General features: G+C 41.5%; 4 protein-coding genes across 5 annotated transcripts in view; 2 read left to right on the top strand and 2 right to left on the bottom strand.

The window, feature by feature from the left end:
* Positions 1 to 3,701, bottom strand: part of LOC128453851 (L-threo-3-hydroxyaspartate ammonia-lyase) — a 10,899-nt gene extending 7,198 nt beyond the window's left edge. Inside the window, exons 1-2 of the mRNA XM_053436946.1 lie at positions 3,586 to 3,701; positions 1 to 159 (exon numbers count right to left, since the gene is read on the bottom strand). The exon at positions 1 to 159 is cut by the window's left edge and continues 169 nt beyond it. Of these exons, the coding sequence (XP_053292921.1) occupies positions 1 to 159; positions 3,586 to 3,701 (275 nt within the window). The remainder of the gene's footprint in view (positions 160 to 3,585) is intronic.
* Positions 3,702 to 15,222: 11,521 nt separating this feature from the next.
* LOC128453297 (serine/threonine-protein kinase 32C) lies at positions 15,223 to 101,948 on the bottom strand. The gene is made up of 12 exons (XM_053436105.1): positions 101,518 to 101,948; positions 72,301 to 72,356; positions 44,606 to 44,757; positions 36,861 to 37,034; positions 31,942 to 31,979; positions 30,772 to 30,861; positions 29,251 to 29,354; positions 29,008 to 29,124; positions 25,442 to 25,567; positions 24,827 to 24,955; positions 21,793 to 21,860; positions 15,223 to 19,727 (listed from the first exon to the last, which is right to left on the bottom strand). The coding sequence occupies exons 1-12, from the start codon at positions 101,597 to 101,599 to the stop codon at positions 19,526 to 19,528; spliced, it is 1,338 nt and encodes a 445-aa protein (XP_053292080.1). The 5' UTR covers positions 101,600 to 101,948; the 3' UTR covers positions 15,223 to 19,525.
* A 1,845-nt stretch (positions 101,949 to 103,793) lies between these two features.
* On the top strand, positions 103,794 to 111,894 carry LOC128453718 (leucine-rich repeat-containing protein 27). The gene is made up of 11 exons (XM_053436773.1): positions 103,794 to 103,933; positions 104,117 to 104,416; positions 105,828 to 105,958; positions 106,283 to 106,341; positions 106,633 to 106,785; positions 107,667 to 107,856; positions 109,457 to 109,597; positions 110,030 to 110,135; positions 110,699 to 110,778; positions 111,347 to 111,467; positions 111,590 to 111,894. The coding sequence occupies exons 2-11, from the start codon at positions 104,189 to 104,191 to the stop codon at positions 111,704 to 111,706; spliced, it is 1,326 nt and encodes a 441-aa protein (XP_053292748.1). The 5' UTR covers positions 103,794 to 103,933; positions 104,117 to 104,188; the 3' UTR covers positions 111,707 to 111,894.
* Positions 111,895 to 112,490: 596 nt separating this feature from the next.
* Positions 112,491 to 121,451, top strand: pwwp2b (PWWP domain containing 2B). Of its 2 annotated transcripts, none has more exons than XM_053436811.1 (3): positions 112,491 to 112,956; positions 115,310 to 117,037; positions 119,675 to 121,451. In XM_053436811.1, exons 1-3 carry the CDS (start codon positions 112,817 to 112,819, stop codon positions 119,679 to 119,681), a joined length of 1,875 nt encoding a protein of 624 aa, XP_053292786.1. In that variant the 5' UTR covers positions 112,491 to 112,816; the 3' UTR covers positions 119,682 to 121,451. The 2 variants fall into 2 exon arrangements, with proteins under 2 accessions (XP_053292786.1, XP_053292787.1); XM_053436812.1 differs by having other exon boundaries at positions 112,492 to 112,956; positions 115,310 to 117,041.
* The last annotated feature ends 445 nt before the right edge of the window (positions 121,452 to 121,896 follow it).

Genomic DNA, 121,896 nt, shown 5'->3' on the forward strand with positions numbered 1-121,896 from the left:
TCATTGACCTTCACATCCCCATTGAGAAGCTCCTCCTCACCAAAGTCCTTCAGCCTATCTGGTTCGATGAGGGTGAGTCTGTGGCTTGCGCTGCCATTACTGACAGAGCCACATTTGTGAGAGGCACCGGGATGACTGGGGCCCAGACGCAGCTCATCTCTGGGTGATAAAGGGAAAGACAAATGTTTAATTATCCCCTGACTAGATATTTCAGATTAGAACCAATCAAGTAGATAAAAACAAACATGGATGCTGTGAAAATGATAGAAATACCTTCTTGAATAGTGCGCAGGTCATTGTTCTTAATTTTTCAAATTAGTTATTGTAGTCAGTAATTGTTTTTAACCACAAGTTTTCTACAACAAACTCATATAACAACAAGCATTATGTCCCAGTAAGAAGACATAAAGTGGTTATATGTACTATGTTGAATTACCATTATATAACTGGTTTCATGTGGATATATCCAACCTAATGGAAGGAACAGTCGTTGAAAGCTAAAATTCCACAATGAAAAAGTTACACTAGATATTGCTTAACTATGTTGTATGTGTCTGTCTGTGTGTGTGTGTGTGTGTGTGTGTGTGTGTGTGTGTGTGTAAAGACACACAGTTCACTGGAATAAGAAAAGTGAATAAGAAAAACGTCAGTATTGCCCAGTGTTTCTACACAGAGAGCATATGAGTATTTTAGTTCATAACATTAATATTAATAACATTCACAGAGAGAGAAACATCGAAACACAAGAAGATCTGAGCAGAGAGACGGAGGGAGACTCCACCTAACTTAACTCAAAGGTGTATCTAGGTCAGTTACCAAATAATAGTGTTTAATAAAATTTTCATTTTGAATAAATGTTTGAAAGATATCATGTTATATTTTCATCATTTTATTTCCCCCTGGCTTATGATCTAATTATCTCTCCCTCATTTAAGTTGCCATTCTTTCAATTTCCATTTTTCTCTTTCCCCCCGAAATGACAATCAAGTTGTTTCAAACTGAAGCAAACAATTCTATCAATTTAGCTTTTCAAATTCAAGTAAAGCACAATTATTATTTGTGTGTTACCCATTAAAGTATTTTTTAAGTTGTTCTAACAATTCCAACTTATTTAAATGGTTCTGATCCAGATTTTGAAGATGGGTTCACGCAGCTTCTGCCACACAGGCCATCAGTTGTGTTATTCCCTGGAAATCAGTTTTTGACAAAAAGTGTAAACAAGAAATATACAATGTTGAAGTTTGTGTTTTCATGTTTTTGAATGATTCCCTAATTCAATAATGCACTGAAACTACATTTCAGAACTCACTGTTAGAGCCACCAGCCTCTTGTCTTCCTACAGTAAACTCTACAGTTTAAAAAATCTAGATATATTTCCAGAACTGGGCCAAATGTAATTAAACTGACCTCGACCCTGGTGGTACATGCACGTGCCCACACACCACCCCAATCCTTCACATAAGATGAATTGATTCACCTTTCATGTCAACCCAGCTTCCACTCACTGTGACAGATTACATCTATTAGTCAATTTATGATTCATTGGGTCGTTCAGCTTCTCTTTTCCAGGGACACAAGAGTTAAAAAGTGGTAACGTAGGCCCAAAGCCAGGACAGGGTGATTTATAACCACTCTGTAAATGGACATTGTATAAAATGAAGCAGAATAATTCGTTTAAAAAGGTTAAATTTCTTCCTGAATCTACAGAATCAACTTTCATTTCTCAAATGACTTTGCTCAAAACCAGATTAAACACAAGATTCCTCTCTTCTTTCTTTCGGTTGTTTCTCAATCACATAGTTAAACAAAAGGCCTCTACGCAGTAGAAATATAATAATAGGATTAAACCCATTGGAGATTAACCTTGTCACTTAGCCACTAAAGCAGATCACAAATGGTTAACAGCTAAGTTTGAAACTTTGAATAAGGTTGTTGGTGGAGCCAGGCCAGTTGTATTTGGGTCTACAGTGTAAGTAAAAAGTTGCAGCTGACACATGTGCTGCAGTCCACATGGAGCAGAGCAACCTTTTGACAGAGAATAGTAAAATAAAGAAGAAGTCGGTGAGGAAAGTGCTGCAGTGAGCCTATGGGATGCTAAAATAAGATCAAAAGGCCACCAGGTGGAGCAGCTTTCTCAAACAACCTCTGAATTCTCCTCAGTGCTGCTGGAGCTCCACACAGAACATCCCAGTCTATTTAAACAACAGGGATCTGCCATAAACATCACCATAACCTTTCACCTCGTCCCCAGGGTCCACTAATGCCCTCTGGCCCACTTGTCCGTCACTCTCAGTCCATTATTCAGCCACAGAATGTGAGTGGAAAAGCCCCAGGCTGCACCTGTGATTCGGGTGCTTGGTTCAAAAGCAGTTGAAAAACAAGATCAAAGAGGTAAAAGAGCAACATGACAGCGAGTGAACGAAGCATCAGAAAGAGGAGATGAAGAGCTGAGACATTTAAAATGGTGTAACGGAACGACGAAACAGGACATGAAAAAAGAGCTAAGGAGACGTTTCAGCCCACCAAGCTTTCATCATTGCACCATCTCAGCGTCTTTTAAAGACTAAATGACCGAACCGGCTCCTTGTACCGCTTCCTTTTCCTACTGAATCAATGTTCATTTGGGAAAAGAAATTGCCTCCTAGCACTGCGTGACCCCGATTGTTGGTGTTGCATCACTGTAAGTGCTATTCTGTTTCACTCTGTCATTCAGGTTTTATCCGGTTTGTTTGAGCCTTTTCAGATACCATAAGTAGCGCCTGAAGGGTTTGGATACGAAGAGCAAAGACCCTGAAAATTGACTTTCTTTCATTTGTCTGTTGCGATCGAAGATGTTGCCCAAAATTGTTGTGATGTGTTGAATCCTGATGATCCTGCTGTTCAATGCAGACAAACAGAGCAAGTACTCGCAACCTCTGTTTGACCCTGGATGGGATGTCATTAAAATTTTGCACAAAGCAGAGGTACAGTGTCGTACTAAAAATACTCTTGAACACTTCATCTCTTTATTACAACAATAACTTTTGATTTCTCTGGGTCTTTCTCTAAATCTGTCATAATTACCCGGGAACAAAGAGGACAACATGGTAGAGGACCGGGCGAAGGAGCAAGTCTTCCAGGGCATGGAACAAGATTAGCTCTCCTCTGAGAGAAGTTCTAATAGAACAAACCAAGGAAGTACAAAGATGGGGGAGATAGAAGATGGAGGAGGCACTTCCTGCTCGGGACCTAGTAGTAGTAAGAGAGGTTTGGGGGAAAGACCATTTCGGGAGAAAGACGATTGCCAAAAGGAATTCATATAATTGATGACCACAGCATCCACATTTGGACAAGTGGTTGGTTTTGTTGGTTTCCTTTTGCAATAAAGGTGAGAAATATGTGGCAAATGACGAAACTGAAGATTTGAGGGTGCGTTTACTTCGGGTACAGGCTGTAAACAAAGTAGACAAAGAGGAGAAATGGAAGTAAAGGATGACAAAGGGACTGAAGTTAGACCTACCTCCAAACGCAGGGCAGAAAGTAAATCTTTGACTACAGGGTTGATCTGGGTAGGGAGAGGTTAGAGTGCATGTTGTGATTTCCCACCTCTGCCAGAAGGGGTCATTCTCCTCGCTGTCTTTAATTGCAGGTTTAGGTGAGTACAACCTCTCAAGTCGCTCGCTCAAGTACCGCGAGTAGAAAAATTGGGCAGCAAAGTTCATCCTGGTCGATAAACCGTCCTCGCACAGTCCAACAAGTCTCTGTCTGTGAATCCCTCTCCTGGTGCAGCCGGTGTGGTGTGTCCAGCAGGACACTGACCAGTGTTTCTCCCACGGTATAACGTCCCCTGACCCAGCTTCCTCCCTCTGTCCCTGCCCACATGCTATTTAAGAAGGGATTACCCAGGGACTCATGCACCTTGGCTCTTGAGCATCTCTCCTGTGGCCTGTCCCCACCCAGGGCTCTATTCCTGGGCCCAGACTGGGATTACTTCCCCTTTCAGTGACGTAGTGCTAATCAGACGGTCTAAGGAGATAGATGTAGACTTAGGGTTTATCTAGGGAGCCGTGATCTGGAGGCTCAACCACATTGAGGAAACGACTGAAGATGGAGAATCAGAAATTAAGGGTTGTAGGGGTGAGCAGAGTTGAGAGGTCAGAGGAGGTTTGAATACTGAAATCTATGACAATTTGTTGTTTCTTGCTCATCTAACTCAGATGTCAGTGCTTGTATGTGTATATAAACTGAAGCAGGGTGTTGCTGTAAAAGTGCACGGCTACCCTAGATGACTATAACACAATCTGTATATAAAATGATACTGTACAGATGGACAGGCTGCCAGACAGACTTTATGAAAAGTCGAGAAGAGGTAAGTTGGCTCCTGTCAGCACTCAGCAGCTCGTCCAGATGATATTCAGCTTTGATTGGATGTCCAACGTGTCCCACAAATCTGACCTGAGGAGCGACAGTGATGGCAGTGTTCACTGGACAGGATGTCATGAGTGTGTCCCAGCTCTGCCCATGAGAGGAATGTGTATAATCATAGATAATCCTTTAAGCAGACATGGCTAGAACAGTGTTGAAGGTAAATCTGAGTGTAATGACCGGAGTGTTGATGGGCGGAGTTAACTGCCTCATCACAGAGCTGCGAGTCAAGTAAAGTGTCAGACACACAGGGATAAACTAATGTTCAGAGGTGACTTTAATCTTTAGTTGTGATCGTGTTATCTTATTAAAGTTGCTTTCAGACAAGCACTTAACTTGAAATGTTTTCCTGAAATTTCAAGAGGGGCTTTACGTGAGAACTGTACAAGACAGTTGCTCCCTGGTGAAATGTCACAGCGAGCGAGTAAATACATTGAGAAATATGTCAAATTGAAGATTCAAGAGCTTTTGGTGGTAACGACTGACACCGGTGTCAATGTGCTATAAATAAAAGCTTGTGACTTCAGCAGCGGAAATTGACCTGAGCCCATTTTCTGGACATTTTCCAGAGTTCATGTATGACAAAGGCTTCATAGTATCTACGACAGACCTGCCAAAGCAGAACCAGTAAAGTTGGATATCCTTTACCTTGATGATTCTTTATTTTGGTAAGATTTTACATGTCCGAGCATAACGAACAGAAATGGAAACCCCACTTTCTTTCATGGCTCTGTCTGGTCCACTGACTGACGTCTATGATGAGCAGAAATCAATAACGTCCAGCAATCAATGTCACATTTTGAATATTAAGCCCCCATTTGTACAGTTCTCCTACAACAGTCGACTGTACGCAGCATCACATTTCCATGTGGCCCTTTCACCAGTATTTATCCCGTTGCATCACCACCTCCTTGGGGAAAACATTGGGCTCACGATGGGTTCGGACAAAAAACAAAATAATGCTTGTTGGGCTCAGGTGAGGCGTGGTTAGTTTTCTCTTGTGTTTAGACAGAAAAATGGAGCCTGAGCCACACTCTATACTGGACCTTTTACATTTATTGTTATAGCAGAACCAAAAGCAGGCTAAACTACAAGGCAGGTACAATGTAAAGCATTTACTGGAAAATGACCAAAACAAAAGTCCACATTCAAACAACTACAGAAAATAAACCATAAATGCCAAGGAGCTAACTCTTACAAAAAAGTAGAGATGAGACAAAACCAGTAAAACCAACACACAAGGAAATAAGTTAAATAGACAATCTGACAGAGGAGAGTGTCGAGCTCAGAGACTTTATACACAAAGGAGGCAACGATAAGCGAACTCATGTGACACATTAGGGGAAGGTGCACACAATCACAGGAGGGGGTAAATCAGACAGGAAGTCTCAGGCTCTGAGTGAGAAACACAGGAAAGTAAAAAATAAAACAGGTTTGAAGTAATGAAGTAAAATTATGTAATAAACTGAAAGTACAAATTACTGAGGGAGAGATCCATGAAATCCAACAAATGATCTTCAGAGATGAATCAGAATGTCCACACAAAGTTCCAAAGTCTCAAAGGGTCATGATGAGGGTAGAATCAACTAAAACATAAATAAGAGGGACACTTTTACAAAAAGGGGGGGGCATGTTTACCTGAAGACCCCTCCCCCCCTACAGTTGCCTGCCTTTTATTTATTTAGACTGTAGCAGAATACCTCTTCTAAATAATTTTTGAATGGCCTGATTGGCCCCAAACAATTGGAATGTAGTACAAGCAACTGATTCTGAGAGAAAGGCAGTAAAACCTGCACCTCAACGTGACAAGGAAATTGGATGATATGGACTTAATCTGCAGGTTTTCTATTTTTTCAATGAAAAGCTTTATTTGTTTAGAGATGAATTGAGTCAAGCCAGATAGCTGAGGTTTTATTTAGAGATGTAACAAAAGTCAAGACCATGGAAATACAACTCAAAGCTAAAATATCGATCCTCATACTTTACAAATAAAGTAAAGAGTACACCTGACGTGTGTGTGGTTGATTCCAACAGGTAAACATCACATTGACTGAATATATGGAGGCCTCCTTTCAGAGAAGCGGCTGATAGTTTGTGTAAGTACAGCAAATCTACAATAGGATTAGGACACAAGAGAAACCAGAGGTCAACTAATGCTTGTCTTAAAAGAAGAGGGAGGAGCTTTGTTTCTTTTGATGGAAACACACGCACAAACACACACACACACACAAACACACAGATACACACACCACACGCACACAAATTAGATTCAGCTCCTTAAAAGTGACAGGAAGTCAGTGTATGGCCGACAGCAGACAGGTCCAGAGCGGAGCTGCCTCCTGGCAACAACAAGGTTCAGTATGAAACCAGGGGGCCGGGGGACGAGGGACGAGGGTCTCCCTCATCTGTCCATGCTTGTGAAGACATTCGGTTGGTACAGACAGACACTGCACTGAAGGAAAGCAGCAGGCTCACAGACAGCAGAGAAACAACAACTGGACAGAAATAGACGTGGGGGTGAGAAGGTGACCCTGCCTCGAGCAGTCTGTCACACCACACAGCAGCGTGACGCCATGATCCTTTGGCTCTGTGGACGTGGAGACGCTCTGGGCTTCAGCATGTGTTTGAGCACAACACTTGAACCATGAACAGGAAGGGTCAGAGGCTGGAATCACACACTTTTACAAAATGATATCACTCTTTCAAGGTGCCCTAAGGAGATTCATCACACTGATTTATATGCTGTTGACATTTGTGTGGTACATTTGTGTGTAATTAAGTTTTAACGCTCCATATGTCGAGTGAGTAACGGACCGGGAAACACGAATGTAGAGTAACAAAATAAGATGTTAAAAATTGTACTTAGTCATAATAATATAGTCATTATAAAACAGTTTCTTATTTAAAGAGTTAAAAGTTGTTTTATGGAATTAATTATGGGAAATGTATGTTATGCTACAGTATGTACTTTATGTAACATTAATACTCATTGATATCCCAGTTTTTTTATCTAGCATAATGTTTATTTGAGATTTGTACTTACAACCCTTGTTATTGCTGTGCATTATTATAAAACTGTCTATCAATTAGATTTTTTTTTTTTTAATTATAAAATCTCTGCAGTAATAACAAGTAAAAAAAAATTTGTATCTATATTAATATTTCATAAAACCAATGTCACATGTCAAAAAGATTTTCTCCTATTCTTTCTTTCTCCTATTTGATTCGCTAAACCTCACACAAAAGTGTGAGGTTTAGCGAATCAAATTCATTCAGACAGGATGATATTTTATTAATCTTTTATTTATCTCATATCTCCTAAACTCTCTTTAGCCTAATTTCTCCATTGATCCTGTCTTTCACTTTTCCTCTACTTTTCTGCTGCTTAACCTGTAGATCTGCTTAAGAGGCCAGACGAGCGAGCAGAGCACGAGGCTGAAAGACAGTCTGGCTTAATGCAGAGGACCATGTTTACTGCGTGACTGTCTTGGCTGTGTGAGAGAGAGAGAGAGAGAGAGAGAGAGATGAGAGAGAGAGAGAGAGAGAGAGAGAGAGAGAGAGAGAGAGAGATGAGAGAGAGAGAGAGAGAGAGAGAGAGAGAGAGAGAGAGAGAGAGAGAGAGAGAGAGAGGGAGAGAGGGGGAGTGAGTCAGAGCAGTGGGAATAACAGGAACCAATCAATATGATTATAAAGGGCATTCTCTGCTGCTGAATTGATTTTGATTTGTCAGACTTCCTGCTAAACAGAAACACCGTCTGATTTTCCCAGAAAATAAGCTCGGCCGCCTCCAGACCTTTTCATTATTCTCCTGACTTGATGGAAAAACACACTTCACAACAAACAAGAGCTTGTCTGCATCAGTCCGACCTAACATAAGTTTTCTTAGATGCATCACAGCCTTTCTTTTCCTTCTTTGTTGTAAGCCCCAAGATGGTGAGTGGGAAACAATGTAATACTTAAGGATCTTATCAGTAAAAAAGGGAAGAGGCTCCTTATTTCATGTGTTCTTTCTACAACACAAAGCTTGCAGCACATGATAAGCACAAACCTTCTGAAAAAGTCTGTCTGCAACTACACTGAGATCTGAGTCCCCTCCCCAGTACGTCCCTCCCTCCCCTTCCCAGATACTCAGCTTTTTGTCCAGCATCTAATGTTTTCATTAGGAAACTGGGCGCAACCAAGGGAAGGAGGGAAAGGAGCAGAGAGCGAGAGAGTGAACACAGGAAGAACACAGGGAGATTTGTGGAGCAGAATAAATCGTGTGGTTTTCCGAGATTCAGGGCTCTCCTCCTTCTTTTTTCGTCTCTCACACACTCATCAGTTTCTGTCGTCAGCTGCTCGCCAGGTCTCCCTCCTCAACATGATCCAGTCCCCCACCTCCTCCATTGGACTCCTCCTCCTCCTGATTGGCTACGCTGCGGCAGGTAAGGGAGATGACTCGGGTCTGGACGGGTGAGGGTAGAGTGTAGGGGTCAGAGGTCAGACAGAGAGGGCCGGGGGACACACAGCTGAGAGGATCAGTGTGTTGATTTACTAGAAGAGGTGATTAAACCATAGGTGAGGTGAAAATGTATTTACATGTCTGTTTTACAGATTATGTCTTTGTTGCGTGGCACAATGGATATTTCACAGTGTGTAGATGAGGGTGAGCTGACATCATGGGTGCACACACACACACACACACACACACACACACACACACACACACACACACACACACACACAGACACGCACACACACACACAGACTCATGTAGGTCTGTGTGTGTTCAGGGTTTTGCCAGCACATCTGTTAGTAATTTAACTGCAGCTCTGGCAACACTTAATCTAATACACTGTCAGCAGAGTTTCAAACAGTCACTCTTCTCCTCATCTATGATGATCATCTGCTCCGCGGCTCTGAGGACAGAGAGCTTTGTTTACCAGCGTTACTACTATCTGCTGGAAATTCACAAAAATGTGCCTCAATCCTCCAGAGTCGGGTCTGTGAGCGACGGCCTCGAGTGTGATTTACACTGACTTCATACTGCAAGAATGACCAACCACAGGAAGTACGCACAGACAGACACACACACATACACAAACACACACACACAGACAAACATAACTAAGCAACTACGCAAGCTGAAAAAGTATTTTTGCCTCATTTCATTTTATTTGCAGAAGTTTAATTCTGGATTCAATGCTGCAGTTTGTAAATGTAATGTTTCTTATGCCACATCAATATTCCCATTTAAAAAAAATCTTTACTAAAATTACAGGTTTAATATGTTATTTATATAATATTTATATTTTCTATAACAATTGCGATCATCTTTGTAGTAATATAACAAGTAAATGTAGTTTCTTTATACTACTGACACAAATAGCAGTCAGAAGTGAGAAAATAAAAGATACTCAGTTTGACTATATTGAAAATGGGAGGTTATGCCTCTAAAAGCTAATTATGAATCAAAAAATGGACTTGAATGGAAGGACAACAAATAAGGAAGAAACAGGAAATAAATGATCAGTTATTAAACCCAGTAAACAGGGTTTAAATGTACCTAAAGTTGAAATGTTGGCTTGTGCCATGTGACAGAGTGCTAGACGAAGAGGAACAGAAGCTGTTGAGGTGTCAGGTGAAATGTTAAAGGTGAAATGAGTTGATGTGTCAGCTGAAGGTAAAAGAGCTGAACTGTGAGTGACAGAAGCTTTTAAATCGCTCAGAGCAGTTGAATTCAGTGAGTCAGCGTGTGAAGCATTTCAAATCAATGTTAAAGTTGAAGCCCTGGAGAAAGCTGGTGTGTGTGCACCTAATGCAAATGAACTAAATGCAGATGAACTGTCAGTCGTTGCAGGTGATGTGTGTGGACTCGTGCACTTATTACATACGGAGGTTTTGGGTATTGTGTGACACAGATCTTGATGCAGAGTTTTATTATTAATTAAAACCTTACTGTTTTTCTAAAGCTGAGCGATTACAGCCAAAATAATAGTCTTTACCGACATTTGTCTTTCAAGTATAAAGATAACGATTTTTGCGATTGAAGCTGACTTGAAGAAACCAGACAGTTCATTGAGCTTTTAAATTGAAAAGGACTCCTCACCGTGCATCTGAGGGCCTGCACATGAGCAGTGTTACCTCCACTAAGGACCTTATGTTTTGGTCTGTGTTTGTCTGTTTGTTTGTAAGCAAGATTAGGCAAAAAATACCAGTATTGCCATGAAACTCAGTGGAAGGATGTGGTATGTGTCAGGAATAAGCCAATTCAATTTTGGTACAGATACACATGGATACAGTAAATGATTTTTAGACATTTCACAATAGTTCATGGAGGCTGATGATGAAAAATAATATCAGGCATGTTTAGGGGAGTGATATTTATAAGTGTGTGCAATTTGGTGCAGATCCAATGAATATATTCAGATTCAGTGAATTTCAATGTAGTTTCATAAGGTGACCGTTGGGCCTTGCTGGAGGTATGAGATCTCTGGAGCGCTACTATCAATATATCTTAAAGTTTTGTTGTATTGCTACAGATTAGTTTGCATGAGTAGATGTTGTGAACTATGTCCTAAACGTCTCAACTCTTCACTAGACTGAACGCCTTCTCTCCTGTAGAGAACCACATAATAATGGGTCAATAAAGTGCGTGCACACATACACACACAAACACACACATGCACGTTTCTCTATCTCGAACCCTAACCCTGACACCAAGTGTTAACCCTCAAACAGCCCGTGAAAAATGTCCTCACAAGGATGGTATTGCACAAAAATTTGCCCTTAGAACCATAGATAGACATCTGCACACACACAAACACACACATATATGCTCAGGTGGGGCCGGGGAATTAGATAATCATATCTATGTTTGCTTTCCCTGTGGTGTGTTTTGCCTGTTGAGTGGGGGGTTGTTTATGACTTGTCACTCACCTGGAACAGTTCTGACAGAGGAAAAACAAATTCTTCATGTGAGCCAAACACAGACGCCCAGTGGAGATCATATAACATGTGAGCCACACAGATAGCCTCTACTGCATCAGCCCTGTTATTCACATCTGTAGTTTATTACATACAAAAGACTTGTCTTTATTTTGTATGTGTTAGACTCGCAGGGAGAGGCGTTCACCAACCTCAGCATGAAACCCTCTGCTGCACGGTTATTCCTCCTGAAGAGCAGGCCGTGCTGTGTGCGTGCACTGATCACACAAACGCACACCAACACTTAAGATGGAAGCCCAGCTGTGGTGTTTCTGAGGGTTTAAGAGGCAGTTTTATGCTGATCTGGAAACCAGCAGCACGTTCTGTTACAGCTGAACACTGAGGTTGTTGCTGTGAGATGCAACAATGAGGAAAACATCATTCCCATCACTTAAAAATCCAGATCCTGTGGAGGAAATGGCTCATGTGTTTTGCAGATTTCTGATAATTCATGTGCTGCTGTCAAACCAAAGCAGGGGAGCTCTGCCAGGTCTTCATCTGCACGAGTGATTCAACAAAAAAAAAGAAAAGAATGAAGAGACCTCCATCAGCGAGGACACACCGGGGCAGACATCTGCTCCCTGAGAAAACCCTGATGATGTTACGGTGCCCTTCTCATTCATCTGTCGTCTGTTCTTGGCCTGTATCCTGCATGTTCTGCAGCTGGCGCCCCTCCAGCCTGTGTAATGGAGCTTGGAAAGTGTTTCCATGGGATATCATTTTGAAATCTAGGCTGCCTGATGCTCAGGCACGGTCGCACATGTGAGGACAGTGTGCAGAATGAGATGTGGGAATCATTTGTGGCCGCCTCTGCTGTTTACAGCTCAAGGAACAAATGGATTCTGAGGTGGACGCAATGAATCATAAAAGGTGGATCATGTTTGAGGCAGATGTTAAAAAAACGTGAAAAGAACAAGGATTGTAAATATCCAATAATAAAATCAATCAATTTTTATCTCTATCCTTTTTTTATTTTTAGTTCTTGTCGGAAGTGAGTATGATGACGTTAAACTCCTGAATTCTACGGTGGCCCTGAGAGCTCAACGTACAGCAACTTAAAAAAACTCTTCCAATGTCGTTTGTCTATTTGCTGCGCATTTTTCTATTTGCTGCGCATTTTTGTAATGTGTTGTGTTGTGTGGTGAAATTGATGTTTTCTTACTTTGCATGTGTTTTCTTAAGTTCCTGTTCGTTGAGCTCTCAGGGCCACCGTAGAATTTAAACAAACCTCAGTCTGTGTTTACTTGACAGCAGACTGAACACCTGCTGCTTTTTGCTCTAAAATCATTGTTTCCATGAGCTTGCCCATGTGTAGCTCCACTTTCCAACAGGAAGAGGAAAACACCCTGGAGAGAACAAGCTGTGTAATACAGAGGTATGAGATGGAAGGAGAAGCTTTAAACAGAAATCTTTAAAGTTGATCTTTGGCTCGAACATAAAAAGGAGGCAGTTTGAGGTTAGGTTTTCTTAAAACGTGAAGGTGCAGATCCTCAAGTGTTTTTGCAAAGATTGAACTCCTGGTTCGGTACCTTGTATATTTTATTTTTGTATATTCTTTTCCAGTAGAAAAGGTGAGAGCACATCTTTGTTCGGTCATTGGCAGGCAGCCACAGTGTGAGAGGAATGATACAGACAGAACCCGCTCTGCAGAGAGCCTGAACATCAGCAATGCTCAGTAGCTACACCCCCCAATAACAAGACTCCAAATGTTTAATCTAAATAACAGCGACAGCATCGCCGGCAGCGTTTGTTAAATGAATGAGAAGTCTGCTCATTTATAAAGTTCAAATGCCATCAACGGGAGCTCGGTCTCTGAGGAGGTGATGGAAAAAGGGAAGTTGTGTGGGAGAAAGCTTGCCTCGCCTCGAAATGTCTCGGCTTCAAAGAGACACAGATAATTGGAAACATAACTGTGTGTGTGTGTGGGGGGGGGGGCTCAAACAATTCATGTGCTGCTCTCAATCCGGCTCCACATCACTGAGGCAGATCACTCGCCTGCTATTGCAAGGTTATTGCCTCATTTTAGAAAACTAATACTAATTTAAATGATTGTTTGAGTTGGAAACAATGAAGAAAAAAGATCCAAACAGGAGTATTATTATTTATCTTTACTATTATTTCTCCAGTTTAAAGCAAAAGTTTTCAATTTAGGAATCGGCACTGTAGTCTTTCTGCTGAGAAGATCGATGCCACATGAGCTGTGGCTCAGGAAGGACCGTGAGTCCTCCAGAAGGTCGGCGGTTCAATCCCCTTCTCGCCCGTTCTGCTTGGCCAAGTGTCCTTGTGCCAGTCACTGAAACCCAAAACACCCCTGACAGAAGCGGCACCAGTGTATCAGTGATGTGTGTGAATGTGTGAACAAAAGCACTTTGAGTGGTCATCAAGTCTCGAAAAACACTAAGTAAATATCTGTATCTGTCATCGCAAGATATCAGATGCATAATTGTCTTAACTGTTTTGTTCTTTTTACAGCTGACATCATGTTGTTTGCATCAGGATGTATTCTCTACCTCCTACTCAAATGTGTGCATTGATTCTGTTCTCAGGTCCCGAGCCTGACCTGCGGCCTCGTGCGGTGCGTACAAGTGCCTGTCAGGAGCACACCAACCTTCACACTCGGCTGGATGTAGTGGAGAAGGTGCCGTTTCCGAAACCAACCTCACATTTAGCCCTTAGCAGTTTGAAACCATGTGGTTGGGGATGTTTTGTAGGTGTTAAATTCAGTATTAGCTTTTTTCCATATATGAAGCAGCTCAGCATTTACCTTCAAGAACTAAACAAAACCAGACTTGAGTTTCACTTATTTCTCCACATTCTTCTCATCTGACAAAACCCAGTCTCACGCTGACCTCACCTTATACTAGCTGTTTTAGGCAACTGTAATATTCTTATGAATAAGTGATTGTATTATTTATGAGCGTTGATTCTATTATTCATACTACAACTTATTAAATGTATTATTCACATCAACTTCACAAATCTTGTGTCTCCTGTAGAAGGTGGAGGACACCGTGGAGAAGTTGGAGGTTGAGCTTGCTGCCCTTCTGGACACTATTCAAGCACCAAAGTGGCGCCCCCTGTTGGACACTGCAGGACAGACAACAGTGGACATCCTGGAAGAACCATTGCAGAGGGGCTAAACCAAAACCAACCACACATCCACGGGGGCGGGACTAAACAAGGCTCTTGATTCGGACTTTGAAGGATTTCATCTGTTTCCATGACATAATGCAACTCTTTTTATACATTGTGTGGATACATATACTGTATCTGTAAATAAAAATTACTTTTTTTATCTTGAACGAGGAGGCAGTTCTTTACAAAGCCGATTCTGCATTAATAATTCTCATTAATGCTTTTTCAGCTCATCTCTTTTCCAGTCTAAGGTCCAGTCACAGACTCTAACCTGCTGAAGTCAATAGGGGCAGAGCTGATGTTTACAGTTCCATTCAAAGAGAGAAGTTCACTTTGGACATCACTGCAGAGTCAACGCTCTCTACTGTTTCATTAGTAACCTGTACCTTAAAGGGACAGTTCATTTATCCACTCACCACTATGCCGATGGAGGCGTGGGCGAAGTGTTTGAGTCCACAAAACACTTTAGTAGTCTCGTTGGAGCGAAATCCAATACAATTTCTTTTTTTTTTTTTTACGTTTGAATATTCGGTCACCAGCTACTTCAATTGTATTGGATTTGGCTGCAAAGCAGTTTATCCCTTAAACTCCCAAAGTGTTTTGTGCTCTTGAACACTTCACCAACCCCTCCATCGGCATAGTGGTGAGTAGATAATGAGTGCATTTTAAATTTTTGGGTGAACAACACAGAATAAATACACAAAAAATACACGGATGTAAAATTACTAGAAGGAGTTTTATTTCGTTATCAAAGCAGTTAAAGCAGCATGTTTTTAAACACACAGAGCATTTTCAGCTGGTACAGTCACAAGGCTTTCACTGACTCCCTGTGAAAAAAGAAATCCTACAGCACAAGAGCATTATGCAAATTAGGATCACAAGGAGGAAAAGAGAAGCATAAATCACGTTTTCTTCTGGATTTGTTTTCTCACCAGGCCACTGAGTTTCAAACTGTATCCACAGAGATAAAGACATCTACAGTATGGTACGCCTTGAGAGCATCAATCATAGGAGACATGCTGCTGCTGGTCAAACACTAGCACAATGCCTTTTTTTTAAAACACCTAACAGCATCCAGAACATTAACACACAAAGAAACATGTCAGTAGGGTTTGCAAGCACGGCCCAATTAGGAATGATCACTGATATCAAGGAACAAATGTCAAAACCGTAGATTAGTATTGTAACTTAGAGAAAAGCTACACTTAAATGAACCGCCAAAGTCAGTTTTTAATCCATTTACAGATGACGAACATATAATTGAACACATCCATTTCAGGCCTGTGCTAACTCTGATGATGTGCTTTCTCATTTAAAGAGTCTTAGAAATGATTGAGCTTTCTTTTCCACGAATGGAGACATTCAGTGATTTTAATAATGAAGCAAATTCTGTGTCGGGGAGAAGAGAAAACCTGCCCCAGTTCCAATTTCATCTTTCTGCACAAACAATAACGCAACACTTAACCCACAACAGATCATCACACAGAGCCGCTGGCCTCAACTTGCTCATACAGCGAGGGTACAAGCCTGTATGCTTGAACAGAGCATCACGACAGCCTACAGGATGCCAAAGGTACTGCATATCATCTAAAAATATCATGCCGTCCATATAACAGTGGGATTACACGATTTTTTACAGTTTAAAGTTCACAAAACTCACTGTCCAGGAGCAATGACGCAGGCCAGTTACACTCTGATATGGACTGTGTCGATAATGCGGTGAGTACCAAGGTAAGCTATTACCAAAAGCTTGTGCATGCACGAATCGGCCAGTAGAGGCTCAAGCTCAAGACTTTGGCAGGAACAGGCTTATACTATAAAGGTACATGCAAAAAGAAAGCACAGGGCTTGATAGTATTAAACTCCTCATATATTTTGCCGAACTTTGAGGATGCCACTTTTAAATCACTTTAAAGAAGCTTCTTAATCTAATCATGATGTATAGTGTTTAGAAATACTTTAACATTTTGGGAAGTACACTTATTTGCCTTCTTTGTGAGGGTGAGATGAGAAGATTGCTACCGCTAATGCTACCCGGCTGATCTGTAAGCATGTTTACTGTTAGCTGACTTACACAGCTCGGCCATAAATTACTTGGTATTAATAACTGGTATAGTGAAGGGATCAATCATTTAAAATTTTACAAAAATATCGGAACTCAGAGTTATTGTTGACTTCCTCAATCTGGAGTCTATTGCCTCTTTAGGTAGAAGTAAACTGCCTCCACCAGGAGTGCTTTGCTAACATAGCGTAGCAAGTAAGACAATGTATCTATTATAAATCAAAAAGTACTCTTCACAAAACCATAAAAAAAAGAGGAATACAACTGAATGTTGGTTCACCAGTGGCTAACGATAGCGAGCAGCAAAGGACATACCAAATGTCATTTGTAAAATGAAATATTGCTGCTGATTATCTATTTTGTGAATTATTTTCAACAAAAGTATTTAAATTTTACCTTTAAAAAAACTTCAAATAAACTGAACTGAGCTAAACTTTGAAGAATCAATGGGACGACCATTGCAAGTTTAAATACAGCCACTGAGACAATATACTGTAAAGTTCTTCATCAAGTGCTTAGGACGTTTAATCCATGTTAAACCTACTGGACGGGGAGTTGTCTTTTAGTAGAGTTAAACTGCGTCCGCCCACGGTGTAACGTAACATAGCGGTCTGTCAACTCACTCCTGGGACTGATAGAATCCTCCTCCTCAAATGACCTTATTGACAACAAGCCACGGCAGTGCTACAGAGTTACCCTACCCTATGAAATGATTGTTTATCATCAGTCTCTGTTTTTTGGGGGGGATCTTTGGCCATTACTTACTGGCCAGTCCTCCTCTTTAACACAGAGTGAAAATGATACCAGACATGGAGGCTGTTGAGAGGATTCATAACTGTGGTTTTTAAAACAGGATAAGGTTTCTCGGTACATGCAGCCAGGTTAGCAGGAGCACCATGGAAATGGAGCCTCCTGATGTCTTCTGCTGCCTCGTCGTCCCTCGAGATTCTCCTAAACAGCTAGAAGGGCTCGCTGCAAAATTCACTCTTTCAACATACCAATTCACTTTAGATCCAGACTTAACACACAAATTTTAACTCTGAAATATGTTCACGCATTTAAACAAATATATTTACTTTGTTGGTGTAAAAGGATCTAGTGTAACTGCGACTATTCTTTCCAACCAATCAGAACCTCTGCTCAGCATATCTGGAAATATACTGTTCCTGGTTGTAGTCCTGGCCAAACAGAGTATGTGAATTAATTTTAATTGATAATTTAGATATTGATTATACACACACCAGTATTTGTGTTAAATTCAGCTAAGCTAAGCCAAGATAAGATAAGAACGGCAAATTATCTCTCAGCTCTACACGACTTAGTGGTAGCATCTATATTCTCATTTCATCCTTTTGATAAAAAGCGAATAGACATACTTCCCAAAACTATAACTTTTAGGTCACCCCCTTACCTGAAATAGATACTTTATACACAATATGATTGTATAAATGATAGTATTTTTTTCACTTGCAGAAGGAACGCTGACTTTATGTTGTACTGGGAAACAGAGACATACATTCACACACTTTAAGCTCCTTAGAAATGGTTATGCAAATGGTAGAAAAGCTTTGGCATATTTTGCCTACAAGTTGTGCCTGCACACTTGGAAAGAGGAGCAGAACGAAGCATTAGAAGCTTCACGCAGCTCTTCCTTTAGTTTATACGTCGAGTTCGAAGTCCCACATAAAACTGTGGTGAGTTTAATAACCTACACTTTATGCTATTTACACGGTTTTTATTTTATTAGGCCTTAGGGTTTTAAGGTGGACTTTTGCTACATGTTCCCAAGTGTTCAGACTGAGATCAATGGTGCCACCTTAAATGTAACACTATCATGATGACAGTAATAGCATATCTCATCTATACCAACAGGACACAGCTACACATTTAAGTTCAGCCCCAAAATAAACTCTAGATGGAGATGATCTTTATACTAACCAAGCACTTAAAGAGATGATGGTGTCTAGTGAAGCAAATAGAGCATTCTAATGATTATTAAAGGAGGTGACTGTAGCTTGTTTATATTTATTCCTCACAGCCGAGCTTCTGAATGCTCTTTGAATAAGAGCGCGAGCTAAAACACTACATCTTGGGAACCAAAGCAGTGACAAGTGAAACCTTTCATCTTGATTGCTGCACTAATTTCCAATAGATTTCCCGTGCGCGGTCATCCTAAAAAAGCTCAGAGAAACAAGTTGGTTAATGCTTAAGGAGGAAAATCAAACAAGCATGGCTACACTGTTATTCACAAAAAGTAATTATCATCAACAGGCGTCACTTTAAACAGGTTTACAACATGAAAACCAGCCACACTGTCTCGCTCGCTTGAAAACAGCCATTAACGCTTATTGTGTCTCATAAAGGTGTTACACTAGAAGGAAGGCGCTCCAGGGGAAAAATGATTTTTTGGAATTAGGGCACACAATACATGAAAAGGGCAGAAGGAAGAAGACACAGGCAATAACATAAACTTGAGTGCCTGCGTGTGCTGAATAATTCAGTCGACCCCATCAGATTTTGAACAGGAAGTCTGAGGGGGGGGGGATACGTCTCTCCCGAAACCACCAATCCCACTAAAACCCAGCACCGCTATTGCTCGGGATGTCATCATGCTCGTGGGGCTCTCTGCTCCTGAACAACACCTCCTTGTAACTGATACCTTATTTGTCATGCTATACTGTAACATTGCATAGAAGTTAGAGCTTACTCTAGGTGGGGACTCTCTGGGACTCTGCTTCATTCATGCCTTACCGGAAGGATGCTACAGAAAAAAAATGAAAAGATAAGAGAAATGGTGGGGGCCACTTTAGGTCCTGCTGTGCTCCAAGTTGCCCTGCTGTGCGTTTCCTCCACCCCTAGCTACAATAGAGGAGAGAGGTGAGAACCTATCTACTGGTATGGCACAAACACTGCAGCGGCCAGAGAGACCTGCAATCGTCACTGTGAGGCGATGTGGTGCTAGCAGCTGCCGGGGGAGGAGCACACCGAGCCGCACATGCTCCGCTTGGAGGAGGACTCGGGCTCCGGCTCAGGACCGGGATCAGGTTCAGGCTCAGGTGCGTCATCGCTGGTGGCCCCGGCTTCGGCCTCCCTCTCCCCATCTCCACTGGCATCATCGGCACCGGCCTCTGACTGGCCCTCGTCCGGACGCCTGTCCAACCTGAGTCCGGAGAGAGGGGGAAGCAGATATGAAAACACACATGTAATGTTACAACATGTGCATGAATATACACAGTTTTTGTTATTCTTAATTTTTAAGAAATACAAGTATGTAAGTATAGTTAAATCAAACATACACACACAGAAACAGGCAGCTAGTAGTTGAATGCAAAGAAAGGCCTTGATCTTATTGTAGAGTGCTATTCTCTGCTCTGTATAACTCCAGATGATTACTGCCTCCATTATAAATGGAAGTAGACTCCAATTAATTAGAGCAACAGGATATAATAAGACTTTTCCCACACAGAAGGATTTCAGTAATGTTGCAGTGGCAGGACCTGGTCAATAATAAATGAGGCAATAATTCAGAGCAGCGCTGAAGTGATATTCCTCCTCTCACACTGCAGATACACACATGTCCTGTGATAAATGGACCTCAGGCTCTTTATGTAGGATGTGCTGCATATTTGGCTTCACAGCGAGGAGGTTCTGGGTTTGAACCAGAGTCTCTCCGTGTCTGCATGTTCTCCTCATGTCTGCTTGCTGCTTTGGCTTCCTCCCCAAAACATGCATCTTAGGTTAATTTGAGACTCAGAATAGTGTGTAGGTGTGAATGTGAGTGTGAGTGGTTGTTGTTTCCTTTCATGTTGACCCTGTGATACACTGCCGACCTTTCCAGGGTGTAAAACGCCTCTCGCACAATGTCAGCTGGAATTAGCTCCAGCTCCCCCTGTGGCCCTTATTAGATAATTGGTATAGATGATGCATAGCTGGATGATTTATAAACCAATGTCTTGTCATTAAAGCGACCTGTCATATAGTGTAGAGTAATATACAATGCTCTCCTCTAGGCTCACTGACTTCCTATACCAGTGACTTAATTAAAAATGTTATGGTTTTGACTTATCATGGTCATAAATTAGTATTTTCTGCACCTCTCTTCACAAACTGCAGCTGATAGAAGTTCCTAGCTTTCCTCACCCACCGTTAGTGTTCCCTCTGCTATTTTACACAGCAGTGATGCTCCAGGCTATGTTCAGTGCTAGCTCCTTTTTAATCCACGCTTTAAGAAACAGTCATGGTTCAAGTGCAGGTGACAGTGAGGCAAATGTTTCCTTTTTATTCTATAAAACAAATTATTATGATCAAAGCAGAACTACAGCTTCTTCTTTTTTAACAGATTGGGATTTGTTTTTGTAGATTTGATCATCATTTACATATTATAATATGATTTACATGTTAGAAGTTATTATATTATTGTACCTGGCAAGATAACTGCAGTAGTAATAGTCGGGAACCACAGTTGGTCAGACAACTGCATGGGTTAATGGTAAATAACATTATTCACAGTCCACAGTAAACATCCACCTCTGACTTCAACTTTGACCCAATGTTCTTATCTTAGTAATGTGTTTGGTACTTATCATTGTTGGTTCTAAAAGGATCTGCATATATTTGTTTAAGTGCAAATTAAGCAGAGTAACTGTATTATTTCCCCCTTTGCATTTGGTCTAAAAGGTGTAATGGAAATGTGGATGTCATTTGTGGATGTGATGTTGCATGAGCAGACGTGTATGTGGAAGATTGACCAGCTTGTTTATCTATTAGGGAAACTTTAGGTTTACGAATATTGAACAGAGACTTTTACTTTATGGCCTCTTGAAGCCTTAACTCCATGTTTTCTCATGCAAATGGTTGTGGTCTCACATCTGGGCTCTTCCTTAGAGACATGAAGGCAGGATAGCTCCCACCCTGATAAGACATCAGGAGGGTAATAAATACATTTACATGGGAGGGGAATGTGGATTATAAGAACACAACTATCATCTCTGTTCCTTGCTCATTTGTACATGTTAGTCAGGTGATGTGTACTGTGAGTCCTTCTGCAGATGTTGGATTAAATTACAGGAAGACAAGTGCAGTGAAGACTTTGTGCTTCATTCACAGAATTTGCCACCACAAAGGATAATAATTCCTGTGTTGCCTTGATACTGTTAAATGTGTGAAGAGGAAAGTCTGCATTTAGCCCACGTTACATCTGGCCTGCTGCTCTTCTGCTCTCTTACCTCTCCCGGTTGAAGATCATGAACTCTTGCTGCACCACTTCAAGGCACTCCTGTAGGTAGTCATTCTCCTGCAGGCACACAAAACAACAGATATCATCGTCATCGCCACCATCATCTTCTTCCCCATCAACCTCATCATCATCGTCCAAAACTACAAATAAAACTCCATCAGTCAACTGTGTAACCTCTGCGACCTCTGGAAATGTCTTTTTACTCATTCCTTGGTTTCGCTTCCTTTCCTTTGCTCTTTTTAAACAAGTCATGAATTGTTTGTGAGCCCTCCTCAAATTGGATGTTTGGCCCGAGACAAAAATAGAAGCTCATATTTCCAAAAGCACTTGAGGCCATGACAACAGCACTGAAGGCTTCATAATTTAATAATCTGGGTAATAACGCAGTATGAGCACGCACACACACACACACACACACACACACACACACACACACACACACACACACACACACACACACACACACACACACACACACACACACACACACACACACACACACACACACACACACACACACACACAAAGTTTCATAACCCTGCTATTGTTAGAGGTACACACTCCTTGCACACGCTGATCCATACAGATAACACTCACGCACACACACACACCACTGACGTTAATACCACTGATGTCATGATGACTGACTGATGGGAACAGGCTGCTTCTCATGAATACGGAGGGGATATCTCCTGTCTGTGGTAAATAATTTCTCAATCAAACATAACAAATGCAGAAGAGGCAAAGGGACGGAAATTATGTGTGTGCACAAAAACTCTGCTCTCAGCACACACAGGGGATATGAAAACATGAACAAGGTATATCATATGTGATCACATGTCTTTAATTTAATAAATAATTTGATTTAATTACAGATTTTTCAAGGCTGAAACTAAGCATTATTTCCATAGCATTTTTTGTCAGATGAAGAGTCGAAAGCACATGAGTTATAAAATTTACGTCAACCTGATGTCACCGTGGGTCTAAAAACCAGACTATGTTTTCTGCAACATTAAAAGTTTTACGAAATAGGTTTGTTGCTGAGAATCATTTTAAAGTAAACCAGTCCAGTGCCTGGTCTGTGGTGATGATGGTTTACAGTTTCCTTTCTGAAACTGTGACCTGCAGTAATTGAGCCGTGGCAAGCAAAGACCAACTGCTGCACTCAGTCCACGGAACCCTGAAGCTGCCCCATCGCTGCTGCACAAAGATCTGTTCACCTTTCAGTTCAAAGTTCAGGTGAAGCTCCACTCAGTGCGCAGAACCCTGAACTGGAGAATCAGTTGTTGTTGCTGTAATCGTGAATTTGGCCATTATTGTGTTCAACAACTTCTCCTACATTGATGTGTCCAAACCGCCACTGCTACAGTGCACTGGCTGCCTGATCCTTCAAGGTTTATTAATATCGCACAAAATCAACACAACATGCAAAGTGTGAAGCCGATAAGATAAACAGTTCTTGAGATATGTGAGCCACAGACAGACAGAGATTTCTTGAAATAGGAGATCGATATGAAGCAGGTGGTTAGCTTAGCATTAGCTTTCAGCCTTAAAATGTTGAAAAAGTTAACATGGTTCTGTTCAAAGGAAAAAACAAGTCAACTACCAACACACTCAAAGTTCAGTCATCATCAAATAACATCAGGTGCTGTCTGTGGCTACATATTTACTGTACAGACACGAGAAAGGCATCAATCCTCTGATTGTATTCTCAGCAAAAATAGGGAATAAGCAACCTTTACCAAAAGTTTGAACTATTACTTTAATTTCTAAATCCAGTTGTTGTGGTAATAATATACTTGTTCTGTGGCCTGTTCAGGATGGAGTTTATTTTTATTTCAAAGGATCACAAATAATCAGGGTACCTCTAAGATAGCTCACATGAACAGGAAGTCTCTCTTTATGCCCACTACCAAAGTATTACTCACTCTCATCCGAGATAATTCACTATAGCGGAGGAAAAGCAGATGCTGGGAATTGGCCCACCGCCAAAATAAAAATATGCAGTCTTGACGAGAAGTGACAGAGCGGAGAGCGGGGTAAACCTGAGATGCATTGTTATCTCCACTAGGCCGTATCTCTGAGGAATCCTTCTATGCAGCCGGTAATGGTTTTCTGAGACATATGCATGTGCCCTCCACATATGAATTTACTTTTCAGAAGCTAGATGATGCAAATGATGAACTAATCTGATCTGCACAAAGAGACCAATCATTAAATAAACAGACACAGCAAACCAAGGCATGGCATTAAGGCAAATAACCCTTTCACATGTGAGCAAAGATAAAACATAGTCCTTTCTATTATCAGAGGGAGTAAAGGGCTTTTAACAAATGCAGAGACATCTTGAATTCTGCCTTCATGCTTTCATCTAATACAACCTTCTTCTCAATCCAACATTATGCCTTTACTTCTGAGGTTATGAGATATTCCACTATTTTATCTATTGTATCCAAGGCTAATACAGATGGTGCAGGTTAGTAGTTAAACTAAGGAATGAAAGGGTGTGTCTTTTGAAAGAATCATTTAAAGACACACACACAGACCATGTGTACACAAAGCGCATTTCCTTTGTTTTCTGTAAAAAGACACATTCTTTGAATTTTTGATGGCTGACCAGACAAAGCAGGTTATTTGTTGACCCTACTGGGCTCTGTGGGGACATTCTACAAATTGTAGTGGGTGTTTTCGCACCCACTACAATTGCACATGACTTGTTTTTATACAAAATAATGAATTAAAAAGCTAAAGGCCATGTAGTGAGACTCCCTACATGGGCATGGTGTGACTATGACGTTTATTTCGGTCGTAATCCCACTCGACGCACTCCAGCGTATCGTTTCTGACATAGAGGAACCACAACAAATCGCGGGAGTAGATTTTTTCCAGAGTTTTTGGGATGCCAGATACCCAAATTAATGTGTAGAAGCACTACAAAAGTGGAATTTTCATAAAATGTCCCCTTTAAATTCCTGGCTAGGTCTGACTCTGGGGGGTTTACAAGAATCTGCCATGTCACTCACAGACTGTGAATCCTTGCTGTTGTCTCGAGACCGGTTCTTGGCCAGCCTCTTCTTCTTCTTGTGAAGAGGACGCGACTCCAGGATCATCTCCTCCAGTTCAAAGGTGGGGTCGCAGTGGAGGCGACCTTTCTGTAGGCAGGAGATGCATGAGATAATGATCAGATAATTTGAAACACAAACACACACACTCAAATGCACAAAGGATCATTAAGTCAGCCGCAGAGCCACAGAGTGCACAAACGCAAAGTTCACACTTAAATTAATACACTTGCATGCACACACAAATGTTCAGTAAGTGCATGTGCACACACACTATAGTGAGATGCCATAAAAAAAGCCATGTTCAATTTCCTTTGCATTATTTAGTTGTTACACATCCTCAGCACGTTCAGCCAACACGAGGAGAAGTTTCTAAGTGTGCTTGTGTTTAATCTGCATGTACACAGTGTGAGTCTGTTTGTCTAAGAGTGTGGAGCTTTGTTGCAATAGTTAAGGTTAGTATAAGGGGCTCGGACTGGCGAGTCCCCCACCAATAAAGTAAGAATGATTTTATATATAAGTAAGATGTGTGTGTGTGTGTGTGTACAAGTGGATATGAGATCTCTTCAAACTAACATTAGGTACAAATCCGGCCTCCATCTTCTTCTCATACACGGCGTCCCAGTTAACGTCAGCGAGGTAGGGAGATGTCTGCATGTCGGACACGCAGGAGAAACGGTGCTCTGGGTTCACTGTCAGCAGCTAGAAGCAAAGGACACACACACACACACACACACACACACACACACACACACACACACACACACACACACACACACACACACACACACACACACACACACACACACACACACACACACACACACACACACACACACACACACACACACACACAGCAATGTCACCCACATCGTGTCACCTCCCCAGTAGCTCTATCACCTTCACAACTTCTCTCCTCAGTCACAGCCAGACTCTTCTCACTGGGAGGTGAAATAAACTCGAGTGTGAGTGTAAAATAAAAATCCATTGGCTGGTTTGGTTCCTTTTTACTGTGCGGTCTCAAATACAATGTGTCTGGGCTATTTCAAATGAACAAAGGAAGGAGCTGGAAACGTTCTTTTAAATTTCTACTCCTTCCTGGCTTCCCTGAAGGTCTTTTGCCATAAAAATGTCAATGTCAATTTATATATGAGTTCAGAGTTATTGATTGTTTGTTAGAATGAAGTTAGATAGGTCTTGACTTTAAATGGACTGAATGGGCTGTATTTATACGACACTTTTCTAGTCTTATAGACCAATAGAGTGTTTTACAGTAAACATCTGTTTTACCCATTTAAACAATTATTCAGAGCACTTCTATAAACAGCACTTTTTCTATCACACACCATTTACACACTGCCAGCACAGTTCTGTGTCATGCCTATTGAAACGTCACACAGACTGGAGGAGCTGGAGATTGAATCACCAACCTAATGGTTAGCGGCCGACCCGCTCAACCTCCTGTGTCACAGATGCAATTATGAGTTTATGTTGTTTTGCTGTTTTTGTTAAGCATCAAGAAAACCTTGAAGCCCCAAAGTAACAAAGTATAATCAAGCAAGCTAACTACGCTGTCAGTAGCTAGCTGACTAACATGGATGAGGCAGGATATATGAGTAATACTACAGGTAGCCACCAGGTGGTGATTGAGACGCTTTGGCTTCACTTTTGAGGAGCAGTCATGCCGTCCATCTTTATATCCAGTCCAGGGGCTGGCCAGCTTGGCATCAAAATAAGGAGACTCTAGTTTTAGCAGTAGAAAGACGGTTGCTTTACACAAAGTTGTTTGTCTTTCTCAGAGGAACATTAGCTAGCTGCTGTAGTTAATAGTCTCTTTACTTTAAATTCAAGCCCATAACCTTTCCGTGCTAGTTTGCCTGTTAGGGAGGCAGCATCTGCAGCGTTAGGCTAAATAAATGTGAGATTAGTCACAGTACTGTATCTGCCTATGGTGTTTATTTACAGCTGCAAAAGCATGTGGAGCAAATGAGGCATAAACATTCATTTCCATGTTTGAGCCCTGTCAGTGAGGCCGCGTGTGCACATGCACGCTGGAAACACCTCAACTAAGTGACATGCAGTGGATTCTAATGTCATGGATTCAGCCTGTGCTTTTCCTGCCAGAGGAGCAGACACAGTGTCGGCTGTGAAGAAAGCCATCAGTCTGACACTGTTGCTGCTCCAGCTGATGGGAGACGTGGCAACATTCATGAGCCCGCTCCGTAAAATTGGACAGCAGCTGTCAGGCACGCTTGCATGTGATTGGCTGAAAGCTCTCAAGAAAAATTGAAATAAAATGTCACATTACATATATGGGAAATTGTTGTCAGATTGAAATAAAAATCTGTTGTATAGACTTGTTTCTATTCTTAAATATATTTAATATTTTAGGATGAAGTAAATTTTCACAATTTATTTACTATGGATTTGTTTGAAATAAATGGCTCTTTATTTAACTTAAACTGCAACATAAAATAAACTGCATAATAGAGTAAGAAAAGTGATCAGTCCAAGCCCCTACTGGTAAACCAACCAACAGGGGGCACTGTTCATCAATCATCTCATCGGGGCTTGGAACAACATTGTTGCACTGATCAAGTCAGATGAATGCCACACATAAGTGGAGCCCCTTAATCCTGGGAGGAAAGAAAAGCCAGTGCTGATACTGTGGTGTTTTTAAATGAAAAGGCATCTGTTTGGTTCTGCACCTCAGGGTAAACACTGGAAATGAAAATGGGATGCGGAGCGGGTTTTGTTGTTGCGCTAATTCTCTTCCTTTGCTTCTATTCCTTCCTTGGGTCACAGGCTGATTCGGTTTTCTCCTGCAGGGCGGGTAAGGTCTGTCTGGGTGGAGTCCAGACGCTGGTAATCGATTAGCAGCAGAGCGGAAGAGACCCACGCTCCGTCCAGAACACTCAGACACAGAGCACACGCACGCACTCATGCTCACATGTACACTCTGCCAAACAGAAAAATATCCTTTTCAAACAAGCCACGTGTGCTCTTACCCACTCCAAAATCTTTAAATAACTAAATAAAAAGAGCCAAATAATTTGTTGCACCACTTGATAACATTTTTTTACAAACTAGAAGAATGTAGACGATAATTATCACAGAGAAGCCTGATTCGAGAAAGTGTTTAGCAGATTTATTTCAATTTAACGTAAATGGAATTATCTCATCCAACTGGCACATTGTCATGTGTAAGTAAAGAACATTTTAAGCCTCAATATGAGGTAGAATTACTTGTTTTGACACACACACACACGCACACACCTATCTCATCTCACCCACTTGCTCTGTTTCAGTGCTTCCATCCCTCAGATTCCCATCTGTCGTTTTTCTTCTCCTTTGCCCAGAGGGTCTCAGCTCATCCCCCCCCCCCCCCTCCAGCTCCAGTCCTCCCACAGTACCTGCATCCTCTGTTCCTGTGGCTTCAGTATGTACCCCGATACCACCCCTATATCCCTGCCCTCCTTCCCTCCTGCTCCTCTTGCTAGGGAAAACAATCTGTGTTCAGGCTGTGGGGTCAGCATTAGGTTTAGGTTGATTTCACTTTATCAGAAATGTCACTTGAAAATCTTTAATTAATGAAAAATATATATATATAGTTGCGCTGTTTATTGAGTAAGTAATAAAGGTATAATTTCTGCAAAAAAAAAAAGTCTGGTATTTTGAGGTAAATAAGTCTGATTTCGCCACAGAATGGACAACATGAACATTTTATGAAAATAAACCAGAAATGTTTAACGAATGAAAAAATAACAAAAGTTGGACAACTGTGCACTGATCCACAAATCAAGCAGAAGCTGGAGGAAACACATTTAGCAAAGCAGATTATCCATCATCAAACTTCTTCCAAAATCAGATAATTATGTGTAAGAAAAAAGAGAGACTCAGCATGTCCAATTATTTTCATAAATCTCAGCAGCTTTCCATTAGCTAAGTAACATTTATATTAGTGATATAAAACACCAAAATCCCCCACCTCTACCACTGATCCAATTTCATGATAATGGAATCTCTCAGCAGTAGAAGATTTCTGAGTTGTGAATCGAGAAGCGAATCCTACTATTTAACTGACAGAGCTTAAATAAAATTAAGAATAAAAAGTAAATGATGTCCCACTGAGTGCAGCTCACCTTCCTCAAGAGGGAAACCAGGTCCTTGGGCCAGGCCGGGTTGTACTGCACGCTGACTGTGCTGAAGAGCTGAATCAGCGACTCCACTGAGTTACTGGCATGTATATCATAGGGCCTCTGGGATGGAAACAGGGTGAGACAAAAAGGAAAAGTAGGAAAATCAAGAAAAAGAGGGTCGGATGAACTAGCTCGGCTTCTGCAATCTTGTGCAACATGAAATATCAAATTGCCATAATTTCTCACCCATCCACGCAACAATTCGAAGATTGTCACCCCCAGTGACCACCAGTCGACTTCAATGGCGTAGCCCGACCCTCCACTTATAAAGGACTGGAAGATCTCGGGGGCTGAAAGCACAAGCAGAGAATCTATTGGGTAGCTGAAAGGCTTTTGGACACTTGATTAAAAAGCACATGTTCTTTTGACAAACAGGGGGATTCCGGGTAATCTGGGACATGTTTTGCAGTTTTGATATCTGTCACTAATTCCGATATCTGTTCCACACATGGAGATATCATACTCAGAGGAGCCATGACACAGCTTTCAGTGCTCTTTGTGCCAAAATAAAACATTTGATAATCTGAGACAGGTCATTTTTCTATAATCTGGGACACATGTATTAGTCTTTATGCATGACAAGCTCAATATTACCAATTCTTTAAAAGCATTCTGAAAAAATGGCTAAGAAAATGTATTTTATTCATAGAAATGTCATTAGTTCATATTGACTTACAAAGTCGTAGTTCTTCATAAAGAACCTTATCTTAAATAAAGAAATTATAAGATTTAGTATTTTGGATCATCTCTGTCCTAGACACTGATTATGTGTTAGTTAACTAATCAGACAACCTGTTTAAACAGACAGGGACCGACTGTATTTACCATTAACTTCTGTCTGACAATATGCTACATCTCTTTAGTGTATCATTGTTTTACTTCAGGAAGTCCCTAAATGCATATTTCCCCATTTAGACAATTTCAATGACTGTCCCAGATTACCCAAAGCCTGCTGTCCCACATTATCAACCGTATTTAACCAATTGGGCCAGCTTTAAAAAACAACAACTCAACATATAACAATTAGGAACAACTTATTTATGAAAGATTTGTATCCTTAACATGAATCTTGTCAGATTCTTAGGTCATTAACTGTGTCATGCTATTCCAGGGGGGGGGGGGGCTTCTGATTGGCACTTGCCCCACTCCTTTCTCTGACATCACCCCCATGAAGTTAAGGGATTTGAGTCACACGATGTCCATGCAAAAGTCTTGTTGACTAGATTTAGTTAGAACAGAAAATAAACAGACTGGGGCTTAGGTGTCCCACATTACCCAATGTCCCAGATTACCCAGATTCACCCCATCACCAGAAGCTGCTCATCTTCTCTTCAGCAAACACCAGACAAGACAGGACAGTCATGTATGTTTGTCTCAGCCTCCCACAAATAAACAAAGGATCTCTAATAATTACAGACGACGTGGGTGCAAGTAATCTTGTCGAGCACCCTCTAGCAGCAGTATCTAATTTTGAACACATTGTATTTACTATAAGCTTGTAACATAGTAAAGTCAAAGTCAAATAAATTTCGACAAAATTCAGAGACCATATATTTTTCAATCCAATACTGCACAATTTCCCTGTTCATGGAATACCATAACCATCTTACAGTATGGATATTTATTTGTAGAAACACATGAGACCTCCATGATGACACCAGACATAGTCGATGAGATGGTTGTGGTGCAACGGTTAATCAAAGTTACCCATGTAGGGCTTGGTCCCAGCTAAGGCCGTGGCTCTCTCTTCATTCTTTATTATTGTTGCAATGTTGAAGTCCGTCAAGTGAACATGACCTGAAAAGACACAGGCACAAAAAAACCGCCATCAAAACAAAGTCCATCTGAACTTGTTAATTTTTTAATGACTGTCTCTCATCACATGAAGAGGAAACATGTTGATGTGCAATGTAAGTCCTGACATCTCAGTAAAGTGGATTAATGTGTCCTCATGGTTTTGTTTATCAGATAAACATCCCTGACTCCTCTGACCTCGTTCCTGCTGTGATTCATTAGTAGCCTGCAGGGTCATTACTGTTGTCTCAGGATGGACTCAATCCCACTGCTGTCTTTATACTGTGCATTTTGTTTTGGCATTGTACACTATTAAGAACATATAACAGGTTGAACCGAGGATGCTCCGGACACAAAGATTCATCTATTTAGAACAATTTTTAATCTGTTTATCTCACTCAGCCCTGCATCTGTTTTGCACAAAAATCTGATTACAGCAGAGGAAATAGGAAAACATGAAGACACACAGCAAGTCAATAATAAGCACATTCAAACATCATCAGAAACAAAACAATGGCCTTTATGTCCTTTGTAATTCTCTCTACATATATGGTGCAATGTACTGGGAGGCAGCCAGTCCATGTTCAGCATTTACTGGTGGGGTATAAAGAGGTATGCAGTCCTCAGATCTGCTGCAATGGACAGTAGTTGTCGTCATTTACTCACTAAGACATTATTGGTGATTCATAAATGAGACAGTGGAAACTGCATCAAGCTTTTTTAAGGTGGAATGTGAGTGAATGAAGGAAGAGAGAACCATTGGTTGATGACAATAGAATATATTTTTTATGTTTATCCATTTCAGTTTAAGGTTAAACTAATAAATAATGATGTGCCAAGCACAAAACCTTGAGGTACGCCATTAGTTATGAATCAAGTGTTTGATGTTATGTGAGACCATCAGCAGAGATTGCAAGGATTAGATCAGACAAATATGACTGATTGAATATATATGAAATTATTGATAATGAATGTATATGAAATATTAAAAAAAATCTGACAGAGAGATAGATTTGTCTTCCTATCCAGATAGGCACAAACAGGCATACACACACGCACAAAGCTGACAGTTTACATCCTTACCTTGCTCATCCAGCAGGATATTGTCTGGCTTGACATCTCTGAAAAAGACAAACACAGACATGCAGAGGCGTCACAAAAAATCCCCTAAATAGCCCTGAAAAGAGTATTTGTGTTAAACAGTAAATATGCACAGCAGGTTAACCTAAAATAAACGTTTAACATCGAAAAAGTTCAGGTTTTGAATATTGAGAAATTAAAACTTAAAAAACTGTTTATCTGCCTGAGATCAGACTTGGCTTATGACATAAGGTAACAACCCCACAACTGTCATTAAACTTTGATTAAGATTTATTTTGTCTTGGTGTCTGGAGATGAGTGACACAATATTTTATTTAGCGGAGCACTGCTCAAACTAGTGAGAGGAGCCTGAACCAAACAGCGCAGACAGAAATCTCTAACATGAAATAAACAAGAATGATGTAAGTCGACCATTGGGCTTATGCAGGCGCCTACAGGTCAAGACAATTTAACGCTGTAAAACTGTAATCAGTGTTTTTAAAGGATGAAACCAGTAAAATCTTATATTTTCTGATGTATTAAGCTGTTTTAGTTTCAAATGCGTTCAAAAAATGTATAGTATTTCTCTAATAAATGTAAGTCAAACACAATGACTCAAGCCATTATAGTTTGTGAGAAAGACGGGGATATGATGTGTACAGTATGTGTGGATGTGAAAGTCAGTAGGAGGTGTTTGTAGACTGATGCATGTGTGAATAACATGTTGGAGCAACATGCTGTAGTGTATGTGAGTGTGTGTGTGGGAGAGAGGGATAGAGGGGGAGAAAATACTAATTCCCTATATTTCGAGTTGTCTGAGCACATGAGAACACAACCATCACCAATGCCCCTGGAGGCTCTATCTTTGTCTTCACACACTTTTTACACTGGGCATCCATGCTACACTTACTCAGGTGCACACTCACACCCGTGCACACACACATCTCGACATTTCCCAGCCCTTCCAAGCCCTCCACAGGCAATTAACGGAGTGCACACAGCTTATTTAATTATGCCGCACGTCACACTGGTGTGGAGAATACACAGAGTCCGCGGAGAGAATCGGCACACCCCATAGACACACGTGTTCGCTGCCGCTCTGCAACGCCAAGCTGATGCTAGTATCGTCTGCCAAAACTCTTGCAGGGAAGTGAAGGAGGTGGCGGTGGCGGCGAACACGGATCCAGCAGCACAGGGCTGGAGGGAAATACATACATGTTCACGGAGGAATCCTGATTGAACTGCCAGCTACAGCGCCATTCTGTTTGAAGTACAAAATTCACTTCACGTTTAATTCATTTTGCAGCGAGCACGGAAACACTAATCCAACATGAAACAGCATGTAAAGTGAATTCTTATTTTGTAAAGGAAGAAACCTCCTGTGTGAGGTGATCTCACAAGTAAAGCTTTTAACATGTTAAGTGCGGAAGAGATGAGAAGAGAAGAGACGACGAGAAGACACAAAGAGAAGAGGAGAGACGAAGAGGAGAGAGGAAACGAAGAGGGATTCCACTTTACTCTTCTCGTAGGACTAATTTTACCTCCTTGGGCATGGTGGCAGCTGACTGTTGCTAGGAGACCAGAGACCCCTTCTTCCTTCAGTTGGTGCAACAAAATAATTGTATAGTATTCTCCTGCCAAAAAACTTACAGGGTGGAAATAAATTGTAGAGAAGGGGACGACCATGGACACCGAGGGATTACATGACACAACTGTGTCAAAGGCTGAACAGTTGATGTCAAGGAGAGGACGAAAACACACCCAGAAGGCAAAGACACGGTTATGATCCATCACGTGTTTCTAAATGAACTTTATGAACATATTGGAAAAAGAAAAGAGAAACAAAAGCAATCTGTTGTGTGGCAAAACAATTCATTTGTTGAACCTGTTAAATACTATACTGTAGCCTATGTTACAGGAAATGAAAATTATTATATATATGAATCTTTATGCAGCACACAAACACTTATATGGATAAACACTTGTTCTGCACTAATGCTAGAATCTTGCTTTTAGTTAAAGGAACAGAATAAAATTTTGGAACTTGCACAATAATGTTAATAAGAAGAACAATACCATTAGTCGTCAGTGAGTCTTGATGTCTCAGCATCAACCTGTGGTTGCTAGGCAACCACAATAGAATCTGAATACGCTGCTCCCAAATTGTGAAAAAGTAGTTGTTAGATAATCATGTGTCAAAAATTGGAACTTTTCATTTTTACATTTGCCTTTTGTTTTAGCTCTGAGCAGTGCACGGCTAATTGTTCCTTTCTGTATTCAGTCTGTATGCTCGGCTAAGTTAACAATCCCCTGGACCCAGCTTTATGTTGAACACACAAATGAATAAAGATCAATGTTAGCCTTTAACAAGCTTAACAAAAAAGCATATGTGTTTATTTCAATGTTCGACCTGATTTATTCAGTTTTTTTGTACTTCAAGTTGTCAGAGCGACAAACTCTCTCTCTCTCTTTCTCTCTCTCTCTCTCTCTCTTTGTCGCTCTCTCTTTGTGTATTTCACTCTCTCTCTCTCTTTCTCTTTGAGGGATGAGATGTAGCCCAAAGGAGATTTTGAACAAGGTTCAAACTGTTCTTTAGCCATCTGGGGCACTAAATCTGCAGTCTGCAGGGATCCGGCTCTTTCACTTAGTGGACTGCGCAGACACTTACTGCTGCACTCAGCATATTTGGACAAAAAGCCAGTACACCATGGTTGGAGATGATGGATGGAAACAATTACTGGAACACACATGAGGGCTATGTTTAGATATGTAAAGTAGCATTAATAAAAGCCTTAAGTAAGGCGATAACTTCAGTCTACAACAAGACTAAAGGAAAAACTGAATTCATACAAAACGATGATTTGCTAGCGTTTGCTAATTTTTTTGATCTTATAAAATACTAATGCAGCATAACTAATAAAGTTAAGAATTCTAAATAGCAGATAAAAAAAGCATTCTTTCCATACAGTGGCCATGATTTTATGGATATAGAAGTAGGCCAGATGCAGAGGGTACAGTTTACTGTCCTGTTTGCATGCTGCATCCTTCTGGAAGAATAATGTAGTGTCAGCTGATTGCATCTGATCCTGACCGGTCAGGTCAAAGTGAGAGCTGGTGAGATTTGTCAACAGGACATGATAAAGGTGGTGAATACTTTTTTTTTTTAAAGATATCTTTTTAGATAAACACATAAATCACGACTACAGCCGTAAGAACTGCATATAAAGCAAAGCTAGAAAGACATTGTGACTTTGTGGTTTTGATAAAAACCTGTGTGCTCGCTCGCACAAAGATTACAACTTTCCCACCCTCTGGAAAAGCGAGGAGATAATGCACTTGCCAAAGTTTCTGCACAGAAAAGATATTTGACTTTGCTGAAATGTATTTTGTTGTTTTGAGTTCTAGCCGGAAGAGTTATAATCATTGCATTCATATATCACCAATAATGTTGCTGCACACTGCAGGAGCTGAAGACAAGTAAATAAACCTCTGGAAAATTACAAGTTACAGACACAACCTTGAGCTGATCTTCACAGTTATTTCAATGAAGGAAAATGTCAGTGGTTGAAGTTGCAAACTGAGGCTTTGTGTATTCGATGAAACAAAATATAATGTAATAATACTGTAATGATGCTGATACTGATGCTTTGTCTCGCTCATTTGCTGATTAGAAGGTTGAATTTATCGCTTTCACTCAGGTATTTTGTTGCTTGGACAGATTTGTTTCTTTTTCCCTGTGTATTTTATGGGAACAAGACCAGGAAGCAAAAGTTACCAGTTACACAGTAGAGTGAAAAAGTTAATTCAACTAACACACCCACACCAGGCATTCTATCCTTCGGGATTTTTGACAAACTTGTTGCACAAATAGACCAGAGGAGAAATCCAAGAGCAGATGTTTCATGACGAGATGAGCTGAGGCTGGAGTGCAAGAAATCTGTCAAAGCAACAAAATATCTGAGTGCGAGCACAAGCTGAGCAATTATAAGCACAAGCAGGGGCTAGTTGATTGAGCGCACAGGGTTTTGAGTGATTGCGTTACAAAAAGAGTGAAATCAAGTCCTTTTCTTAAACTGAAAGATTAGGCTCTTGAATAATGATATGAAACTAAACTCCATAATCATTACTAGGAAAATAGGAAATATAAGGAGGACTCGTCCCAATAATGTGCCTGTCAACACTAACACACACACACACAGAGAGAGAGAGAGAGAGAGAGAGAGAGAGAGAGAGAGAGAGAGAGAGAGAGAGAGAGAGAGAGAGAGAGAGAGAGAGAGAGAGAGAGACAGACAGACAGACAGACAGAGGTTGGAGCAAGTGTGATCATGTGCAGATCCAATACTGAATACTTTGTACAGAAACAAACAAACACAGATCACATCTACCACCGGAACTCTGTTTTAAATGATACAATAGTGAGTAACCATCACAAATCTGACAGAGGCATGATAAGCAGAATCCAAGGGCTTAAAAATGGAAACAGCCGCACATTTGTAGATTACATCTCCATAATCCAAGACTGACACGAAAACTGCCTCAATAACCCACTTGCTCTGCTAATTATTAAAATTCTGGACGTTTTCTTGCTGCAGTTTACCACCAACACTGTCATTGTGATACTTATATTAAAGTTTCTTATCAAACCAGACACAATAATTATTCTTTGTGATTTCCCTGTTAAGTCTATGTTCCCTGTAGATATATGCAAATCATTGTATTAATTAATTCATATTATTAAATTAGTAAATAAATGTACCTCTGGCCATTAAAAATGACAAACATGCCCAAAATTAAGATGTAAGTGCGGCCTATAGGACATATAAAGATAACTGCAAGCATATTCAGGTCATGCTTGAAGGCCAATGCATTCTCTACACGTTCAAGTAGAAACGACAGAAAAGGGGAAAAGGCAAAATTTGTACCTATGGATGATGTGCTGGCTCTGCAGGTAGTCCAGCGCCAGTGTCATCTCACAGAGGTAGAGTTTGACAGCGTCCTCGCTAAACTGAACGTTCTGCTGCAGGTGGTAGCGCAGGTCTCCTCCCAGCAGGAGGTCCACCACCATGAACATGTCCTCCTCATCCTGAAACGAGTACCTGGGACCAATGAGGGGGGGGGGGGGGGGAGAAACAACACACAGCGCTAAGTCACTGTCCAGTGTGGGAAGGAAACACTATATGAAAGTAAGCCAAAGACTGAGCACACAAACAACACATCGTAGTCCAGAGGCAGCTTGAATGCTAATGCATGCAGTGCACACAACACATCACAAGACACACATGCACGAACATGGCATAATACATAGAGCACAGGAAAACTCCATATTCATGCATCTTTCTATGCCTCGTAAGATATCTGCAGCCTTGATGCATAATGCATTTTTATGAACATTAATGCATACTTGAGTTTTTTTATGGATGTATATCGGCTGCTGGCAGACTCTGAACATAAACGTTGTATGGAATTGTAATATCATATCTTAATAACATATGTAAAAGGACGCAAGAAGAAAGGCTTGAAAGCTTGAAATCGTGCTCAATGTGAACTGTCAACTGGAGGCTTCTTGTGGTCCGCTAAACATTTTTGGCAATCAGGCTTATAAATCATGCACATCAAATTAAAACACAGCCTCTCAGGGATCTGGGGGGGGGGGGGGGGGATTTGTAACACTCAACTCCACAGCACAGAACAAAACATTAAGCCACACGGGCAAACAAACTGTTTTATAAAACAGAATCCAATTTTTCATCTAAAAGAAATTAAGGCAGAATAATATCTTAATAGGCCCCCCATGTCAACGTTGCAGAAGAGGAGGGAAACAAACTTAGCCTTGGTGATTTCCTTTATCTAACGTGGTTTAAATGTGGCTGCTACTGAGCCAATTCTTTACTCTCCCATCCAAGCTCGGATGCTGTGGTGGTATTGCTTCTTTTTATAGCTGCAGGTTCTCTCTGCATCCTCTCGCTTGGCCCTAAACACTCAGGGGGACATTCTGATTGGTCCTCCTTGCTGCAATTTCCTGCCTCTCTGTAAGTGAGAAATGGGGCCTGTGTTCGCTGCAGAGTGAAAATCAGTCCATGTCAGCCACAGATCGGTGGCTCTGCAGCAGAGAATGAAGCCCATTTACAGAACTGTTGGTTCTTCTGCTTCTTCCAAAATGCTGCGTAGATTGGTTGATAAACTGACCTTGATTTTAATGTGATAGGATGGATGATGGGCAACACATCAAGTTGTTTGCTCATGAGCCCTGCCATTTAATTTCTAGAAAAATACTTCAATATTTAGCTTTGTATGTCTATTAAAATAGTTAAAAACAAGTTTTTATGATATTATATATAACAAGAATTAAGTTGTTATTTTAGGAGAATGAAGTCATAATCTTAAACCTAGTTTGTTGGTTTGGATCCAGAGGGACTGAAACTCTTCTTTATCTTCATGATACAACTTTATTCTCTTAATATTATACGTGTGTTATCGAATACGACTTTACTCTCGTAATACTTTACTGTAATAAAATTGAGTTCCATCTCGATTACAACTTAATTCTCTTAATATTCCGACTTTATTCTTGAGATTTCAGAATTGGTTTTTATCTTCAACATGGCCCTTATTCTCGGACCTACTCCTTACACACCCTGCCTCCACCAAAACAATGCACTCAACAGAAAATGACAGAAGAGCCACCTCCATCCGACATAGTGAAGCAACCTGTCCCGACCCTTCACTGCTCAGCCACAACACTGAAACACATGGTGGCCTCAGCAGATGGCCGGCCCCAGGTTGTTGTTTGCGGTTGGCAGGGAATCCTCGCTGTCACCTTTTTATCACCTCATTGTCACAGTCTGATTCCTGGTACCCAGTTGACGGATGAGGCCACACTCGCTATCTCAGCGTTCCACACAACACTCTTTCCAATCCAACACCAAAATATCTGGGCACTTAAAAGGGGAGGACTGTCACTGCCTCCCCCCCACCTCTACTGAGGTGACCAGGAGATGTCAGATACGGGCCGACAACTGGAGCATGTGAAAGCTCCAGTGCTGACAAGACTTGTCGCCTTTAAGACTCGCGCTAGGGATGGGACGAAAGAAATGCAAACAATTTTACTCTCCGGTTATTTTAGAGCACTTCGCTCTGAATAAACACAATGTGAAGTCCACAAATTTGACAGTCCTTAAAAAAAACAAATGAAGGTGTGTTTTTTTGGGAGTGGGAGAGGAAATGAAAAGCGACAAGTATCTAGCCCTATTCAGCAGTAACTCCGGGAAAACGTCCCCACAACGGGGTGCCTTTTGAGTATGAAGAATGCAGAAGGAAATTCAATGTTCAGACGAGTTCACAACAATAGAAGAATCATCAGGGCCTTCAGTTGAGAGGTGTTTTTGTTTACAGCACATCGACTCGGGCATCTGCCCATATCTCTAAAGGCTATTGAATCTCATCTTTGTTCGGTTCTGCATCTGTTATGAAAACAAATGATTGTCTGGAGTGTCTGAGTTGGTTTACCCCTGGGTCTCCTTCAAGGACAGCGTGGCGAGAATACTCTATTTAACAAAGGATGTATTTATGTAGAAGTTTTATATTGAGCTCTGACCCGATGTCCAAACTCTTCCTGTGAGTTTCTCACAGTCTTGCACATTGCACATTGCCACTTCATCTATTGTCGAAATTCAACAAATATATAACAAAGATTATTGCAACTAGACTTTATCAAACTGGGACACTGGAATGGGTCTAAATAATGTTTTACCACGAATCTCATTTAACGTTCCCTCTGCTTCACCTATTACAATTTATTGTGTCGCTCATTATAATGAGCACAGAGGAGTCTCGGGTCAGACCCTCAAGTCTGAACGAGGGCCTGGCAGTAATCTGGGGGCCTGGGGAGAGCTGTTACTATCCAAAACTAGGAGGAGGCCATGTGGAAAGGCCAGGACAGGACAAGGCTGCAACAGTCACAGGGAGGTTAGCCGGCTGGAAGGAGTACAAGGAACAGGCTGAAATAATCAGGCCACAATGACAAATGAGCCCGGGGAGGCAGGGAGGAGTGAGGAAAATAAAGGGACAGCGGAAGAGGAGAACAGTTTTTAGGAAAAAAGCGAGAGAGAGAAACATGAGCTTGTGATTGTGTTGGCTCGAGTTGCTCTGCAAAGTTTCAGTGGCCTACATAAAGTTGATGATCGAGATGGGCTGGCTGGAGCTGGCTGCATGACTCAATCACGAGACACTTGAATGCTCCGCTGAGGACTCCTGCAACAATGGCGTGAGTGAACGCTGCCTCTCCTGTCAGCCACATCCAAACAGTCGCCTTAAGACACAGCACCTCAACTGGCCTCATTTCACAAAAACAACCTTGAAAAACATGTTCTACAAAAAGTTATTCTGTAAAAAGTAGTGTGCGGTACAGTTTCACTAAAAGTCCTTCAAGACTGCAAGTCCAGGGGAAAATAATCTGTGGTTGCTCAATGCTGTATTAGAGAAGCAGACTCCTGTGCCTTTTGGGACTGATCCCATATTTCGCCTTTTATGAGGATGATTTAAAGCTAAGCCCCCTCATAGGGCTTGTTATAACTGCTGACTCGGGGTGTAGAGGCTAATTTGCTCCACAGTCTCCAAAGGCCTTGTTCCATCCCGACTAAAATCAATATTCCTAATGGAGGCTGAACAGGACACGGCACATCCCTCCTGATGAAAGGATGGACTGGAAGAGGGCTGCATCACACAACGCTTCCTCAGATGACTCACCCGTTTTGGTTTAAAATCCTTTAAGATGAGGCCGTGTTTAAAGCTTCAACTCTATGATGACAGTTGCTCTGACAATCCCGGCTACCCTCGCCAATCTGTTTCCCACAGCACAGTGGTCCTGTCCATTTGGTCATGATTCACTGCCGTGTCTCTGAGCCCTTAGGGAGAGCGGCTGGTTGTGTTGTTGTGATGTAACACTTAAGGCAAAATCTTGCTTTTACTATGATGTACTATACCCCATATACCAGGGGATCAAATTCGATGCTTCGCACTAACGCTGGTTACTCGCTGCCTCTGGATGGGGAGAGGTGACCCCAGTCCTTAGCTATTTTCAAAAATATGTGAGGGAAAGAGGCAGTCAGCGTCTTCTCATGTGTCACAAATCCTTACAAGGATTTGTGTGCATTGGGCATGTGCAGCAAATGATAGTTCATTTTTCCTCCTCCAAGGTAATCCATTCAGTGTACCCTGGACTCCTACACATCATATCCATGCAGCGAGGGAATGGTCGCAGCAATTACCATGGGCTGAAAACTTGACATCCGCCCAGCTTACAGCAGCCTTTACCCGGCTGATGGGATTCGGTGTGGGCTTTCACGAGGTTGCTTCCAAATGAACTTCCTCTGAAGCTGCGGACGGAGCCATTCAAAAGAACGGCACAACTCTGGATTTTTCAGTGAGCGCAGAACTGCTTTCCGCTTCGAGACGGAACGTATTTGTGTCGTTGTGTGTGTGTGTGTGTGTGTGTGTGTGTGTGCAGGTGAAAGGTGAAGGAAAACCTAGCTGCACATTTCTTTTTGACAGAACAGATCAAGGCCGAATACTTCCTGTGTGTTGTCTTGCGCGCGCCCCTCCTCTCCAACTGGATTCCCTCCCCCTCCTCTTGATGATTGCAGGAATCATTACTTCCTCTGACGGCTATTTGGTGTGTTTTCCTGCGCTCTCTCTGACTGTGTCTCTTCGGCTCCCTCTTGGCACTGTATCAATAAAACTATGAAGCCCTATCGAAGCTGGCATTTCATGTGAGTTGCAATTTTTGTGTGTGTTTGCTTTAGAGAATAGGCAATTCCCACAAAACCCAGCTGGTCTATTGCACATCATTAATAACGCCCGAATACCACGCTCCAGATTGGTCTGATTGAAAAGTCTATGGATACGGTCTGATCAACAGGGAATTGGTTAAACAGCATAACCACGCGGCTAACCAGTTAGGTAACGAGTTGTTGTACAGTAAGGAAGAAGATGGAGAGATGAAGCAGAATTCTCATCTGTCCTGTCTCATTACCTGCCCCGGCTGAGAATCCATCTCCGGCAGCAGCTAAATGAAGCAGACAGTTTCTGCGATGCATACAGGTGCAACACATAACAATGCTGTCACGCACAGATGCTCGCACAGTGTCGGCATAAACTGGGGCAGATATAAGAAACACCATAGACTTCGGCTATAATTTATTTCCTTCTTCTCTCACAGTGTTCTCCTCTCTCCAGATTGAGGAGAAAACAAATCTAAACTTTCCCTGAATCATATATCTTTGTGCAGGGAGAAAGCGTTTCTATCTGATCCAGACATTTGACACACAAGTACTTTCCGTCAGTACCAGAAAGAAGTATTCTGGAGCAAAATCCCAAAACACTTATTTATCATTACTCTTTCTGGTGGCTTTACATCAGGACAAGATAGTAACATTTAGAACAGCTGCATCCAGATGCTATCACACAGCTGGTTTTATGTGCCGTCTCTCGCTCTGTGACACTTTCTGATGGTAGCGGCTTGTTGAGAACGCACCATATGATGCTTCATATGTTATGCAGATTTGACAGCCTCTCTGTGCTTTTCAATTGGGCCAGTCAGATACAAGCAGGAACGGTGCAAGGGAAATACAGGAAAAGGACATTATTGGTAAGAAAAGTCGTCTAAGGGCCCAAGAATAGATGCCAATGACCTTTTCTTTTAGATATACTGGGCGGCTGTGGCTCAGGAGGAAGATATCAGAAGGTCTGTTGTTCAATCCCCTGCTCCTCCAGTTTGCATTCTGAAGTGTCCTTGGGAAGATTCTGTCCCTGACAGCTGTTCCAACAGCACATGAATGGTGGGTGAATGGGTACATGTGTGAATGTGACTTTAAAGCATTTTGAGTGTTTGATAAGACTCGAAGAAGCGCTTGATATAAATACTGATCTAAAGACATTTTCTACTGCTTTCCTTCTTTAAAGAGTTGGTTTATCTTAGATATCAACAGATTAAATTCAATCTAGCTGCACCAAATTACACTTACTAGTAGATACAGTCCCCTAAATATGCCACTTGTTTTCATCAGTATCTCTGTATTATTCTCTAAATTCACTAAAATGTTAAATAACATTATTAAAGTTCTGCCCACTGATCTAGATTGGCCCCCAAATTCAATGGCTCTTCCATGAAGACAAACCACAACCTTCCACTAAGTTGTGTGGTAATTCGTCCAGTAGTTTTTGCATACCCCCACTAACAAACAGGCAGAACAAATACATATGAAAACATGACACCTCCTCGGCTGAAGTAATTAGATCCATTGTATGAGGCAGGTAGATATTTCCATCCTTGGCAAATAAAACAATCCTCTCTTTATGCATGGGAATCAATAGAAGCTTTGTGATTTGTGTGAACTGCCCCTTTAATGTTTATGGTATTTTCTATCCTAATTATTATTCTGCTACATGTAGATGAGCCTTAGAATTATACATACGCCGGGTAATATACCGTTACACATATGGGGTTGAATAATGGTCCTATCCAAGTGCATATGGATTATCCATATTGAAACTAATTACTGAGAACAGGACGGACGAGGGAAAGTCGCTCGTGTTTCAAACCTGATCCCACTGAGACGGACAGGCCCTGTCAGGAGCATCTCTGTAAAGTTGACGTAGAATCTGTGAAACTACTAATTCCAACATAGATGCCACAATGCAGTTTAGCATCTTATCTCTAATTGGCATTTAAAATAGTGCAGGATGCAGAGTCAGAGAGAGAGAGAGAGAGAGAGAGAGAGAGAGAGAGAAAGAGCAGCATAGCAGTAGGAAAACTAGAACACAGAAAAGCTTTGGCAGCCTTACCCTCCTACAGGGAATTATTCTATAAAAGATACACAGGCCAGCTACTGTACGCTCATTAAAATACCCTCAGTTTGTTCTGGAGTGGCTTCTCTGGCTGGAAAAAAACTTGTAGATTCAACTTAAATCATTGACCACTTGAAGAGGGAACAAGCCCAGGACAGGACTTTGTCTTGAATCATCTACTCAATTTCTTCACATAATCGATCTATGGTGGAATGGCTGAATAGCTAAATATTCTGGGAGCGATCGCTTAGAGAAGTTGGGCACGTGCACTATCATTCTACCAATTACAGAGGAGTAAAGTGCTTTGTGTAATATGCCGTGAATGCCGTGCCAGGTCCCCAATTACATTTAGAAATGTGTCCCACTCGGAGATGAGCGTTGAATAATGAAAGAAGCCTCCATTCACCCACATATCAGACTCAAGGGAAGAATAAGGTCATTTCAAACCACAGTAATTATCAAATGTGTGCTTCATGGGCTCAGAGTCAAAATTAATATCCCAAAAATATCTCTCCTGTGTAAATACTTTCTTTTACTAATGGCTGTTGGTTTCTGGGGGAAGATTTGTTTCAAACCTTAATGAAAGTCACACTTTCTTCCCACTAAGTGAACAAATGCAGAATATGAAGTTCATGCAACACTGGGGCCGTTATATCTAAAGAGCACATCTATTTTAGGGGCTGCAGCAGTTCTTAGAGTGCATGCACTTCTCTACTAAGGATTTGCGTCGGGTAAATACACAAGACGAACAGACGAGGCAAAGCGGATGAGCGACACAGGCAGAGCCGAGCACATTTAAAGTGTAAAAACGTGGAATAGTCACCAGAGATTTACTAAAAAAACATGTTCAATTTCCTGTAGGATCTCAAGCTCTCTAAAGACGTTTCGGACCTCATCTCTCTCGACACATTGCTGCTTGTTCATGTACTTCATGGCGTACATCTTCTCTGTGTCCCTCTTTTGCACAATGCATACCTGCAGCAGGAAAGAGAAGAACAGAGAGAAAGAAACACATTTAAGCATATTGGTAAAAGACAAACATGTATTCACGCAAATTTTATAAAAATACATGATTTTTAAAACAACATGTACACATGGGCCTTTTCAGACCTGGCAGTAACATCTGTCCTAACAGAATCTGTTAGAATCTGATCAAAGTGTTAAGTCTGTCTTTTAACACCACAAATGTTTGTGTGTGTATGTCAGTGTGTGTGTGCGTGCGCAGGACAAATTTGAGTCACACAGTGAAAAGAATGTGGCCACATGCGTCTCAGTGATCGGATCTCAGGACCCATTCAGGATGCATTTAGGTGCATTCAGACCCGTACACACTTGGTATTAAAATCTGTCCTCAGAGATCCGATCACACCTGGCATTAAAACGTGTGAGAGCTGACCACTCATTACGGATGATTCCAACGATTCTGAACTTTGATGAGGGAAAAAGAAACACATCGCTGCTAAAGTATCTAGGCCACAGCTCCACAAATGTGTCTGTCCGCCATGCAAATACTGTTTTCAAAATAGCACAGAGAATCTTTCAGCTGTTGAGGAATGTGATTGTGGTGCTAGAGGTGACCTATACCGAAGCATGGGGAGCTGCCGCGCTGAGCAGCTCTACTGAACTTCATTTCCGAACAAGAAGTTTGTGGCAGAGACAACTTCCCAACAAATCACCTCGTTACTTATTCATCACAAGTTTTGTGGTTTTGTCAGGAAGTGACTGCAAAGATCAGAGGCAGGATGGGACTCCCGAGGTCAGAGTCATTACAGTAACATTAGTCTCCGACCACAGTCAATTCTTAAAGTTGCTTGTCTGTCATTTTCTTTCTTTAAGTGTGTTACCTTTAGAGTAAATACTTATGCATGTTTAATCATGATAACATGGTATAGCATGACTCGTCATCCAACACACATATGGCATATGGGATTGTTTAATGGCAAATATGGAGAAGAGGAATGTAACAAATAACTCAGCAGTCAGTGAGTATTGGACACTAATTTGAAGATGGATGAAGCCTCTCCACTACGTCCCACTATCCAGAAATGAAGCTACTTGAGCCTGCGCAGAAGCAATCAAGGAATGGAGCTGTTGTTGTTCAGGTCCGGTCAATACCTGTTCTAAACCAATCGTTAGTCAATCAATAGTCAGCTGTCAATCATGACGTTTCCCCCCATTTTATTGAATCAAATATCTAATTAAAACCAAACTCAGTGAAAAATGTAACATAAATCAGTGTGATTAGAATTGCCTAAAATGACAGAAAAAATGTATTCAACCTTTATTGTGATTAAGGGTTTCGGTTAGCCACTCAGTGGATATCGAGATGCTTTGGTTCACTTTTGGGGAGAAGTCATGGCACCAACACCATCAGTACAACACACTAGCTTCGAATGCAGAGTTGTTAAAAGGATTTGCACTAAAATAGTGTCATGCCTTTATTTCTTAGACTTGATTTGTTCAAAATTATGTGAAAAGAGAAACCTGACCTCCTCTGGCAAAGGGGAACTCTGGTTAGCTAGATTCCAAATGAAAAAAGTGGATATCTTTGTCTTGTATGGGTTTTTCTTGGATTTCAAAAAAGCATGTGTTCAAGACAACAAAATGTCCATCACTGGGGCAGCAGTGCAGCAAGAAACATTTTTCCGTATCCGTGTAATGCACTTAGTGGGGGTCGAGCTGGAATCTGATTACTGACCACCTGCATGTAAGTGCAGTCTCTGATTTTCCTCCTTAACTTGATTTCTCCCAGTACCCGGGCTTCTTGTGTGCACGTAGCCACAGTGAATGTGAATCCCTCACAGAAGGAGAGACAACTCTCACCATCATGCAAAGTACATCAGGAACAAAATGTGGCCCATGAAAGTGTCCAGCTTCACTACCAGCCCCCTGCTAGGTATATTTCAGATGTGGACAGAAGAGCTAAGCAGGAGAGAGTTGTATACCAAGAGATAGGTTTCCTCATTATAGTCTGAGCTAGACAAATGGCTGCTTTACACCACATACCGGCCCTGATGCACCACAAAAAAAACGTTTCACTGAGTCTTTTTCTCATTTGCTCAGTCTTTAAGAATCATAAAAGAGAAAACAAATACCAACTTGATTGAAGGCATATGGTGTTTGTGCAGCAGTGCATCGTAGAATCAATTTGCTGATACCATCTGAAAACAACTTAATTTGTTTTTTATATACAATTCACCGCTCCATAATTTTGTTCAGGTTTTTGGCAGATGTTAAAATGGACATTTTCTAGTGAAACACTATTTATTTACCTGTACTAATACACACATAGACAGCAGTCGAAAGCACCGGGACATTTCCCATTGGCCTGAGGATTCTAACAGCGACCTCGATGCAAGCAGCATTGAGTTGAAGGACCTCTCAGAATCAGGTCCATCCAAACCTGAGAGGCCGTCAGGGACAAAGAGAATTTCATCTTCTAATCAAGGAGCTGTGAAATTATCCCGATTGCTTCCAAGTCTATTCCCGGATGTCAGATGTCCGGTTTGATACGCTGGAGCAACACGGGGCCCACGTATTAAATAGAAGAAAACGGATTTCTGTGATGAAATTGATCCAAAATGCTCCAACGGCAAAACAAACCTGTTCTAAAAACTTAAATGACAGAAGAAAGTTTCAGAGTTGTTGTGTAAACAATATAATGTTATTATACACAATATAATAATACTATAAACAATTATCTGAATGCACAGAAATACAATTCCCACAAGACAAGAATAGTCTTAAAGATATATATTATATTATGTTATATTTTAAGTGGTGTGACTAGTGTGTTCCTAGTATATTTTGAAAACTCACAACTGATAGTAGACTATTTGTTGGTCAGTCACAAATTTAAATATACGTAATTGATCCACACACCAGGGAAATATTTATACCTATTATTCATTCATGTTTCCTCATAGATGACCATAGAAGCCAAATTTATCCTTTGTCTTGGGCCTGTTACTGCTACTGTGCCTGGTTTGCGTGAACAGGAGTGATCTGCGATGGAGCCAAAATCTCAGCCTGAATATTTGTTAAGTCCGCCCCTGAACTCATGGTTTCCCCTCAAGCACAGATCTCATGGGTGCCAGGTCTGACTTGGCCGTCTCTCCACTTTCCTCCATCTGGAGCCCCTCCAAGCTCAGATTTCCCTGACTTCTGTCCCTTTCATAAGCTCATCGCAGCTAAATACATCAAACCTGTTCCTCCTCTGCCATCAAGTGTCAGATTAAACGGACTAACAGAGGGTCCATGACTCGACTAAATGGACTTCTCCTTCTTTTTTTCAATTAATGATATTGCATATCAGCAGAAATTTTTACCAGATTATATGTAGAAAACCTGCCACTGGACTTCCAAGTGTCCTTATCAGTTTGTCCAGACCACATACGTCCTTCTTAAAAATCTGTTCCCGCCCTCAGCCTGATCACACACAGCTCCAGGCCCTCCCTTTTTCCATCTCCCTCGTTGGGCTGAATTCAGACCCAGTTTCTCTTTGCTCTCAGCCAGGTCAGTTTGTGCCATCTGCACAGTGCTTGAAGGTACACTAAATAAACTCATTTTAATCCTGCTAACAAGAAGTACACCGTCATCCATCTTTCACAATTATGACAAATACTGCTCTTTTCCATAGGCACATAATCCAATTAATTAAAATTAGTGTTGGTTGATTTTCAGAGGCTCCACTGACAGGGAAAGCAATGAGATGAATGGGGAAACCATGCTAAAGGTTGTAAGGCTCCTCCACACAGAAACCATGAGACTTGTATACACTACATATTTGTTTTCAGCAATTAACCCCGGAAAATTTCCAGACAATGAGGTCTGGAGTTTACCTTTGAATGTAGTAGAACATCCTTCTATCAGACCGTTCAATGTTGAGAAGAGGGGTGACACAGCATGGAGGAGTCCGGAAGTAACGTATGAATACTGCTGTGGCGGTCATATGTCTTTGTTTGCAGCACATCAACACCAGCATTGGCCCTGATCACCAAAAGCTCTTAAATCGCATTGTCTTGACAGGTCTTGTTGACAGATTCTTCGACCAACTCTATTTCAACCTAAGATATTTTTGCGTTTTTTTTCACTTATTCTCACATGAGCTAATTCGGACATTATCCAGAGTTGTTAGGAACTGGTCGGAAAAAATTCCAGAAAATGTCCGGAGCCTCAGGCTAAATCCATAATACTATGTTTTCATTTGAAAAATGCATGTTGGCTTCTTATCAGTTTTACACAATCCTGAAAACTCATATCCAGGAAGGAACGCGAGTGCCTGTGTAGACAGGAATTGTTCGAACTACAGCTTGTCTCCTACCCATGTAACCTTTTGTATAGTTGTAAAATTGTGTTAGCAAAGACAACTTGGCCAACACTTATTGAGTATACATACTACACACAAAAGAACCAAGCAGTTATGAGTTTCTACGTCATTGCTTCCAAACATTTCTTTCTGCCCATCCAGACTGAAATGCAACATCGGAGTTTTCAAATTTAAACGGGTGAGGCAGCGTTTTCTAAACCTCTCGGTTTTACCACTCCAGAGTGGTGTTTATTCCAGGTTGATATCCATAGCAGAGATGATGCATTTTCATATGAAAACGTAGTGGTATGGACGTAGCCTCTGACTCAGAAATGTGTCTCTCTGAAGTTGAGTGCATGTCTGAAAGCAGCTCATGTAACATCTTAACACTACATCCTGTGCAAGTGAGAAATAGGCATAAAGCTTATGGGAACTAACTTAAGGTAGAAGTTCCTGTGTGAGGCCCATGAGTGATGGAAGTCACAATCCAATCCGGACAACTGTAAACTATAACTGTGCTCAGAGTCCAGCGCTCAGTGGAAATAACCTTTATTTTCTATTATTGATACAGAACACACTTTTTCCAAGAGACATGATCTGTTAAGTTGACAGCACCGCCGAGTAGAATGTTATAAAAAATGGTCCCTGCTCACAAGTCCATTACTACGTGAGCGTAATGCAACCTAAAAAAGAGAGAAATGTTCAATGTGTTGCATTATTTATCTGTAAGAAGCTTCAGGCCCTCACATACTGGGACGAATGACATGAAATTAACCTAATATCTCATGTTACGCTACAGAAACTGTTGATAGTAATAATGTAAAGCATATGCATGTATGCATGGTCTCAGTATTCACCAGGCTTCATCATTGAGATTCCTTATCCCTTGAATTTTTAATCTGGCTTCATTCAGATGCAGGGATGGCTGCTTCTTTTCAATCTGCTGACCCTTTGCCCTTTTTAGGGCAACTCTATGGACCAAATGGAAATAATTACTACCAGTCATATCGTTGTTCGTGCTGCTGCTGTTTCTTAAAATCACTGTTGTAAGAGAACCTGCCAGGATCCTGTGGTGGGAATTGGTCAAAAAACGAGGTTCTGTGACAAGTTGTCTTTGTAAGTTTATTTGTAAAAAGCTTTCTGCAGAAAGGATCACACAGGCAAGGTGGAGGTTGCAAGTAAGATGAAAAGGGAAGTGTGTGTGTAGGTCACCTCCTGACCCAACCACACGCAGGGTGGGGTGTGTGAATGTATTGTTCTGTGTCTGGAACATATCGTCTGTAGAGGTGTGACTTATAAGCTGCATCCTAAATGTGTTGGAGAGGAAATAGTATCATGTATGGTGAGGGTGTTGTGTCAGTCAGCGGAGTTCTTCGAACAAAGGACAGACACAGTTAAACCAAAGTAGAGGAAAAGGTCACTATAGAATTCAGGTGACCTCAGGATCAACTTCTGCAAGACATGAATAGACAATGGACTCACATGCTGGACAGGGGGGGGCACCAGAACTTTATGTTGAGCTGAACCCTAGATGGAAATGTCTGCTGTAAACATAAACTAAGAAGTCAATTTCCATTACAATCCAACTCAACAAGTCGTTTTCTCTACTGTCGGCGTTACTATCGTTTGAAGATTAAGTTCAGAGAGGCCCTCCGCACCTTTTTTCTTCTTTGTTCCTTTATGTGGAGGTTTGTGATTGATCTACATATGTATCTGAAACTGACAGTCGATGATTGACAGGACTTTAGCCAATGAAAATGTAAGAGTTTTGAGTAATTTATGTTTGACATTGAGTTAATTCTGCTCAAGTTTGCTAGACTGATTATTGAATTGATTGATAGTGGAGCATTCGATACCTTGGAGTTGAAAGCTTGTTGTTTAGCATACAGTGCCTTACATATGTATTCACCCCCTTTACTGTGAAACCCCTAACAAAGATCTGGTGCGACCAATTGCATTCACAAGTCACATTTGCAAGTCACATAATTAGTAAATAGGGTCCACCTGTCTGCAATTTAATCTCAGTATAAATGCACCTGTTCTGTGACGGACTCAGAGTTTGTTGGAGATCATTACTGAACAAACAGCATCATGAAGACCAAGGAGCTCACCAAACAGGTCAGAGATAAAGTTGTGGAGAAATATGAAGCAGGGTTAGGTTATAAAAAATATCCAGAGCTTCCAGAACATCTCTCTGAGCACCATAAAATCCATCATAAGAAAATGGAAAGAATATGGCACAACCGCAAACCTACCAAGAGGAGGCCGTCCACCCAAACTGAAGAGTCGGACAAGGAGAAAATTAATCAGAGAAGCAACCAGGAGGCCCATGGTTACTCTGGAGGAGTTGCAGAGATCCACAGCTGAGGTGGGAGAATCTGTCCACAGGACAACTATTAGTCGTCTACTCCACAAATCTGGCCTTTATGGAAGAGTGGCAAGAAGAAAGCCATTGTTGAAAGGGATCCATAAAAAATCCCGTTTGGAGTTTTCCAGAAGCCATGTGGGAGACACAGCAAACATGTGGAAGAAGGTGCTCTGGTCAGATGAGACCAAAATTGAACTTTTTGGCCTCAATGCAAAACGCTATGTGTGGCAAAAACCCAACACTGCCCATCACCCTGAGCACACCATCCCAACAGTGAAACATGGTGGTGGTAGCATCATGCTGTGGGGATGCTTCTCTTCAGCAGGTACAGGGAAACTGGTCAGAATAGAGGGAAAGATGGATGGAGCCAAATACAGGGAAATCCTTGAAGAAAATCTGATGCAGTCTGCAAAAGACTTGAGACTGGGGCGGAGGTTCATCTTCCAGCAGGACAATGACCCTAAACATACAGCCAGAGCTACAAAGGAATGGTTTGGATTAAAGAATGTTAATGTCTTAAAATGGCCCAGTCAAAGCCCAGACCTCAATCCAATAGAGAATCTATGGCAAGACTTGAAGATTGCGGTTCACAGACGGTCTCCATCCAATCTGACTGAGCTTCATTTTTTTTGCCAAGAAGAATGGACAAACCTTTCCATCTCTAGATGTGCAAAGCTGGTAGAGACATACCCCAAAAGACTTGCAGCTGTAATTGCAGCGAAAGGGGGTTCTACCAAGTATTGACACAGGGGGGTGAATACTTATGCACCCAACAGATGTCAACTTTTTTGTTCTCATTATTGTTTGTGTCACAATAAAATGTATTTTGCACCTCCAAAGTACTATGCATGTTTTGTTGATCAAACGGGAAAAGTTTATTTAAGTCTATTTGAATTCCAGTTAGTAACAGTACATAATGGGAAAAAGTCCAAGGGGGGTGAATACTTATGCAAGGCACTGTATAGGTGAAAGACTAACTGGTCATCGTGGTCATTAAGGATTTGCTTAAATCATGCACATTATAAAGGTACCATTCTGATACTGAAATCAGATGAAAGTCAGATCATAAAGTATTTAAACGCTGGTATGAATCTGGCCAATATTTTCTATTCAATTTTATGTTATTCTACTTTTTGGTCTATGTGCTCATACAATCTGCCATGCATCTTCCATGTGCCATTAGACTCCCACACTGCTAGAAGTTTGAGAAGTTTAAACTTTGAATATTGATTTTAAACTAATTTGCTGCTGCATATTTAGACACAAAGTACCGAAGTGTTGTGTAGCGGAGAGTCACTGACATATCCCGAGAGGCAATTTGCTGTGCGGAAAATTGTCCAACATAAGACATACAATAAATCATGCACAGATCCATCATCGCAGTCAACATGAGTCATTGTAGGCATTGTTATAATTTATTTATTCAAAAATCTGTATCTGTTGGTACTACCTTCGAAAAGACATCTATATACAGTGCCTTGCATAAGTATTCACCCCCCTTGGACTTTTTCCCATTATGTACTGTTACTAACTGGAATTCAAATAGACTTAAATAAACTTTTTCCCGTTTGATCAACAAAACATGCATAGTACTTTGGAGGTGCAAAATAAATTTTATTGTGACACAAACAATAATGAGAACAAAAAAGTTGACATCTGTTGGGTGCATAAGTATTCACCCCCCTGTGTCAATACTTGGTAGAACCCCCTTTCGCTGCAATTACAGCTGCAAGTCTTTTGGGGTATGTCTCTACCAGCTTTGCACATCTAGAGATGGAAAGGTTTGTCCATTCTTCTTGGCAAAAAAGATGAAGCTCAGTCAGATTGGATGGAGACCGTCTGTGAACCGCAATCTTCAAGTCTTGCCATAGATTCTCTATTGGATTGAGGTCTGGGCTTTGACTGGGCCATTTTAAGACATTAACATTCTTTAATCCAAACCATTCCTTTGTAGCTCTGGCTGTATGTTTAGGGTCATTGTCCTGCTGGAAGATGAACCTCCGCCCCAGTCTCAAGTCTTTTGCAGACTGCATCAGATTTTCTTCAAGGATTTCCCTGTATTTGGCTCCATCCATCTTTCCCTCTATTCTGACCAGTTTCCCTGTACCTGCTGAAGAGAAGCATCCCCACAGCATGATGCTACCACCACCATGTTTCACTGTTGGGATGGTGTGCTCAGGGTGATGGCCAGTGTTGGGTTTTCGCCACACATAGCGTTTTGCATTGAGGCCAAAAAGTTCAATTTTGGTCTCATCTGACCAGAGCACCTTCTTCCACATGTTTGCTGTGTCTCCCACATGGCTTCTGGCAAACTCCAAACGGGATTTTTTATGGATCCCTTTCAACAATGGCTTTCTTCTTGCCACTCTTCCATAAAGGCCAGATTTGTGGAGTAGACGACTAATAGTTGTCCTGTGGACAGATTCTCCCACCTCAGCTGTGGATCTCTGCAACTCCTCCAGAGTAACCATGGGCCTCCTGGTTGCTTCTCTGATTAATTTTCTCCTTGTCCGACTCTTCAGTTTGAGTGGACGGCCTCCTCTTGGTAGGTTTGCGGTTGTGCCATATTCATTCCATTTTCTTATGATGGATTTTATGGTGCTCAGAGAGATGTTCAAAGCTCTGGATATTTTTTTATAACCTAACCCTGCTTCATATTTATCCACAACTTTATCCCTGACCTGTTTGGTGAGCTCCTTGGTCTTCATGATGCTGTTTGTTCAGTAATGATCTCCAACAAACTCTGAGTCCGTCACAGAACAGGTGTATTTATACTGAGATTAAATTGCAGACAGGTGGACCCTATTTACTAATTATGTGACTTGCAAATGTGACTTGTGAATGCAATTGGTCGCACCAGATCTTTGTTAGGGGTTTCACAGTAAAGGGGGTGAATACATATGCACTCAACACTTTTCAGATTTTTATTTGTAAATAATTGTGAAATCCATGTAATATTTCCCCCCACTTCCAAATGATGCACTATTTTGTGTTGGTCCATTACATAAACTCACGATGAAATCAATTTTAATCTGTGGTTATACCATGACAAAATGTAGAAAAGTCCAAAGGGGGTGAATACTTATGTAAGGCACTGTAGATAGGACTTTCCGAAAGACTCAACATTTAATGGGTGCAGATGCGTGAGTCATGCTCCACTTCTAGAGAGTCGAGGTCTCATCGCAGTGGACACACTCACTGCTTGAACAGTCGCCTGTGAGAAACAACTGAGTGGCGATGCCAAGCCAGTGTGGCCCAGGCATTGGTGTGTCTGACTTCTTTAAATCGATATCCCTGCATTCTTGAGAAATTTACATTAACAGGGGAAATAAACCATATATAGAAATATAGCAATGTTCAAAAAAGTGGAGGTAAAAAAAACTGGATCTGCCTCTTGAGCTGAACACGCTAAAAAAGTTATTCCTTGGCCCAAACCTCACCCTTCAACCAGGTTTCACGAAAATAGATTCAGTAGTTTTTGTGTAATTGACAAACAGACAAAGAACAATTAAAACATAACCTCTACATAACTCATAGTACATGAATAGTACATGAATAAATATTGTTATTAGACCAAACAGACTGGTTCATCCCTAGTTTGCCATTGACGCATTAACTCAGAAGAGACCAGCCAGAGGCAGATAAAGAGATGAGGAAGGCAGCTGAAGACATTTATCAAAACTGATCTCAAAGCAGCAGTCGGCAAACAGGTAAAATATCTCATTGCTCTGTTTTGAATTAATGCCACTGCCACCGAAAATACCTGTGATCTTCCCTTGTTTATTTTCATTTGTCAAGTTCACCTCTGTTGTTTTCACTTGTTTTTCATATTCAGCGATGTAATTCTACTTTACATTGTATCACACGGAGCTATTAATAGAGTTGCTTTATTACGGAGACTCTAATGATTGCAGCAGATGTGTAGAATGTAAAACCCACAGTTTCTCAACCAATCACACATCACACTGTCAGACACTTCCCACCAGCCCTGTCTTATCTGGAATCCCCAGGGGCCGGTCAGGGGAGTGAAATGATGACTTTTAAAAAGGATTTATTCATATATTCATGGAGCATATTAGCAATTCAATGCATTAGACTAGTTTTGTACCAGCAGGAGAAAAAGTAACAGTTTTGAGGTGAGAGGTGAGAGGCAGAATGTTTTGCAGCGAATTAGCATATGAATGGAGACATTTTCACCAAGACTGAGATGGAAGATTTTTTCTATCGTCGTGACGTTCGCTGAAAACTGAGGCAGCCACCGAGCGATGGCTTCTGAAAGAGCAATTCTCACCAAGCAATAATGGACACTAAAATGGCCCTAATTAATTCGGTAACATCATCTCCGAAATGCTAATGGTCAGCATGAGCCGTCCTGGCTATGGCACTGCTGCTGAGCTTTTCATTCCTCAATTCGAATTTAGTAGCACCTGCTATTCGAATTGCCTTGGAATATCTGCCAGAGATAAAGGTCATTTTTTTTCTTTTCGAGCAGGCGGGGGTGGAAGCTAGAGGGCCGAGACTGGTGCCAAATTTCTCTTCTGACTGGCTGCCGGTGCATCTGGGAAGAGAGCTGGCTAACAAGCTAGGCACGTTCGAGCCAGCACAAGACATCACACTAAAGGAACTCGAGGTGATGGCCTCAGGACAACCACAAACCCTTAAAAACCAGGCTTCAAAATAAACTAAATAAGTAGATGTCAAATCATGATTTAGATATTATTTAAATGGGTGGTTTAGTTGAACCATTGGGTGCCAATAAACCACTGCAGAAGAAAAGGGCAAAAAGATGCTGATAGATGATAGATCATTAAAGAGGGCTAGTCACAAGTTTAATGGTTTAAATCTGTAGAAAATGTGATGGAAGCATAGCAATTATGTTTGTTTATGTGTCCTCATGAAACATTCATATCTCCTGTTTCGATCTTTCTCCCGGTGTAGATTTGGTTGTGCAGAGAGAATTGTTGCACCAGGATAGATATTGGATGTGGGATCATTTGAAAACAGTGCGCTTTGGACACACTAGTGCAGTGTCTGTGTTCTAAACCTGCCTGTTTATAGTCATTAGTAAGTCCTCCTCAAACAGTTGTCACTTTATGTACTGGACGTTGTGTTTTTATTAACAGTGTCTAGTACAGAGCGAAGTTAAAAAAAACGTTCATTGTGGTTTTATATTTGTGGCATTTAAGAAAAATCTAAACTAGAATGACACTCTGTAGAGCACAAACCACCGTCTCCTTTTTAAACATTTAAATTCATTGTCGCTGAGGCCTTGTTTTCCATGAATCCGTGAATAATTCACACAAATGTTGAAGAAAGTGAAAAACATTTATCCTGAATCCACCCCTTGGTCTAGATCCACACCCAAATCCAACAGGTTCTTCCCTGATGCAGATTGCATCACTTCACCTGGTTTCGTGGTGATCCATCGAGCAGTTTTTGTGTGATCCGGCTGGCTAACAAAAAACTGTGCCAGTGAAAACAAAAACCTTTGTGGCGGTAAATATGTCCTGCTTGTTTCACTGATATTCACTTGTTTATAACCACTTTAATTAAATGGAGCCTTGCGTGACACTGAATGTAAACCAGTGGTTTGACCAGCTGTATTTACATACAGCTTGTGAGGCACAAAAAACCACTGTTCCAGTCCGGGAGACAATGAATTTAACAGTTTAGCCATGTGACTGGCTGGAGTCTCATGCAACAGAGAACTTGAATTGCATTGCAGCCAATGAGCAAATACAATCGAAGAAGAAAAAGGTTGTTTATCTGGGCTTTGGCAGGGGTTTTTAACGCTTGGCTCCAGCATCCACATCTTCGAGCAGCGGGCAGGATGACAGCACAGGCCCAGGGTGAGAAGGTGTCACAATGCTGGCTGTAATCTGTGACCACCAGCTGCACCTAGCACCTGCTTATCTCTCCTGCAGAGAGCCTTTTAGAGGTGGTCAGACATCAGATACACACAAACACAGAGTAAATGTAAAGCAGGACCTATCGATGCCTCACTGCCTATTGTTGGAGGTGCAGCCATTTGATCTTAAAAGGAAGATGCACGTGAAGGAACGCAACACATGACAGCACCTGTCTGTCTCATCCTCAAAGTCAGTAGCCCATAGAACCCCTGCTTTGCATTACAACGGCTCCGATGCGCCCTTTTAATAGTTTTGAGCTCTGAAGCGTGAAACTAACTTTGTTTGTTTTTGGAGCACAATCATTATTTAATCTGTGCTAAGAAAGGAGAACGGCACTAATAACGAGCAGCTCAGTGGGCTGTTTCCTGGAGTTAATCTCCATAGGGTCAGCCAGGGGCGCCTGGCAGCCAGGGAGACACGTTCCTGCCATTGAACAACACCTTAAAAACATCCCCCATTCTAAATAAAGCCGCAGCAGATTTTCACCCACATGTCCTTAAAAAACTTTTGAAGACCACTAATGAGGCAATATGAGCAGCAATTACAGAATAACACTACCAGGTCTTCCATAGCTTGTGTTGGGAGCACAGCTACTTCTAAACCCCAATTTAGAAGCAGAAGTGATCCATTAAAAAGGCAACAGTATGCATTAATAATTCAGCCTTTCATATTCAATGGACCATCAGAGATCATACAGTTAAGCGTGCAGATTGCATGCAGCCGACTGAAATGCTGACGGTGATGCTGTAATGGATACTGCTGCAAAACCGGAGCAATACAGGAGCTACTGCATGACCTAATGCAACCTGCTCAGTCTGAAAGCTTTTAATGTAAATTTCCAGTTTCTATCATCTGCTGAAGTAATCACAGGTCAACCACAAAGTTATAAAATTCTCAAAGTGGGGGAACAAACATCCACATCTATGTTAAATGAACGGATACAACCACATGCACAGTGTTTACTTGCTTGCAACTATGCAGATTATTAGACTGTATATTAAGATAGATAGATATATAGATAGATAGATGGATACTTTATTAATCCCGTGGGAAATTTAGGTCATGGATGAGCTGACAGGTCAAGTGATCTTTTCAATAGTGTGTCTAAATCTAAATAAAAAAAAAATGCAGTTTTCTTGACCCTAGAATGGCCCTTTTATATTTAAATTTTTTATTTACATCTGGAGCGATCGTCTCTACGGAGGCTGCCATGTTTTTAACAGTAGCCCAAACTGGACCAACTCAACACCTTTTGACTGACACTCGAAGGTTACCACAGGTTCTCTGTCATGTTTTTGGAAGGGGAGGGTGAATGTAGGGGTATTCAGTTACATGCAACTTCACCACTAGATGTCAAAAAAATGGACACACTGAATCTTTAATTGATGTTTCATTATTGATTATTGATTATATGTATTGGCGGGGCCTTGCTACCACAACACCATCCCATGATCACAACTGCACACACTTCGGCTCCATATATGAGAAGCCAGGGTTAGTCTCTGGGATATACAGTGGAGGAAATAATTATTTGATCCCTCGCTGATTTTGTAAGTTTGCCCATTCACAAAGACACAAACAGTCTATAATTTTAATGGTAGGTTTATTACAATAGTGAGAGATGGAATATCAAAAGGAAAATCCAGGAAATCACTTTAAATAAAATATATAAACAGACTTGCATTTTATCGAGTGAAATAAGTATTTGATCCCCTGCCAACCATCAACAATGCTGGCTCCCACAGACTGGTTAAATACTCCTACTCCTTAGATACACTGAAAAAAACATGTTACCTGCCGTAAAGACACCTGTGTGTCAATCAGTCACCAATCACCTGTATAAAAGACACCTGTACATGCATCATCAGTCAGACTCCAAACTCTCCACCATGGGCAAGACCAAAGAGTTGTCTAAGGACATCAGGGACAAGATTGTAGACCTGCACAAGGCTGGATTGGGCTACAAGACCATAGGCAAGAAGCTGGGTGAGAAGGAGACAACTGTTGGTGCGATCGTTCGAAAATGGAAGACGCACAAAACAACCATCAATCGTCCTCGTTCTGGGGCTCCTTGCAAAATCTCACCTCGTGGGGTATCACTGATGATGAGGAAGGTGAGAAATGATCCAAGAACTACACGCGAGGAGCTTGCTAATGATCTCAAGGCAGCTGGGACCACAGTCACCAAGAAAAACCATTGGGAACACACTACGCCGCAATGGATTAAGATCCTGCAGTGCCCGCAAGGTCCCCCTGCTCAAGAATGCACATGTACAGGCCCGTCTGAAGTTCGTCAATGATCACCTGAATGATTCAGAGAAGTCTTGGGAGCAAGTGCTGTGGTCAGATGAAACCAAAATTGAGCTCTTTGGCATCAACTCGACTCGCCGTGTTTGGAGGAGGAAAAATACTGACTATGACCCCAAGAACACCATCCCCACCGTCAAGTATGGAGGTGGAAGCATTATGCTTTGGGGGTGTTTCTCTGCTAAGGGGACAGGACGACTTCACCGCATTGATGGAAAGATGGACGGGGCCATGTACCGTAAAATCCTGAGTGACAACCTTCTTCCCTCCGCCAGAGCACTGAAAATGGGTCGTGGATGGGTCTTCCAGCAGGACAATGACCCAAAACATACGGCCAAGGCAACAAAGGAGTGGCTCAAAAGGAAACACATTAAGGTCATGGAGTGGCCAAGTCAGTCTCCGGAACTTAATCCCATCGAAAATCTGTGGAGGGAGCTGAAGCTTCGAGTTGCGAAGCGACAGCCTCGAAACCTTAAGGATTTGGAGATGATTTGCAAAGAGGAGTGGACCAAGATTCCTCTTGATACGTGCACAAACCTGGTAATTAACTACAAGAAACGTCTGACCTCTGTGCTTGCCAACAAGGGTTTTGCCACCAAGTACTAAGCCATTTATTGGCAGGGGATCAAATACTTATTTCACTCGATAAAATGCAAGTCTGTTTATATATTTTATTTAAAGTGATTTCCTGGATTTTCCTTTTGATATTCCATCTCTCACTATTGTAATAAACCTACCATTAAAATTATAGACTGTTTGTGTCTTTGTGAATGGGCAAACTTACAAAATCAGCGAGGGATCAAATAATTATTTCCTCCACTGTATAAGCTTAATTTCTCCTTAGTAAGAGGAATTGGAGACGTGTCATTTGTCTTACAGTCTATTGCTGTCGCTAATAACTTAAGTTATAACTTAAGCTAACAGTATTTGCAGTTCCCACAAATTAGGGTTGGTCAAGAAGCTTATTCATGAATATGAATTACAACGTATCCTTTGATGCAAATAATGTATACTTTGTTGATAAAATAATTTGGAATATATAGTCTCTTATAATGATAAGCCCCTGTCAAAGAAAAAACTGCCACACAACCTCTTACACATTATGAAACCATTTGAAACACATTCCTAATTCAGGTGTGGACAGATGATCACTGAATTACAGCGGATTGTTGTTTCTGAAACATATAAGGCAAAATTATAGTGTATAAAAGTTTTGAAATGAATAAAAAAAACCATATATAAAGACCAAAATCTCCCATAGCAACAGATTTATCTATTCCTTTATTTGTCTTCGTACATTTGCTGAAAAAAATCCCCCCTGAGACTCGGTGTGACCTATCTGTTGGTGTGACCCATCTACTGCAGATCATGAGACTAATTATATATTCCACTGAGAAGCTCTGTCCAGCTCCAGCTCCTTTCACCAGGCTGCTGATGGCCGCGTGCTGTTCATTTGGGAGGTCACTGGATAATGATTCCACAGGGCATTGGAAGATTCACAATAAAACCATCATTACTCATCCTCTTGAATTAAAAGACTCATATTCAGAGGAGGTAAGAGAGGTGTTTTTAAGTACCCGAATGTTGAAAGAAAAACAATTATTAGGTAACATGTAATTTCTTTGCTTTTCTTAATTAAGCCCAAGAGGCGTTTTCCCCCCTCAGTTTTTATTAAAACCTTATGTGGACTTGAGGGACCAGTGCTTCTAAAACATTAAAAGTTCTGTGTGGACGAAAGGCTCTTTAAATACGTTTTTATTAACTGAGGGATACATAACAATTTAGTGTGATGCTGCCAGAATTAAGAGGTGTGGGAAGTGCTCAAGTAGAATTCAACTGATAGACCTTTAGAAAGTACATTACTCTGCTTCAATAATTTCTTTCATCCATCACAGAGGAGCTATTAAATCTCCATCACTCATGGGCTTTATGATATATGTCAACTGTATATACTTGAGATCTCACAGTTATGTCCCTAATAACCCAGCAGGTCAGACTTTAATGGCTTGTTGAAGAATAGAAAAGAAACTGAAACTGAAGAGCCGCAGTGGGTATAAACATCGGCACCAGCTCCCAAGTGCCCATGATTATTGCTAAGGGCATTACAAGAAGATTTATGGCAGAGAGCTGGATGACATATTATTGTATCAGGCTGCTTGTGTTTCCCCGTTATCATGTTACGTGTATATCTCGCTTTTCTCCGGCTGTTTTAGTTTATCTGACTATAATCATATAAGTGTTACTCATGGTTTTTCCACCTTAAATCCTCATAATATCATGTTTTCATTAGTGTTTCATCACCCTAGGAGACCTCGTGATCTCATTAGATTAGAATTTGTCTTTTTATCTACATAAGAAGTGGGTCCTCCTCCACGAGTCCGTCATGTTGCACCTCCATGTTTATACCTCTATGGTTTGTACAGTAGCCCAGAGCGGACACAACAAACAATAGCTCTACAGAGGACTATTTTTAAATCACCTCAAGGCCACCTTAGATTCTCCTCCAAGTTTGGAAGTGTGAGGAGTTTTCAGTATGCAGCAATCTGCACCCTCACCACTAGATGCCACTAAATCCTACGCACTCAACCTTAATCTCCTGAAATTCCCACTAGGATACATCTGTATTAGACCAATATAAACTAATGGGTCTATATAACATTCTGTAAAATGTATACTATTTCACAATATTTTTATAGTCCAGAGGAGGATGACCTCATTAAGATAAAGAGTAAATATCTGAACTTGGTTGAAATCACATTGGCCTTTTTCTTTTCTTTTTTGACATTTACAAGTCTTTGCATAATGTAAAAATGTAACAGTTATTTGAGTGGTCTTAGTTCACTCAACAGAAAACCGTGAGAAGTTGTTTGCGGAATTGAACTAACTTGTAAAGTTCTAAAGCCGTGAAATATGTCACTTCGACAAGGTTCAGAAAGTATAGTCAAAACCTGTAAAGCTTTGTGATTTTAGCAAAGACAAACAAAAAGACTTAAATAAAAATCATTTTCAAAAACATGTCTGATCACACCGCTACGCCTCGACTCACTCATACACATCGTCTGTTGCAGTTTGAGCTTCACCCTGCTAATGTGTCAGGTTTTTACACTATACACACTGTATTCTCAGTACCACAACATAGTCCCACACAGGGTCTTGGGGCAGACTCTCTTACCCCTTGCTCATGGACTATCAGGTAGTATTTTGATATTATATATCCCATAAGATATCAGAGAAGGCCTCGTGTCCCAAGCCTTGAGGCAGGTGATTCGCAGCAAATAAAAATAAAAGTCAGAATTCCCTTTCTGATGCTCTAAATCTTTCATATGTTAAAAAATAGTGAAGTAGGTCTGCAGCCCGGCTCCTGCCTCTCTCCTCTCTGTCTACCAAGACCTCCCTCTGGTTAAACTCAATGATTAAACTACGCGCTCCTTGAACGCCTGCACTTATTAAATGCTTATTAGCAGAATATGTTTCTTGTATACACACACACAAAAAAAGCTCTTTCATGTCGTTCTTCAAAGCGAAGCATCACTGTTAAATCCCGGGGACGGTTTAATGTTGTTTACCTTTACAATCCGCCTTCTTCCTCCTCCTCATCCCCTCCACTGTTATGCTATAGTTAGCAGTCCCATCAATTGTTGTCAGAAGGTCTAAAGCTCCTGGGACAATAAGGGATTGCAGGGAGGAGAAAAGGGTTGGGTGTTAAATTTAGTGGCCTCGGTCGGGAAGCTGCGGATTTTCTGTTTTCTAGGTCAGGTAAGTGCCAAGTCGGCCAGAAGCCTCTGACTGAGAGAATTGGGGAAACATTAACGGATAAAAGACCCCTGACTGAGTTAAGAGAGAAGAAGAGGGAGCATCTTCTATTTCGCTTCTCTTTAAATTCAGCCAAAATTTCATTATTCATTTCCTCAGATTATGTTTGGGCTTGGGCGTCGTCTTTGTGACTGTTTAACGTTCATCGTAAGCGAGCGGTGATTGAAAAGAGTTGTATAAGTACAGGATAGCTTAAAAAAACATGCAAACCCACACACTCGCTCACAAACCATCACTCTCGCAAATGCTGCATTTGCGCAAGAGTGCTTTGAGAGGGGCAACCGAGGCAAACACATTTTCAGGGTCTGATAAACATGTCATCCAGGGAGAAGAAGGAATAATTTGCTCTTTCATTTGGTTCATTCCGCTGGATGTCTTCTGCTCCACGGCGGCTGCTGTCAGCCTGTAGGAAATGAAAGTGTTTACTAGGTTTGGCCATCCATTTGCACAGCTCCAGGATACACTATTAAGGGAGGCATGGCCATTAATAAGCATAGTCGTGGACAAGACTTCTCTGAGAACAAAAAGAAGAAAAGGAGGTGGTTTATGTCAAAAGCGTGACTGTCATCTGAATAACAGATAATTAAAATGACTTCATAATGTTATGATTTAACACTGTCAATGTGAGCACACCAGGACTTCACACACACTCTAACACATATTACTCTGATATCTTGTGAGTGCTCCAGTATCTGAAGCCATCTCTTCTAACAATCACTGAAAATGTGGTGGCATACGGGAAAATGGTTGGATTAGTGTTTAAAAGACCAGATTTTCTCATATTCAGCGCAATAGTTTTTATTTGGGTCATAACTTGAAAAGGTTTACATGCTCGAGAGTTCAGAAACCATCACCTTCTTCATACGGTCCCTTACTACAGCTCCTCTTCTCAGCCGCTCTGAGGAACTGGGATTGAGCTCCTGTCGCAATAAGGTCCCCCTCCTGATGAAGCCCAGTCTGTTGTGATTGGACAGCTGGCTGACTCTGTTGTGGTTGGTCAACTGCTTTCAGTGCATGCAGGAAATGTTGACCTCTGCTCTCGCTTTGCCTGACCTTGTTAGTGGATGTGCGAGACTATGGCCTCTAGGCACACATTATGCAAATATGTCTCCTTTAATGCAACAACTCAAAAGATTAATAACAGTGATGCACCAATGTGACTCTTTCTCTCCCAATACCTTCAATATGCCAGTCTGCTTGGTATCATCGCATTTACGGCAGACTCTGCCGTAATTTAAAATGAGGCGACGTCTTTGGTTCCGTTGTGTCGCTCTGCTCATGCTGCATAGAGCAGAACTGAGTAGAGCTCAACTTTGAATGTGGCAACGGAGGCAACAACCAATCATATTGTGTTTAAACAACACCCAACCACAGGCACAGCCAATCAAATCATGTTATTGCAAAGGAGGAAGCTGCTTCTCTTCAGCAGTGTACGGATTGCTTGCATTAAACACTAACAGGAAAGCCATGTTGTGTGTCCAAAGCATGAAAGTGATTATTATCATTACGAATACCGTGCTCGCACCAAGCGTCGGGCTCACCCACCGTTAACTGTTAATGCAATGTTCCAACCATTTTCCTACTTTAAGGTTTCAGACAATGTCCAGCACAACTGACATGGACATGTGTATTCTCACATACAACCCCTCCAGAAAATGTACTGAAAGCAACTTCAGTTTCCCATTTAAATCCTACGGAACCAACCAAATAACTGACATACACAGGGCTGTTTCTTGCCTTTTGAGTAACATATTCAAAGTCTTGTCTATTGATAACGATTTCTCCTCAGAAAAAACACAGAGGTCCAGATTCAATGAGCAGAAAAGTATTGCTCCAAAAAAGGGACATGCGAGTTTTCTAATGCAAACCTATGTTCCTAATAAATTCCTCATCACCTTGCTTGTCAGTGCTTCAAGCGAACTTGGTAGTGGAAGTACTGGAAAAAAAAAAAAAAATGAAAACTTGCTACATGTCGAGTTAAATGTTTGATTTCTCAACAACTCCATTATACACAGCTTCAGGAGGCCTTTAAGCCCTATGTGTGGTGAGACAGACAACTCTCCTTCTTTTCAATAGGACAGTTGACTAATGCAGCCACACAGGCCTAAAATGACAATTTATAGTTTCTTCAAATACCTTAAAAAAATCTCTCATCCGTCCTGATGTCCAGCCTGAACAGCTGCACTGATGATGATAAAAGACACAGAGTTTGTGGGCTGATGGGATTCTTATCTGAACTTTCAAAGCCAAAGTGAAACCATTTCATCAAAGTTCACTGTCAGATTCGAATCAAATAATATAACCTTTTCCTGAGAGAAACGCTGCATAAAGTTCGGCAATCTATTCTTCATGGAGCTGCCGATATCAAGAATGTGGGGGTGGAAGAAAAGTTTCCCTCCCGTTTCTGGCACAGAAGTGTTAAATAATATTACAGCACATGTGAATACCGAGAGTTCTGGCTATTCTCTGGGGAAGAATGTGAATACAGGGAAGAATTCAGCGACGTTATTAGTGGAAATGCTCCTAATTAACGTGTGCAGTTATGTCTATGTACAAAGACGAGCTTTGGCATATATTTGGACGATGATAAAATTAGATGCACTGCAGTGGAGGTCGTGAAGGCTCTCTGGCTCAAAGCACTTCTGCCAATGTCATTTTTTTTTTTACCATGGACATTATTTTTGTTGGCAGGAATGTTAATCTCCAAATGGCCTATTTTCTCCTGGAATCTGAATCTGCCAGCCATTTTGTTAACAAACATAAAGATGGGTAAAATAATCAAAAACTAAACAAAACAAATGAGCATAAGGCATTTCAAAGATCTCTGGGCTCTCTGGATGTTGTGCTCAAACAGCCTTTCAAGTCCTGAAGCTGTTTTATCCATATGGCCCCTGCTTCTTTTAGTGGCTACGCAGCTGAGCTTTGTACTGTGAAACCTATCGAGGGGCAGTGTAATGGAAGAGCATACATTTCTGGGCTAATAGGTTGCTGTGGGCTATGCCGCGGCTGTGCTGTGCACTCTGCAAAACCAACTCTCGGCCGCGCCTCTTCATACCTACAGCTAGAAGACCAAATATGAGGGAGAGGTCTTTACGAACGAGACCAGCCTGTCGGTATTGAGAGGCACGAGGACTGGCAGTGTGCTGCCTGGGAGCCCTGCAGGGCTAATGGAGGGAGAAAACGCTAACAAAGGCTCCATCATCTCCTGACCTTTCCCCAGATGCTGGCACATTCGCAGATACGAATGTGCCACCCTTCCCACCCCCGTATCTCCTTCCCTCCTTCCAGTACAATGTTTTTCCGTTCGTCCACCTCTCTTTCTGTCCGTCCGTCACACTGGGTCCTAATGAGGGGTTCTATGCCACTGAGGTGTGTGCACAGTGCAGGGGATGAGGATGTAAGAACCACCAGCTGAGCTCCTCACAATCTCTGACCCGACTCGTCTGTATCAATATGCCTCCCATTGCGCTCTCCTATCTCTATTTAGATGTTTACCTGTCTGTCTGGCTGTTGGCATGAAGGAGCTGTCACTAAACTCCTGTCATGTCATGTCATGTCCCCCATGAGTGTCATCTCCCCCCCTCGAGCTCTCAAAGCGCAGATGCCTTAAGAAGCCCTGTGGTGGAATCTGCAGTCTCCTGTGCAGAGAGGAGGAGATGGGGTGACAAAAGGGGGCAAAAGTGTGATGCTCCCGGGGAAAAAGTAGAGGAGGAGCGAGGGAGGGAGCAACAGGGGAGCAGGCAATTATCTTTACTCTACTGCTGTATATGGCCATCCGACCCTCTGGCAGGCATATTACAAGTGAGCTATATATCCTCCACCCCTGTGGAAATAATCACACCTACCTACCATCACTCTACACCCCCACCTAGCAGGAGACAGATGCTCCCAAACATCACAGAGATAGGTAGAGAGAGACTGTGCTTAGAGTGGGAATTCAAACAGTATTAATGCCATATTTTATTTTCAATAACACTATATTGCTCTGCCAACACATGTTTCTTTCGTGTAGTGCCCATAAAACGCACTTGAATTAAATTGTGAGAGGAGCAGAGGGGGATGATAGAGAGAGGATCCAAGGCTTGTGTATCAAAAGGAGAGAGAGGGAAGGATAGAAATAGGGGTTAAAAAAAAAAGGGTAAAGGAGGGAGACAGGGATTCTTAGTGACAGAGAAGTGAAGACACGACTTTCACTTTTCCTAGACATTGTTTTTTACGATCAACCCCTTGTGTGAAATCTTTGCCGATCACAACAGGCCCCCTGGTCCTACTGTTTCAAACAAATGTTTTGTTATGCAGACCAAATGTAAAATGGCCCTATACCTGGAGCCCGTAAGTATTTGTTTTGGTGCGTGATAAGCCTTTAAATAGCGTAACTGGAATTGCACTCGCCATGTTTTCATTTAGAGAATAAAAAAAAGATCTATATTTACACAGACATTTGTGAACAATTACATTCACAACGAATCTGGCTGTCTATGCAACCGCGTGGCTAAAGGTCAACTATATCTTGGAATATATGAATGCCACAGTGTTAAATATTATCCAAAGTTTTAAAACATTTTCAATCATGGATGAATCTTTTTGACTGACTAAATAATACAAAATGTGATTATATAACAATTTGACATGTTATATATAAACATATATATATATTAATAATGACACTGTAAAATTAGATGTTAAAACCATATGAGCAGAACATATTTTCATTTGTGGTCTTATGTATGATGTACCTACTAATATCAATCAATCAATAAAATTGTATTTGAATAACCCAATATCACATTGTATTTTTTTCTGTATTAAAATCTATTATGTATGTAATTAATTAATATGTAAATTAAACATACATACTGATACAATCTGAATTAATGGCAATTTCTATTGTATGTATATGAGCTTTCAATGTATTTCCAATGCATTAGAATACTGTTAAAAGTGTATCCCTTAATGCACCTATGACAAATTAGAAGAAAAACCAACTAGCCAAATACAATACCAATTTAATAAGTTATTATTACTTTGATAGAGAACCATATAGATGTAGTGTGCAGGTGTAACATTGTTACTCCAACTGGACCTTTTGGATTCCCGTATTTTAGTACTTCACTACCAACAGAGCCCCTGTGGTTTCAGCATCAGGCTGTTATCAGTCTGATTCCCCAATGCTCAATTATCTTTAACCCACTAATTAGCATAATGTTCAAAGAACTTTAACCAGCAGCTGCAGATCCAATACACTGTGCAATAAGATTAGCGGTGTGTTCTGGATAACTTCAGCCATTTTTCAGACAAGCATTGGATCTGGACTTTCTCCACAGCTTCCTTTCACACATGAACAACGCAGCAGGGGGTTCTCGGCTCAGACGGGTTTAGAACAGAAACACATTCTGTCCGGTTTGGGGTCGTGCAACAGACAGAGGCAGGACGCAACAAATTCCATTTCAGAGTTCATGCCTTTTTTGTTTACATCACATAGACAATGGTGTCGGCTCTTATCACCACAAACTCTCTTGACATCTTGGTCGGTGTCTTCTTTGTGTACGGCTCTGCTATTTCACCCTCCGATATTTGTTTTCGTTTTGGTATTTCCATTTCTGCATTTGTTGCTTGCTAGACGTGTCATCAACCCCACTCGGACATTTGCGTTTACACATCTCCGGAGTTCAGTGCATGTCTGACACCAGCTCATGTGTCATATCCTGACTGCTTTGTTTCCAAATGTCACGTTGCTAGAATTTGTTCAACGTTTTTTATCATGGGAGGAATTTTGACACAGGTTAAGTGTTTCTGGACTCATCATTGTTATCTATTTTTTAAGGCCAATTGTTTTTTCCAAAAACTGCACAGGGTTATGAGGCCTTAAGATTAATTTCTGTCTACCCCTATGCGTTAATATAACAGCTTGTGAGAGAAAATTAGAAAGTCTAAACCTGGGGGAGCTGACACAGAGAGAAGCTCTTGTGTTGTCAAATTGACAGAAAGAAGAGTGGTATTGCGAAAATATGAACAATAATACTGTATGTGTATTAAAAAGGCAGACGGAGGGATGAAGAACAGAGTAAAACTGTGGTGAGAGTTAGGATTTCAAATTTTAGCTAGTCTATGTCTGACTGAACTCTAAAACAATAAAGATAGGTGGATTGGGACAGGAGCAGTTTGGGTCACAGATAATGGCCTTCACACAAATGATTTAAATATCCTGCTGCTTGATGTTAATAATGAATCTTTTACTTGTTCTCATTTCTAACTTTTTTATATTAAAAGCATAACTCCCCTGGATTCATTTGACATCACAGAGAGTTCAAGCAGCTGACAGGTTCTGAAGCAAAGACGGAGTGACATTGTTATGTTTCGTTGTTTTGGTTTGGAGGATCCTAATGTTTACACAAACAGAACATACAGCCGATAAAGCAGGAACACAATATTCTTTACTCCAATGGACAACACCACTGGCCCACATGGCGTCAGCTGTGTCAAGGCCTTTCAGGAAGTGAACATTTTGCCTAGCAACTATCAGAGGAGGAGTGAGACTGTGAGCTGCTGCTCGTTCACTTCCTTATTCCAATGCCAAGAGGATGGACTACGTCTGCGCACCATCGAGGAACAACCAAGGACCAATCCGGTTCGATCTACTGTTATAAAATAATACAGACGCCGGCTGTTTGATGCGTTTTGATGCGACTCGAGACTGCCCCGGGGTTGCTAGACTGTCAAGGTAGTAAGTTGGATGCCAATTGTTTTGCTGTTCATACTTTTTCATTGCTTTCTAAATAAATACTTGAATTAGACCAACCCGAGTTCGGCTCTTCTCATATTTAGGATAAACGAACACACAACGACATGAGCCATGTTTGCAGATAGGAGGTTTCCTCGGCTTCCCCTCTGGCTGTCTCCCCTTCCTCAGCTCCAACCCACCTCACGACTCCCCGCTGTGTGAGGACGAGCCCCGCAACACACATTCTCTCACTCTCACAAACTGACACAACACTGTTACACACAGATCTGTAGTACTGCACAACAAGTAACCTATTTTCTTGGAGCACCTACAAGCTGGGATTTACAGATCCTGTTTCTCACTGCGACAGTTTGAGATAAATACCTGTCTCTACATTTGTGCCTGATTATGTTTTTTTTCTTTACATTTCTCATGTTTATTTTACACTTATATATATAATTTTAACCAAATTATGAGATTTGTTTGTTTTGGGGGGGAAGGAATGCCAACTAGAGGTCAACGTTTACCCGTTGTATTTGTTTCCAATTACATCTCCGCTCACATACACACCTGCAGGCTTTAGTGTGTTCAGTGGGAAACTAACTTCTCACGCTGTTAAATAATTCAGAAACAGCAGGAACACAGAGTGAGGCCGCAGTGGGCTAAATAACTCAGAAAAGATGTCCTCCAACAAGGACACCCTTCATTAGGACGTCTCTGTGAGCATCACGTATGTGAACATGACAGCATTACAGATATCGAGGAACTGGAAGCCAAGTCTCAGACAAGGACTGTATCTATTCCCCTCCCACTTGGATGAAGCAGTTGGCTTCCCCTGTCCAAAGTGGAAGTGTCCTCAAAGAAACAACACCATTTTTGTTTTTCCTTCTCGTTCAGGACAGCTGCTTATTTCAAGCTGTTTATGTTTGAATTTTATAAACAAAAGCCTGAATGCACATTTATTTACATGCGAAAATCCCTCCAAAAAAAGTTAAAGAAACAAGACTAGTGTAAATTACTATTCAAAGCAACAGGGTTGTCCTGCTTCAGTCTCTGAACCCCCGGCCGGCACGCTGTGTATTTCCCAGCTTACTGCAGCTTCCCTTTGTATCATAAGGGAAGTGACAGCAGCTTGAGGGAACAAAGCAATAAGTTAAAATTAACATAACTTCACATGGTAATGTATTCAGCATTGGGCAATGACTTTCCACATAAGAGAGGGACATGTTTAAAAAAAAAAAAAAAGATTGTGTTTTGAGAAGAGCAAAGCAGAGAGAATTTGCAAAGGCGTGCACAGACACAAGTGTAATGAACAAATATTAGCCATGATATTTGTGATTCAAAATGAAGATAAACTAGTCCAATCTCATGAGCCCGATTGTGTATCAGCACACACAGACACACACATGCAGTGCCCTGAATTCATTACTGAAGTCTCATACAGGCATTCAACACAAACACAAAGGGCTTCCTCAACTGACAAATGCCCCAAGAGTTCATCTAAAATTTCTGTTTTATCAACAATTGCCACCAAAGATGATATTGAAACCTCAGAAAAGGTTGAATAGAAGCACAGCAATTTGGTTTATCTTGGTTTTATGTGGCACACACGGATGCTTGAGTTGTGCCCCCCCTCTGTTTTCAGCCCAACCATTAAGCATAATGACAGCTGAAGCCACAGTATTGTGCTTCTCTGTAATTAAATGGAGACATGGGGTCAGAACTCCAAAGAGGTTCACTGGCACGAGATAAAAATAAATTGATTCTCCTCATACACAAAACTTTCGAAACAATTAAATTTATAACTATTATTACAAGAGAAAAGTTATATATCTTGGCCGGCCTTCTCTGATTCTTTAGCAGAGATAAATACTGGCTGGCTAATTGAGGGGACAGAGCACACACACACACACACACACACACACACACACACACACACACACACACACACACACACACACACACACACACACACACACACACACACACACACACACACACACACACACACACACACACACACACACACACACACACACACACACACACACACACACACACACACACTGCTTGAAAATAGAGGTTACATTACCTTTCCAAAACTCCCTTTCCCAATGGCTCGCAATATCTGGAAGTGATCAAAGTTCACTGTGAAGAAAAAGAGGGAGTAAGAGAAAGAACCCGTCAGTATGACTCCTATTATAGGAGAAGGAACACATGTAGTAAAATCCTAAAATATTAGCACAGTGACATCTTTGCTGTTGTTTTAGCTCTTTACTCCAATACATCAAGTTTAAACCAGAACTAAAATTGCCACCATGCGATTCTGTGCCCCTGCCAGCGAAGTCTTCAGTCTACATACATTTTATGTCAGACTCATTTGAATCAAATCAGTTATCTGTGTGTGAACACAAAAAAATTTGAAAGGTTCTTAAGATAACAAGGTAAAAAGGGATCTGTGAGGTCAGAGCGACCTTGACCTTAAACCATCACATTTTAATCAGTTAATCCTCAAGTGAATGTTTGTGCCAGAGGTAATGATATTCTGCATGAATGTACCTGAAATATCACATTCACAAGTATATGAGGTTTGACCACTAAAAAACGAATCAGTTCTTTAGTCAAAGGGAATGTTTTTGCCAAATTTGACCACAAACCTCTATGAGTTAATCCTTTAGTCACACTGAGCCATTGTAAAAAAAAATTAAGAAATTCCCTTAAGGCATTTTTGAGATAGACAACAGACAGACAACGTGAAAAATAATAGCTCCAGCCCCTGGCTTTTGCCCGTGTGGAGGCATAACGATGACTGTGAGGTTTAAGTTATGTACATCTACATGTGAAGTGTTTACATCTGCATCAGATGAGCAGTGGATGTGCTGCTGCCTTTAATTTAGAGCCTCCTAATTAAATTGGACAGAAAGTCATTAAAGAAGTTAACAGAAAGTCAACACATATAATGGTTGGTTGAAAATCCTTTGCAATTGATAAATGTCTGAAGTCTCTAACCCACATGCAGCAGAGCAGCAGACAGTTCCCTGCTTATGCTCTACCAGGCATTCCTGCTTTGCTTTTGATTTTGGTCTGATCTTTAGCAAAGCACGCTCAGCTGGATTGGGGTCAGGTGACTAAGTTGCCGTATCAAGAACATTCTGTTTGGCCTCAAAAGGAAGCCTTGCTTGTCTTGTCTGTTGCTATAAAATCACTGCTCTCCCGCATCGTCCTAAACAACAAGACTGAGAATCCACTGCCATGATCAGTGGAGCTTTGTGTAGACACAAACTGACATTAGCATGCTCACAGTAACAAAGCTAATTTGTTGATCTTAATGTATAATGCTTGCCATGTTCATCATATAAGTTTAGCATAATAGCATCAAAATATTAGCTGATAATTATTAAACACAAAGCACAGCCAAGGCTGGTGGGAATGTCATTAATTTCGTTTTCTTTTTTACATAAACAAAATTTTGACCTGATGGTGGCACTAAAGAAAAAATCATATGATATAGCATAATGTATTTTTCATTAAAATGACAACTAGCTGATCTGAACACCGTTTGTATGGACAATTGGAGGATGAAAAGTCACAGATGCAGTTACAACACAAGAACAAATCAAATACAAAGGCTCTGCTGAAATGAAACTGTTGTATTTTAAAGACTTTCCATATGTGTCTTATCAGATCATCACAATTAAAAAAACAAAGCATTAAACATTAAACTAATTGTTGTTTTTTTTTATGCCTGAGCTATATCACACTGAATTGGACATTTTAAAGAACGGCACTGAAGTTCTTATCAAGATCAGCTATTGCGTGCATAAATTTGTGGAAATGAACAAGAGGAAAACAGGCCCTTAATCTCTAAATGAAAATGCTTAATTTGGAGTTCCATGGTAATCAGGCAAAGGCAGACGAGTCTTACTTCAGAAAAACACCAGGCTCACAGCACTGCAATCATTCATCTTGTTTTATGTTGCTTAATCAATATGTGTAATGGCAGAGTAGATGTTTGGGCTCATTGCCTTCCTCAGTAGATGTGTGTACGGCTGATTGATTGGTTTGGATTTTGAAGCAAGTCCTAAGGGAGGGAGGGCCGTAGACTGGGAGGAGTAAGGAACAGTTTGAAAGACTGAAAAAGGGGACTAATCTCAGGGGAGAAAAAAGGAACCCTGTATATAATGGAAAGCAATGGAAAAGCCCTGCAGTAAATATTTTTTTGATAATGTAATGTTGTGTTTTTGTTGATTAATCGTCAGAGAGGTGTTGATTCATTGGATTGTGCTGCATTTTGTACGGCTGAGACTGACTCACGATCGGGTCGAGCACTTATATCAGCAGAACCTCGCTACCATACCCAGACTGATCCTGCACAGACACTGGCTCCAAATGCGCAAGATGGCAGTGTTCATATCTGGGATAGTTTGGCTTCAATTCTGGAATGTGGGAGGAAGAAGAGACACCTTGTCCATCTTACATCAGATTCAGGATCACGTATGTGTACACATACCAGGAATATGACTGTGGTGTTCATTGTGCTCAATGTACATACACAAATAGACATACAGTAGAAAATAGAAGAGGAAAAAATTGCAAGGCTGTAATGTACAAAGATCCTTCAAAAGATAGGGATTATTTATGTATATATACAGTACATCAGGATACAAAAATACATATATATATATATATATACACAATCTATGGTTTAAAACATCAAGGTTAGCTTGTGCTATACATTTTAAATTAAGATATGCTGGGCTCAGAGGTAAAACTAGGAAAATGTGACAACTCTGTTGACTGACTGTCTTCCCTTTCCTTTGAAGAACCACCAGGCTAATAAGCTGCTGGCTAATAGTATGAAACTGACATAAAGCAATCACCCAGATCTCGTAGGAAAGACTTGCCACTATGCTGGGCTTTCAACAACAAAAAGATATAGCCCGTTTCTTGCTCCTTTGAACATCAAAATAAGACAGCGTGGGGTTCCTTCTTTGACGAATCCATTGTCGGCCAAGTGTAAATCGTGCAGATGCAGAGAGCTTATTAACCAGAAAACATCCAAAGTTTTGTTCTTGTTATTATTGTTTTAAGAACCCACAGAAGAAGCAGCAATTAGCTAGAGCTGAGTAAACTCACCAAAAGACAGTTGGCGTCATATTCGGTGGAATCAACTTTCACTTGTTAGAGCTTGTTGAGACACTTCTGAGGGCTTGAGATTTAATTAAAACGCAGTGGTAGTTCTAAATAAAATACTTGTTTTTTGCAAGTGCACTGATACTGATTGGAGTCAGGAAAAAGTCAGTTCCCTTTTCAATACGCACAGCACGTACTGTAATGCAGGCATGTGTGCTGATGAGCTGATGGGCTACCCCTGGCCGTTCTCCTCGTCGTCTGTCTTACTGATTGAGACTTGCCTCTGGTCGGTGTGTACATGTGTATGTGTGTGCACAGCCTCAGGCAGATGTGAGCGCAGCAGGCATGTAGCTAACTCATGTGGCGCCTCCTTAAAAGTCAGTCACTTCTGAAGCTCACATCTGAGCTACTCAGCCCCCTGTCCATGCAGACAAAGAGTGATCATGAGAGACGAAAGCACATGCTGGGCTCCTCCAGGCAGACCCACTGCCAGCTGACCTATGCAACTCAGTGCTGAATCAAGAGGTAAACCCCATCAATGCTAGTTAGCTCCGGACAAAAGACAAAAGGTGTGGTGTGCATGCGTTGTCTGGGAGATAGACTAATCCAGTGTGGATTCTCCTCGCTTACTCCTTTGTAGATGGCTAATCCTTTCATATGTGGTGTCTCTGGCTTCGCTCTGGTGCTGACACACAGACTCTGTACCATAAACATAGCTTTCAATAGGGTATTAAAAAGGATAAAGGCATATGAAAAAAGCAAATGTATATACAACACGGTGGGTTCATAAACTCAGGGTTCTGGTTCTTCGTCAGATGAAAATATATACATTTATATAGGTATGTTGAGCAATCTGAAACTCATGTCTGAAACTCAGGCAGAGATGTCCATTTCAGCTCACCTCCAGATATGACAGCAGTATGATATATAAAGTTGTTGAGTTCAATGGATGTTACTTAAATCAGTTTTTCCAAGGGAATTAGAGAATCGGTAGCTACACGTGGGGAGTGGACTTATGCAGAAGAGCATGAAGTTCACTCTAATGCGCAACAGAGACCAAGTCACGGATAAGAGAGCAGTGTCCTTGTCTGCTAAGATTTGCATGCCCCTCAGGGAACATAAAAGCCTACAGCAGAAACATTGACAAGGTCTGGCTGTCTACAAGGAACAGTAAAAACGTTATGGGTGTTTTGAAGGCTCAAACCACATGGGATGTCTCCAAGTGCTGCCAAAGTAGAGAGGGAGGCGGAGCAACAGAGACAGAGAGGGCGAGCGACCAAGACAGCTGGAGTGATGCAATGAGCAATCAAGCTAAAAAAAAAAAAATTAGACTATTATTGGCTGAAATAAATGGGAGACACTGCTTAACTATCTTAGGGTCCAACCCTGTTTAAGCTTTTGTCACATTATAGCTAAGTGTATAACTTTACTGACAGGATAATGATTTATAATGTTAATTGCATGTTAAACCATGCAATATTATGAATACATTTGTAAGAGGGAAGAGTGTTAATGAGGGGGACTTGCAAAATGTTATTTTGAATTCTGTGGTTTCATGCCAGTATGAGACGTGATATGTGCTGGTGGGAAGACCAGCAGTGGGTGTGCAAAGTCGTCAGTACCAAGACTGAAAAGGTGGCACATATAAAAAGTGATTACCTATGTGAGTTATTGCTTTCCAAGCCAAATCCGTTAATGATGTCACAAATCTGATCACAGTTTTATAGAACTCCTGTAGAAATGTGTTTACCACTGAGATCCATCAGCCCGCAAACACACCCACACTTAATGCAACTGCACGCTACTAGGAAAAACACACTACTTCATCTAAAAAATAAGGACATATACTTACTTTGTTGTGTCTCACTTCATTAAGTGTCTTGTGTAACAACCGAATTCATTAAAATATCAAGCCGAATTGAAATGTGTTATCGAGTTTGTATATCTAACAAAGGAAGCCGAAGTGCCTCATATTATTCAGCAAGCCGCCATAGAAAATGAAATCAGTATCAACAAGTTCTGTAACATTCAGCAGTGGTTTACTTTTGTTATCATTTCAGGTCTTTCATAATATTCCCAATGGAATCATACAGTTATGCTTCAAATAAAACATAGCTTTCCATGTGGTATCTAATTAAGGATATAAAAGGCATACCTTAGAAACCTTTATTAAAAGGGCTAAAACAGGTTGACAATGTCATCCATAGAGTGCATGTGAATGTATATAAAGATGGACAACATGACAGATCCCCAAAAATGAAGCCAAATCTCTTCTTACCCTGGTGGCTGGTTGAAGTATAGGTCAAGAAACCTCCACATACTCCATGTTAGTGGATGGGCATTGACCAAACTAAAAAGTCAAAGATCAAATCATATAAATGAGTTAGCTGATACAATAAAAAGAGGTTGATTAAGGCCTGAAACTGGTCTAGCAGTTGTATCAATACTGCAGTTCCACAACAATGTTACTAAATACTGCACATACTCTAGTTACAAATTACTATGCGTCATGATGGAACTTATATCTGAGCTTCATTTTTCTACAACAGGAGTTAGTGGAGATGTATCATCCCTCCTTATTGACAGTCTAGGGTTCAAGGGATCACTGAATGATTTAATGAGGTTGAAATGTATGTGAATCATGCGTCACGGACTTCACAGTTTCCAGATCTCAACCCAGTTAAACACCCAATGGAGATTTAAGGACCGTTGGACCGTTCTTAATGGCGTTCATCCTCAGTAGTGCTCAGAGACTTATGGGTTCAATGAAAGGTAGCACTGAAGCTGTTATGGCTGCTAATGATGGCCCAACACCTTACTAAAGCCGCCTTCAGACACGGCCTAGAGGAACTCCTGAGAATTGGGTCCGCACATTCTCCTGAAGATTCCTTTCACACATGAGCAGTGCAGCTGGAATTTCTCTGTTCAGACATGTTCACAACGACAACAAATCCTCTGGTTGGATTTAGGTGAGGGGTGGTGCAGCAGGCAGAGGCAGGATGTAACTATTAATTCTTCTTCTTTGTTTACAGCTCATTGACATCCGATTGTCCCTTATCACCATAAACTCTCTTGATATCATATTTTATGTCTTCTACGTTTATGGCACAGCTTTTTCAAAATGACGCGTGTTAGAAGCACCAGGATATTTGCTTCAACACATTCACCTTCAGTGCATGTCTGAGAGCATCTCATTAAACTGTATGGTCCTTGAAAGATAACTTCACTCACATAAAAGATTTAAAAATATTATTCCTATTTTATGACTTGAGATACATGTACCCTAAGTTTAACTCACACAAACATTTTAAACTGGCTTTTCAATTAAGACTCTTAACATGATTTATCCATTACAGACTGACTTTCTCTCCTTCAAAATCTTTCTTGATGCTGACCTGACATTAATATGAGGAGGACTGTCAAACAGCACTGAGACACACCATATCGGTCAGATGGTATAAATCTAAGCCGAAATGTTGATACATTCACAAAAGAAGCTCTGTTCATGTTATATTATTCTCTATCAAATAATGTGAAAATGATTCTACATGACATAAAGTACAATTAAGCATCCACCTCAACCTCTCTTTTTTAAAACCATCGATCGATTTCCCCCTGTATCAGAGCTCTTCCTCGAAGTGTGAGTCATCTGGTAATGGGAAAAGCAAAACAAAAGCAGCCCCCACCCACCATTCACCCTCCTCCCTCCCTTTAACTGCCCTGCTGAAAGGAGCTGCTCTTCAGATTCAGGCGTGAAAAGAGGTTTGGGTCTTGTTCCGAGCTAAGGGGATAATTAGTGCAGACACTGCATTTCCTGGAACCATCACTTCAGCATCAGAAAGACCCTGTCTGGCTAACACATGCTGCGAGGAGGAATAACGAGGGAGGCCGTGCATTGGTCTTACATGTCATCCAAGCTTTCCGCTGCCTTTAATCACAACAGAGACCATCACGGAACTGACTCACCAGTGAGGCAGCAGAGGTGAAGTGGTTCTCGCAGCCCGGTCGATATATGGGTTCAAGCAGCAGCACAAATGTTTAAAATGTTTATTGTTCAACACTGACCTTGCCAGGCCTTATCTGAAGCTTACATTTTTCTCTTTAACTTATGACTACATTGTAAAAATCCAACCAGACATCGGGTTTTCAATGAAGGTTTTTCTCAAGCTGTCAGCGGGTGTTCTTAGATATGCAGCTTCTCCTTTCCCAGCTTCCAGTTGCTGCTTTCTGCATCGTTTCTTCAGCACGTGTCGAGCAAAATCACTAATGGACAGAGGGCATCCTTTGGTTTAACTACAGATGAGCTCGGCAATACAAACTTCAATAAACTTAAGGCTTTTCTGATAAATCAATGGAACGCTGCCGTCAGTATTTTTTATTTGTGTTGTCTCATGGTCAAGTGGTGCTTCAGAGAAACTAACAAGTTGATGGTGAATGAGGCTGGAGAGAAAAACTGTGTCTGTACTGACTGGGTTGGCTCCATCCACTGCTCTCAGATTACAGTTGATGCTGCACAAAAGACTACAGGTAAAACCCTGCGGACGACGGCAGCATGAAGTGTGAGTGAATTCGATCCAGCCAAAGAACAGTGCGAGAACGACAACCTCTTTTCCTCTCTAAGGGCTGAGAGCTGCTGACAGTGCAGGATGATCTGATGAGTAGGCTCCACAGGGGTCCTCAGTGGGTGATTGGCTCCTGTGGCGGACCTGATACAGGCATAAAGCCCATGTCAAGGGGCATGGAAAGTAGTTGTCGAAAGGGTCTGAAAGTGTGTGTATGTGTGTGTTCTTGTACTCATAAGCTCTAATTGACCCAAAAGCCCCTTCTGCAGCCTATTCAAAGCATGAGTGTAGAGCCTTTATTCCGCCTCCCTGCTCTGTATTAAAGGTTTTGGCCATAAACTCTTTATAAAGATGGGTCACATGACAGTTCCCCAGAAGTGAGAGGAAAGTATTTCAATTGCCCCCTAGTGGCTGGCTTATAAGTAGGTTTGTTCATGCTATAAAAACAGCAGTATAAATGTATAAATGGAGCACACAATACTACCTTCATAATTTGATCGTAAAATCGCAGTGGGCCGTAACTTCAGAAATCTTGTTGGTCAAAAGTGAACCTGACCACCACACATTTTAAGATCGCCACAAAAGATTACCATAAGTGCACATTTGCTATTTTAAAAACATGAGCACTGAACAGGAAAATGACAGGTGTCCGTCCGACACTAACAAAGACAGTTGCATGGTTCTGGGGGGGATTGTGCTGCTTTGAGCTGCTCTGCATCAGGTGTAAGATACAATGATAGCATTGGGAGTTTCTATGACAGCAATTCATAAAAACGAATATAATACAGTGGATGGTAGAAGAGAGAAAAGAGGAGGCCAGAAAAGGTGAAACACTTTCAAGAATATGAAAAATACATTATGCAACAGGATCATTAAACTCACTAATTCTACCGTGGGAAAACCTGCATTTCAGTTAAGGGTCTGGAAAGAAAAACCTTCAAAGTGTTTCTCTGTAACTGGATTAAGGAACGGGTTGGTACTAAAAACAGAAATGGGAGTACAGCATGTCAGAGCCAATATTAGTAAAGTAGAAAAGATGGTCTGGAACCACAAACATGTTGACGCAATCAATATCAATTTTGTTTGTGGTACTAGGTTTCTATAGTCACATTTTTTTTTAATTATGAATCCTGAGATAATGTAATTTTCATGAGGCGTTCTTTATTAATCACCATCACAGTCGCTGCTTGCGGCACAAAGAGGGTTGTGTGAGGGGAGGAGGGGTGGCAATTTATCAAGAACGCAGATGCTTATCAATTATGAGTTCAACTCACATACAAGTATTTGCACTTTGGATCGCTGAGGCAGATTTCACTGTAAACAGATGCTCAGTTCTTCAAGGTCTATCTTCTTAATGCAAAGTCATAGATCTGAGAAAAGTTGTCTGTTCTCAGTATTTTTATGATGTTGGAAAGTGTGATGAAGCACACCAAAGTTGCTAAATGGTACAAAGTACACAAACAAGAACACCTTGTTTAACCAATACAAATGCCAGCTTGTTTTGAGAATTAGCTGTAGTATAATATTTGGGGGCAGCACGGGGGTGCGGGCTGAGCACTGCTCCTACAGCAGGATTGGCCATGGTCTTATGTGTGGAGTTTGCATATTTACCCTGTGTCTGCGTGGCTTTTCTCCTGCTTCATCCCACAGTCCAAAAACATGCAGATTAGGGTTAGGTTCATTGGAGACTCTAAGGCTACATCCATACAACTACAATTTCTTAGTACGGCATTTTCAAACCAAAACGATGTCTGTCAATGTGAGCATTTTGGCTCAGTATCAGTTTGAATCCCTGTCCATATCAGTGCCCGGAGCACTTTGCGAGAGATGCTTGACTGCTGCCCCACAGCTCTGCATGTTGTGGTTTTCTGCTGTTCAAATGGACAGCGTCTCTGAAATTCCCAGTATAAAAGTCGGCAAACGCTGGAGTGCTTTTACTTTGAAACAGGTACAGTAAGTGTTGAAAATATTTATAATTGTGACATATTTGACAGAAAAACTGTGGTGAAAGATCATTTTCACTGTCTATTTTGCTGTATGTGGAAAAAAATTGGCCAGACCTCAAAACCGCAGCTGAACCACACAGCTCACACAGGCCTTGTAGACACTATAACCTGATAACATAGGGGGCAAAATGAAAAGCAAGTTGTTCCACGCAGTTAGTGTAGCCCGTGCGTAACACTTCTGAAAACACATGTCATGTGATCACTCACGCACACTGAGCATACGTGTGCTGCTGTTAACAGGAAGTACTTGGTTGTTAGTTGCAGATTGCTCAAAGAGTATCTCATCTTCTACACATGTCAGCAGTTATATCATTGTAAACTGCACAACAGCTGTTAGCAAAAACAAAGACGGCGTAATTGATTATCTATGTTGCGTTCTATCCTAGAAGCCAAGACTAATGCCAATTGTTTTCTTCTAGAAGGGGGTCATGTAATAAGGGCTTGACGAATCAGCAAAAAAAGCTACGTTGTAACCGAAAAGGCCCAATAAGCAAAAGTCTCCATTTCAGCCTTCCGGATTAAAATGCAGCCCCAGAGTTTTCAAACTACCACGGGGCCAGCACATTTCTCAATTTTAGTGGCTCTAAAACTCTGTAGTATTGTGGAGGCCAGGCGTACCCACAGCAGGGTTGATGCATATTCAAATGAAAACGTAGTAATTGAGTTATTTGGATTTAGACTACATTTTTATCATAGGTGTGAATGTAAGAGTGAATGCTTGTTGTCTCTGCATGTCAGCCCTGTGATATGCTGGCCACTCAAAGGTGTACCCTTCCTCCCGCCCAATGTCATCTGGAATTGGCTCCAGCTCCCCCCACGACCCTCAGAAGGAAAACCAATACAGATAATGGATGGCTAGATGGATAATATTCAGCCATTCAGTGTGAAACAGAGAATTCAGTGTTTTTAATAAATGATTAATTGGAGACAAGTGAATGAATGGTGATGCAGTTTCCTCCTCTGTGTTGACAAAACCACAAATCCCTCCAGTTTTCCTTTGAGAGAGGTAATAACTGAACTTTGGTTGGTTTTAATATAAAACCATGGAGAGAGAAGATTAAGTATTGATGCATTCTTCAGCAAATCAAAACACCAGCCACAACATCTGATTCTTTAGTATGTAGCCTCAAGTTTCACCTTGGGTTCACCAGAGAGGCTTTATCTGACTGGAAGAGAATCAGCGCATGATCAATAACCTGGACAAATGATACTGTTCCGCTGTCACCTAATATGGATGCATCAAGCAGAGCTGCAGATGCCATCAAGGACTAAGAAAGAGGCCAACGACTAGCCCAATTGGGGGGTGGGGGGGTGGGGGGGTGGGTGAGTGTGGGTAAGGGGGTGCAGCCTAATAGGTTTGATGTCAGCAGAGCTTGAGCACATTGATCTACGGCAGTACCACTTAATACGATGGAGTCATGGCTCACCAGGCTCGTTCCATTCACATCTCAAATTGTTGCTGTGGTGCTGACAGGGCAGGTTTGGTTAGGCCAAGACAATGAAGTCCTGTCACATGTTCTGCTGTTATAAAATATATCATATATGAGTATATAGTGGTCCCAGATGTCAGTGTAAGCTGAGTTTAGCATTTTTTATTATTGCCAAACACTGAGTATTTTACGCATACAAACTACTGTTAATGGTCCCTTACACTGAGTGCAATAAACAGAACATAATTCATGTCAACCATTCAGAAATCAACGTGTTAACATTATATTATACACAAATTGGAGTTCAAAGGCCCAAGATCCATCATGAAGACACATTTTAAATCACTGGATCTAGATTTTGATTTGGTTTCACAACAAATTACAACGGTCGCAAATATCTCTTCCCTAAATATGCCTAATATCATCAAGATTCATGAAATAGGTGATTTGGGTTATTTTATTAGTAAAGCCAAACACAATAAAAGATTTTTAATAGGAATCCCTTAAAATGTGGTAATTCAATTATGACCAAAGCAGTGATGTCACGAGAACCGATACAGCATGATCCTAAAATTATAATTCCGCACTCGTGTATATAGGTGTGTGTGTGTGTGAGTGTGTGTGTTTGTGTGTGGACTACAACATTTTTGGTATTGTGATCTCCCTAGATTAAAGTATGTACTAATCAGGACATTTCCTCATTGTATTTTCCCATCCAACTGGCTGGAGCCAATCACAGCTGACATCGGGCAAGAGGTCTGGTTAAACACTTTAACACCATCATCCTCTATCCATGTCAAAAAGTGTGAGGAAGCATGAAAGTGTCACCACGTTCCCGGTCGTGTTGCATCTATTAATTAAAGTCAACTGGTCGATGATGATTCCAGTGCTGCAATAACAGAGCTTCTTTACATTTCGAACAGTCTACCCAATGGAAACACCGTCTGAACAAAGCCCTGCATAACTGCCACCAAATCAATCATTATTTAGATAATGGTAAAATGACGACCTGAATCCGAGGGTAATAATTAATAAATATCAGAGTGAGGCTCAAAATGTTTACAGAAAGTGAACTCTGAAATGTTAATGCGGAGTACATTTAGAATACAACCCAGCCATCAAATCACACTAAGTGAATGTACCCTGTGTGGACAAGCCCATTGGACCGGAATCAAAAAAACCTCCTAGCATCGATCCCTTCCTGTTCTGCCTTCTGAGAATACGCCTCTGCTTCTAATCCAATCCCATGCAGTCTGCCTCTGTATTATGTTATCAGCCTGTGCACAAGCTACTGCTCAGATTTGCTGACAAGTTTCCCATTTGCATACACAGTGCACATAACCACTACGCCGCATCCTTGGCAGCTTTATAGCATCGGCAGCAGGCACCACCAGATATAATGGGGGCTATGTGCTTTGCTGAAGTTCTCATGGCGGCACTTTAGTATCTCGGCACAGACGCTGGCTGAGGGATCAGAGTCGGAGAGCATGTGACACTTCACTGTGCACCTAGGATCATAGTAAGAACTGCTCTAAAAAAACATTTACTTTACAGCAGCATCTTCTCCCACATGATTACTGAATATCTCATCGCAGTAGTAAGCCATATTTCATGGTCTGTAGTATTCGAGCTGCGGCTGGAGCACATCAGAGCCTTAAATATTGAACATCCAATCAAACGCATCGACAGGCAGATGCAGGAAGACTCAAGCTTCTTTCAGACATGCACTGGACTCCACGGATCCTCCGTAAGTCGATGCAGCAGGGAATCCACCGCGAGAGATGCTTCTAACGCAAAAAAGAAAAAAAACACAATTTTCTCACGGTAAAAAAGCAGAGTCATACACGTAGAAGACACCGAGGAAGATGTCAAGAGAGTTTGTGTTGGTAAGAGCTGACGACAGTGTCGGAGTGCTGTGAACAAAAATCACATGATCTATAACGTGGAGGATTTGTTGCTGTTGTGAACAAGTTTGTGCACAGAACCTCCCGCTGTGTTGTGTATGTGTGAAATGCAATCTCTGGGTAAACTCCGAAGCCAATGTCTGAGAACAGCTTCACTGTACAATTCAGCTCACTGCAAATCCAACATACTCTGATTGATAGACTCCTTCTCTGGAGCTCCCTCGCAAACTAAGGAGCTGGTTATGAAGGCAATCTTGATCTTGACCTTGCACTGGTTGTGTTTGATCCATATTGATGGGACCCTCATTACAGCATATAGGGGGAGAGGTCTCACATGTTCTTTGATGAGCACAGGGAAGGCTGCATGTGCCTCGCATGACGATAAAGCGGAGTATGGTGACATGACTCATCATGGTTAGCAGCGTCTGCCTCATTCTAAGTTGTTTTGATTTTAAGACCACACTGCTGTACTTGTTTTTAGTACAAATAAATGGATTTACAGACAACAAAGAAATAGGCGTCGGGTGAAAAAGTCACCACTATAGTAGTAAATTACCCGTTACCTATACATATATACGAACAAGTCCAAAGTGCTGCCTCTGAAAGGCATCATTAAGTATCCCGCCTCCGGCTGCCTACCTTAAGTTTATTTTATCACCGGTGACAAAAAGCAAATGCTTGTTGTCATGAGTCTCAAAGTGGCATTGCAGGAAGGTGCAGTGCACTGAAGGCCACGACTGATGAATCTGTTTACTTAAACCACTATCATCATTGAACAGCCATCATCATCATTTTCTCCTTGTACACTAGAGCACTAATACAGCCTAATTGAGGGGTCTCTAAACAGAGCGCCTGATGAATATTCATGAGCGCTAAGGAGCTCATTGTCTTCACAGGCGTGACAGTTTCAGCTATGGATCTCAACTGATAATTGGACAAGGATGGGGAGATACGCTCAGAGGGTGTGCGGGTGCAACACTGCGTTCAATTCCAGTGTTGATTGGACGGACCCTGCGGGCAGACCGTCATGTGGTTATTCCGTCTTTGAGTCTCCTTGCATGTGCATTAATTACCCTGAGAGTGTTATTTTGAGACTCATCTGCTGGACGACTTTAATGATGACACTAAAGAGTCATACTGCAGGAATATGAAAGCAGCCATTAAGGCTTGATCTGGATGCTGTTTTTTTTCCCCAGGCTGTTTGTACGCCTCACTAATGTGATGAATCTCGGTAGAAAAACAACTAGTGGTGCATGTGATTCGTACGCAGTGCTATATCTCTAAGGTCAGTCTTCAAATTAGAATGAACTTGAACTGATGCTGCCTTGGAGACCAACAGAGGGCGTAGATCAGGGATGTGCAGCCCAACTAACAAACCTAGTTTGGGCTTCACTGCTGATCATTAGAAAATACTGATTTTCTACCTGTGCAGTTCAGTCATGCCTTTTGCCATGCACCCCCAACCTTAGAAACAGGCCAGTTATCTGGTTTTTCAATCAGGTTTACTTACTGTGATCAATATCTCGTTTAATCTTTCCCTCTTTTGATTTTGCTGTCTTAGTTTTTCACAGGCTTTAGTGATCAAGGGCTCTGCTCAGGGAACCTGTGAACAATTGATATCTTCAGACACCTGGAGATTTTTCACAATTACCTGTGACAATATATAAAAGACATGTAATTGGCTTTTCTTACTCTGCTCTGTACAGTCGGGGATGGCATCTGGGTAGAGTATGCAGAAGGCAGGACATTTACATTTACACAAGTACATTTCGCTGCGGAAACCACAAGTTTGTTTTTTTACAGGATATCAACACTGGCGTCGATCCTTATCACCTAAAGCTCTTGAATGAAGACGTCTTTCCCAGATGACGTCTTCATTTGGGTCTTCTTTGTCATAAAAGCTCCCAATTGCTCATTGTGAATTCTCTGGATGTATGTATGCTGTATTCTCACATGTGCTAACTAGGATATTCTCCAGGGTTTTTACAAGGGGGGATGGGGCAGGACAAAATCCTGAGAATGTCTGGAGTAACTGACTCAAGCATTTGTGTTATCACAGACAGCCCTTCTCCGATAATTTGAGGAGAATATCCAGAGTTTAGTGCATGTTTGAAGCAACTTTTGTCCATCACCATCGATACCCCTGATGATTTTCCATTCCCATGCTTTGTTGTAAAATGTGTGTGTTTCATCCATGCAGTTTAAATTCTGAGTTAAAAACGGACTATACTGTTAGAAAATCGATATGCTGCTCTGGGATCAGAAGTGAAACATTACATTTTGAATTGGTATAAGAGCATGCAGAACAACTTTATTATTATAAGGAAATGCCATTTTCAATACTTTCACAGAAAAGGCTTAGCACAACCATCACATTAAATGCATTGCAACATTCAATGCATGAATGTTTGCTAATTTTAGGTTTAAGTGATCCACATTAAATACTAGGCAAACTCAAACATATCCACAGTGGAAATGCAATGGCAATATCATATTAAATCAGTTCTAATCTAAATTTCTAACAGCAAATGTAATGTACAGTGTGTGTAAATAGTGTTTTGTGGCTGTGTGAAATATCTCCACAGACGTCAAGTAAATCTTCACAAACAGGGAGCCACGTCAGAGGGAATGAAAGAGGAGATGTGAAATTGGACCTCTACACACAGAGGAATCACTACGGCAGTTTGTATCATACATCTAAGGGCTGTCAAGACGGAGAGCCCGCAAGATGAGAACACTTCAGAGGATAATTCTGCACTGCAGCATGGGGACTCTCTCACTTGCACAGCACTGTCACAAAGAAACATCATCTGGACTGTGTGAAAACTTCTGAGGTTACCATGGCAATAATGTGTCCCTTTGTGTGTCTGTGTGTGTGTGTGTGTGTGTGTGTGTGTGTGTGTGTGTGTGTGTGTTTGTGTGTATCAGTGCCGCCACATCATTCCCTGGTCCCTGTATTGGCATAATTCATTCACCATGATTCACAACTCGTGGCCCAGCATCGGCACATTGTGTATTCATCACAATTTGGCTCATTATTTAAACACAAGAAAGACATTGAGGACTGGACTTTTGGTGAACTACTGTTATATGGACTCAGACACTATCTAGATTGTCTAGAATGCAGGTCAGTGTCCGTGAAGGCTGCTCCTTCGGCAGAGTGTTAAGTTTATCCGCGAAAAAATGCAATGGATTTATTGAACAGCCCTGCTGTTTCTTTAAAGGTCATCGTTCGCAACCAGCATTATGAGTCCAGGTCAGCGTCTGCATAATCATTACAGCATAAGTAGCATCAGAAGCTTCATCTCCATCACCACTGCTGCTGCTGCTACAGCATTTTTCGGGGTATATTTAAATAAACTATATAATAAATGTGTAACAGATTTGGAGTAAAGTCTGATGCTGAGACTACTATGAACGGAGAAATAATAGTCAAGTTGAATTCATGAACACAGCCATAAATGGTTATTTTTGCTTGGTTGGTTTCCTTTTCAATAAATAACTGGCAAGAATATTGTTAACGAAACAAATCGATAAGCAGTATCAGTAAGAGTAGGAGTGTCATTACAATCTTATAACAATTACTCACACTGTCCAAGTAATAATAAAAGATAGAGGAGCAGATTAATAATATAGCTTTGAGGTTATTCAAATGAAATGCTCCCAGACAAAGATAAACGTCAGGTCTAGAAGTAGTGGGTCAAAGATAGAACAAAAAATGTGTTTCCTAGTTTAATACCTGATGATACTAAGTAGGAATCGGAATATCGTCAGTTATACATGTGCACACTCAAATTCATAAATTTTTTTTAGCTGGGGACGGGATATTATGGGGAATCCTTCGCTGCTGTTAAGAAATCCGAGGGAAATTAGCTGATCATATCAAATTAATTGACACTAAAGAAGGTTTTAATCTATTTGAAATGCAAAAATGTGAAACATTTGCTAAAACGAGCTTGTTAGTGAGTGTATGTCCTGCTTTTCTCTGCCAATATTCATTCATCATAAAGTATTCTGTAATTCCATTTGGTTAAAAAACGTGAGGAAAAAATGAATATATATATATATATATATATATATATATATATATATATGCGCAACATAATCTACACTTTTCTCCACTTATTGAGTCAGACATGCTAACACTAGCTTTATTCTGAGGCTTTATGAAAAACACTTACACGGCTGCAGAAATGCAAATTAGGCATCATCTCCGAGAACGAGCTTCCACCATATTGTTAACACTAAACACAAGCATTGACTCATGCGTAACCAACCATGGACACAGCCTCTGAGTGGGTCCAAACTTCCTGCTGCCTGTACACTTCATCTGAAACAAGTTCTTCTTAAGTAAAATATGATTTCAATACTCAACTCTAAATGCTACCACCATCCCTGTGCATCTTTAGTAGGACCTGGTTTCATAAAGCACTGGGCTGTGACACACTGCAGTGAACAAAAGTGGACCACGCTCCAGGGTTAAAATGCCATACTAACCTTTCAACTGTTCACAGAGGGATACATTATGGATCTATTTATAGCCTGGTGGGAGATGGTGGGAGGGAATGTGGTAGGTAGGAGGAGGAAGAACAGTCAGAGGCTCTATAGAAAAGCATTGAAATAGTATACTGTAAATACACACACCGTAAAGTCCTGAAAGGTTATATTTTTGACGTGAGCTTGCCTTTTAGGACCTACAGGGTTCAGTAAAATAGATTTCTATACTGTCCAGTGCATTGTGAGTAAAAACCAAACAAAAGAAGGTTCTGAGGTGACTCAGGTACTGAGAAGAAAAAAAATAGCACTCTTTATTTTCAGCCGCACAAAGGTGAAAAGTACAGAGAGGGCTGAATAATGCATCTTCACTTCCAACACTGTCGGTCTACACAAAACACCACGGTGCACTGTGTGCTTCAAGATGTGGATAGTCCAAAAGATATCGGAAACAATAACCTCTCCAATTCTATCTGACGTCATTCTCTGGAAACATTTACTGGGTAACCACATATATAGTCTGCACCAACCAGAAGAGGGAATGGTTATATCAGAGGTGGAGAACCTGCTGCCTCTGAGTGGTCTATGGAGACAATGGTCCAACCTGCAAGACAGTACATGCTGAAGAAACACTTAAGTACACTGCAGGAAATCTCAATATTTCCCTCTTGCCTGTGATGAAGCAGATACAAACATCAACCAACTCGCAATGTCTTATGTAGGATCACTGTCGAGTTTGATATGAGTCAAAAGTTCTGTCTTCCATGCATCTATCAAATGTGAGGATTGACTGTGCAAGTTGTTCTGGCTAAAACAAGCTATGAGTAGCATCAACATCATCTGATATCAGACTCCTCTCGAAGAAGAAGAAGAAGAAGAAGAAGAAGAAGAAGAAGCGGTTCCAGCCACCTCATCAGAGAGGTGTGATTAATGCGTTCAATAATTTAGTACGGCCCTCGAAGGATGTTATAAAAATTGAAATGGCCCTCGATAGAAAAAAAGTTTCCCACCCCTGATATCATCGGTACCTCACTGCACACCAATACAGTGGGCTTAAAAGCATGCAGAGCCCCACTAGTGTCATATGTAAGAGCCATGTGTAAGCCTGTGAACCGAATTCATCAAATCAAACAACTTCCTTCTGCAGGTTTAGCAGTGAAAAATATAACATTGCGACAGTAAAGCTGTGAAACGGCTTTCAGATCTAGATACAGTAAAGTGGACTGGGCTGGAATATGAAGTTGCCATCCAAATACTCCATTCCTTGTTGTTTACAAATATGTGCACACAAATTTGTGTGCAAGGTTTACAAATCTGTGGGCAAGGATTACAAATCCAAGCGCACAGTTTACATACCATGGGTCTCGAGTACAGAGAGCACATATTTACAAATGGCTCTTCTTTTCTTTTTCCTTAGCTGACCCTGGGGGGCTTTATAAAAAGAAAACAGCTTCTTGTACATACCACTGTTTTGTTCTCCGACCATAGGAAGAGATCAAATACTCCTTACAAACTGAGCTCGAGCTGAAGTACTCCATGTATGACACTGCATTTAAATGTGTGTTTAAAGTGCGAGGAAAGGGACACTGTGGCCTAGTTCTTTCCCCCTTATGAGGCAGAGGCAGGACATTTTGTGTTCCGGCCTACATACACCTGAATTCTGTTCGTCCTCACAGTTATTTAGGGCAGAGCTGTATATTCAGGCTTGCACTCTTGTTATGGCTCAGCACAAACTCAATTTCCCCCCAAAAAACTGCATTGTCAAAGTCTTTGAAGCTCAAAAAACAGTTGTGTGAAAGTCATAACTCTCTGCAAATCCATGGACAAGCATCGGGAACCTTAGAGTAGACAATCTATTTTTTCAGATGCTGGTATGAGTATCACAACATCTCTCGTTACATCCATAAAACTACGCTTTCAATTTCAACTGCATCAACTTTGCTACGGATACGCCTGCACACCACTCCAGAGTTTTCGAGCAGCTACAATGGAGAAGTTTGGAAATGCTGCAGGACCCTTTCTAGTTTGAAAACTACGGGGCAGAGTTTTAGTCTCGACAGGAGGAAACAGAGATGTTTGGAAACTATGGTGTACACACTCAGACCCGCTTGCTGATTGGGTCTTTTCAGTCACAACATAACCTTTGCTGATTCGTCAGGCTCCTAACAATAGACGCAACCCCTTCTGTTAGATAACCAGCTTTAGCATTAGCCTTGACTACCGGTGTAGAACACAACAGGAATAATCAATTGCTTTAATTCTGTATTTAACAATGATACAACTCTTGGTGTACGTGAGTGGTTGTGTGTTGGTAAGGACTTGGATTCAAACTGATACAGAGCTTAACTGTTGTTTGGACAGAGATCATTTTAGTTTGAAAGCAGTTTTCAAATGAAAACTTAGTAGTACGGATGCAGCCTCTATCTGAAATCTTGGTTTATAAAACTTTGCATATGGATTTGTAAACCAAATGTTTTTTTTGTTTTTTAAAGCTGACCCTGGGTGGGGTGCAGCAATACTTTCAACACCTGTGAGTATTGGAGTGATGTTTTCACAGACCTCATGGTGTATGAATAGGAGGAGATGTTTTTGCATACACAGTACGCTCCCCTGAGGGTGTGATGGGCAGCTGGAAAGGAGGAGAGTCTGTCACAATCAATGGAGTCACATTTCAGTGGCCATTCACTGTGGAGCACTGCAGGAATGAGATTATGGATGTGTGTGTTTGTGTGCTACCAGTGAGCCAGTGTATTTGCATACCTCATAAGTAACCTGATTACTGTTGACTGTCTGCAGTAATCAGATTTCTTAAATGTCATGTACATGAGAAACTCAGTTTTCTCTAGGGAGGCAAAGGATTAAGGTAAATCTGTTAAACGTGGCTGGATTTCTGCTATAAAGACTGGTTTTCACTTAGCAGTCACCGGGTTTCTTGCAGGATTTTTAATAAAATCATGAAAAGTCAGAGAAGATAGTGCTTGGTCCAGCTGCATGACAGGTTGAAGTTTGTTACATGGGGTGGTGCATCCTGGTGTCCAAAATAATTCAATCCAAACCAGGCTCTGCCTAAAGAAATACAGTGGTTTGTGGTGTGTTGTTGTAGCGGTGCTGTCCTGTCCTCTTCCAGCACAGTGAAGAACAGACTCACCTTACTACAACCTTGTTCCCTCAGTTACAAATAGCCTCCTAAAAAAAAAATCCAATCCCTGACGGACGGCCATACAAATAGTGATTGTCCAATCGTAGCTCAGCAGCGAGACTCGGCAGGTCTTTGTGATTTCTGTCATTATTAAGAGTTTAGTGTGTATATTATCTTTTGTTAGCCTTTATTATACAATATTACAACAGCAAATGTGCAAAAAAAATGTGTGTAGTAATTGCAGCAAGACTCACACTCACTGCATTACTGTGAATGCTCATCCCAATGCATAGGCTATGTGCATACCTACGACTTAGCTTAGGTGCAGAAGCATGAATTGGGCTTAACACACACAGACTAACAATTTATATCACTTTTTACATAAAGGACTTTGGTGTGATCAGTTCAAACTGAATTTCGACAATAAATGATAAAGATAGATGATAGCACAGCTGTCACTTACTGCGCCCCCATTAAAAGGCAGGTGTAAATGGCATTGAGCTGCCAGGCAAGGATGAGACCAATTTGGGACAGTAAAAGTACCATCAACAATAATTAGGATTTTACGTTTTTCCTCTGTTATCATTATAAACTGTATTTCCGTGTAAGAATGAAAAGACTTGCATAGCAACAGTTAAAGAGAAGGTTGGCTTTGGCGAATGGTCGATAATCCCCCTGAAACTTTTGTTTTTAATTAACTAACGCTAAATAAGTGCCTTACCAAAAAGGCAACCAACCAGCCAGAATGATATTCTTAAAAAATGCTAATACATTTGACACAGAAACAATGCAGGGACACTGAGAGTATCTGAATACTGTCTTTAATTAGTTTCTATGGGCAATCATGTTTGAGCTGACGGCTAAATTAACCATAGCAGCCCAGGGTTTGTCTCACTGCACCGAGGCCACCCCGCAAATACAGTCCCTCCACACACACACACACACACACGCACATGCCCTGTATATTGATTAGGATTATAAACTACAGAGAGTTTACATCTGTCAGTCTGTCAGGCAACTTGTGTTGACTTTGTGATTTGCAACCCGAGTCTTCATCCTCTCCAATCCTCCTTATTTGCTACGAGGTTGCCTGAGCATGGGCCCAGTGAGAATGTACTTAAAAGTTTCATTCAGGTTTCCCACAGGCAACGGCCTCGGCAAGAGCACCGAGTCGCTTCCCTCTGTCATGAATTGGAGCTCAGCAAACAAGCGGTGCGAATAAGCCGAGTGTGGGCTGAACACAGTAATGCATTTCTCCTTAAAATGAACAGTGCGACCACAGAGTCAAATATGTAAGTAACCCAACTACCGCTGCAAGGGTAACACTTTAGTTTGCTCTATTAGATGCTCCTCTTATCACTTCCAGTCTTTCATTTCCCAAAGACAAAGATGGGTGGATTTATGGTCCACAATAAAGCTCTGTGTGCTCCTTCCCTTTGTAGAGGTCAGGAGAGTGAACTAGCAGCGGCGGGGAAAACGGCAGAAAGGAAAGACAACACAATCAGCAGGTGTGAGAGAATCCGTGCAGTCACTCCCTCGCCCCACCAGCCCACATCAATTCCATTCTCCTCGTCCTAATCCCTCCTCTACCCGCACAGAACGAGGCGCTGAAACAAACACCTCAACGAGCAAGAGCGACCTTTCTTCTCTCTGTTGTCACCACCACATCAAGCTGAGTGCGGCTCTTTGAAGACTCTTTGCCTCCATCACCGGGGCTGTTACAACTGTCATCACCTTCGCATCACCTGGAGCTAACAGGGTTACGTAAGACGATAATTGCACTTCAGGCATTGTGATCTGCTGGATCCAAATCAAAAACATTCAATATGACTGAATGCACGTAGGATTCATTATTAATTTAGCTTCTTCAGTTTTAGGGTGCTGGTATTGTTCAGGCTGGATCACAACCAGTGTGCTGTGAAAGGCCCTTTTCAGACCTGGAATTGATGTCTGTGTTGTGTTTTTTCACACCAGTGCAGCTGTGGCCACAACTGTTTGTCCATACTTGACCGAGCCCGTGGGAAAATGAACTGAGCCTAACCCAAACCCGACAGGAATTCAGTTGATAAGCTAGCCAAGTGACCAAACCTGACTCCAGCCTGTAGATCTTTTTCACAGTTTTGGCCCGATACTTGGACCAACCTGTCTGGTCCGGTCCCAAAGGGCTCAGATCAGGTATCCACTCTCTACTCCACAATGCATCTCCTGTGACCACCTGCGATCAGATCTGACTTCCTCGCTCTATATGCAAATACACACGTCCATCATTGTTGTTTACAAAAACCAACTGATGTTGTTTTTGCCAAGTCTGAGTTTGCAGATGGGTCCATCGTCAATGTGTGTGTGTGCGTGCGTGTTGCAGGGTGTGTGTGTGTGTGAGAGAGTCTGTATGATAGGGAAAGAGAGAGAGCAGGACCAGGAGAAAATGAATTGTACTGCACGCAGTTGTACAATGAAATCAGATTTTACTCATTTGAAACAGTGAAGAAAATATATATCAAATCATTCGTTATGGGTCAGTGTTAATGCTGCAGCAGTGGCCACAAATAAATAAATGTATGAGAAACATTGAGACGCCACTCGGTCTTTGAATGTGGCCCAGCATTTGTGTTTACATGACTACAAGATTGTGTCTCATTTAAGACTGATTAGATCTAAAATGTATTCTCAGAGTGTCTTAGAGCTGTCCACTCATTGGATCACCTGAGACAGATGTAAATACCAGGGGCCTCATTTATGGCCCTCGTGTATGCACAGAATGGAGTCTGGCAGAGGCGTACGCCATTTATAAAGCAAAAGTTGGGATTTATTAAAAAAAGCTTGAATTGATAATATGTGCACCTGCAAAAACTCTGACCCATTCGTATGAACGTTGTGTAGAAGGGAAATTGGCAGCGCAGGTGTGAGGCAGTGAATTGAAGCCACATTTCAGATCCACTGTATCATGAATATTAAACCCAGTATAATTTTTTTGTGCTTGTACGGCATAACTTTTCCATTAGCAGTCTTCAATTGTAAAAGACAATTTACAGCAAATAACTCTCATATACCATAAAATGACATTAAAGACTTGCAGAACCTAGTGATAATTTACATTGTGTATATATCATGAGGTACAATTTAAGTTAACACAAAGAAAAAATTGCTTTAATTTATTTTTCTACTCTCAGCAATTACACACAAACTTACATATCAACTTTTAATGCTTGAAGTTCAAATAACAATTCAAACTCTCAAGTATCAAGGGAACAAAAATAAACAACTTTAAAAACAGTTTTTTCCATACTTAAAATGAACTGGCGGTTTTTCTACTTGATTGATACTTACCAAGTAAACCTCCACCTACAGTTCAACTTCTTTCAGTGCTTGAACTTGAGCTAAACAAGTGCTCTTCAGTTGCTTCCAGTTTTGAATGAAGATCACTCCCAGCTTCAACTGACACTTCAGCTCGACTCGGGACTCACACCTCAAGCTACTTTATTTCACTACTCAACACGTAAACACTTCAAGCTTTAATAATTTCAGCCATTTCAACAGTTTGAAGTGAACATTCTCAGTATATTTAAAGACGAGACTAGAATAGTCAGGATACTTCATATTGAGGACTGAAGATTTATTTCTAGAAAATAATTAAATTACATCTTGCTTCTCCCCTTAAACCCCTGAGCCATATATTACATATTTATTCCTGAGATTGATGAACTGTTACACTACATTTGATTAAAGTGTTACAAGTGCAAAGTTTCTACACAGTAACTACTCAGCAGTGTGAACTGTGGCCATGCTCAGCGATCAGATAATATGCAATACGACCAGGACAGCACTCAGGCCACCTATTGTGTTACTGCAAAGGCAAATTACAGTGGACCTCCGCTGTGGTAAGAGCCTGGTAGCTGCAGGCAGCCGTGAAGTGGGGATGAATAAAGAGAGTGAGAGAAACCAAGAGTGGAGATGAAAGACAGTGGACGCCTCTGTATTCAGCGCAAGTAATCAGCCGTCTCTCCCTCTGCATCTATCTTTATCCTCAACCAAATCAGCTTCCACTCCCTCATACGCTCATCTTTGTTGGGAAGAGCATTCACACACACACACACACACACTCAGGCCGTCAGGCACACGCACACACAATGAGAGAACAGAAGTTTATTGTCCACAGATGTTAATGTCCTTTCGCTTTAACTTGGAAGATCACATGTATGCGTCAAGTGAAATGAACAGCATCAACTGCATACACCATCACATGCACGTTTTGCCCACCTTGTTAAACCTTTTGGAGCAAAAATATTTATTTTACATTACATTTCATTTAGCTGAAGCTTTATCCAAAGCAACAATAAGTGCATTCACCCATGAGGGTACAAACCCAGAACAACAACAATCATGAAAGTAAAATGTCTTCAAGAAAACCAAACTACAAAGCTCTACAAGTAAGTGCCATTTAAGTGCTACTAAATTGTTAGTTTAAACTTGTATTCAAGGTATAGTCGGAAGAGGTGTGTTTTTAGTTTGCGGCGGAAGATGTACAGCAAACAGACGTGATTTTGTTGAGTGTTTAGCTCGCAGTGAGGGAGCAACAAGCCAATTGGCAGGGGAAGAGCGGATACAAATAACAAGTAGACCCCTTGCTCAATTAAAGCAGGCAGTTGTCCATCCAGCACTCTCTCTCTTGAATACTGTGGCACATTCACACCAAGATCCTGCTGTTGTTCAAAGTACACACCAGAACCTGGAGAGAGTGAAGTGCTCCTTACCCCCGAACCCAGCTCATAGTCATCTGAACACTCTGCCATTCACCTCCTACTATGTGGAGAACTTGGAGAGTAAAATTACTCACTTGCTATGAGTGGTTGTTTTCTTTCGTGGTTAATCTACCGACTGAATGATTTATGATTTTGTTCATACGTTTTGAAAAGTACTGACAAATACCCAGCAACGCTCAAAGTTACGCACTCTACAGACGGCAAATAGAGATGGACGATGCATCTTCAATTCCTCTCACTAGAAAATCAAGCTAAGATATCCTGGATGTGAGCACTGCCGTCTTGTGCCAAATATACTGTGTGCAGCGAGTATCTGCACAGTAGTGATCACGGATTGGAGCTGCAGTATCAAAGTACAGCCGATATACACCAATCGCACGTCTGTCTCAGCTGTCTATCATGACATTTCACCATGTTTTTATACCACAAATAACTAATCGTACTACACTTATTGTATAAAATAAGCACTTGAACGTGCATTTTTTGTGATAAAAGCTACCTAAAGCTACTTTGAAAATAATATTTTAATGAGCACTTTGATTTTTGGTACATGTCCCATCCACTAACATGGAGGAGGCGGGGTAAGCAGCATATAGTGCAGCCGGCCACCAGAGGGCAATCAAACTGCTTTCTGCGTCTTTTTCAGTGACACCATCTTTATAAACAGTCTATGGTTTACTCTTACCAGCAGCCAAGACTCCATAGCAAATATTCATTTTAAGGAGTGAAATCGTGAACATTTTGTATCACGATTATAGTGACCAAAATTATCACGGTTATCAGTATTATCACGATATCATTAAATTGTCCTTTAAATGTTCAAGAACTACTAATAGACAATCAATAGTTATTTCACTTAGTTTTATATTGATATAATATTTATTATCAATAAATGTTATGATAGGATTTTCATTATCTAAGATTGACAACTTACTATGCTAAGTGCAGACACTGACCCCAAATGTCAGAGTCGGGGAATAATCTCAGTGTTTGTTAAATGTTTTTTTTTAATTTATTAGGTCACCCTGCATATCCTACTGCACAAGATTAAGGTTTTCTTTTTTTTCCCTTCATATCTTTCATTCTGGCCTCTGGTGTTTACTTACGTATCCTAAGAGGCAAATACATTATCAGATTACCCAAAATTTCTAATTAATTCTTTGAGGGGGCACAAGCCAAAAAGTTTTGGTACTGCTGCACAGGGTGCTGTACTTTCTGAAATCATGTTTCAGAAAGTCATGTTCACTGGTGTAGCAGCCAAAGAGGGGAAAAAGAGGCCACGGCTTCTACGTCACTTATTCACCACTGACTCTTTATTTATTTCTCACCTTGAATGCTGTTGTCAAAGAGTTTCAGTGAGAAAAAGCAATGCAGGAATGATCAGGACGCGCGCCTCAATCAATTCCACAGCCTTCCTCTGCTAATCAAGCTATCTGCCAAAAAAGCTATTTTGGCAGCTACGCTTGAACATCAACCTGACCGCTTGATTACGTTTGCAGCTTCTCGAGCCAAACGCTGCTCTGATATAACTGCCTGGTGTAGGCCATATGCTGTTTTCCAAGCAGCCCGAGATGTACTGTTTCTAAGAGACATGACAGGCAGCAGGAGACATCTAGAGTCGAAGTCGGCTTCCACAGCGCAGTGCAGCACGCTTCACTCACACCGTTATCAGCTCTTTGAAAGATGAACAAGGTGAAAGGGAGGCAGCTGCTTTACAAAGACTGTAGAACCAGCGCCTCACAAATGCTCACGGTGACATTAACAGATGTCTTTGTTGAATGCACACATGCCCTCCTCATCCCTGGAGTGTTTTTATTGTTGCATTAAGGCCTGCACTCTGGAGTACAACCTTGTGTCATTACATCAAGTGCACCTTTGCACCAGGGAACACGTCCAACCTCAGTTTAAAGGAAGGTATCACGACAGAGATGATACTCATAATGATGATGATGATGATGAGACTGACTCGGGACTCTGGCCAAGAACATCTCTCTCAAGCTCAGTACATCAGCGTGGCCTTGGATCAACTGCTCAATGAATGGACGAGAGCACACCACTCAGGCTTGTAGGACCACTCCTGTTATCTTCAATAACCACTCCCCTTGACGGTTGTCTGAATCAGCTGCTGGACACTTTTCTTGAAGGCTATTGACAAAAAAGCTGTAAGCTAAATTGGGTTATCCCTGTATACGGGAGTGTGTCCTAAACACACGGACATACACACTCTCACACACAAACACAAGCCATATGACCATGCCCCTGCGGAGGAATGACCTCGTTTACTTAAGTTTTTGCCTGTAACTTGGCCAAGTACACCGAGGATAGCACAGTAGCGACATAGGATTTATGCAGTCTAACCTACAGATTCAGTGATCCTATTGGATTCACTTCCAAGAGGCTTTTTCCCCTTCATCCACTGACAAGACACCATGAATTAACCTTACTTCCATGCACACACTAATCTGCTCCTAATTGTGCAATTAAGTCTATGTCTTCAAACGGTCCATATTTCAAAGCGTTCATTCAGGCACTAATGTATTTTCTCACACAGTTTGAGGAGTCGGTTTTTTCCTTTTTTCTTTTTGGGACTGTGACTGGGTGGTACTGCTACACTTTGTGCTTTGAGGGAGAGATATTCACATTATCTGCACATAAGCTCATTTGAAGCAGAAACTTTGTATGCTGTCAGTGTTCGTCGGGTCGTTAGTCAGTGTGAGGGAAATGCTAATTTTAAGGTAACATGGCAGTTTCATTGTCGCCCGAGGATAATTAAACTGTCAGAAGTAGGAACTTGGACTTGTTGCCTCAGACATAGGCCTGGGCGAGACAACGATAACTATATTTATTGCTATATAGTTTTCATCAATAGCAATACAACAAATATTAAATATATATATGTTGATATAGTTCCTCGGCATTGTGTAAGCATGGTGAGGAGATATGCACACAATTGCCTATAATGTTCTACATGTGATTGGTTGTTCTGCTATTCATTGAGTCATTCTGTGACCATAAAGAAGTTTAAATTTGAATTCTCCACTTTGACTGATTAACACTTGAGAAACAGCAAAGTATCTCCCTACTAAATCAACAAACGTCTGTCTGTCTGTGGAACGCCTTGGCATGAGTGTTGTTAATGGCCAAGGAAGCGCAGTGCAAGGTTTGGTGCGATGTCAGTATTAATACGAATATCATAAAAACCAGTGGCCAGCGCTCCGTACCAGTCAGTGGGGACTAGGCAATAACATCTTCATTGCAGACAAACCAGGTAGGATGAACCCAACAAGTTATCTGACTTCACATGACCAGCTCTACACACAACATCCAACAAACAAACAACAAAAAGGGACAGTATATTGTAGAACTGTTTGAGGAGAACAGACCAATAGAGCAGCTCATTCCAAACAGACAGGTTAAGAACAGGTACTGCACTATAGTTTTACATATCTGAGGTGGAACATTAAGGCCAATTCTGTGTTATTTCCTCACTGTGCTTCCACAATGCATATAGATATATACTGAACCATAGTTATATTGCTATTGATGAACATTAAATAGATATTGGTTGTTTATTTTATCTTGATAACGCTTTTTACTATATCCCCCTCAAACAAGACAGAAGAACTGCCTGAGTAAAATGTAAAGGAACAGTCTGGCACTTTCTCTCAGAGCCCTATCAGCAACAGTGTTCCTCTGTCAACAACATTGAGCAGAAACTTTCACAACTTCCGCAGCTGTGGTATCACATGTTAGTGCTGACTTCAAAGACAACTCCTCATCAAAGAGTTAAGACTCATGCACGAGTTTTTATTATCATTATTATCATTGCGTTTATGATTATTACTATTTGCCCGCCATTGACTTTCCCCACCATCACTCACCATCTTCCTTCTCGTCGAACACGGGTCTCTTTGAAGAACTGTTGGCCCCCATCCTCTTCTTCCACTTGCCCCAGTGAAACATTGATGCTCAGATTGCATTCCTCGCCTCTGGGATGAGAAACTACAGCTCAGTGTCGGACCCTCTCCTCACAAGACACCGACACGCGCCGCACATTTCACCCCCCGAGAGCGCGTCCGTTGTGTTTTTTTTCCCCTCTTTATTTGTCCGGTGTTTTGGTTCTGACGAGAATTTGAGCAGCCCGAGTTAAAGTCTGTAGAAACCCCAGCACAGGGGGAGAGGGAGGGAGGGAGGGAGGGGAGCAGGAGGCGGCGACCTGTGCAGTGTTCAGGAGAGAGACAGGGAGTTGAGTGAGTTGCAGCTGCGGCTTCGTGTCTTCACTGGACTCCGCTGTTGTTCAGTTGTCTTCCGGAGCTGCTGCTGCTGCCAACCAAAGCCACAGACTCGTGTTTGTCGGTGGTGAGCGCGAGAGCCGCGTCCACCTCCAGCTCGCACACGCTCAGGCAGGAAGACACCGCTGCTTTACAAAATAAAAGCACCGAACGTGTTTCAGGAGCACTGTGGTCACATACAATAAGCTCCAAGTGGTGGCAGGTATCACTGTGCGAATTTAAAATGCAGACTGTATATCATTTAGATTCACTGATTTCAACATATAGATTCAACATATAGATTCAATCATTTAAGTATGCTAGATGGATGGGTGGATGGATGGATGGATGGATGGATGGATAGATAGATAGATAGATAGATAGATAGATAGATAGATAGATAGATAGATAGATAGATAGATAGATAGATAGATAGATGAAGAGATGAAGAGATGGACAGATAGATACTTTATTGATCCCAAAGGAAGTATAGGCCTCAAGTTGCTTAAAACTCCCATACAGCACCAGAATTGGGTCTGAGGTGTTAAGCTCTAAGGTGAATGTAAAGGGCTTTCAAATAGTCAAATAGTCTAATGTCGCCTGAAACAAGAGTGTGTGAATAGTCCAATTCAGCTTGATAACAGGTTTGAGTCTGTCTTTTTTTTTTTTCAACAATTTTAAACAATTACATTGTTATCAACTGCCTTATTTCAGATTTGACAAAACAACAAACAACATCAACAACATCTGACAAGAAAATAAACTATAGCGATAGTGCGGAACACAAAACAGACATTTAAAAAATGGAAAACGTTTTTCAAGATAAGTAAATAGCAATAACAGTTATAATGGAACGAGACACAGTTGCAGTAAACACTGATGATAAGAGGCTGATACACTAGTAGAAATTACATTAATGTTTATAATATTGTGTCAACAACAAAAGATTTTGGGTGTGCAGATATTTTCTTATCTTTCAAACTTAAGTTCTATTTTTGTTTGGCACCCGCCGAAAAATATAGATGTGCATGATTTTCATGTATTTTTGGTGTGTGGTGTGTGTTTAAGGGAATGAGGCCTATGAGAGAACTTGTGATTTTTGAATATGGGCTACACAGATACAATTTGTTTGCCTGATTGAGCATACATTTGTTATTACTACTAAAATAAATAATGCTTTCATGCTGTTGTGTCTAATCATTACACTGAGGTAGGAAGTAGAGGGAAGTTGACTTTACTGGAACAGATAAAAATAAATAAATAAATAATTAAATCCTTGTAAGATTATCTGGTGTTGTGTCATCCTCTGGTGTGACTGCCAGAAGGTTCTCTTATATTGGAAGTATTCACCGGAAGCTCCTCGCTCAGCCTCCTGTCGGACTTGACAGTCGTGAGAGTAGTGTGACAGTTGCTGGCCAGTGACTGGAGTCGACGTAGCCGTGTATCACAGACTGTCATGCATATCAACACTCGGCAGCAGCAGCAGACTGTGTAGGTGAAGCCAGGAGAGCTGAGAACCCACAGAGGCTCTGTCACTGTCAGAGGCACAGACACAATGATCACCGTCATCCCGCAGCTCCCATCCACCTCAGTGAATTATTCCACAATCTCATTAGCAGATGGATGGATGGGTGGTGGCGGATCACTGAGGAAAAAACAGGGTTTAACACTTTGTCTTCAACCTGCTCACTGCCGCTGTTCTCACCGCACAGCATGAATATAATGAAACCGTCCGATGTAGTTTGGATGTGCGATCTGCTCATACTTATATGTAAAAATACGTTTTACCCAAAAATACATCGAATCTGTAGTTCGTCTGCGATGAATGCGCTTCGTCCTGTTTGCACGTGGACAGCTGCCGTAGTTTGTGTTGGCCGCGTTGCCATGGCGACGCCGTCCAACTCGAGAGGCGCAGTGTAGCAACAACTTAGCATGGACAGTTTGTTTTTCTTCTTGTTCAGTGTTAGTTTTAAAAATACACCGAGTGTGGTTCACAGGTTTAACGGTATGTTCCCCCAGAGAGCAGGTGAGCTAACACGGAGGTGTTTAATCAGGGGTTAGTGGTTGTATCTGTTAGCTCATGGTTGATAACAGCAGGCAGTGAATGGCTAACACCTGCTTCTAATGGGATGTTAAAATCACAGGGAGAAGTTTTCTGCAGATAACTCTCCATTGAATCTGACCCTTAAAGGAACTTTCCTGTTTTCAGACACGATGAGGGACATGCCAGTGGAAACACACACTTGAACACCCAGGGTGTCATCTCTACACCAGTTCTGCAATGTCTGCTCCAGAGGAGGTGAAGGAGGAGGAGGAGGAGGAGGCTCAGGACCTGCAGCTCAGCTCTGTCTTGGGGAACGGTGTCCTCGGACCTCAGACCCCCCTCCCTCTGCCTGAGGATGCTGAGCCACAGGAGCAGCAGGAATATTATCCCACAGAGACGCTGAGTCTGAGCAGGACAAAGCTGAGACATGTCCCTGAACGCATTTTGAGAAGTAGCACACTGAAGGTCGGTTTGGACTTGCATCGGTCTGTCTCCTCACATCCAGCTGCACACTGCAATGATAATGATAACAAAATTGAGCATCTATAAAAACACAGTTACATGTTGCTTTGTGAGTTTAAAAAGTAATTCAAGGGGAAATTTAACCCCAAAATGTAAATTAACTATTATCTCAGAATCAGAATCAGGTTTAATGGCCAAGTAAGTTGTAAAACAAGGAATTTGACCTGGTGAAGTGGCTCTCAATGTTCTTACATGGAATACACATAACAACTCAAAACAAAACAAACAATGCGATGGTCTAATAAAAAGAAAGAAATGAAGTGCAGGGATAAATATTTAATGGTATGAGTATTACAGTTGTACAGTGAGGGTGAAATAAATAATATAATGAAATATAATTACAATATAATATAACTTCGGGAGTATTTGTACAGTGGTTATTATAAAGAACCAGGGTTATTGCACAGTGCCACGGTGGATTGGCTGTTCAGGAGTGAGACGGCGTGGGGGAAGAAACTGTTTTTGTGTCTGGAGGTTTTGGTGACGCCTATGGAGGGGTTGGTGAAGTGTTTGACTTCAAACACAGATTGCTGCCAAATCCAATACAATTTAAGTAAACAGTAACCACTTCTTCAAATATAGATTACAGCAGACATTTAGGCTAGAAACCTGGTGTTAATTACCTTCTTTCGAGTCGTATTTGAATGTGTGGGTTTACGGACACGTGGATGACGTATGGATGACATCACAAATCCAATCCAATACATGGAGGTATTGGATTGGACTTGGCTGCATTGCTGTTTACCCCTGAAACTCCTAAAGTGTTTTATGTCCGTCAAACACTTCACCCACCTCTCCATCAGCATAGTGGTGAGTAGAGTATACATGATTTAAAATTTTTGGGTGAACTATCTCTTTAACGAAGCGAATAATAGAAAACGAACTAGATCAATTCAGGTTCTTAAACCACTATACAACATTAGAGCACTAATATGAGAATAAAAAGTTACAAATGAGAAAAGAGTAAAAGCAATATTAAATAGAATATTATAAAATTATCATAATAGTCCGTAGAATCAGAGCTACATTAAAAAGTAAAAAGTTTAAGGTGAATTCAGACCCGAAGTCCTAGGAGAGTTGTTTGTTTGTTGTGAAGAGTGGCGTCACCTTTGGTCCTCAGACAGGGCCTTACTGAGAACCTTAGATAATGACTGGACACATGGTATCAAAAGATCTGAAATGTACTTTGGTGCAGAACAGGTTTTAAAATGGTTTGCTGTGACCAGTTTTGACTGAAAACGTAAATTCAATTTAATAATCGATATTCCATCCACTATAATATCAGGCCAACAATGTGATGTGTCTGTGTGATGTATTATTCTGCATTATTCTAACTGCATTGTATCGTCTTCAGTATTTATATCTTGAAGGCAACCATATATGCAGTATCCCAGATTCACTGTTCGCCAGCCTGCCCAGCCTGCAGTGGCTGGACCTCAGAAATAACCTAGTTGTGAGGCTCCCTGCTGAAATTGGCTTGCACAGGTAGGCTACTTATGCAACTGCTCTTTTGAATATTCTCTGATTGATTCCAAATTTCACACCATGCCTGCACCACCAACTGAGTACAAACAGCTCATTTATCAAATTTTAGAACAGATTTTGAATTGTTTTCTTCCTATTGTTTTAGTTTTTAAAGCCAAATCTGTGACTCCACGCTGCGGCGAATGAGATTCACATTATTATATAGATGTCTGGTTTCCTTTATGACTTATTGCTTACATTCTCCGGCTCAGCTGAGGACTAAACATGTGTCTCATCAAGATTTCCATTGCAGTCGTAGAATAATCTCTGATTTGGTTCATGCAGGCATCTGAAAACATTGCTACTGGAAGGAAATCCTATCTCAGAACTTCCACCAGAGTTGGGTGAGTAGATTTCTGTCTCTGCTCTTTGATATAAGAAGCTGTGTGTCTGTTTCATCACTTTCAATAGGCAGTGCTGGCAGGAAGTGTAGATCTAGATTAACTGCAATGAATGACAAGCAGTTAGTGACGGATATTTTGCTTGCCTCATAGCTGTTATCGCTTAAACGTATTACTGCACTGTTGCTTGCATTAAGTTAATGGCGGTAATGGAATAATGCACATATAATCTGTATAAGAGAGTCATCCTAAATGTAAAATTGAAAAAGGATTAATTATTGGCTTTTTCCCCAGGAAATGTGATAACACTCAAAGGCCTGAGCCTGAGGAACTGCCCGATCACTTTCCCCCCACAATACATTGTGCACCAGGGGGTCCAGGGCATCCTTCAGTACCTGAGGAGCATCATGGCTGAGCGTCACGTCAGCACGAGGAAGGCTGCTCCAGGTGAATCAAAGTCACCTTAACTTTGAACAATGCTGCAGCAAGGTGTCAAGTCATGTGCACGTGCAACCGAGCCATCTGCTCTTTTCTCAAAGATAGGGCGGCTGGCCACAAAAATAGATCCGTGCCCTGGTACCACTTCACTGGTGTGACTCTTGTTCCCTTGGAGATGTTGTGTGCCACGCAGCTGACTCTCTCTCTCTCTTTTTTCACACTCACCCTGTTCCAGCTATGCAATATTTTTAGCTAGATGGAATTGATTGATAAACCTACAGGCTCTAAACAGGAGCTCTCTGTCCCTCAGCACTGTCTGGAGGTAATCGCTGTGAGAACCCCAAGACAACCCATCACAGGAGAGGCTGCTGCTGCACAATGAGCTGAGCCGAACCCTTCAATCTCACAAGTTATCTCCCTGCCTACGAGCCTATTAACAAAGACAGGCCTCTGGTCTCCGGGGGGAAATCTGCTTTTGTTTAATTGGCACTAAGTGTAGAAGATTTGAAGATAAATCATGAATTTACATAATGCATTGTCATCCACCCTTCTTAGCTGAGATGACATGGAATATTTATATGATTGAATCTATTTATCTTACATGAGGGGGGAAGTTGCATTTTTCCACTTACTGTTTACTGACAACTTGTTGAACACAAACTCACTCAAGATCCAAACAGGTTTTTCTTAAATAATATTTTGCCTGCCTATAAGTGGTTAAGAGAATTTGCTCCTAAAATGCTGTTAAATCTAAGCTGCAGGTGGAATTTAACTCTGTATTCTAATAGTAATTATTGGTAGCCAACTGTTCACCATGTACCTCCACTGCAGCTGTAGATTGTGTTGCCCTCACATTACACTTCTATCTGCAACGGTTGTTTCCTTGGTAGAGCTGCCAGTGGTGGAGAAGCTCCAGCTGTCAGACCTGACGGGGTCCAGTGTGGAGGAGCAGGACGAGGACGAGCTGCAGAAGTTTGAGGAACTAAAGGATAAGATGATGCTGCTGGACAGAGCTGAGTGGGGTTCAATGGCACAGGGTGATAGAAACCCAAAGTCACATCTTCATCCTATCATCAAAGGGTAAGAAACATAAAGGTGTTGGGCTAAAAGGACGGTAAAGAGAAGTGAAAATCTTGACATGTTGGGGCATGAGATTTGATATTTAGATTGAAACCATTACCAGCTACCAGTTAGCTCAGCTTAGCATAAACACTGGTAATGGTAGGCAACAGCTTGCTTTCTCTAAAGGTTGTAAAATCTGCCTACCAGCACCTCTAAATCTCAATAATTAAATTATATGATGAGAAAAAATATATAGAGCTTGACATATATGTATAGTCTTTATATATATAAACATATAACTATACAAGTAAATTAAAAATCCACATTTTACATGGTTGTGTATCCGAACCAGATTAATTCCCAAGTAAGTATTTTACTTAAAAAGGAATTTGCTTTTGTTAATAACAAAGAAGAAGAAAAACAGGGATGGGGTGGCATAAGACAAACTAAGGAGCAAGTACAGTATAATTAAATATACAAAATAAAAGTAACATATGGTCTCATCTGCTTGCCTGACAACTGGTTAACAGTTACACCGAACCATTTATGAAATGGCAAATTGTCATCTTTACACAAGGGAGATAGTTTTTTGTGGTTTGCTGGTATGCAGATGTTGTTACTGTTGTGCATTGCTAGGCTGCTGTTTCTACACTGACCAACTGCTACCTTTAACTTTTATTTAATATTTAGACATTTAGACACTAAGAATACTTTGGTTCTTCTTATCTCACTCCCTACCAGATTGTTAAGAAACAGACTTTTCCCGAATGTGAAACTATTAACTTCAAACCAAAAAGTCAAGGCCAGTTACTACACTGGCCATACTTAAAATAAAATAGTTAATAATTAAATTAGAAAACAGTCATACTATTTTGAGTATAAGAAATACATTTAGGAAATATTGAGCAACTGTCCTCGCTGGTGTTCCACTCCTTTCTTCAGAAATTATGACACACTTTTGAATATCAACCCGCAACCTGACAAGTTTCCTCCAGCTCCGTGTGGCTCTTTGTTCACAGTAGATAAAATCCTGATACTTATAACAATGTGGTGCGGATTTGCAAAATGATTTTTGTCATTTGTGAAACAAGATGCTCCACGTACCTCATTTTAACACAGGAGACAAGCTGATCTTCTGATTCCCCCTTTAAAATGACACGTAGCTTGAAATTACAAAGTTATTCTTATAATATTATGGCTTACTTCTCTAAGTACTATAATTTTTTTACTCTTTAAGTAGCCCTAACAGAGAATATTCTACTGTACTCAGAAAGATGAAAACAACATGGTATCTAATTGCTTCTGCTATTGTTTTTGTACAATGAATCCATTTTCTGTTGAGAGATTTTTTACAGTGAAGATGTTGGTGACTATCTGATATTGGGACAGAGGAGGTGAATGTTATTACTTTCAGAAGATAACTGCTAGGGTGTGGAGTTGTGAGGGAGGGCTAAGTATTATAGTGTGGAGCCTTGGAAAAAGGAAAGCACAACACTTTTTAATGACTTTCTCTGCAGAGGAGACCAAGCGATCAAAATCTCCGTAGCTGTCTCCGCTGGGACTCGAAGCTCGGGAGAGCAATAAAAATGAATTGTTTTGTTTCAATTTATTTTGTCAGAAAAAAGGCATCTACCAAGGCCGGCATGATTCCCGGGCTCCTCCTGTTTGACACTCAGATCTGGAAGAGGCCAGAGGACAGGAGACAGGCTGCAATGAAAGAGATGAAGGAGAAACAGGCCATTCTGGAACACAGAAGAAAGTAAGTGGATTTTCTGCTTGATGTATTGCTGTATGGAGTATACCCTATTGCCTGTCCTACTACATTACAACTTATGAATTGTTGCTTCACAAAGCTGAGCCAAACTGTGTCTAACTGGCCTTTTTCCAAGTGACCAACACTAGGGGATCAATATCATGTCAACTATGTAAAGACCAGAGCAATAGTCTATGTTTACAGACCCTTTTGCAACCATTTACCTTGATATAAGATAAGATAAGATCATCCTTTATTAGTCCCACCATGGGGACATTTTTTTATATTACAGCAACAATGCAATAGTTAATTGTAAAGAAACGTAACAAATATATTGAAAAATAAGTTAAATAAAAACTATTATATACCGTGTAGAAAAAAAAAGAAGAAATTATATATCACTATATAACAGTGCATATTTATCTGGGTCTCTCTTAGAAGCCAAGAGGCTCTTCAGAAGTGGCAAACAAAAGCCAGGATCACACAGGAGAAGAACATCTCCGAGCAAATGCTGCAGAGGAGTGGACGACAAAAGAAGCAGAAGGTATGCGTCGACTATCGCCTCAGTTTCCACCTGTCAACCACAAGGCGGCAGTACAGCACTACCTCGGTCACGCCGGAGAGAGGAATGAAACAATAAGTATGAAATCAGCACAAGATGAATCATGTTGATGCTTGTGCACAGGTTTTCAGGGAGCAGCATGGCAGGAATCTGTGTCAGTGATGCTTAACAAAGAGGTTGATGCTGTTGAAGGCAGCAACAGATGTCAGGGCCTGTGATGGAGCTCCCTGTATCTGTGATAATGCAGCAGTAGCAGCAGCAGCTGCAGCAGCATACACATGAAGGCACATAGGCAGATGGATTGTTTTCAATGACTTGACTCAGATACATTTATGTGTAGAGTATCTTATAATGTTTGCATTCAAGCAGCAACATCAGTGTGACCGACAAATATAGTAAATGCTAACCTCATTCATGTGAATGACCACAATGAGGATGTTGGGTTGCAACAATGCAACGGTGGCACAGTTGTATCATCATGTACATACACATAAATATGAAATGTTGTATATAACTATAATAAGCAGCTCCACTATCTGTTATAGGGAGCAGGTGTGGGGGACGGCTGGGATGCTCCACAGAGACAGACTTCCTACATGTCCATCACAGACTGTGAGGAGAGAAGGTACATAGGAACTATTGGGAACAAAACACTCAAAGCACAGTAAAGATCCACACCAATTGAACCAGTATTACATATAGTATATTTATATCATATGTCTCCCTCTCCTCATTTGGGTGCCTTTCCTTATAAGGGTGCTCAATAAGCATAACCGTTCTTAAACATATTCATCTCATCAATTTGCTTCATGAAAATCTTACTGCACATGTTGAAAAAGCATCAAAGTCTCAACCAAATTGCATTTTGCATGGTTTACAATTGGGAGCCCTGCTGATTCAGGTGGACAGCTAGAGACACTTAGTGGACAAAGTGGGGCTGTGCACTCGTCATAGAACATCAGCAGTTTCTTTGTTCTTCTGTAACAACGTTGTCACGTACCAACAGATAAACCAGACTAAGATTTACTCTTTTCTATTTTCATTGATAGAATCAATCTTAACTTAGTTGAAAACAATAAGTCACAGGCCTGACCTTTTTTACCAGCTTCATCCATAAAGACAATGATACCAGTGGACTTACAGGAGCATGTAAATATTCAGTCCCTGACTTTGACATTTTGACCTGTGCACAGATCATCCCTTGAGCTAGGGCGGCAGATCCGTGCCCGTGTTGAGAAGATACAGGAGAGACGCAAGAATCCCATGGGCACAGCCAGCGAGCACATGGCAGCGGCGGAGCAAGATCTGGAGGAGGTCAGACCCATACCTCATCTGACTCATATGTATTGTCTCATCTGTAGTATCTGTATCTGTATTGAACCCCAATGACATTGACCTGAATTTGTTCATTGTTTCGTTCTGCTTTTTAATCACAGTTGACAAAGATACAGACACGGCTTCTGGTGGAGCGGAACAGAAATCGGGCAAAAGATCTTGACAAATGTTTCACCATCTACACCGGAGACACATTGTTGAGTTTCCTTGATAAGTGACGGGGACAGTGCATCTATTCTGTTTAAGTGTTGTGTTATTGATTTCGTATTCAAGTCATTGTGATATTAATTCCTTTAAAAATAACAAAAATAACAAATCTATTGAGCAGATTCCTTTTAGTTGCCCTCTTTTTCTTCTGAAATTCTGCCAGACACTCACTATCATACAAAGCAGTGGTATTTACATTTCCTTCACCTCATGTACACTCAGAACCCCAAACGTGTATGAAATAAATACGGTCTTCCTTATTTAATCTGTGACTAAGTTGTACGTTATCACTGAGTTCATGTTTTTTATTACCCCATTGTATGCTTCTCTTTGGTGTTCGAGTCACACTAACTATTGTACAAACCAGTGGTCTTTACATTTACTTCACCTTATACACATTTAGTACCCCAAACATGCATCCAATATATAAGAACTTTATCATTTAATGTGTTAAATTTAGCATTTTAATAGTTTATTTTTACATTAGCCCAATAGACACAATAGCACAATAATGATATACATAAAGATATGCCTTTTTGTCAATTATAAAAGCTAGCTACAACCTCACACTATGAACTAAAGTAATCTTAAAGGGGACGAATGAGAATTATAATAATACTAAAGGGAAATAATGCATAAATTGACGTTTAATCTCCATATTACAGTGTAACTAGAAGCTGCTGATGTCTTAAGTTGATTGTTAAACAGGCCATAAATATTTGTTTTCAGTAAATATCTGGCACGGTTTGCTTGATGTGAGAGAATGAATCCAGATTTTATCATTAATCCGTCGTAAAGACGTAACAACAAACTCGCAGCTATTACAGAGACATTCCCGAGATAAAGTCGGGAGTGATGAATGGCGTCAAAGCAGCCGGAGTGCGCCGGGGAAAGGGTCGGCCTTGTCTTGGGAGCTTGTCTGCTCCGCCAGCACAGAGAGCGTGATGTCAGCGGTGCCAGTGCTGTTGTAATTTACTTGGTGGGGGTGATGGCGTCATTTTCTGCCCTGGTGTAGCCTCCTGCTCCGAAAGCAAAGGGGAGACGGATCTTTGGCCGACGCGACCGTGGCTCCCTTGGCCGGGATCGAGCACCGCCGAGCCGGACACCTCACCCAGGGAAACATGGAGGCTGCGGCCGAGGAGCTGCGGGCCGGCTCTCGGGTACCTGTCACTATCGATCAAATAGTTAACGATACACTGGTGGTGACGCTGACCTACCGAGAGAGGAGCTACACGGGCATATTACTCGACTGCGGCAAAAAGTAAGTGTTGCTCCCTTTATTCTTTTTATACATTTACATCTGAAATTAATTAGCTCAACTCTGCTAACGGCTAAGGTACCTCGGGTGCTAACAAGCTGAGCTAGCTAGCTAGCTGTAAGCTAACCGGGCCTCCATACAAAAGACGTATGGGTTATTGTAGCTGACAAGGTAGCTCCTGTTAGCTTGCTGGCTAATGGCAAACTCTTCTCATTTTGGGCCACAATAAGGCGATAATACGCGCTGTTTCACTGTGGTGTGAACCTGTGTGTGAAGATAGTGACTGTGTCTACACAGGTCTTTGAATGTCTTCTTTTAAACATTGCAAATGTCACTGGGTTCATGTCTAGCTTATTGTTAGCCTGATAAAAGTCAGGGCAGCTAAAACGTATGGAGTAGGCCCTGTCTGAACAGTATTCTGTACATCAGGGACGTTTTGGTGTATTTATACATGCTGGTCGTGCATTGTGCACAACATTGGTGTACAGTGATACTCTAATGAAATGATATGAAATACAGTTGTAGTTCTGAGAAGTGGATTGATTGCATTGATTTCCAGTCACCCCTGGTGTATAGAAACAATAGAAAATGTCATGTGAGATTTGATACATCACATCTGTTTTCCCTGATCAGATCCAAGGACCATGTTAAACAGTGTTTGACAGCAGCAGCTCCTTTCTTTCCCTTTTAAATCAAATGTTTCTGTTCAAATGAGAACCTGTAGAAGTGTAATTCTGACATATCAGTCTTATCTACCTCTTTCTGTGTGTGTCACATGTATAGGCCTTGCGTTGCTCTTAGTGTGGTTCACCTTAATAGCCATGGGCTTTAGACTATTTATAGATGAGCAGAATCAGAATCGGACCAGCTTTGCCCCTTAGTATGCTAAGATGGTTTTTCATGTGAGAGCTCGTACTCGTCCTGAAAATAACTCGGCCTAATGGGAAAAGGCAGGCCTTGGAATAACCCAAAATAGGCCCATATATTTCAGGCCTAGTCACTGACAAAAATCTGACTACTTCTTAATTTTCAGCTAATGGAAATACATTTCCTGTCATTGTCTCCCACAGGTTTGGTAGGCCTATCACTCAGGCAGATCTCCACCTCTAGTTACACTGTACACAACGTGAAATGGCATCCGTGGGGTGAATCATGGCTGGTCTTATGCTGTGTCCTTACACTGTGCTTAACAAGCACTTTGTGTTCTCTGTCACAGACTGCACTGTTTGTGTCATGTCAGTCGCAGTGAAGGCTAATATTTTGTCGCTTAAGGGGCACATATAAAAAAGGTGAGAGGAACAAGCTTCACCAAGAGACCATCATCCGGAGGTGCGTGCCAGTTACTTCTCCTGGGGAGGAAAACAAGCTCCCCAAATGTGCTCTAATTAATAATTTCGCCTCCCATAAGCCCTGAGCAGACACGGATGCAAAAACAAACCAAAATCTCCTGGCTCCTTCTCTACCTCTCTGAATCCCGAGTGATTCATGGGATTGTTTTTGTTCAGTCAGATGTTGGGGAAGGTGGGGGGGGGGCTCCTGGGCATCCTGTAGTCTCTTTGTCTGCTGTCTCCTTACTAAAGCAGCACAGCCATGTTACTGTTGCCTGCCAGGCACTTCTCAAAGACTACTTGGCAGTCAGGCCTTCTCTGGACATGTTTGCTGGTCCCAGAGAACGAAAAAGAACACATAAAATCACTCAGAGAGAGTCAGTGATACGATTGCTCCATTTTTGCCTGAGGCAGCAGGATGCCTGCCTGCTTGTAAGCGTACCCCAACCCCCACACGTAAAGAATTTTCTGCATACAGGTGACAAGGAGAGTGGCGTCAGTGTGTCCAGTCAAAGTTAAACCAAGTGGGACACTGGGAAAAAGCTCTGAACAGCTCTGGTTTCTAATTTCGTTTTTGAAACAGTGAGGTATTTGATTTGTGTTATCCCACCTGACTAGTTATCAAACACAGCGAAATGCAAGCACTGCATTATAGTATCATTCTTGTAGAGCAATTCTCTAAACCTAAAAATTCCAGAAATGTTTGTCATTCGTAACAAGAATCTTTATGCAGGCTACCTGGATGGACAACACTTGGATCTGTCCAAAAATCCAACAGGATTCTCCCTACCCCACTGTCTAGTGCCCCTGAGCAAGGCACCTTACTCCCCCAACATCTGCTCCCCGGGCGCCGTACATGGCTGCCCACTGCTCCTAGGTCGTGCACCAGATGGGTTAAAAGCAGAGGACAAATTTGCCTCAATTGCATGAGTGTGTCTGTGCATGTTTGGGATAAATAAATGTAATAAAGCGGAATGAAACGCTCAGTTTTTAATTTATTGTTTTGTCCTTTTTCTCGTTCATCTCAGGACCGGGCTCTTCTGTCTACCGGATTTCACAGCAACACTCGGGGACTGCCCAATATCCAAACCAGCTTGTGAAATCCCAGAAGTTCCGAGTGAGGAGCTGGTTTCCAATTCTCCCAGCGAGACTTCACAAAGACCAAAGGATGAGGACACTCTCCCCGAAGGCAGCACACCTACTGCACCTCCTACCTGCCCCATCCCCACACCAGTGCCAGCTGGACAGACTCTTTATCCTCCTTATTTTGAAGGAGCCCCCTTCCCTCAGCCATTATGGGTGCGCCACAGCTACAGCCAATGGGTACCCCAACCTCCTCCTCGACCAATCAAGAGAAAGAAGAGGCGAACGCGAGAGCCTGGCCGCATGACCATGAGCACTATCCGTTTGCGGCCGCGGCAGGTACTGTGTGAAAAGTGCAAGAACACGCTGAATAGTGATGAAGACAGCAAAGATGGCATGACCAACACTAAGACGTCTAGAAAAGAAAATTCACTACATAGTGACGATGATGGTGATGACAAAGATATCTCCTCTAAGCTGTCAAGAAAAGAGGATGTCGTTGCAGCCAAGGACACTAAACGACGTGAAAATGGCACCACCCTTGACAGCAAGCGCCTTAGGAAGGACAAAAGGGGGGAAGCTGAAGTGGAGAAGTTTCCCGGAAGTGACGTGATTATCCCCCACAGTCCTGTCATAAAGATCTCCTACAGCACTCCACAGGGCAAGGGGGAGGTCATCAAGATCCCCTCACGTGTCCACGGTTCAGTCAAACCATTTTGCCCCAAACAGCTGGTGCAGAATGGCGAGGGTGAGAATGGCAACGCGTTTCCTGATCCCACCAAGGAACAACGGCACATTCTAGATGCCACTAGGTCTGGCCTCACTGTGTCCATTCCCAAACTCAAACTTACTAGACCTTTCACAACCGTGGGTCAGGACTTGCCCTCTCCAAAGATCTGCTTGAGACCCCCTCCGAGAGATGGGGAGGAGAGTGTAGTCGAGTATGAGGCAGAACTTGTAGAAGGCAGTAGGAGACGAAGCTCTAGGGTCACCGGCCCCTGCCTCCCCCACTCTGAAGACTCGGGGGAAGGCAAGAATTCTCTGGAGTTGTGGTCAGGGAGTTCTGGAGAGGAGGCTGAGCGGGGCCACAGTGACCTTACCCTTCTCATTAATTTCCGTAAACGTAAAGCGGACTCTTCTAGTCTGTCCGTCTGCAGCAGCGACAGTCTAGATGAGTCCAAGTCCTTCAGCTCTGACGGCACCTCACCTGAGCTGTGTGATCTCGCACCAGGTGAAGACCTCTCTGTAACCTCATCGTCGGTTCCTTCACGAGAGGACTGTAAGACTGTGCCACCACTAACGGTGCGGCTGCACACACGCAGCATGACAAAGTGTGTAACAGAGGAGGGTCACGCTGTGGCGGTGGGAGACATTGTTTGGGGGAAGATCCACGGCTTCCCTTGGTGGCCAGCGCGCGTCCTCAGCATCAGCGGCACCCGCAAACAGGAGACGGCCAGCTGTGAGGCGCAATGGCCCCAGGCGAAAGTGTCATGGTTCGGTTCGCCCACAACCTCCCAGCTCTCCGTTGCCAAACTGTCGCCCTTCAGACAGTTCTTCAGGTCCCGCTTCAACCGAAAGAAGAAAGGGATGTACAGGAGAGCCATCCTGGAGGCAGCCAAGGCTGTGGGTCACATGAGCCCGGAGATTACGTCACTGCTTTCCCACTGTGACACGTAGGTTAGTTCACAGCTTTGGCATGTTGTTTTTTCCCATCTACAATTATAGTTTTAAACAATACGTCTCCATGTGCTTTTAAGACCATAAATAAGCCTCAGCAGTTACTAAATGCATCATTTATATATCACCTGCTTTATTAGAGTTATGTTGGTATATTGGATTATTTAATAATCTCCGACCAACCAGTTTACGTAACCTGTATGTGTAACAACACATCACAGTAATTTGTGTGGGTTTGTATAAAGAGAGGTGGTTATTGCGCCAACAAGTAGTTCTGAGATCAACAAAGTTTCAGATGTTTGTATGTTGGCAAATTTGTCTGATTATTAGATGCGCGAGGGCTTTCCCTTATCTGAAAAGTACAATATTAAGAGCGTACTAACAAGAGAAACAATACCATATTGACCTTTTACAATCGGAATCCATGCAAATCTCTTTTCTTTGGGGTGTAGAAAATAACTGTTTGTGCCCAATACGCTTCATCAATTCGGAAACAAACAGATATAGCAGCAGAGCATTTTTCTGACACATTGAAATATCAACTCCAGCCTCCTGACTTTTCCATCATCCTTTTCATTAGCTACATGATCTAAATATGGATGTCCTGTTTAAAAAAACTATCAAGCTGCTCAGCTTTAAAACTTGATTTGATATGAATGAAGGTTGACTGAAGATTCTGGGACTTGACACATGTAACTGAATCAACTGTGACGCAGTCTTTTGACAAAAGAAGATTTATCATTCGGTTGCAGTTACTGGAGCTACAGAATGAATCACAGTTGTACGTGGGTGTCGCACAGAGTGAGAGTCTGTTTCCTCACACATTATCTTTGGCAAAGTGCAGACGCTGGTTAAGCAACGAGCTCATGGATCTGATACCAACCAGAATTTTATTTTGGACTGTTATCTAGCTGCACACTGAATTAGCATTAATTAGCTGCCGATGACCTGATCACTGTCTCTGTTTGTCATTATCTCAAATACTGCTGCAACTTGAAAGATTTGTTCACCTGCTCTTTGATCAGTAAAGCTGCTTTCAGATCTGCACTGAACTCCAGATATATTGCATAGGGCTTTATGTGAGCAAGCAAACGCCAGTGGGTCCAGGCAGTACGAGCAGGTGGGCGTGGTGATGATGTAACGGATGCAAAAAATGAAAACGGAGAACAGAAATATCTTGGGAGGAAAAATAGGTGCAACACACAGAGAAGATGGAGAGAAAGATATCAAATTCGAAAGACAACAATATTCAAGAGCTTTTGCTTATTAGGGACGGTGCTTGTGGCGATGTGCAGTAAACGGTAGCTGCCACGTTCTCCGTATGGGAAAGGCAAACTGCGCAAAATGTTTGATGGAAACATTATAGACATTTTCTTGAATTCACGTCTGAAAATGGCTTATTAGTAAGCACAGAGAGACAGAGCGACATTTGTTTGAGCAAATATCCATTCATCCTATTTGTCACAGATGACATATGCCGGAAATTAGAGCCCTGTAGAATACTTTGAAACCCTGATTTGCCTCGAGCACTTCCTACTCTAAAATATCCAGTAAATTGAATTAGAAGCCATCAAGATATTTTTCAAATCTACTTACACAGTGTCTCACTTTGGGAGACGCAGAGAGCCCGTCAGTCATTTTATTTCTCATTATAAAGAATTCCTAAGCAGTCCCATGAGAATGGAGGATCTTGTGCTGGACTGTTTTTTGTAAAGGTATCATTGTCATTACTGAGTAAATGGCTGTCAATTGTGAAACACGATTTGTGCCATATTACCCATCTCCTTCCTAAATTTCTATAAATGATCCCATTTGATGATATTCGTGTGTGAACTCGAGGGGGGGGGGTTGTGCTGAGTGAAAACAACTCCGTGGGCAACCTGCTTATTTAACAAACACTTGTAAGGTCTGCCGTGTGTGCTGCATGCATGCCGTGGAGCAGTTGCTGTGTTGAAAGGGGCAAAACAAACATTAGGGGCAGCTTTAATGAAGGCACTGGCTGTACTGCTGACTCCTCAACAGGAATCGCTTGTTAAAACTGCTAATTTCAGAAGTGAGTCCCAACAAACAGTGCTGTAAAGTGAAAGCAATTTAAATACACTGCTCCAGTATGAGGGCCTAGAAATATCATTTCTGTCTCATAGTGGCAGATGATATGGGCGTCCCCCCCCCCCGGTTTCTGAGTTCAGTGAACCTGCTTCGCCTTGGCTCACACTCAAAGGTTAAATATTGTCTTTGAGTGATATGAGAGGGAGTCAGGCAGCTCCCAGCTCTTCTGTTAACTCTGCTGAAGGCCTCATTAGAGGAGCAGTAGTTGAGAATAAACAGTGAGGGGTTAAGACCAGTCTATGTTTGGTCCTTTTTTCCAGAGCTCACAAAGGAAGCTTTTTTTTTTTTTTTTTTTTCTTTCTTGCTCCGTCAGCTACACAGAGGTTTCCGCCGGCTGGAAAGTAGCTGACGTTCACTTCACACTGCTCCGTAATCTGCACATGACAAACTCCACATATTGAGAGGCACATCTCTCCCTTTGTCGAGCTGTGTATATGGTGAACAAGAATTGCAGAGCTTTGTTTGCTCTTTGTGACTTTGCCTTTGCTTCTCCCGCTTTTTCTTCTTCTTTCTCTCTTGTGTAGGGGCTGAGGACTGCAGAGAGGTCTCCGAGGTTTTTCTGAATTCTCAGACTCTGTCATCAAGACCCAGGAGGGAGTACGTGCGGTTGCCACGGCTACTATTTATATGCCGTGCTTTTTTTCTCACAAGGCTTGTGGAAAATGGCCGCCAAGGTGGAGCGTCGTTGGGACTGGATAAAGGAGCAAAAGGAAAAAGGCCAGGCATCACATGGTCCCACATGAATTAAACTATTCCTCTTTTTTTTTCTAGATTGAATCATATTTCAATAGAGCCGAACAGTGACACTACAAAGACCCGAATGTATTTATTATCTGTTATCGTTTTATTATGATCCGTTAAGTACACCTTTCTACTAAAGTCTCGCAAAAACCTGCCGAACTGCTGCTGCTCTTATCACGGTCCTCAACCACCGACGAGTCACGAGGTCCATCTCGTCCAGCCAGAGGACGCCCCGCCCCTGGACCATGACACATTTTACCATGATTTAAAAAGTCTTACCCTGAATCCTCTTTACTTGTCAAACTGTGAATGGCTCCATCCAGAGACAGTAGTGACTGTTCCAGCTGTCCTTGCGATCACAGTGTTCCATCCTTGTAGCCTGCATTTGTGGTTGTGTTTATACTGAACTCAATTCCTCTCCACAATCATGTTGTATCTCTATTTCCATTTCATTTTGTGTCACATCAGCGTACTTGCCCCTCTTATCCCTGAGAACCATTTTTACATCACTTTAATTATTTAAAGCATCATGTTTAAGAGAAGAAAAAAAAGCACTTTATCTGTACCTTGGTGGCCTGCGGTAAGCTCACTGTCTGAAACACTATTGCGAGATACAGCCCTGATAAGCAGCAGGGGGAGTTCAGAAGTCTTTGTGGTTGACTGTCCATGGCCTTGGAGATACATGAGATACAATTTTTTTTTTTTTTTGTGGTTATTTTCTATTGTACGATTTTGGGGACAGGACACCAGACGCAGATGGTTGTGTACACTGTATTCTCGCATTTGGCTGTGTTTCTCTCTCAGCTTATCCACCACACGAACACACACACACACACTACAAAAATCCACATTTCCACTGGAGAAACATGGGTGAACAAATGTGTCAAAGCCCCCTATGCATTATCAGTTAAAGCTTTATGAGTGACTTTGGGAGAAAATGAAATAACATGCTGTAAGAATACTGTGAATTCAACTGCTGAGTGCGCTGAAGACATGTTTGCTACTAGCCTGCAGTTGCTTTTGAGTCATACGCTAAAAAGCAGACTGCAGTGCTGACCTTTAGTGACCTTTGTGTTGAAAGCAGCACTATTGGAATAGGGGGGAGGGAAGCGGGGAAGGCGAGAGTCGAGCACAGCCAGGTCCGCATTAAAAACTTAACTGAAGATTGCACACAGTCAGTCATGCTCAGCCAACCAGCCCGTCTCCTCCCTGCCTGCCCGGGAGCTGTTTGTTCAGATGGAGGTTGAAGAACAGGCTTTCTGATTGTCAATGAGAGGTGTGCTTATTAGGGGAGCAGATATCGCACTCCTCCTGTTTTGATAATCTGCGGTTTGACTGTTTGCTATCAGGCCCTGCCGGTGTCCAGGCAGCCTTACACATTGAGGAGTAGGAGAGTCGACATCTCTGTAATCCCTGGGGGGGGAAACGCTCGTCAGGATTTCCCCTGTGTATGCGCAACATGGCTATCTACTGTTGGCCTAGTTGGTCAATGTTATTGGCCACTTTTTTGTTTTCTTTTTTTACATGTACTGTACATAAAAATAAAATATACAAGCAATACCTGTGCTGTTGTGGATCAGCCTCTGATATCACCTCTTTCTAAAGGGATATTCAATTTTACTGTGGACAATTGTGTGTTTGGCTCTCGAGGAAGATTTCTCAAAAAAAAAACTATCCTGATGAACCATGGGGATTTCAGTCTGTGACTTTTAATATTCAATGTTAAAGGGCATTGCAACAGAATAGGCAAGGCAGGCAATTCCCCTGGGACCCAAGGTTCAGTCTAAGATTTAGGTGAAAGGGAATTATTGGCTAGTTACATATAATTAAATAATCCTAGTTATGTTTTCACTAGTGTGTTCAATCTAAATTGTATTAATTGTTGTTTTCTTTACCCTAGAATGAGCCCTTTATATTTAAATACTTTATATTGACATCAGGAGCCGGTCCTCTCTACGGAGGCCACCATGTTGTTTTACAGTTTCCAGACTGGACAAACTAAACA

Source organism: Pleuronectes platessa, chromosome 12 (genome assembly GCF_947347685.1).
Source record: "Pleuronectes platessa chromosome 12, fPlePla1.1, whole genome shotgun sequence".
Lineage (NCBI taxonomy): Eukaryota > Metazoa > Chordata > Actinopteri > Pleuronectiformes > Pleuronectidae > Pleuronectes > Pleuronectes platessa.

Coding starts and splice junctions, on each gene's coding strand:
- LOC128453297 (XM_053436105.1), bottom strand. CDS start 101,599: ATGTTTCACTGGGGCAAGTGGAAGAAGAGGATGGGGGCCAACAGTTCT. Junction 44,758..72,300: donor GGAAAGGGAGTTTTGGAAAG/GTAATGTAACCT, acceptor TTCCTGCTGCAG/GTATGCATTGTGCAAAAGAG. Junction 31,980..36,860: donor AGCCAGCACATCATCCATAG/GTACAAATTTTG, acceptor TGTCTTTTTCAG/AGATGTCAAGCCAGACAATA.
- LOC128453718 (XM_053436773.1), top strand. CDS start 104,189: ATGTCTGCTCCAGAGGAGGTGAAGGAGGAGGAGGAGGAGGAGGCTCAG. Junction 105,959..106,282: donor GCTGAAATTGGCTTGCACAG/GTAGGCTACTTA, acceptor TGGTTCATGCAG/GCATCTGAAAACATTGCTAC. Junction 110,779..111,346: donor ACAGACTGTGAGGAGAGAAG/GTACATAGGAAC, acceptor ACCTGTGCACAG/ATCATCCCTTGAGCTAGGGC.
- pwwp2b (XM_053436811.1), top strand. CDS start 112,817: ATGGAGGCTGCGGCCGAGGAGCTGCGGGCCGGCTCTCGGGTACCTGTC. Junction 112,957..115,309: donor TTACTCGACTGCGGCAAAAA/GTAAGTGTTGCT, acceptor CGTTCATCTCAG/GACCGGGCTCTTCTGTCTAC.